Here is a 144179-nt window from a genome sequence, read left to right on the forward strand (position 1 = left end):
CCTCGCTTCATCTACGTCCTCGATGCAGTCCTGCTGGAAACTATCGCGGCTTAAACCTTCCGGCTAAGAACAGTTTGGACTGCCACCGCCTCTGTCTCACGCTCTGCATCCTGTTCGCGAGTGAATCATCATTTCCTGGTACCTGCCATTCTCTGTCAGGCTATCCAAAGCGTCCCGTGTTCCAGTTACGTGGTTTGTTTGCTTTGTGGTTGCGGATATTTTAAGTATGTCACAAGGATCGGGGGACAACAAGTTTCGTCGCAGAGCTGTAAAGCTTTTAATGAAATAAATAAGGTCAAAAGAGAATGCTTACCTTCTAGTACCTTCTAGTAAGAGGGTCGTTTCTAGACTCTGGGGCTTTAAATCCGCCCCCACGCACCCACCCCGGAGGGATATGGATTGAGAGGGCTGAAGCCGCCCCCCCCCTCCTGCGCAGCCTGGCAGTATGCTGCACTTCTGTGCTCTAGAACGTTCAACTGTGGTAATCGAGTTCCAGCTTCAAAAACGTTTAGCTAATCTTTAAATGTCAGTAATTAGAATTCCATAGCCAGTGTTTTTACTTGAACAGGTAAAAGTACTTCATCTTTATTCTATCAATGTTAGTGCTTAATTTGTTAAAAAAAAAAAAAGAGTGTGGGTGCCAACGCTCTGCTCGGACGGTCCAATTAAACGTCGGTGCGTCAAATATAGGGTGACCAGATATCCCGGGTTTACCCGGACAGTCGCGGTTTCCCAAGAACTGTCTCTGAGTCCCGACGCTTTCCTTAATTTTGAGATTATGTCCCGTTTTTTGGGACAAAGATCAAGTCATCCTGTAAGGAGAAGTGAAAGGTGTGCTCTTCTTTAGTAAATTGTTTGTTTCTTTAAGCAGGCAGCAGGTCGGCTTCAGCAGATTGGGAGACAGAGTGGTGATGGAGGGAATGGGGTCTCAGGGTAGAAGTTGTGAAATAGCTAATGGAGGGGTGTGTGTGTGTGTGTGTGTATACATTTGCAAGGCTACAAAAAATCGGGCAGGCCAGACATAACAGTAAGGCAAAAGGCTTTAGTCCTACTATTATGTCCACCCTGTCCCGGTTTTCCCTTCTCAAAATCTGGTCACCCTAGCCAAATACCAAGGCTGGCAGACCGCTGCTGCCCGTGCAGGTAAGAGGGGTGGTGCAGTGGGGGGATTTAGACAGACCATGAGGAGGGAAAATTATACAAATAATTAAAGTTCCCTCGTTAATGTCTATCGAAATCCCCAGACCCCCGGCCCGACCACTCTTACCTGCCGGCAGGCGTGCATCCACCCGGCGTCTCATAAATCCACTACCAGACATTCTTGTCCTATTATGTCATTCCTGCAGATCCCTCCTTTCTCCCTTTTTGACAGTCTTGCCCTTACTCTTCCTCCATCTTTCTGATCTGTGTGTTTTCTCTCATGCGCTCGGTAAATAACTGGCGAAGAAACCGATTGCCTGTCCCACAAAATAAGTGCCAACTGTCCCCACGGGCAAAGACCTCCTCAAATTAAGCACAACCAACAACATAATATTATGCACATTTTGGTAGGTGCAACTTTATATCCACTACTGCGAAGCCTACCCCCTTCTAATAGGGCTGATGTAGGCTTTTACAAGGCTACTCACTACCTGGAATACTATTGCGGGTTAATATGGTAACAAAAAAAAAAAATATCAAGTTCTGATTTCACTTTCTGAATAGTGAATTAGCAACCCTCTGATTAAGGGACCAAGGGAGTCAGTTGTTTAATTCACATGTGCTAAATGTGTCCAGTAAGTGTCTCTATTTCATGTTGACTACACTCTCATATGGCTATTTCACTGAATGGAACCAGGATTCCTGGCACAAGCTGCAGTTGGCTCTCCGTTCCTGGGAAAGCTTCCATGAGCAGCTGTCCAGCCACGGTGTCTTCATCGAGCTACAGTGTCTTCTCCAGCCGACAACAACTCTTCCCAGAAGCATGGAGGTCATAGTGGACCAGGGAATTGTTGCAGGACGTTCTGAGGCTGGTCACAGGCCAAAACGAGCCCTTTGTCAACACAGAAGGATACACCAGCACAGGGGTGTGCTGTGGGTGATGTAGAGGTTCATAGGGGGAGGACGGTTGACCTTACAGCCCTCGCTCCCTAATCCTTGGGGCAGTTACAGCCAGGACTGGATTGTCCATTTATCCTCTTGGGCATTTCTGTGTGGGGCTGAGACATTGGAGACTGGTTTTAAGACCCTAGCTTGCTGCTTCTGTCATTCACTCTGGAGTTTATGGTAGGTCTTTGAAAGAGTGCAACATTTGTATCCTACATGGGGTACCTGGTAGGAGTGCAATGTTTTGGCTTGTAGTACGCGCTCACATAGTATTCAATGTTGTTGGGGAAATTAGATGCTAAAGGAAATGTGAATCAAGCAATATGTTCGTATGAAATCAATGCATTTGAATGTGAAGCTAAATAAATGATTCATAGAAATTGTGATGACTCATACAACCAACGTAATCTGCTAATCTAGGACCCATTAATGATGTGGCATAGTGACATGTTAATTGTATTTTGAACACTTCTTAGGCCAATGACGTAGTCGAAATCATACATGTTAATGTAAATAGATAAATGTTCTTATTGAACGCTAATGCTTTATGGAAAATACTCGTTTACATAACACGGCGCATTCATTAATTTAGCCTAAATCGTAGGCCTAAATCTGCATTCGATTTGGAAATGTTCTCCTTTCTGAATTAATGCTTAAAATGTTCATGTGAGTTTTGCAGAATGTTATTTGTTTCCAGGTTTACATTTCAGGTGGATAACGATTGTTAGAGAAAAGTTGGGTATTGTTCCATTAGATAAATGCGGAATGAAGGACTTACAGTTAGCTTGGTCTGGCAAAAATATATGGTGGTGAGAGGTGCTTTCACAAGGTTGAAAGAGAGGCAACCAAGGACAAACTGTTACGGAGGGGCATACATGGAGAAGGCCGTGAAAGGAATCAACGTCATGGAAAGATTTGGAAAGGGAAGACCATTCGGTCCCCCCGAACGTATGGATGGGTGCCCCGATCCCCCCGGGAAACCATTTTGGGCAGGGGCGTGGTTCGGCTGGTATGCCCAAAGCGGCGTAGCCGGAGCACGCCCTTCCCACCCAGAAGGGGTTGTCCTAGACACCCACCCGGAAGACCGCGCCCCGTGGGCGTACCTGAGGAGGGTCCCCGCCCTCCCGCAGATGGATAAAAGAGCGGGAATCCAAGGAAGCGTCCTCTTGTTCCAGTGCTCTGAAGGCTGCACCACTCGTTGCTCGTGAGCCCTCGACGGAACAAGCAGCAATTTTGAGAACTTGTAATCTTGTTGTTTCTCTTTCAGTTATCTGGAGTGCGAAGGATCTGGGACTTCGTTGATCGACTAGACCGGAGTAAACGAAGCTATGGCTGGCAAAAAAGCGGGAAAGAGCTCCGAGCTTGAGAAGGTACTGCGCACCTTGTCGAACCGAATGGCGATCATGGACCGAAAACTCGGTTAAGTTGATTCGATCGGTCGAGGTTTGGCAGAGGTTAAAAAGCAGTTAGCGGCCCAAAACAACCCCTCAGGCCGTCCTAAGAAAGTAATAGGCCCGGCCTTGCCGGGAGTCGTCCCTGAGGGTAGGGGGAAACTTATTAAGAAGAGGGCGGTTTCCGGGGAGGATCCGGTACCTGAGGTGCCCCCAGCCGCCACCATCACACCGGCAGACAGCCCGGTACCGAGTCCGGATACGGGTCTACCAATACCGGTTGTAGTTACCCCTGTTAATAATGATCAGATGCCCCCGGAACTGGCCATCCAGTTAGCGGCAGTGTTACCCTGGCTCAAGAAGACAGCGGGGGGCAGTGGCCGGGGGGGACCCGGCCGAGGAGGCTAGACTAATAATCGAGCAGTTACGGCAGTCGAGAGAAGCCGGGACGGCGAATGTTCCTTTGGTTCCCCCACAGGTGACGCCAGGAGTACCTACGGTTAGCCGGGAAAAGGCAGCAGACACAACGGTTGAACCCGGTAAGCACTCATTGCCAATGGCGGGGGAAGGTTCATTACCTTCAAGGCGCGAAAGGGTGGCCCAGCACATCCCTGCGGCCAAAAAGGAAATGATATGGGGGGATAAATATGTGAATATTTTTTCATTGTTGACTGACCATCGCGAGATGGAATATGCAAAATCCCAGAAAGATTTATGGCACCCCAGTGTATGGCGGGCCAAGATGGCGGAATTTAGGGTCGATGAGACCGTAGCGAACTGGGTAAAGGCCTTTTCGCTATTTAGGCAGTCATGGGTGAACGAAGCCGGAAGTGATGACCGAGTTGTCCTGTTACCAGAATAGGATTATGGATTTTTATACCATGTATGAGGGGGATGAGTGGAAAGGTTATGACATGAAATTCCGAAAAGCGAAAGAGTTTGATGCGACTTTGACCTGGGACTGCCTCGACTCGGTGTCATGGCACAAGCAGCTCTTGCCTGGTGCAGAGGGTACGTCCTCGCTGGGCGGGAGCCGGCCGGGGTCCGTTCGCCAAAAGCCTGCGTTGCCCTTTCGAGCAAGCACCGGTGGGGAATTTCAGCCCAAGACCGGCCGAAATGGCGGCAAACGGGGGGTTTGTTGGGGCTTCAATAGAGGCAACTGTAACAGGCCCCAGGGAACATGTAGGTTCAGGCATGCGTGTGCGGGCTGTGGGAACTCCTCACACCCGGAGAGTAGCTGTAGATCAAAGAACAGCGGAACAGGAGGAAAAGGTGGGTCTAAGCAAGAGTGAAGTGATGCTTGGGAACCGATTGCCTACACCTGTCGATATCATGGCTTTGATTCCTTGGTTGAACAACTACCCTGATCATGTATCCGCCGGGGTTTTGAGGAATGGATTCCTGTATGGCTTCAACATCCCGGCGGGGGATTTTCGGGGGGACTCCTTGTGTAAAAATCAGGTATCTGTCCAACATAACCCAAGCGTAGTAGCAAAGAAAATTTACAAAGAAGTCAGCTTGGGGCGGGTGGCGGGGCCTTTTCAATGCCCGCCGGTGGCGAATTTCGTGTGTTCACCGCTAGGAGTAGTTCCAAAGAACTTGAGGGCAAGAGTTTATCATTTGCTTTGATCCTGTTTTCACATAAAGGGTTAACCAAACAAAAAATATATAGATGTTGCCTCTATGGAGAGGCTACGCAAAATAATACCTTACAAGATTAGGGAATCTCATTTTGTAAAAAAGAATAGTTTTTGTAAAATTGTCAGAATCACTTAAAGAAATTTATACTTAAAATTTTGGATCAAGCGCGCACACAATTATAGACTCAAACACATAATATACAAATGCTGGATGGACAGCATATGCGCTATATTTCACTTCAGTGTTGCCGGCAACATTAAGTGCCCGTATCTTGGCGCCGATTGAGCGGCCCGTGTACCATTAAATCGGAGTCCGCTTTCTAGCTCCATGCACAAAACTCAAGGGCGCCAGATTACTTCCGCATTTACACGCCAGCGGAAAAGTATATAACCAGCGCGCTTTATTCCAGCCGTGTTGTCTACTGAACACAACGGAGACTACATGCGGGAATCGGTTTCATCTATCCCTGAAGGTATGTGAATGCGCTATCTGTAGGTAGTCTCTAGAGCAAACTACTTGCCTAGTATGCCCTATTAGCAACTAAAAAAACGCCGTTAATATGTTTCAGAAGCAGCATTTGTTAAAGACTGGGAAGACAAAGGCATCCCCTTTAAGGCTTGTTAAATAAATCTTTTTAATGTGAGTATTGCCTGAGCCCTGATTAATAAACGCTTATGACAATATAAAGCACATCATGGGACTTTAACATATCCCATCTGTCTATCTTTTACCAGCGATGCCCCGGTTTCGAATTCTAACAAATCGGAACCCATTTACTGCGTGCAAACGGGATAATCTGCCTTTATTAGTAAGTATGAAGCATGATACAACTGTTAGAAATCTGTCAGCTAAGCTGAAAGTAGAGAGTGGTAACTATATCCCCATATTGCAGGATTGTGATATAATGAAGAGATAGATATACCTACTCGCTGAAGTGACTATGTGTAGCATCTATCAATAGGATCGCACAAATAAGATGTGAGTATATCTCTGTGCCTGTTTAAGTTAACCATTGCTAATATAGATAGTTATCATAGCTACCCCATAGGCGGCATGATACTATAAGAGAACAGTTTTAAGAGAGCGAACATCAAGTGAAGTGTTGGCTTTTTCTAAGAGCCCTTAGTCTGCTAAAAAGTCACATAACATAGCTAATTAGAAACCGAACTTATAAGTCGCTTTTATGTTCCTTTATACATTTCAGTTGGAAATACGACCTATAAAAGACTGCTAGCAACAGGAAGCACGTCCTATCAGAAAGAAGGGAGATATCTATCCCCTATTTTTAGCACGCCTCATTTTAAGGTCAGTATGGGATTTGACAGATGAGTTAGATGATACATAGCAAGTATTATCTGGGATGGCCTGGGAGCATGAACCTCCTGAATATTAACAATTTAAACCATCTTGAAACCACAATTACCATCCTGAGATGTTGGCAAAATGCTCAAATAGACAACATAATCATGTGTAATGTAACTGAGTGACCACGCTGTATATAGGGCATATTTTATATGGTTTGCAATGTGAATGACATTGAGGAAACACCCAATGTTAACGATAAAATGTTTTTTGTTTTAATATTGTGAGATATGTCAAATCTATGTATGTATGTTGTAAGGTGTTGTAATGTGTCGAGCAATGGTTAAAAAAAACCAATTCTGGTTAGCAGATGGATTGTTGCCTTATGTTCAGTTTTTTAATCTGTTACATTATTGTTGCTGAGATATTTTTTACTTTAAATTACAGTTATCTGGGGAAGACAGCTAATATTTTTCCTGATGAAGACGGCTGTATGATATTTGGTCCGTCGAAACGCGTTGAGGATTGGGGGAGAGAATCCATTTTATAACAACTAGAGGAGTATTCTGACTACGCTGAATATACCTTTTTGAGTATCTCCCTTGATTTAGCTTTAGGAACTCATTTGATGAACTTTAGAGTATTATTTGTTTCCATGTATTGTCTGTTTTCCCTTGATTGACATCATTTTTAATCTGTTTTTTAATGCTATTTTTAATTATATAATAAAACTGTGCATATTGAATTTATTTGTTGTTTCAGAATTTGGTTTACCATTGTATTGCTCTGAGTCTGCCTGTAATGTTGTTGTACGTCATGTCATTTTGTTCTCATTAATGTGCCCAAAGGGAATCTCTTTTTTGACAAAGTTCCAAAGAAAGACCCAGGGGAGTTTAGACTCATTCACAACTTGTCTGCCCCAAGGGGTTCCTCGGTGAACAAAGCCATTAACCCAGATATTTGTTCGGTTCGGTACGCATCGTTCGACGATGCCGTAGCCATATTAAATCATCTAGGCCCCGGAGCGCTGATGGCAAAATCGGACATCGAATCGGCATTCAGGTTGCTCCCGGTACACCCACGGGACCAGCGCTTGCTAGGTTTTGCTTTTCAAGGGAGTTACTACATGGATAAATGCATGCCTATGGGTTGCTCCATTTCCTGTGCCTATTTTGAAATGTTCAGCTGTTTTTTAGAATGAAAATGGCCAGCAAGGGGTTTTGTTGTTTCTTATTTCTCAGCACTGTTAGGACCTGTTTTAAATAATCAAAGTACCTAAACCTGAGATTAATCAGTGGCTGTCCTATGTTATTAATTTTTAGGAAGAGTCCCACAAAGTCAGAACAAAAAGTGTTACCACACTAACACCATACATATAATAAATGATCAATAAAATACGAAAAACCAGGATTTTGTGTTGTCTGAAAGTTATTATTTGTTTTCAAGGCAGAAAAATATATTTATTTACAAAAAAGATGAGCATTCATGTAGAATAGGGTACATACATGGATATTATTTAGATATTCAGGGTATTAGTTATTTCCCCTTTGACATATCCAAATATTAAGTCCAGACTGCTTAGGCACAATAGTTCATTGATTTCAACTTAAAATCAGAAGAAAATCAAAAGATGACATAAAACAAAAAGTGCAGAGTTGGACTAAAATAGTCGACGTTTCGGTCTTTTTTGAAGTTTTCATAAGACCATCATCAGGACAAAACTAGTTGTATGTACAATTGATGACCCTCTGTAAAGAAAACAACATTGTGTTATAATATGTACATATATGTTCTAATACCTGGTTTACAAATCTAAGCACAATTTTTATTTATAATACAAATCTAAACATATTTATATTTTTAGTGTTTACATTTTATATGCCTAATAGTGAATTTATTTGAAAAGTCGGTGTGGCGACTAGAGAATATAGGCAAAACTAATTTAAAGGAAGAAAAATGGTCAAAGATCCAAGTAAAACAGTCTCTACGGCAATTGATGGTTACAGATCAAAAGAGATGCAATCAGTAGTAACTTAAACTCACTTTTACTTAGTTAGAAAGCACGTCAATTCAAATTCAAGACGGCAGCAGCACTTTCAATTGTAGCGTAGATGTGGGGCAAAGAAGTAAATCATTTGTGCCCAGATTTCACTGTAAGAAATGGAAGTAATTGGTAGTCTCTTACCACTAGAATTTCGGACATAGACACTAACATGGACTGTCAATGTAAACAAGCAAAAGAGTTGGTAATTTACCTCGTATTAAATACAGGAGTGCAGTCTACAATTTCTGACGGAATGTCCAAATTCGATCAACTTCAAATCACTTGTATGTTTCTGGTTAGAAAAAGAGATATATATACGTATTTTTGAGAATTGTCACTAAATGACTATTTTAAACAAGGGTAAATTATTTTAAAAAAAAAAAAGAGCCATTTTGCAGGGGATAGTAAGACTGTCCCAGTGTCAAATTGAAAAGTTGGCATTTCAAATGACTATAGATGAACATATTACGTCATGTCTGTTTTACTTAAAAAGATGGTTCAAGGAGAATAGTGAAGTAATTGGAAAGTTTATTCAATTTAACTAGTGGCGTTCAGTATGACTAATGCCATACTTGGAAATCGAATGGGTGCCGATTTAGCCAAAGTGATGGTAGTTAAATTGCTATCGGTTAAGCCGAAATAAAGAGACTGTGCCGTATAGGCAACAGAGAAATGCTGAATTATGGGACAGGACGAGTGGAACTAAGGAATTACCAAAGGTCGCTGTAACCGAAAATAGCGTAAGACGAGTCTTAGCTTTGGTTGACTTACTTTCAATCTCGCGCCAAAGAACGTCAAACGAATCCGGTTGAGGCTTGTAACAATGTTTCTGTATCGCTGTATTTTTATAACGCTACCAGGCTATCAGCGAGTTGCGTGTTCTCGCGATATTACGCGATGGTAACAGGAACCGTGTTCATTGCTGAGAACAAGGCGGCCATCTTAGCATATGTATTTAGCCTTCAGCAAAGTAATAGTTTCCATCACAAAATAAGACATCGCTTTTTTCTGAATTTAAGTCGTGATGATTATAAATGTTATGTAACCGGTTTAAAAAGAGGGGGCAGACCAAAACAGTATTTATTGCTACAACCGAGCAAACCATCCTAACATGTAAATTTTGCTTTGATATACATTTAGATCGCATAATTACACACTAATTTTCAAAGAGATTATAGGTGTTGCATACTTGAACAAAATGTTTTTATCAGAGAAAGACAAGAATGCATCGTATTAAGACAAGTTTACCACATGGCTACTGATCCTGTCACCAACACGGCGCTCACAGTCTTAGAACTTGTAGTCATGAAATCATTTCTCACAGTCTCGGTAGTTCTAATTCATATCTGGAAATACAATTAACCCAACATTATATTTACAGCTTATCGGTTGTAGAATGGATACATATAACTGCAAATCTAACCAAAGTTAGACTACACTGTTCAAAAGAGGTACAGACAGTTTAAGTCAGGCAGGCCAGGGTATGCCATTCAGTGCAAGAATTCAATCCATTTTTCACACTGTTAGCAATCTCAATCCAGCGGTTCTCTTTGATGATCAGACTTTTGTCACAGTTTTTTTGTCTGATAGATGGTTTTACAACATCAATTACCCACCAAGTCATTTCTTTTTCAGAATGTTTAGCAGAAGAGTAGTGTTCTACTAATGGGGCATTTTCCACTTTGCAGCGGATCCGTGACTGGTGTTGGGGGATTCGCTGCTTGATCATTTGTGTGGTTTTCCCTATATATGTTTGACCACATGGGCACTGTATGCAGTAGATTACACTAGTGGTTCGACAATTAGAGAAATGTTTGATGGTAAATTTACGTTCATTGATCTCAAAAGTTTTGATTTTTTTGGTGGTGTTACAGGCCATACAGTTATTACATTTGTAGTGGCCTTGTATTGGAGACAGCTGTTTCATATTATCAACAGTATTAACATCCTGTCTTTCGTATGCATGTACAAGGCGGTCTCTCAGATTGGGCCCACGTTTGAATGAGAACATTGGTTTCTCTCTCAGTTCAGGTAGTTCTTTCAAAAGAGACCAGTTTTTTGTTACAATCTTTTTGAGTTGCTGGCTGTATGTTCCAAAAGTAGTCACACAAACTAATGGTGCCTGGTTATTTTTGAGTTTGGTTTGGAGCAAAGCTTCTCGATTATTATACCATGCACGTTTCATGGAGTTCTTGAGGAGCTTGTTGGGATATCCTCTCTCAAGTAATTTGTTTTTCAGAATTTTCGCCTCATGGAAATAGTCACACCGTTTGTAACAATTTCTACGTAATCGGGTTACCCTTTGGACAATTTCTACGATTACGTAGAAATTGTTACAAACGGTGTGACTATTTCCATGAGGCGAAAATTCTGAAAAACAAATTACTTGAGAGAGGATATCCCGACAAGCTCCTCAGGAACTCCATGAAACGTGCATGGTATAATAATCGAGAAGCTTTGCTCCAAACCAAACTCAAAAATAACCAATCTGAGAGACCGCCTTGTACATGCATACGAAAGACAGGATGTTAATACTGTTGATAATATGAAACAGCTGTCTCCAATACAAGGCCACTACAAATGTAATAACTGTATGGCCTGTAACACCACCAAAAACATCAAAACTTTTGAGATCAATGAACGTAAATTTACCATCAAACATTTCTCTAATTGTCGAACCACTAGTGTAATCTACTGCATACAGTGCCCATGTGGTCAAACATATATAGGGAAAACCACACAAATGATCAAGCAGCGAATCCTCCAACACCAGTCACGGATCCGCTGCAAAGTGGAAAATGCCCCATTAGTAGAACACTACTCTTCTGCTAAACATTCTGAAAAAGAAATGACTTGGTGGGTAATTGATGTTGTAAAACCATCTATCAGACAAAAAAACTGTGACAAAAGTCTGATCATCAAAGAGAACCGCTGGATTGAGATTGCTAACAGTGTGAAAAATGGATTGAATTCTTGCACTGAATGGCATACCCTGGCCTGCCTGACTTAAACTGTCTGTACCTCTTTTGAACAGTGTAGTCTAACTTTGGTTAGATTTGCAGTTATATGTATCGGTTCTACAACCGATAAGCTGTAAATATAATGTTGGGTTAATTGTATTTCCAGATATGAATTAGAACTACCGAGACTGTGAGAAATGATTTCATGACTACAAGTTCTAAGACTGTGAGCGCCGTGTTGGTGACAGGATCAGTAGCCATGTGGTAAACTTGTCTTAATACGATGCATTCTTGTCTTTCTCTGATAAAAACATTTTGTTCAAGTATGCAACATCTATAATCTCTTTGAAAATTAGTGTGTAATTATGCGATCTAAATGTATATCAAAGCAAAATTTACATGTTAGGACCGTTTGCTCGGTTGTAGCAATAAATACTGTTTTGGTCCGCCCCCTCTTTTTAAACCGGTTACATAACATTTACAATCATCACTACTTAAATTCAGAAAAAAGCGATGTCTTATTTTGTGATGGAAACTATTACTTTGCTGAAGGCTAAATACATATGCTAAGATGGCCGCCTTGTTCTCAGCAATGAACACGGTTCCTGTTACCATCGCGTAATATCGCGAGAACACGCAACTCGCAGATAGCCTGGTAGCGTTATAAAAATACAGCGATACAGAAACATTGTTACAAGCCTCAACCGGATTCGTTTGACGTTCTTTGGCGCGAGATTGAAAGTAAGTCAGCCAAAGCTAAGACTCGTCTTATCGCTATTTTCGGTTACAGCGACCTTTGGTAATTCCTTAGTTCCACTCGTCCTGTCCCATAATTCAGCATTTCTCTGTTGCCTATACGGCACAGTCTCTTTATTTCGGCTTAACCGATAGCCATTTAACTACCATCACTTTGGCTAAATCGGCACCCATTCGATTTCCAAGTATGGCATTAGTCATACTGAACGCCACTAGTTAAATTGAATAAACTTTCCAATTACTTCACTATTCTCTGTGAACCATCTTTTTAAGTAAAACATACATGACGTAATATGTTCATCTATAGTCATTTGAAATGCCAACTTTTCAATTTGACACTGGGACAGTCTTACTATCCCCTGCAAAATGGCTCTATTTTTTTTATTTTTTTAAATAATTTACCCTTGTTTAAAATAGTCATTTAGTGACAATTCTCAAAAATACGTATATATATCTCTTTTTCTATCCAGAAACATACAAGTGATTTGAAATTGATCGAATTTGGACATTCCGTCAGAAATTGTAGACTGCACTCCTGTATTTAATACGAGGTAAATTACCAACTCTTTTGCTTGTTTACATTGACAGTCCATGTTAGTGTCTATGTCCGAAATTCTAGTGGTAAGAGACTACCAATTACTTCCATTTCTTACAGTGAAATCTGGGCACAAATGATTTACTTCTTTGCCCCACATCTACGCTACAATTGAAAGTGCTGCTGCCGTCTTGAATTTGAAATGACGTGCTTTCTAACTAAGTAAAAGTGAGTTTAAGTTACTACTGATTGCATCTCTTTTGATCTGTAACCATCAATTGCCGTAGAGACTGTTTTACTTGGATCTTTGACCATTTTTCTTCTTTTAAATTAGTTTTGCCTATATTCTCTAGTCACCACACCGACTTTTTAAATAAATTCACTATTAGGCATATAAAATGTAAACACTAAAAATGTAAATATGTTTAGATTTGTATTATAAATAAAAATTGTGCTTAGATTTGTAAACCAGGTATTAGAACATATATGTACATATTATAACACAATGTTGTTTTCTTTACAGAGGGTCATCAATTGTATATACAACTAGTTTTGTCCTGATGATGGTCTTATGAAAACTTCAAAAAAGACCGAAACGTCGACTATTTTAGTCCAACTCTGCACTTTTTGTTTTATGTCATCTTTTGATTTTCTTCTGATTTTAAGTTGAAATCAATGAACTCTTGTGCCTAAGCAGTCTGGACTTAATATTTGGATATGTCAAAGGGGAAATAACTAATACCCTGAATATCTAAATAATATCCATGTATGTACCCTATTCTACATGAATGCTCATCTTTTTTGTATATAAATATATTTTTCTGCCTTGAAAACAAATAATAACTTTCAGACAACACAAAATCCTGGTTTTTCGTATTTTATTGATCATTTATTATATGTATGGTGTTAGTGTGGTAACACTTTTGTTCTGACTTTGTGGGACTCTTCCTAAAAATTAATAACATAAGACAGCCACTGATTAATCTCAGGTTTAGGTACTTTGATTATTTAAAACAGGTCCTAACAGTGCTGAGAAATAAGAAAACAACAAAACCCCTTGCTGGCCATTTTCTTTATAACAAGTTTTGCCCAAGCCCGCAAGGGTATATTGGGTCGCTCACCTTCATATCCAGTTTTTTAGAATGGGCATTCACCAAGACCACAGGGCATAGGCACGTTATGCACTATCTAGATGACTTCCTGTTCTTGGGAGCGGCCGGCAATACGGAATGTGCGCATGCGCTACAGGACTTCTGCATCCTCATGCAGGATTTCGGAGTCCCATTGGCACCAGGTAAGACGGTTGGACCATCCACTTCACTGGAGTTTCTGGGAATTGAGCTCGATTCTGTGGAAGGGTGTTTCCGTTTGCCAATGGATAAGGTGGCCAAGTTTAGGGCTTCCTTGACGCAATGCCTGGGCAAAGAGAAAGTGACCCTGCACCAGTTACAGCAAACAGTGGGTCAGCTTAACTTTGCCTTAAGGGTGATACCAATGGCCCGCCCCTTCTCACCCTCTATTGCACAAGCTATGGTTGGCCTCAAGGAGGGACACCACCGTACGAGACTATCGGTAGAGGTTCGCCAGGATATGTTTTTTTTGGTTGGCATTTCTGGCAGACTTCAACGGTCGAGTTGTGTGGAACAAACCACCGGTATCATCGGATGAACTAGGTTTGTGGACCAATTCAGCTGGGAGCGTGGGATTTGGCGCCATCTTTGGTAATTGATGGTCGGCGCAAGTATGGCCGACGTGGTGGTGCTCCAGCGGTCTGACAGGTAACATTGGGTTCTTGGAGTTATTTCCCATTTGGGTCGCTCTGATGGCATGGCCGGACGACTTTAGGGACCGCTTGGTGGTGTTTTGGTCTGACAATATGACTGTGGTTGAGTGCATTTATCAGCAGGCAGCCCGCTGCAAGTGGATCCTGAGATTGTTAAAAGAAATTGTTTTGCGTTGCATGAAATTGAATGTACAGTTCAGGGCGAAACATGTGCCAGGTGTGCTGAATAATGCAGCTGATGCACTCTCTCGTTCACACATGCAGGCGTTCAGGGGCTATCTACCCACAGCGGACCTAGTGGCGGCACCGTTCCCCGAAGCACTGTGGCTGATCGGTGCCCCGGATTACAAGAGCTCATGGCAGCCAGTTTAGCGCCCAGGACGAGGAAGGCTTATGAGGGAGCGTTTCGTTCTTACTGCACCTTTTTAGGCCCGGCAGGGAAGCATAGCTGGGGGCAGGAGGAATCCTTCCTGGGGTTCCTAGTAGCACTGCACAGAGAAGGCCGATCAGCCGCATCTGCCAACAGACATAGGGCGGCCATATCATTCATGGCACAGCTCCATGGTATAAGGGATCCAACGGGTTCCTTTTTAGTCAGAAAGGCGCTTCGCGGCTGGCGACGCATGGAGGGTCGTAAACAAGATACGAGGCACCTGATTGGTTTAGAGAGATTGTCTCGGCTTTTAGCAAAGCTGGATGAGACATGCTCCTCCCCTTCTGAAACAGTTCTGTTCCGGGCAGCTTTCGCCCTGGCATTTCACGGGGCCATGTGGGTAAGCGAACTCGTGGCAAGGAACAAGAAAGATATGGGGGGAGGCCTTTGCAGGGATCACGTGCAAATACGGGGTGATTCGATGCTAATCTCAATAGCTAGGTCCAAGACAGACCAGGATGCTGTGGGGGATAGTGTGGTTGTGCAGCGCGCTCGAGGGTGTCCCACTTGTCCGATAAAGTGTTTAGAGGAATACTTGGCACAGAGGCCGGCGACATGGGGAGGGAGCCTGCTTAGGCACAAGGATGGCACCCCTCTGACGAGATTTCAGTTTCAGAGGGTGCTAGCACTGACGATCGCCGAGGCGGGCATGGACCCGTGCGATTTTGGGACCCACTCCTTCAGAATAGGGGCCACTACTGAGGCTACGGCTCGAGGTCTGGGTGCAGAGGAGGTAAAACAGCTAGGCCGTTGGTCCTCGAACTGTTTCAAAAGGTATGTGCGGCTGCACATGTTGTAAAAGACTGATGAACTGCACTCACGCTTGTTGTCTTTTGCTTGAATTACAGTTTCGCGAGCCTGTGACGCGGGGCGGAATTTGGGATCAACCCATCACCGGAGGACCAGCGGTCGAGGATCACCGACTGGAGAGCAAGTGGTATGGGTTGTGGGCCACTCATACGTGAGGCGCGCCGGAGAAGTATTCATGGCAGGTGACGCGACTCACGCATCTGGGGAATACGGGTTCAGAATGACCTTCCATGGGAAGGGAGGACTCTGTTTTGACCAATTTCAATCGTTTATGGAGTGTCTTTTAGGGCAGAAAAGGTCACCGCCATCTATAATCATAGTACACTTGGGGGGCAATGATTTGGTAAGACTGGGAAGACGAGTGTTAGTGGAACACATTTTGTCGGCAGTCAGCTGGTTGGCTAAGAGGCTCCCGGGGTGTACAATTGCCTGGTCCCACATGATTCCCAGGAAAGTTTGGCGGGGGGTTTCTCTGTGTCAGCGTTGAACCATTCGGTTTAGAGGGTCAACAATAAAATTGGGAAACTGTTTCGCTTCGCGCATCTGCATAGCATTCCCCATGGGTGTATTCGGGGTGATCACTATTATCTGGATGATGGGGTTCACCTGTCCAGGGCGGGGAATGATTTACTAATAGGAGACTTCATAGCATGGCTAAGGGGTATGAGCAGGCATGGCCTTTAGGAGGTGTGGGGGGGCCGGATAGTCGGTCAACTATCCGGCCTGTGGCGGTAAGGTCATGATCGGTGAGCAGTAATTTCAAGGTCCCTAGGGGGGGCACCACCCAGAATGGTTGGGAGCGCCCGGGGGGAGGCGGCCATTGGCCCCTCCCATGGGTAGGCGGCACCCACTACGGATGGGTCACCTAGGGGGAGACGGCCATAGGCCCCTCCCAGGGGGGAGATGGCTAGATGCCCCTCCTACGAATTTCCCGGGGGCCGGATATCCGCGACGGCGGAAGAGAGTGTGGGGAAGGGGGGGAGCCCACGCTGTCCTTCTTACAGATACCTCACACGGGAACACGGACGACCTTTAAGATGGCGTCGAGTGAAAGGGGGCCCCAACGACAAGGGAAGTTACAGTTGGCAACGAGGGTAAAGTCCTCTGCGCATGCGCCACTCACACCGTGAGGGCGGGAGTTTGGTAGTAGGGATCTGACACCGGTTAAGACCTTGCCGTTGGCCCTTAATGCTAGGATGTACAATTTTAATTTAGATTGTATACATTTTCAGGATGCTAGACTCGGCTAGGAAACCTTTGTATTAGAGAGCTGTTAAGGTTAGCCAAAGAACATGTCTTCATCAAAATGTAATGAAAGTAAAATTGTACATAATTCATGAAACGTTTTAATTTAATGTTTTAAATTTTGTTTCATATTTTAATAAATACGGCCGGGGGGTAACTCCCCCCCGCCTTCCAAAAGCTCAAACCAGTGTCTGTCTCCTCCCATTGGGGAATTGGTGTTGGGAGGGGGTGGCGGGCATCCCGGCCATATGGAAAGGGAAGACCATTCGGTCCCCCCGAACGTATAGATGGGTGCCCCGATCCCCCCGGGAAACCATTTTGGACGGGGGGGCGTGGTTCGGCTGGTATGCCCAAAGCGGCGTAGCTGGAGCACGCCCTTCCCGCCCAGAAGGGGTTGTCCTAGACACCCACCCGAAAGACCGCACCCCGTGGGCGTACCTGAGGAGGGTCCCCGCCCTCCCGCAGATGGATAAAAGAGCGGGAATCCAAGGAAGCGTCCTCTTGTTCCAGTGATCTGAAGGCTGCACCACTCGTTGCTCGTGAGCCCTCTACGGAACAAGCGGCAATTTTGACCCACCCACCAGCCCCTATTGCAATGTTTTGAATAAAGTGATTTGTTGATGATATCAGATTGTATTAAAGAAATGCAGTCAAGTGGTTTCAGCATTAAATAAATGTGTATAGGCCTTTTTTCCTTTGTAGAAAAGTAAAGGAATGTATCAAGTAATGTAATTGTCTTGTGCTTTAGGACCTTTTTTCCTTTGTAGAAATGAAAAGTTGATGAATCATCAAGCTGTTTCAGGTTAGGTGAATTTTCTTCCCTTAGTAGGTAAAACAACTGTCGTATTTATTTGTTGGTCGGGCGGTAAGGCCATGATCGGTGAGCAGTAATTTCAAGGTCCCTAGGAGGGGCGCCACCCAGAATGGATGGGAGTGCCCGGGGGGAGGCGGCCATTGGCCCCTCCCACGGGTAGGCGGCACCCACTACGGATGGGTCGCCTAGGGGGAGACGGCCATAGGCCCCTCCCAGGGGGGAGACGGCTAGATGCCCCTCCTACGAATTTCCCGGGGGCCGGATATCCGCGACGGCGGAAGAGAGTGTGGGGAAGGGGGGGAGTCCACGCTGTCCTTCTTACAGATACCTCACATGGGAACTCGGACGACCTTTAAGATGGCGTCGAGTGAAAGGGGGCCCCCACGACAAGGGAAGTTACAGTTGGCAACGAGGGTAAAGTCCTCTGCGCATGCGCCACTCACACCGTGAGGGCGGGAGTTTGGTATTAGGGATCTGACACCGGTTAAGACCTTGCCGTTGGCCCTTAATGCTAGGATGTACAATTTTAATTTAGATTGTATACATTTTCAGGATGGTAGACTCGGCTAGGAAACCTTTGTATTAGAGAGCTGTTAAGGTTAGCCAAAGAACATGTCTTCATCAAAATGTAATGAAAGTAAAATTGTACATAATTCATGAAACGTTTTAATTTAATGCTTTAAATTTTGTTTCATATTTTAATAAATACGGCCGGGGGGGTAACTCCCCCCCGCCTTCCAAAAGCTCAAACCAGTGTCTGTCTCCTCCCATTGGGGAATTGGTGTTGGGAGGGGGTGGCGGGCATCCCGGCCATATGTGGCTGAGCCCATTGTAGAGAACTTGTGAGAAGGCATTATGGGACATTTGCTGAATACAACTTTGAGTATATGATGTTTCGTAGAGCGAGACAGACACCCATTCTTGCCTTCTAGATAGAGAGCACCTGAGTGCAAGCTTGCTCCTTTTCCTGTGTGTGGCTCCGTGCTGTTGACTCATCTTATGGTAGTGTGACTTCTTAGGCAGGCTCTACCCACTTAAACCTTTTCTCTTTAAAACATTCTGCCTGTACGCTAGTTTAGGGATGCTACTTCTAGAGTTAGAGTAGGTTTAGATTGAAATGCTTTTCATCGATCAAGTGCTGATGCAGGGGAACCTACATTTTTGCTTTATTATTTTTTGCATAATCACCATAGAACTTATTGTTCTTTTCATGTTGTATCAAGTGAATACCTTCAGACAATTTGGATTTGTTCTGTTTCCCTCGTATTTGTATACTCTCATGCTAAGGTTTGTGTATGTCCAACTATTTTTTAATCTAATGAATTGACTTGCTTTCATCTGGTTGTCAACTAGGTTATTGTGTAGCCACTATTGACTCACACTATATCTTAAATTGGGTCACCAAATTTTACTTCCCTTTACACTTTCATGATGCTAAAAAGAACCATCAGGAGAACGACATTGGAATGCAACTGAACAATGGGGTCCATGCCCTTTAACCTTTAATAAAGGCAGATTTCAGTTTAATGTTACACTTAGATCCTGATTGCGATGTTGGTCGGAAAGGCTCTGAACGGCTTTCAAATTTTCCTAACCCCTGTCCGAACCCATGTTTCTGACCGACTCGGACACATTTCTGACCTACTGATCATGATAGAAGGTATCCATTCGGTCTTTGAGACCCGGCATTTAGAGACTCCGAGTCGGTCTGACGTATTACGATGTCTGATTCGGACAGCCTTTCCGAATTGGTCTGTCAGACACAAAAAAGCTGTTGGAAACTGACTTTGGGGGCCCGTAGTAGGCCCTAATTCACCCGGAGTACTCTGGTTGGGGCCCATGGGGGTACCTATGAGACCCCTTTTTCCAACCATGCACAGTATGGCAGGCACCATGGGATGTCTGCAACAGGGCGCAAGGTTTTCCGTAACCACCCCATTTTTCAATGGGACCTGTGTTTCCGGTCGGAACACAGGCTCCCATTAAAGTCAATGGGAGTCTGACCAACAGTGTTCAGAAACATCGTAATTGGTTGATCGGACTCCCCGAACTAGAATCGGTCGGGACCGATTCCGACAAGGAGTTGTTTGGAATGCTTTCCAATCAACATTGTAATGAGGCCCTTAGTTTTAATTGACAGTACAGTGGATACACGTAACTGTATTGTAGAATTAACATACAATGCAGAATGAAAATCTGCCAATACTTCCAACAATACCCGGGAGAAACAACCACAATATGGAGTTATTGGTTCGGAGGTTTTGAAAATGACAATTATTTCTATTGATAGATAAACAATTTCACAGAATGGAAAACACACTGTTATACAATCGTTTGGCTTCAAATGGTAATAGGATTTTTTATCACCTTCAAGCAAAGTTCTCTGTATACGAGTCAGCAGCATGGTTGGCAGAACTGTATTTACTTATCCAAGTATTTCTATGGAAAAGTGCGCATACGTCACAAGGAAATAAATGTTCGATGAAACATTTGACAACTATGTGGCTGGATTACGACTGAAGGATCAATTGAACAAACTCAGATAATCATGAATTGATACAATAAAAAGACTCAATAACTACTTTTATAAACACGGAGGAATAAAGACATGTAATTCCAAGCTTTGTGTGTGGCATGATCATTTTTTGATGCCTGGGCTGGGGAGAATGCTACAACCGGTGACGAGATAGGAGATTACGTAAACCCCATAGCCGAAGAACCCAGAGGGCTCTTCCGGAGAGTTTGTGGTGGTGCGGCAAACTGCTTACACATGCCATGTGTGCCTCAGTCTAAGTGAAAATTGACAGTTGGCATATGTGGAATGAAAGTCCCACTCCAGTCAGTGCAAGACCTGTGAAGAAAGTGAAGGCCTTACAGAAAGTTTGTTTGCAATCGGCTAGGAATTTGCTGGTAAAGTCAAGACAAGAGATGCTGTGTCACAGCCCAACACAGAGCCCTTATTCAGACAGTATGACAACGCTAAAGGCAGGGACAACCGGGTACACAGAAGCACTAAAGGCAGTGATAGCCAAGTGCAAGAATGCACTAAAAGCAGAAACACTTCTGATGCTAAGAAATGCTAAAGGCAGTAGAAACCAGGTACAATGCAAAGAGGTGAGAAGGTTGAAGAACCTGTGTGAGAAATAAATCTGCTACTCATCACCAAGGAAGAAGACAGCACCACACGTCTGGAGAGCAGGCGCTATGACCCAGATCTGAGCACTGGCTGGTGCTTGACAAAGGTGCCGGTCCAAGCGGGCAGCAGACCCTGCCCGAGTGATCTCCGCTCCCAAAAGCAGAAGGTTCCACAGGTTATCATGCTGCCGCATTCCTAAAACCACCACCGTCCTTGAATACTGCCAAAAAGCAAAATATTGGTGACAGATGGACTGCCTGGATCAAAAACTTCAATGATTTCATTGATGCGCTGGAAGAGGCAAAAGAAAAAAGGTCCCTAAATATCTAAAGAATTTGGTGGGTGAAGGAGTAAAAGATGTGATGAAGAAAATACCATACAGTGGTGAAGCGATGTACCGTCAAATCAAAAAGGTGCTGAAGACCATGTTCAATCCCATTCCAAATGTCAACTATGAAATGTACATTTTCAAACAAGAAAGGCAGAAAGCTGGTGAAACAATAAATGAGTTTTAGAAAGACTGGACTCACTCATCAACAATTGCAAGTTCAACAAGTTCAATGATTAAAAGGCTGTGTGTCTCAGTGTAGTAGATGTTTGTCTCTCCAAGTCCTTTAGACGATGAAAGCTGAAAGAGACACTCTGGAGTGAGCACTCATGGCTTCCAGAGAGGAAGAAAGAGCTGACAGACAAGCGGGTACTATGGAGACGGGAATGGCCTGTGAGAAGATAGCCTGGCATATGATGTCCACTAGTTCTAGTGGGCACCTTGCACCAGTCTAATCAACCCTTATTGATGGTGGTTGTAAAGTCAACCTTATAGAAAGCTTTCCTAGTGGTAGCATGGACCAGCAGTCAATAGGCTAAGACTTCAGAGAGCATGTGAAGCCAGTTGGTTTACCAATTATAATCCCTTGAATACCAAATGAAAGGACACCACACAAGGTATATATCAAATATATATGTATTTATTATAAACACAACCCCTCTGCACTCTTTATGAGGTCAGAGGTAAAAGTACATCACAAGTTACTCAATTAGCATACGATAAGTTGCACATATACAGTTATGCCCTATTGGCCTCACAAACCATATACAAAGAAAGTGATATAAGAACCACGTGAGAGTTAGAAAGCAGGCCTCGGGCCTGTAGAATCGCTGAGGCTACACTGAACAGCCAAAGGTTAGGAAGTAGGTGGCCCACGGGAGACACGTGCAGTGTCTAAACACAGTCGCGAGTTACCATTGACTTATAATGGGAAACAAAGAAGTTACAAAGTTACTGTTTAAGGACACTTACGTATGGACTAGGATGGAACCCTTTTATCTAGGACACTTCGAGAGTCAAGACCCAAGGGAGCACCGGAGTACTCGTATTACCTCCCCCAGGGAAGCCGGGTGCATAGGTGCCTTTTCATGTCGGGTTTCGTCGTCGATTTCTATGGAGATCTGCAAAGAAGTGCTACAGGTGACCAGGGGAAAAGTGTTCGGGTGGATAGGTGATGTGAAGAACTTGAAAGCAGAGGGGACAGCGTCTGGGTCACTAGCCAGTGACCAGGAAGGAACCAGGAAGGAACCAGGGGATGTCGCGTGCTTGAAGGTGAAGAAGGTGAGTTTGTCTCTTCATCAACGAGGTCCAAGAGGCATCAATGATGACCAGGCACTGGATTTGAGCTGTCCCATAAAGGATCTAGTTGGCTGTGGTGTTGGTATCCGGATTGGACCCAACAAGCCTTGGCAACCACAACCCACGCAGGATGTCGATTGACTCTGTTGCAGACCAGCAAGGTCTGTGGCATTTCTCCTTTTCAGGGAAGCTGTAGCAATCCTGGAGCAACCAGGATCGCAAGTTAGATTCAAGATGGCATCTTCAGGGGGCTCACTAGCCAACGGGCAAGGAACTGGGAAGATGCATCAAGCACAAATGTAAAGGCAGGGCCCACGGGACACTCGCAGAGTGTGGGGGCCTGAGCTTCAGTTTAAATAATGCTCGGAGTTGGGGCTTCTTGTACCCCAATTCACAACTTACTGAGGCTTTAGAAAAGGAGTGCAGGTAGCAAAATGCAGGATGTCCAAGATGTCCGGTACCACGTCTCTCGTGTCCGCCACAGGTCTCAGCTTTGCTGTGAATGTGGGTCAGGGTCAGAGAAGTCTGGAAGTCCAGTTCTTGAGTGGCAGAGTCTTCGGGTTCCGGCAGGAGCATTGAAACTGCAGACCAGCAAAGTTGCTGATGGTGCCTGTTTGAACAGGGCGGTCACTCCTTGACCACAAGGGAGATGTCCTCCATCTTCTAGTCAGAATAGAATGTCGAAGGTCCAAGAGTTCTGTATCAAAGTTTCTTTCCAGGATAATCTGAAGTTCTGGTGACACAGCTCCTATACTTATACTAAGGATGGGGGCTGGATTACCTGCCTAGGTCCCTCCTATGTGTGGACCTGAGAAGGGGGTGGTTACACCCCTTTCCCTTTGTCCAGTTTCGTGCCAGAGCTGGGGCTGGAGTGCCCCAGCAACTGGTTTGAAACGGGCTATGCATGGAGCATCTTGTGTGCCCCAGGCAGTGTCTAGATGCATTCACTGAATGCAGCCCTCCCTGCCCCAATACACAAATCCCCTTTCTGGGGAGGTGCTGGCACCTCCCTGTACAGGAAACCTATTGTCCAGGCCGTCCTTGCTAGAGTTTCCCCCAGCAACAGGAGGTTGTGTCTGTGGCAGCAGCATCCATTTTGTGATGCTGAGGCTCTGTTTAACTTTAAACGGGTAAAGCAGTAACATACATGCCTTTTCCTTCTAGAAGGGTGGAATGCTACCCCCACCACCAGAATTGGCGGGGGGGGTAGTATTCCAAAGTGTTTGACACCTTTCACGACTTGTTTTGATAAAGCCAAACCAAAGTTAGCATTAACCGCGAGGATTATAATGCACTTAAGAGTATATGATATGGCTATATCATAGAACAGCTCTAAGGAGATGGTTCCGAAAGCTGCAGAGGGGCTCAGCTCATGCCAGAGCACCCTCTCACATAAAACCAAGCACTCTGCCTCCAGGATTGTGGAGGCCTACCATAGGAGTGACTTATAGGTGCATATGTGTCTATATATAAGGTAGATATAGGTGTACTATATCTAAGTAAGGGGTGATTACACCACCTTACCCAGGGTGTGTCAACAGACCTGTGGTGTCAGTTTGGAAGGCAAAACAGGGGTGGTACAATACATGCTGCAGCCCCTGGTAGGCCTAGGCTGCACCTATGCCCTGGGTACCTAGGGTACACTATAGAGGGGCTCACAAAGGTGGCCCAATACCCAATCTGGTGTATACCTAAAGTACGTGGTATCAAATTAGAGAGAGAACAGCTGGGCTGTGGGTCTGATTAGCAGGCCCACAGACACACTAAAGTCGAAAAACCAGAGAATCAAAGCAAATAGTGGGGGTGACCATAGGAAGCAGACCCTACTCTCCTACATGGCCCAAAATGAATCAGCACTGAGCCGAAATATAAGGTAAAAGGCCATAAAGTAATGTCTCCAAAGAAAAAGAAATTGTGTTTTCAATGTGGATTTCCTTTTCCATATGAAATTGCCCAACATTGGACAGATATACAAAGGATGAGGGAAAGAGAACCATTTTGTAACGGTTTGCAAAGCAAGGGAAACATAGCATGTGCTATGTTGAGAAAACAAAATGGAAGAAAGATCAAGTGCGTCATGTGGAGGAAACAACATGGATTCCAGAAAGTTCCAGAGAAGTTCCAACCATGCCTACAAGGCTAAGCAGCAACATCAGTTGAGGCAAAAAGAAACTGAAAGATGTCAATTGTCATCAAATTCCTCGTCTAAATGTTTGTTCCCGCCATTGTCAAGCAACAGTGAGGAAGACGTTGTGCAATGTCAATGTTGATTACTGGACAACGTGGCGTGTAGGATAAGCTTCTTGCAGGCAAGAATTCCAGTTCAAGCTAGGTCGACAAGACTGTCCAAGATCACCCTGAAAGTGAATGGGTGCTCTATGCCTTTTATCACAGACATTAGCACGCCTATAAACATAATGCCAGTGGAAAAGTACAATGAACTGTCTCCAGTGCCCCATTTACCTAAGTCAAAAACTAAAGTGTGGGCTGCTTCAATGCCATTGCAAAGTCAAGGATCATTTATAGCAACCGTGTAGCATAACATGGCAAAAGGACAAGCACGAATTCATGTCCTGCAAGGCACTTCATCAAGTGCATGTTTACTCAGTTTCAGTACTGCTGCTGACATGGGGCTGAAACTACAATGTCAATGCCTATCATGAGATAGTAAATCAATTTCCATCCTTGTTTCATGGACTATGAAGATTTCAGACCATGTAAGTGCACCTTCACATAAATGAGAACATCCGTTCTGTTGCTCAACAACATCATCAAATTGCATTTCATTCACACAAGGCAGTTGAGAAAAAGTGGGACACTATTAAATCACAACATCAATGAGCGATACAATTTGTCTCGTCTCTGTGCATTTCCCTGCGCTAGTGCAAAAACTGCTGCCATGAGCCAGTGCAGGCACCCTTGCACCATGATGCAATGATGCCTGCATCGTGGCGACATTGTTTTTGTGCAGGAAGGGGCACCTTTCTGAAAAACAAACCACTGAGGTAATTCCCTCTTCCAATGCATGCTGTAGAATGCAGCACGCATTGAAAGAGGAAAAAAACTAGGAAAAATGTAAACTTTTTACCCGTTGCGTCTCGCCATGCCACCCCTGGGGTGGCATAGCATTCTGACTCATTTTCAGGTTTATGATTGCTCGTAAATCTGAAAATGCATCAGTGGACATGCGTGTTTCCTGGGAACACCCACAGCAACACGCATGTCAAACCCCTAACACTAAAAGTGTTGCGTGAAAAGGGGCGATATTTACAGGCACACGTAAAGTCACGCAGGGTGGCTTTACATGTGCTTGTAAATATCACACAGCAGGTTGCGCAGCCGGTGCATCATGCAACGTGATGCATCGGTGGCGCAAGAGGCTTGTAAATAAGCCCCTATGTTTCTGAAAGTCATTGGCTGTAGATCTTTTTCAGGATGTCATGCATTGCATAATACTGCCAGCCCCAAATGCTTTAAATTACAATGATGACATACTGGTTTTTGGGGTCACACGAAAGTAACATGATAATGCTTTTACACAAGTGTGTTGTATACTTGCTGATGCAGATCTCACTTTAAATGTGGCAAAGTGTGAGTTTCACAAAAGCATACTCAAGTTCTTTGTTCATATCTTTTATAATGGGGGAATGGCTCTAGTTCCAAATAAAGTTCAAGACTTGTCATACACTTCCCCCAAACAAGATGTAACTATGCCGCAATCCTTCTTTCGTATGAACAGTAAAGGTGTATATGTGACTTTGTCACTGTAAGTGCTCTAATAAGAGAATTAACAAAATTAAATCCATTTTGATGGTCAAGTGAATGTGAACAAAGCTTCAAGAAAATCAAACATGCAATTGAGAATGCCACTGAAATGGCATAATTTGATCGGAGATTTCAGACAGAGGTTGTTGTTGATGCAAGCCCCATGGCATTAGGTGGCATCCTTGTCCAGCACACTGGACATTCCAATGCCCCATGACACATTGTGGCTTTTGCTAGCCGAAGTTTGTCATTGACGGAACGTTCCTGTTCACAACCTGGGCTTGTGAGCCTTTTCATGTGTTCCTGTATGAAAAGCATGTCACAGTTGTCACCAACCACCAGGCACTGCTCACCATTTTTGGCAATCCTAAACCCAAGCTGCCCCATCACACTGAGCAGCAGAGGTTGTGATTGCAGGAGTATGATTATGGAATTGTGCATCGTCCAGGAAAAGATCAAAACTCTGCTGACTACTTCTCACATGTAACAATACAGTGTTGTGGCACTACTTCTAAAGATGCTAATGCTTATGTTAACTTCATCATGAAATCCAGTACCCCTGCTGCCATATCGGTGCGAACAAACCATTGCTGCCACGAGCACTGACAGAGATTTGCTAATACTCAAAGACATTATTACACATTAATCATGACAAAAAATACTCCACCTCTTCATGTAGATCTTGAATACCAGAAATGTAAAAATGTGCAGGAAGAACTGTCAGTTACCACAGAGGGCCTCATTACGAGGTTCAAGGAAATTGTCATACCCAAGAGTCTGAGACAAGTTATTGAGCTGGCCAATGAGGGACATTGTGGAGTTGTTGCTACTACAAGAGCTCTATAGGACAGAGTGTAGTTTCCTCACCTTGAAGAAAGACTTGAAAAAGAGTTAAAAGCATGCAATTTGTGCAACTTCTTGTCATCCAAAACAACTTTATTATTATTATTATTAATCGGGTTTTGTAGAGCGCAAACAACCCGGAGGCCTCGTAGCGCTAAGTACCGTCATACTAAAACTCCACATCTTTTTTAACATGTCTGACTTTTCAAAGCATGCATAGGAGAAGATTTCAATTGATTTCTTTGGACTACTTCTCAATTGATATCATCTACCACTACGTGGAAGATCTGTCATCAACTACTCATGACAGAGTCATTGAGATATTAGAAAGTATTTTTGCAACATGATCCTTCGATTTTGAAATTTGACAATGGCCTGCTTTTTAATAATCAAGAATTTAAAGATTTTCTCGCTCATCAAAATGTCAAGCATCAGAAAAGCACACCTCTCTGGCTACAGGCAAATGGTGTGGTTGAGAGATTTATGAGCACCCTCAAGAATAATGTTTAGCGCGCTGCACTGGAAAAGCTTGAATTCAAATCAGTTCTTCAGTCTATGCTTTGTGCATAAAGATCAACTTCCCATTCTACCATGGGTGAAAGCCCTGCCACCTTAATATTTGGGCTGGCAATGGGAACTAAATTGCTACAATGGGCCACTGAGTGAGCTATTGACATTGATAAACTTTGCATTCCTAGTTCATCTCACAAACACAAAATGAAGACCTGTGCAGATAGAAGCCACTGTGCTTAGAGCAATGTGATACCTTAACTCGTATCTATCTAACCACGCCCTGCACTTCTTTTAATAATACCAGCCGGGGATTAAATTAAAAAATGTTTTCCTCCCACGTGCCAGGTATTTTTTAACTTTTCACTTTTTTCACCTCACCTCACTCACTTTTCTGATCCTACACACACCCCCACACATAGTCCACTTCAAAGTGCTCCTGCGTATTAGCGAGTCGTAGCACGCCGCATCCCGTAGAGGGGTGCGAAGGCCCCGATGATGAAGCATGACACCAAGGGGCCTGTTGGTGTGTGAGGGGCATTTAAACAACACTGTGTGTTTTCCCATCACTTTAAGGATCACTACCACCTTGAGTGGATTCCACTTTGTTTATGTATACATTCAGGGAGACTGAATCCACTGACTCTCTCTCTCCCCCCCTCTGTTACAATTTGTGACTTATACCAAGCTCCATGTGTGGTGTGATTATTTGCTGATACCCAGGCTGGGGAGGGCAGTACAGCATGGGACTGGCTGAGTGCGGTGTCTCTGACCTCGGAAAGAGACAGCATAGGAGAGGGCCGGAGGCCCGACTTGAATATTGGAGTGGTCACTGTGGGGCTCTGGAGTTCCGCCTAAGGCAACTGCAGCCCCAGCAGTGAAAAGAGCCAGGTGAAGAAAATATGCATCCTGCCACATAGATAAACCCTTCAAGAGACCTTTGGATGAGAATCAGCTTTTGGTACTCTAGATCAGGAAAAGAAGACCACCTTCAATTGTAGGGAAGCAATGTAAAAAGTGAGAAAGACTGAAGGTGATAGGGAGCCATGCTACATCAGGTGATTGCACAGAGGGTGAATTAATGGGAAATTGAGGGGGTATGAGAGATGTATGACCTCTTGTCCAGTTCTCACTACTCATAGGTGCAGGCCAATAATCTCTGTTATTAAGTCGACCAAACAGTAAGAGTTAACAACTGTGAAAGGAAGGATCGTCAGGAACCCAATCCTCCCTCTATACTTAGTTCATTTATACTGCTGAAACTACATAATTGTGCCATAGTAGACTAAACGTTTTATAACCATAGTTATTTTAGGGCAACAGGCGCTTTGCGCATTGGGAAGGTAGGCAGTTTAAATCGACAGTACAAATGTGTGGGGTGGGGGTTAGTTGTGTGGGTTTAGTTTCAATTATGTTGGGTTTGCTATTAGAAATGCAGACACGGTTACAAAACCTGGCCACAACTTGGAATATGAAAGATGTGGATTTGACACATGGTGTGATTAAATGTTGAAATTCCTAACTTACTTTATGTGGATCATTAATGGCTTGGGGACCAAGTTAAGAGAGATGTGGTTCAAGAGTACACAGTTTGACATGAAGCATTTAGTCTTCATCCAGAAGAAAGGCCTTATTGGCAATAACTGCTGGTGCATAGGCTGTAGCATATACATATTTCCATGCAACTCAGGCAACACATCAGGTTCCAGAGGCTTAGTGATCTATGTTATGAAGTTTATAACCTTCTACCTAGAGAATCTAAGCCTGGATGAAGTGGGGACCCACCATGGAGGCATGAGAGGCAGAAAAGCTTATGCTGATAAATGCATGCATTCAACCTAGATTACCTGCCACAATGCTAATATCCCTGGGTTCTTTCCTAATGGAACTGCCACAGGTGATCCTGATTTTGGGAGGAGACTTTCCTTAAGAGCAAGACAATTCCCTTGAGAGATATACACCAGGGTGAACTTGAAATGCTCCAATTTCCAAACTTGGGGAATTTGCACTGGCACTAGATCTACATGACGTATGAATGGTTCAAAATAACTTTTGGACAGCTAGTTTGTTTTTCTCTGGGGTGCACAAGTCATTTTCCAAGCACTAAGTCCGGGTCTTGGTGCGAAGAGTTGAAATGTTGAATTCTTAGCTATCCCCGCAAGTCCTAATATCCCTAATGCCTGTGTTGTCCATCTGATGCCTTATCCCAGCCGCGAGCACCAGGGCAGTGTTGTGATTAGGAAGGCAGCCATGTTAGGAATTTGCCAACACAAGGAGGCAATAGTTTGTTGAACCAAACCATCCCAGTCACGCATAAAATTACAGCCTCCCGCTACGGCTTGAAGCAGGACACTGCGAATGGAAGGCTGTGTCTGGTTATGAGTGCAAGACCTACTTGCTGTGTGGTGGACCCTCCTTGCTCCACTTCCACTGAATGGGTACTGCATGGGGGCAAGGGGTCAGAATGGATAGTGCGTCTGAGGAGTGGCCTGAGGGCGAAAAACAGTGCTAGAGAAATGGTGTATCAGAGGCTGGGGCAGTCCTCTCTCCAGCTTGGACTGCTGCAACAGCTCCTATGAGGATGGGAGCTGCAGAAGAAGGTCCTAAATGGATCTGGAGTTGAGACCACAGTCTCTTGCCTATTCTGCTTTCAGCCTACTCGCAGAAGCCCAGTGTATACTGGAGCAGAATTAGACTAGGCACACAAAGAAGTGCCTTCTGCATTGACCAAATCTTGGAGCTGGTGACGAACTGCTATCCTGGCAGCTATTGCTTCGAACAGAGACTCTCTGATCAGCAACATTTACACTGTGACATTTGATCCTAACTTGCTCTACAACTACCACAGGAAAATATCAGAGCAGGCACACTAGGTTTAGATTGTTATCGCTGAGTTAACACTAACCACCGAAGATCTCAGAGAACAGGCAGCAAACATGTTAGCACACGCACAAATTCTTGAAAACGAACCAGAAGCTCAAGAATGGAGAGCTAGGAGAAATAATATCAGGGTGGTGGAACTGCCTGACAAGATCAACGGATCATGCATGATCGCATTCTTGGAAAAATTGATCTAGGAGGTAGTGACCCAAGGGTTACTACAATCTAAAAGAGCCCACAGAGTGCCAGCTCACCACCCCCTACCATGGGCTCCGCCATGTCCCGTGGCTGCCTGGATCCTCCACCACAAGAACAGGTACCACATATTTCAGCAAGAATGAATCCAAGGCCAGTTCTATGTCAAGATTTCAAGGGTCCTGATTTTTCTTTACTTAACAGTGTCGGTTCAGCGACAAACGCATCATTTGCACCAGTCAAAAAATGTCTATGTGAACTTAAGATTAGTTATGTTTTACTCTTCCCAGACAAACAAAAAAATATTTCTGGATTAGGGGCCTTCTCAGAGAAGGGTCAACCCAAAGCAAGAAAATGTAAATGCCACAAGATGAAGCAAACACCAGTGACAAACCTATCAGTCATCGGGATAGACTGGGGAGGGAGCGGGCAGCAGCTGCTGCTATCAACTTAAGTATCAAAGCCCAACCCAGCAAACTGTGACGTCATTGGTGAAGAATTAGCCACTGGCAATAGCTGCACCAGTGGGTCTGAGGGCAGAATCTTCATGCCAAGGATCACACATACCACAGTAGAAGACTTGATATAAAATGAGCAGATACTCTTGACATGTCCATGTTTTAAGGGATAAAGTACCCGGATATACATTTTAAAGCTATTGTGAGTCACTAAGGAGTTCTATAGCTATATAGAGGAACAAGGCCGAAAGCTGAGTTCCATTATAAGGATATGAAACTCCAGGGTGAGTTTCAGTATCCTTATCATGCACACCAGGGAGTACTTTATCCCACATATTACATAGTCACACCATCACCTTTCCAGCAAACTACCTGAAAAAGAACTAGCATGTTTGCAAAAATGAAGAATAAAAAAGCCTGTAGTGCAAAACTAAGCACATCAAAAATCTGTTAGATATTTGTTACAAAAAGATATTAGAAACAGTTCAATTAAAGTCAGTTAAAATAAAAGGCTGCAGTAGCTCAGAATGTGTAGAAACATGCAGAAAGATTTTAGCTTTTCTCAAACTGTCTAAGTGCCAAAAATAAGCATGTTCTCTCGGTTTGTCATTGTGAACTAGGAACATACACCCTGATTCATGAAGCAAAATTGCGCCCGCAATAGCTGCGGGTCACCCTGCTGGGCCAGACCAGAGAGCAAATATATACGCAAAGTACCGGCTGAATGGGGCCATGATCATCAAGCTTATACAGGACCTTGACCCCCTGATGCAGCACCCAACAAGGCGGACCAATGTCGTCCCAACACATGTCCAGGTATTGTGTAGCCTGCACCTCCTGGCCTCTGGGAGCTTCCAGGGGATAGTTGCGGTAGCTGGGGGGATATCCCAGCCCACCATGTCCCGCTGCCTACGTAGTTTCCTTGATGCAATGCTGACCCAGCTACACCAGCACATCAAATTTCCCACCAGCCAACAGGAATTGGATGAGACCAAGCTACAATTCTACAATGTTGCCCGTGTCCCACACGTGATAGGATGCATTGACTGTACCCACGTCCACATTTGCCCACCTGCTGCAACGGAGTACATGTACCGCAATCGTAAGTCCTACCACTCCCTCAACATCCAGATGGTCTGCAATGCAAAGACATACATCACCGACATAGTGGCACAGTACCCGGGGAGTACACATGACTCATTCATATTCCGCCACAGCGGCCTCCACACACGACTGGTCAGGGGAGACTTCGGGGAAGGACACCTACTTGGTAAGTACACTTTGCCCACAATGTCACATTGCGAATGACTAGCTGCGCTGCACAGGCACTCACCCTCTGCTCCTCTCATCCAGGTGACAGTGGCTACGCCTTGCGTGAATACCTCCTCACCACATACCTCAACCCTGCTACACCACAGCAACGGCGTTACAACGTATCACACATACGCACAAGGAATTGCATAGAGAGAACATTTGGGCTACTGAAGAGCAGATTCCGCATAATTCACAAGGCCGGTGGGGCCATGTACTACATTGCTACCAAGCGCAGGATACCTGTCGACATCTCTGGCAGTGAATCGGAAGGGGACGACCGGCCACCTGCACATGCGCGCCATGCATACGGCGAGAACCCAACTGAAGGCCACAGACGCCGCAACCACATCACAATGAACAGTTTCTAGTGCACCCTCTACCCTCACTCCACAAATCACAAATGCATGCAAAATGTAATAATGACACAACGCCAATGTGTGCTGCAAAATAAATTATTATTGTTTCATTCACAATAATGCTACCACTATAAATGTTGTCATTGGTAACAGTATTTCGGCATACTGCTGTGTGAAAGGACAGGGCAGGCTTATACTCAGCCTGTGCCAGAAATAGTCATATGAAGTCAATTGAGTCTCCTGCGCGTACCACCCAAGCGCCTCTGAGGCTCATCCTCTTCCAAGGCACGTGTACCTGCCGTGGGCCTGGTGCTGCGCCTGAGTGCACCTACTTGTGAGGTAGAGTGGCTGCTCATGCTCGATGTCCCCTCACTGACATCATCACCCCCAACAGTGGCAGGTAGAGCAGGAGGGTGTAGTGCTGTCACGGCAGTGGTCAGGTGCTCAAGGACCCTGGCCATATCCTCGCAGCACTGGATGAGCTGCTGCTGCTGCGCAAGGGACCGCTGCAATAACTGTGATGTTGCATTGCCTACAACATAATTGGACCTGGTGTAGGCCGTCAGCCGGGTCAATAGCTGACGGTGGCGCCGGCGTGCTGCGTTGCGCTGAGATGTTATAGCTGCAGTGTTTGCCTCCATGGCTGCAGTCATGCGGGACATTCCCTCCCCCACACCTGCCAGGGCCACCGTCATGCGGTCCATGCGGTCCCCCACTGCGGCCACATTGCGCCCAATGTTGTACAGCTGTAGCTGTATGGCACCTTGCCGGCGTGCCTGAAGCTGATGTATACGCAGCATGCGTCTTTCAACGCTCATTCGTCCCAGCCGCTGTCCATTCCCCCTCCTGCTGATTGCTGCATTGGACTGCTGGTGAGACCTGCCACGCCTGCTCTGCTGGCCTGACACAGTGGCTGGCCGCTGTGTTGCCACTGTCGCGGGCCCTGATGTAGAAGCACCAGCTGCTGGTAGTGTCACATCAGGCGTTGCTGGTGCGGCAGGTGCTGGAGGCACACTGGTAGTGGGCCTGGCTGCGGCTGTAGTTGTTGCGGCTGAGGCTGGGGGCACGCTAGTTGTTGGCCTGGCTGCGGGTGTAGTTGTTGCGGCTGAGGCTGGGGGCACGCTAGTTGTTGGCCTGGCTGCGGCTGTAGTTGTTGCTGCTGAGGCAGGGGGCACACTAGTTGTGGGCCTGGCTGCGGCAGTGGTTGCTGCGCCAGACGCAGGAGGCACACTGCTGGTGGACCTGGCTGCTGGTGTTGTTGCTGCGGCAGGGGCTGGTGCCTGTGTATGTGGCGGCGCCTCCTCCTCATCCTGTGCCTCCTCTTCTATTAGCAGCCTCTCGCTGTCGCTGCTGTCTGCGCCACCTGTGAGGGTAAGTGGACGTTCATTAGTTGCATGTATCTGTCACACGTGCAGTTGCTACTTGCATGCTGGGTGACATTCCCTGACTGGCTATGGCTTTGCGTACTTTGGAACCTGTTTGGCTGCATTGTGGTACTACTACATTGTGGCCACACTACATGTCCCACAATGCTTCAGGGCATTACCTGATGTGCAACAATGGCATGACTATGGAACATTATGGGAGGCTATATGGTCATGGACATTCATAGGGGACAGGGTCGCAGTCGCATGCCACTTAACTTGGATGGGTTGGGTGGGGCGGGATGAGTCCAGATGCGTAACTCCAATGCACGCTTCCCTCTCAAGCGTGTCTTCCACTTGGTCCTCCAAGGCTGTGTTTGGAGGGACTGTAGGTCCTCCCCCTCCAGTGCCCAATGCCTCTCCAAGGCGCTCAGCCACCTTCTCTTTGGCACGACATCGGAGGTCGTACCATCGTTTTTTTAGTTCGTCCAGTGACCTATCAGCCACACCCACAGAGTTGACCGTGGACGCTATTCCCTGCCAGATCCTCCTTTTTTCCTGCTCCGGCACCCTCCTAGAGTCCTTGCCAAACAGTTTGGAGTGGTTGGCCACCACCCCTTCTATCAAATGCTCCAGCTCCTGTTCGAAAAATTTTAACTTCCTCTTCCGCCCTGTGGTGTTGCTGGGCCCAGGAACAACTTCCTCAGACATTGCAGCACTGTTGTTTCAGAGTTGGAATCCAAAAAGAATAGCAGGAGCACTCCCAGTTGCTGACTCGAGGTCTGCCTCACTGTGGTGAAAGGGGGTGAGAACTGGCTGCTTCCTGGTTGTAATGTCATCACTGTGCTCGAAATGCGACTTCCCGTTTTCCCGATCTCGCGATTTTGCGATCTCGCAATTAGCGATATCGCTATTTACGATATCGCAATCCCGACACGGATGTAGCCGGAAATAGCGATTTTTCTGCTATTATCGATAATCGCAAACGGATTTTGCGGCCGTGTGCGAATCGCATTTTATTATCGCAAAACATCATGAATTCTGATCTGCAATTTCTCAATAGCGATTCGCAATTTTTCGCTATTTGAGAATCGCAGATTCCGTTTTTCATGAATCAAGCTGAAAGAACAGAAGAAAGAGGAGCAATGCTCTGTTTTGCTTCTAAACAGCTGCTTCAGTTATGCCCCATAAACGGACCTGTCTGTCACCTCAGCCTGGTTCTGGCAGCAGGTATTGTGATGTCAGAACCAGACACTAATAACTTATAATAGTTGAGTTCTGATGTCTTCTTTTTGGAATCGGTGACTATGTGCGTAACAAGTCGCCGGTTATGAAGAAAATAAAGACTGACAAATATACAGGGATCACAGAATCCCATATAATCCTATAATATACTTGGGAGAGATTATTGTTAATTTTTTGTGACGTAGGCCAAAGATTCTTCTCTTGATCTGATATTACTCTAGGGAGGCAGGTAGCTTTCTGCTTTAACTAATACTTTTCAGCCCTCTTATTAGCACTGCTCCCTGGATCCTTATGGGAGGTACAAGAGCAGGGAAGTAATACGATGTTAGTAACTTGTGTGGACAATGGGTTTGAGCTCATCAGTCTGGGGAAGGCCAGTTATGGAAAAGTTTTGATAGTTGTGGTTCATTGTCCCACGATGATTGTACTAAATGGAGTGGCTGTGATAAAATGAAATTTGATAGTTTGATAGGAAGGGAATCGTGGAGGGCAGTTGTAGCATTCTCACAGTTGGTTGGCTGCATCATTTAGGCCAGGAGATCAGATTACATTGCTTGAATTAAATGCAAGGGGTTGGTGCAAGAGGTATTACATTCAGGCATATATAGAGAGATGGGAGTACATACTGTGTTCCACCAGGAAATGCATCTAACGGAGACAGAAGGCTCTGCACTCCAAAAACAATGATGGGGCTAGTCTACTTCACACTCCAATCTGCCTTCACTGGTGGTTTGCTCATTTGGATTCGGCCCAGCGCCCCACTGCGGGCAACTTTGGAGATTGTTGATGAAGAGGGTACATTTATCACTATTGGGAAGAGGTTGAAAGGCAAATATATCAACCCGATACACCGTAAAATGTAGAAAAACAGGACTTTCGTTATAAACTTTCACAACTCGCTAAAATCTGTGTATAGCAATAGGATATTCTGATTGTATCCCAGATATTATATTGTACCTGCTACTACCTATGTCAGGAACCCACAGAGTAGCGAAAGCATTTCCAAATTACTTATCACAGTGGGGATTTATAGACTCCTGGAGAGCATGCAACCCTGGAGTCAAGGAGCACTCTTACTATTCAGGCATCCATGACCTCCAGGTCCGGCTGGATACATTCCTCTGCTGACAACAAATACAGACAGGGGGTGATTGGAGGAAGAAAAATAAAATTATTCACTGTTGTTCAAAGGCTTAGAGGCCATGATTATAAGGGCTATCAGTGACGAAAACATATGATAAAAAGGGAAAGAGCTTGCAGACTATTGACTTGGTTAGCTAACCCTGAGAAAAGAGACTCTGTATTTTGCGTGCTTGAAACGATGAGGACGGGCTCCTTCACTGTCAAGTTGAAATTAATGCCACACTTGCTTAATATTCTGAAACAGTATGCAGTCCTCAGGGTAGCCCCAGTGGACTGGAAATGACAAATACTTAATGGGGCAAGCCTGTAGAACTTCTGCCAGGAAATATTGAGTATATGAGAACTGATATCACTGAACTTGAAGTGTGGATGGCCAGGGGGAAGGTGCCTAGCTCTGATGGCCTACATATTGAACTGGGCACTGCCTTTATTGACTTGCCCCCACCTAAGCTAACAAAATAATTTAGGGGCAATTTTCAAGGAAGTGGCAGGGTGCGGCGGTAGCCTTCTTGGCTTAACGCCGCTCTCCGCCACTAATGAAACGCAGGGCTGCACCATATTTGCAACGATATGTTGCAGTCCTGCATTTCCCCCTGCGCTGGTGCTTATTTTAGCTGTCTAGCGCCAACACAGACATGGTGTAAGGGTGCCTGCATTGTAGGAGAAGATCATGTATGTGCAGGAAGGTGTCCCTTTCTACACATAAACAATCTGACATGGTATTTTGAAACTTCAATATGTGCAGCTTAATGCAGCACACATAGAAGATGCAACACGTAATTGTTTTCAATTGATTGTTTATGTGTAGGAAGGCACACCTTCCCGCACATACACAATCAATGGCCTTTTGCTGTATCTATGTGTGCTGCACAACTTAGCACACATGGAAACAGAAAAAACAAGGAGAAACTAAACATTTCTCCTCGTTGTGCCTGTTTAAGACCAAGACCAGGTTTTCCCTGGTCTTAATTTTGGCATTGCCCCATATTTAAGCTGCCCATGTAAATATGGGCCAGCGCCAAAATCAATGGGTGTTGTGGTGGAATGCCAACCACAACACCCATTGTCCGCAACTTTCACGCTAAGTGTAGAGTGAAAGGGGGCCTTATTTACAACTCAGCAATAAGCCACATTAAGTGGCTTAAATCTGCCTTGTAAATGAGGCGAAGCACATATCGCGATAGGGGCTTGTAAATATACCCCTTTATTCTGCTAGGTCCAATAGGCTTCTGCCCCCAATGATGTGGGGAATCCTACTAGTATCCCTTCCCAAAAATGGCAAGAATGAGCTGCATGTATCCTCCTAGAGGCCGTTAACCTTGATTCATATTGATTACAAGGTGTTAAGAGAAATATTAGTGAATAGACTGTAGTGTAGTTCCTATATTCCCAATAGGCTCTGCACATTGGAATAGTATATCCTATAGATTAGACATAGGACTGGGGTCGACTAGGGCTCTATCGAATATACTAGACTTAATTGTGTGTGCCAGCTAGCTCAGAGCTCACTAGAAACTTTCCTCGAATTCACAAGAAGGGATTAGTCTCTGACAACTGCATAAACATGACAACTTTGTTTCCCCAAGATAAAATGTATCTTCAGAGTCGTGGAAACAATAGATAGATATTTCACTCAGTCAATCGTGCATGCTTCGTTTCACTAGAGGTGCAGAGAAAGTAGAAAGACGGGCTTTTTCAATAAAAGGTTTTGTTGAACAGTCTTCTTTCTCAAGCATAAGAAATGAACTGCTACAATAGTAAAACTGTTTGTCAAATATAATGCGTACAGTATAAATAGTAGAATAAAATAATACTGTAAGAGCTTTGTATGGTTCCTAAACCATATATAAATACATACATAAATAACAAAGGCTAAAAATACTCAACTGGTGCTTCTAAAATACGCCTACCCTGGTGTACCTAACCTAAGCTTATTACGAGGGAAGAAGTAAGTGAGGTGTAGCATAAATGTAGTATTCTTTTGCCAAGAATCTGCTCAAGATTTCTCTAAGGGTCTAATCATTTCCGTACCTTAGTTTAGAATGGAGAATGTCAGTCTGAAGACTCGATTTCCCAACAACCCGCAAGGGTAGCTTGGAAACACTGGAGCTGGATTTCTTGGCAGGAGAAAAGACAGCGTCTTTCTCAGTGCATCTGCTGGAGGGTTGGCTTCCTTCAGCACTTGCTGTAGCAGGGCGCGTCGGGCAAGTAGATAGTCAAACTGCTCCAAACCACTATGTGTTTGCTTGGGTGAGTGTGGGCATATTTATACCTTGAAGGTGCCGAGTTTGACGTAAAGATGGACATAATGACGTCACCAAAGAGTCTCAGTTCTTTGAAAACTCCATGAGTTCTTGGATAAATTAATATTCAAGCAAGGGGAAGTCCCTGACTGCCGAAGGATTGTTTTTCCAAGAAATCGTTGTGGATTTTCGGAACTAGTGGAAGTAGCCCTGCCGTATTTGGACTGCATGAGCTATGCCTAATATGGTTAGGATTTCTATGCCTATATAAGGATATGGTGATTTATACCTATATAAGGGCATGAATTGGGAAACTTACAATAGGGTCCTAAAATGATACATAACAAGACTACTCCCCAGAATAGAAGTTACAATCCATCCTGACTGGAAAGCTTTTATCCCAAACCAAAATGCGATGAAAATGATCAGGAGATTTACACACACCTTAGCTCATCCTACCAAAAATCTTACCAAGGCGATGGTACCTGCAACACACCTGGGAAAGGCCTTTAGTTTCCTCCATTGGGAATTCTTGTATGCCACAATGGATAGCATGGGTCTCGGACTGGCCTTCAGAGGTGGAGTACTTCACTGTGGGAATTCTTGTATGCCACGATGGATAGCATGGGTCTCGGTCTGGCCTTCAGAGGCGGAGTGCTTTAAAGTATACAGAAGCAATGGCTCGGTGCAAACTTGCTGCCCGCCACAAAGCATGAGGCACTTGGCAGAAATGCCCCCTCCACCCGGTCTACACTCCACTAGGACTTTAGAGCGCTGGCTGCAACAAAACAACAGGGCCACCGCCTTAGAGACTAAACCTTAACAGCACGTCTCATATCTCGTTCTAAATAAATGATTCACTACTATTGTTGCGGGGGGAGGCATCAGACATTGCTGGTTCTGGTACTACCCCGAGGCACATCGTAGAGCTGTCTGGCTTAAACATCGACTGTGCACTCCCCGTATGCCCTCTGAGGCGGTGGAGGGCCCTCTTGTGCGTCATATTGAGTTCATTTGGGAACTGTCCACTACAAAGATGTAGGTGTTCACATGTATAGAACAGAAATCGACTTATTAGAGAGGAATATTTCAGCAGCCATGGCAGTATTAGGGAATAGCATTACATTCTGTCATACCCTACCACTGTTGGTCATAGGGAGCGTGGCTGGCACTCCCAATAATGATTTTCTCTCTATGCTGGTATTTTAGGTCACTGCACTGCCTATTTGAATGTCCCGGGGTGTATTGGGTGAATTAAATATGCCCTCCCCCCAACTCACTTGTGATCCCTTTTGACAATCTAGTGTACAAATATATTTAGAGAATCATTGTGAAAGCTGGAACTGAAGCTTGCTGAGGGTGGGTTAGTTGCCCCAGCCCTCGCGTTTATCCACCTGTTCAACATCAGGGGGTGGCCAGGTGTAGGGGCGGCAGAATGACCCATCCAGAGTGCACTCATGGGGACTCGAGCTCACATATGACACATATGAGATTATTACTGTGCCTCTCTAAGAAAATTCAATATGACAGAAGGGGGCGTTTTACTTGAAACACCTAGGTTTGTCTAGATTAGTTTTACAAAGAACAGGTCCAAAAGCCCCATGTGCGCCTGATTTCGAATGTACTGCCCTAGCAGCCTTGCTGTACAGGATTGCAGAAGGTGCCCTGAAAATACTCGCCATGGTAGGCAAACTTTATGTACGTGCACACCTTATCGAATACAAAGCCCGCCGCAGTGACTTTGAAATATCTGGAGGTCGTTTTCTGTTGGAAGGAGCTGTATCAGCTAAAATGCAAAACTGTGGAAAACGGGGGCCTTGGAACATCCGGTACACCAGGGCCTCAAAGCAATCTGCAGCTTAGATGGCAGATACAGGGTTGTTACCCGATGCAAGGCACTCATTGAACAGACTTACTAAACTGACCACACTGAAAGAAAGGGTTTTAAAGGACCTCAGTAGAACAATGGACGATGGAGAGTAGACGAAAATACCAAAATGCACCTCCAAAACTTCCAGAAATCCCAGGTTGAAACTGAATCAGTTTCACGTACTTCATGGGGCTTATGTCACGCCCCAGATGTGGAGAGGGAGGAGCTAACATTTATCCTATGATGTGGCTATACCCTTCCTTAGTTAATGTATGGTTTCGAGTAGGCCGATTTGTTTATGAAGTGACAGAGGGGAGCATCCATGCACCCCTGAGGCATGATTGCTGGGTTTATTTGTCCAGAGCCAAAACTAAGACGGGAACAACCAGATTGGCAGACCTGGCGCTTATTCCTGCCAGATGTCAGATGAGGTGGGAAGCACTTATGCCCTACTTTCCAGAGGTGAAATAAAGAATCGTGCAAATGGGCTGAATGTGAAGGCTGAAATTGAAATAAAACATTTAGTGGGGGGCTGAGGCAAGGGGACACACTCCAGGCACGGGACATTATACTAGCAGCACTCTCATCCTTCCAGGCCGATGGAAATGCTATCTCCGCCCACAGCATGGAGGACTGACAGGGTGTTGCAGTAGAGAGGGAACAAAAAAATATACAGACACTTTCATTGTGTCACTTTTGATTACTTCCCTCCACCCGTGAATACAAATCGCTATTAGAACCCTGATGATTTACAACACCTCTCTCACTTGCTCGTTGACTGATAATATGGATATTACAGCCACTCCCGAACATCTGTTGTTCTCTGGTCTGAAATTATTTGGTTAATTCTCGTTTTCTGTTCTTCTTTTCTACAGAGACTACTGAAACGTGTCAGTCGTAGTTCGAACTACTGAGTAGTTTACACTGTTGGTGTCAGGTATCCTGGTAATGCCAACATCGTCACTACTGCAACATGCTGAATGGGTTCTGTTACACGCTGTATGACAGTAAAAAAAAAGTGTTTTACAAAAGAAAATTCCAGGCACTAGGTTTACACGACGTGTGTAGAGTTCGGAGATACTGCTGGAAGCATATTAGTTTTACTCTGGGGGCCATAATTCATATTCCCGTTTACACTTTTTCTTCACAACCTGTCAATATGTTGCTAGATTCCGAACTGCTATTTACCTGGCGAGTGGAATATTAGATTATTCTCGGTTAATGATGAAATTATACTAGTTAAACAGGAGTAGCCTGGAGTATCAGAGACTAGATCCGTGGTACTGTCAGGATACCTTCAGGAAACAGAACTGCTGGAAGACATTAACAATACTAGAAACTATTAAATTTAAAATACTCTGCACCTGGAGCAGTGACTGTGTGGGAAGCTACAAGCCAGTGAGAATGGGCCCAGTGAAGGAGAGGAGAGAGACAGATGTGTGGCTTTGGAGGAGGGAATGGTGTAGTGGGTGTAGATGAACTAAAATAATTGAAACCATTATTCTTTTAGAAAGCCCATGCCCACTACCTAGGGAAACAAAGGAAGCTCTAGAAAGTGGGGGACGGAGGGCCCGATTCACAGAATGATCCTAAACTTACTACTATTTTGGTATTCACAGAATTCACTTACTACTTTTGGTATTCACAGAAGTTAGGATTTTGGCTTAAGTTTGTCTTAAGACAAACTTAAGACAAAATCCTAACTTCTGTGAATACCAAAAGTAGTAAGTTCATTCTGTGAATGCCAAAAGTAGTAAGTGCATTCTGTGAATATCAAAATAGTAGTAAGTTTAGGATTGAGTCTTAAGTTCATTCTGTGAATCGGGCCCAAAGTAGATAATTACATTATGGCTGGGTAAAACAGAGAGAAGTTGGCGGCACATCCATAGGATAAATGGTGGTTGAAGGTTGACGATACAAGGTGACCTACAGATAGCAAAAACTGGAGCATCATCCGTAGTTAAAGGAACTAGTAGCGATGGAGGAGGGGGAGTAGACAGCTGGTCAACAACTGCAGGTAGGTAAAACTCCTGAGCCCAACTGCCTGCCCAATATTACTTGCTGACCACTTGTAGATATGTTGATAAAGGCAAGGAAGTAAGGGACACCTCCACAGGACCAGAGAAGTGTCTTGGTCCACAAAGTAGGAACGTAAGAGAATACTGGTTTCATACAAATCAATTATCTTGATAAATAGCATAGGAAAAACACTGGCAAAAAAGATCTTGAGACCAGGATACGCCTGATAATTCATACAATGATACATGCAGATCTATCTGGGTTTATTCCCACCAGATCATTCAGGCTACATAACAATCTACGTCTGTCTGACAGAGTTTGACAGCCAGTGCCACTCGTATCGCCGACCACATGTAAGGCTTATGACCCTGTAAGATGGCCTTTTATGTTCCAGCTTGTCCAAAAGTTGGGATTCATACCATACTTGCTATCATGGCTACAGATGTTATACACTGATCAAAGAGCATATGTATGAATTAATCGCATCAAGTCCACGATCTTTCTAATGCAGTGGATAACCAGGCTGTTGGAAATGTGCCTTTTATGCAGGGTCTTCCTGGTGTCTTTTTTTAAGGCCTTCTTGTTGAACACTATTTTTATTGGCTATAGGGCTCTGCTGTCAGGTCTGTCAGGTAATCAATTGGAATACCACTAACCTGTGTATAGCATAGATGGCAGTTTACTAAATACAGGAAATTTAATGGCGCACACTGCACGTCGTTTGAGTAAATAATTCAAAAATCTTTACGTGCACAAGGTGAGGGAAAACCTATAAAACCCCCTAAATGGGACCGAGGTCCTGACAATTGCAAACAAAGCCTATGCACACGCTACAGTATTAAATAAAAGACTACATGTGTAAACAACAAGAAAAAGATGCAGGCAAATGAAATCTTGTAAGGTGTTGTTCTTGTTTTAATTCAATGGGAAAACACAGGGTCCAGCCAACACGTGTTTCGTCCAAAGGGTAGTGACACTGGAATTCTTCAGGGCTGGAAGTGATACAAAACAAACTTATTTTACATTGATGTCAGTAAAGTCACGTGTTTAACACGAACTTGTACAAAGCCATACACTGTAGATAAGGTGACACGTCTGTTGATATGTTAAAGTACACGGACGTGGCAGGCGTCATCACCATATGGGGAAACCTTCATTGCATAGACACTGATGGATGGTGATTGGCATGGGAGAGAGGGGAAGGAAAAGTGCAATGTTTATTTTCATTGCAGAGCTAGTATCGTGAAGCATGCGTATACAATGTGTGTATGCTAGTGCCTCCATATAAGGCCGCTGACAGAACAAGCATTGGAAATGCAATAGGTCTCGCATTAGAAAAGTTGGAGCTATTGGTCTTGTAAATGACAAATATTTTATTTATGTGTTGGTTTTTAAAATAGCTAAATTGATAGCTTTGTCATTTACAATGCCAATAGTTATAACTTTCGCGAATGTGATACCTATAGCATTTGTAATGCAACATGTTTTGTATGTATGTGACTTAGATGGCAGCTCTGGTCGTTAGGCCACATCTCTAGAGAGATGTGCGAAGTACTGAGGAAGACAAGATAAACTGCACTTCAATAATGATGTCGAAATTAAGTTAGTACCTCTTTGATCGTTGTACTGCAAAATTGTGAAAATTATGAGACTCTAGTTCAGAACAGTTCGAATTTAGCTGTAGGACAAGGCAACCCAAGAAGTGCCAGTTGTTGTGGTGGCAAGTGATGCTGTGGCGTTCAGTGATGCTGTGGTAGCGCATAGTGATGTTGTGGGTGGGTGGGTGTGGGGGTATGGGGGTGGGAGGTGCGGGTGTGTTGGGTGTGTGTGGGGTGTGTGTGTGTGTGTGTGGGGGTGGGGTGGGTATGTGAGAGGTGAGTGGGGTTACTATTGATAAAACCCACCTACACAGAAAAGAAAATTTAACCTGTTTCTCACTCGTCAAAGCCCTCTGATATAATTTAAATCAAACTGCTATCTTTCATGTAAGCTTGTTCGTTTATCAACCAAAGGAGAGATTCCACAAATTTATGCCCTTCACTCACCAAAAACTCCAAGGTTAACGATCTCCCGGTGTAGCAAATCTGAAACGCGAGTGTGTGTTCCTTCTCACCAAAAGTACGCTGGCATCTGTAAATAGCCAATGATGCCATTTGTTCAAGAGATGTCGCCATGGAAAAGTGTGGCTCAATGATTAGAGCGGCAGACCCTGATGCAGAGGTCTAGCCTGGGACCAGGGTTCAATTCCCCGCCTCGGCGGGTCTTGGGCTCAAAATTCCACGGACCTGATAATTCTTGCCTTGGTGCCTGTTCCAATCATGGAGTCCCACTCTGCAACTCTGGGCAATAGCTTGCTTAATCTCCACAACGGCCCCCACAAGGCTGAGGATGCCTGGCCTCCACCTTGGGGGTCCCCAGGAGTGGACGCCTCACAGGGAAAGCCAGGATGGGTTCCACAGCGGTATTCGTACAAGCGCCTTGAGACCCTTGCGGGTGAGTACTGCGCTATACAAGTATCAATTTATCCATTTACATTAACCTCTCGAGATAAAAACAGGACTATATCGAGTGAAGAATGCTGGGAGTAGAAGTCCTTTAGATTGTTTAAAAAAAAAAGGTGAAAAGTGTACTACTTCTGGGGCACTACATTGAAAAAAAAACTGATATTGTCCACTGAATGAAAAACACAACTAGCGTGTTTTAATACAGTGATTCTGTGGCTCAAATAAAAACAACTCTCATGGTTGCTATTTCTCGGACCATTTCCCGTATTAAAGAGTAAACCAAAGTACAACCAACTCGATAAATACCACCCACGGTTGTACAATTTCACAGGCCATATCACATGTTAAAAAGTAAGCAAAAATCAGAGTATCACCGGCACGACGGAGGGGGGGGGGGCGGCTGAAGCCCTTTGAGTGCAATGGGCGTTGCGTGGCTGGCCAAGGACCGTGTGTATACCAAAACGCAAACAGAATCCTGTAGTGAACAAAATAGCTGTTGTGACTCCTTGCGGGACGCTGCACTACACATGCAGTCAATGCCGCTCTTAAATGCTATCGATAAAACCCGCCTACACTGAAATAAAAATTAAACCTGCTTCTCACTCGTCAAAGCCCTCTGATATAATTTAAATCAAACTGCTGTCTTTCATGTAAGATTGTTCGTTTATCAACCAAAGGAGAGATTCCACAAATATTTATGCCCTGCACTCACCAAAAACTCCAAGGTTAGCGATCTCCCGGTGTAGCAAATCTGAAACGCGTGTGCGTGTTCCTTCTCCCCAAAAGTACGCTGGCATCTGTAAATAGCCAATGATGCCATTTGTTCAAGAGATGTCGTCATTAACCTCTCGAGATAAAAATACAACAAGAAAAGTAAAATAAAGGGAGACAAGGCCTGGCAGCCGTGAAACTGTAGGGAGAGAGAGGGGAGGTGCTGGCGGCTGGGGAGGGGGAGGAGAAATGCGAGCCTGGCTGTGTGCGGGGAGAGAGAGGGGAGGTGCTGGCGGTACCAAGCTGGGGAACAGATGGCGAAGACTTACGATTTGATGCTGTGCACGCGCATTTTAACTCATTGCGCTTGCGCATTGAGCTAAAAGCGCACATGCACTGCATCAAATCGCCAGTAAATCGCCAGCTAGTTAAACCTTGTTTAATCCCCTAGAGTCTCGCTCCTCTCAATGTGCATGCGCATTGAGAGGAGAGACCTAAAAACGATCTGGCCTTAAAAAAAGGAATAAGTGGCGTTGAGTCCAAAAAGTGGGAGGAACGTACAAAGGCAGAAACAATCATGTGAAGATCTAAGTATTATAGACCAGCCAAAATCAAGTGAGAAGGACGACAAACAGAGAAAATGGTAAACCTGTTGTGTGAGCAAAATAGCTTGGACCTGGGGAAAATGCGAAAAAAGGGCTAGTAAATATGCTAGACAAAACACTGAGTGAAAATACACTCTAAAGTAATGCCCGAGAGATAATATCTCACCTAATGACCGGTGATAATTCCAACCAAGACGGTCATATGCAGAGCCAATTTGATATTTTTGGTAAAGACTCAGTCAATCTGGAAATACAAATTAGAACTGTCACTGCTACAATGGATATACAGCACTGATTATCAGTGCAGGTGATCAAGGTTCGCGTTGGAAAAGTGAAAGTCTCACCTAAAAGCCGGTCTTTATAGCAATCCGGGATGTCATCAGAAGAGCTACAATAATACGTTCTGAATAGCACCTTGTGATTCTGTGGAAAAAGTAAGCCCTATTAATGCTGATTGCTGCTAACAAGACTTAGATATAAAGTGTAATTTTCAGTGTTCATAAAGCGAGGGTGAGAGCCCTGTGGTCTCTTACCTTGGGATGCAAACAGGTATCATCTGATTGACTGTGTCCAAGAAGTAGAAGGCGCGTCAAGAGAGGTCAGGCGAAACAAAGCAAATAGGCCAGAGTATGCCTTAGAAGTCTGTCCTTCTATACAAATGGAAAAACAGTGGCATTAGAATACATGTTATGAGATGGGCCAAAGCTACTATATAACAAAGGCTGAAAAATGTGGGAAATAGGAAAATGTTACCTTCGATCAAGTACGCTGTGATCGTAATCAGAGCCACCTCGGGAACTTGTAGAAACTGGAGGCTATTGAGGACACGCCCCGGAAGTGTTTAAATAGTGCCCTTCTCAAAAGGCTAGAGCGCAAGGTGGAGAAAAAACTTCAGACAATGCATGTGAATTCAAAATTTCTAAAGAGGTAAACCTGATACGTAAAGTTTAATGTTGTGATGAGGCCGTTCTAATGTACTCAGTGTTCAGCATAATACCGTGGTGTCATCACGTTATAAGTGCATGGTAGTGCGAGAAAAAAAAAAAAACGGATGAAACGCTACCAGTGATGAATATCACAATATGGTTAAACAAGCGCACATGTTCAGAATGTAAATACATGACAGGACATGGTGCGCACTGAGTACCATGCAAGTAAACTCACAATGGGCATCTTAAAGTATGCGGGTCAATGCCATAACCATGGTCAATTATAAAGGAATATGTAGTGAAACGAAGCAAATTAAGCAATATTTTTAAAATGTGATGGTGACAACCTAACGTCAGTGTTAGACTTGGCATCTCTTGACGTGTTTACCCTGAGCTTTTGCTTTCTGGCCTCCCGGTTTTGACTCTGTTTTTGCTGGTGTAGTGTTTTTGCGCACTTTTCTCACTGCTGATCAGTGGTAAAGTGCAAGTGCTCCTGTAGTAAAATGTGTTATGGATTGGTGCTTCCATGATTGGCCTATTTATTTATGTGTCAGTCCTTAGTAAAGTGCACTGCGAGTGCCAGGGCCCATAAATCAAATGTTGTTGGTGGGCTGTAGCACTGGATTGTGCCACCCACGCAAACAGCCCATAAAGTGTAATTCTGGCCTGCCATTGCAGAGCCTGTGTGCAGTCTGGGACTACCATGTCGACTTGTCAAGTGCACCCACTTGCCAGTCCCTAAACCTTCCCTTTTCTACATGTTAGTCACCCCGAAGGTGGACCCAATGACCCCGGTGGGCAGGGTGCATTGTACGTGAAAGGTAGGACATGCCCTGGTGTGTGTGCCATGTCCTGATAGTGAATTACAGCCAATTTCGTTTTTCATTATTGCAAGGCTACCTGTTCCCATAGGCGAGAATGGGCAGTTTGATTATAACATCTTATAATCCTAACTGACCCAGGGAACATGGTAGAAAAACGAATTTAGTATGCCCAAACTCAGAATGATAAAATACATCTTTTATTGAAGTTGGTATTTTCGTGCCTGACCATCCAGCCTACCTCTGCTAGGTTGTGTATTGCATGTCTGGTTTGTGAGTGAACGGGAGTGGGATGGCTCCAGGAGGCAGGGTGAGTCAGCACTAGGTTGACTAGAACTATCTGCATTGGGAGTGGTGGGAGGAGTAGCACCTGGGCCTGAATAGGGCTGTGCCTGCCTTCCAAAATGCTGGCTCCACCTCCGGTGGTGCGTCTGATGACACTGGCCAACACTGACAAAAAAGAAGTAGTGCACTGGCAGAATGCACCCAGAACTTGTTTGGACTAGGTACATACACTCTTTGCCTTCAGAGAATAAAGGATTTGGTGGTATTAATATTGGGGCCCAAACCCCAGAACTTTAGAATTCTTTTAGATCAAGAAGACCGCCAAGAAGAAGAGCTGGAGAAGCTGTGAAGAGGAACGTCCACTTTGCTGCGTGCTTTACTGTGTTGGCCTGCAGTGGCTGCTTCTGTCTTGGGCAGTGAAAAGACTGGACTGAACTTTCTGCAATCTACTTTTGTGAGTTTCTCCAAGGGCTTGAGGTAGAGCTTGCCCCCTGCTCAAGAAGTCTCAGGAACAGCAAAGACTTCATGCTCTTATGCTCTCAGCACTGGGGACTGTGTGTTTTGTGATGCAACAGAAGAAAAGCAACTCAATGATGTCTACAATGCCGCTTCCGACTCTGTGTCCTGACGGCACAGCAGAGGGCACAGGGACAATACCGCACTGTGACCCTGGTCTCACTGACGATGCCTTTTGGCGCCACCACCGAGCCACTGCTCGAACTGCGACTTGTGGGCACTGCAATCCACACCACCTCGCTTCACCATGGCCCCATGGTATCCCTGACGATGCCGCTCCACGCCGAAATTGATCCTGCTGCTTCAACCGTGGTTCAAGGGCACCGCTCGTAAAGTTACACAACGCACCGCCCTCATTCTGCACAGCAGCCTTTGCCTACCGCCGCCCGTGCTATCGACTCCAGTTCGTCAGCTTACGACAGCGCTTCAGCAATGACGACGACGCTGCTTGCACCGTGACCTGCCAGCACTGCGACGATCACCGCATTCACTTCGCACCGTGACCCCGGTCTCACCGATGACGCAATCTGATGCTGCCGCCGCAACCTGAGGTCACCGCATGCCGTATAGCTTCACTTTGCACCGCAGCACCTGACGCCTGCCTATGCCAGCGCTCCTGACTTCAACAAAGAGGAGTTCGATCTGCAACGCATGTGTCATCGAGGGCCCCGCCGACTCTTGCCCCGACCTCGGGAACCGACACCTGCGGATGCCATACTTATGGAAGCTCGATGAGAGGTTGCCGATGCCCTGCATTTCTAAAAGGTACTGTTTGCGGCTCTTACTGATACCGTAGCTGGCCCACAACGCTGCGGTCAGCCAGAACTGTTTGGATTTGTTTGTTCATGATGCCGTGATAGCAGTGATAGCCCCGAACAAAGATATCGACATCAAGGAACTGTTTTTCAAGGTTATTTTGATAACTGAAGATTTTTAAGTACTGTATTGTGGATTTTTTAAATCGTTTTTGGTCTTGTCTTAAGTACATAAAAATATTGGATATTTTCTAAACGTGTGTGCTGTCCTTTTGTAGTGCTTACACTGTATTACTGTTAGTCATGTGCAAATGCTTTACACACTGCCTCTAAGATAAGCCTGACTGCTTGTGCCAAGCTTCCGAGGGGGGGAGCAGGAGGTATTTTAAGAGTGTATCTCCCTTATCCTGACTAGGAAGAAGGGTCCCTATTTGGACAAAGGTGCAAGCCCTTGCTAACTAGAGACCCCATCTCTAACATCAGCGGTGAGGATAAGACTTGTGTTTGCACTTGACTTCCAATGATTGGTGTGCACCACTATCATATCGAAGACCATTACATACCACATACTGGTTCTTTTTCTTTTGTCCTATTTTTTTATCTTGCCAGTTTAAAATTGCTACTTCATCATGCCTGACTCTAGAGCATCATCTGTTCCATCCCTGGAAATTGCCCTTGAGGAGGATAGGTTGGAATCCTACAATGTGAAAGAAATTAAAGCGATTTGCAAGAACCTGAAGGTCCAAGTCAGAGGCCTCACGAGGAAGGACGAGCTACAAAAGGCGCTGAGGGCCAGGGTAGCAGCCAGACATGCCAACGAGTAGTCGGGTATTCCAGTGGAGAGGCGGAGGAGTCTATTCCTAGGCTAGGGTGGATGTGCTTTTGGGAGGGGGAACCCCCCAGGCCAGGCAGCAGTAGCTTGTCCCCAGAGGTGCTGGAGGACAGATGGGAAGCAAGGGAGTTTGAATTGGAAAAACTCAGGATGGAGAATGAGAGGGAAGAGAAAAGAAAAGCCATAGATGAAAGTAAGATGATCTTAGATCATGAGAGAAGTCTTAAGGAGCTGGAACTAAGAAGTAGGCCCGGCTCAGATGGTGGCAGCAATTCATCAGTGCAGGCAGATAGAATTGTGCACATCCCCAAGAATGTAGGCAAAGAGTACAAGAAGGGTGATGACATTCAGAGGTGGTTTCAAGGGTACGAGTCTTCCATTCACATGAATTGGGTCCCTGAAAGGAATTGGGGGGTAGGGTTATGGCCTCTCTTTCCAGAGAAAACAAGGGATATCCTGATAGGTTTGGGTAAGGAGACAACCCTCACCTACACTGACATGAAGGATGCTCTCCTCACTAGGTATGGACTCACTCCTGAAAAGTACAGGGATTACTTAGGTCCAGTAAAAAGTCTGATGCCAACACTTGGTTGGAATGTGTGGATTCATTCTGCAGGTCACTGGATGGCTGGGTGAAGGGCAGTAATGTTACACATTTTCAGGGGGTCTACAATTTGATTGCGTGGGAACACCTGTCTAGTCTATGTTTTGCATATCTGGGCCAGCACCTAGTTGATAGTAAGCTGCTTGACCCCAGGAAGCTTGCTATGGAGGCGGACCGCTGGGTGAATACCAGGGTCCACAAGGAAGCGTTTGGGGGCGACTCAGCCAAAGGTGGGCAGGGCCACCAGCAGAGAAGTGGGGGGGACAAGGGTAAAGCATAGGTGTTCTCTAAAGGGCCCCAAACTAATACCCAGGGTAAAGGTTCCCATGCCCCAGGAGATAAGAAGAAAGGGTTCTCTACATGAAAGCCTGCTGAGACCGGCCTGCAAGTGTTTTTCATGTGACCAGGCGGGTCACCTGAAGGGGGACCTCAGGTGCCTGAAGGGGACGCAGCCACCCACCGGTGGGCAGACCAAGGTGTTGGCTAGTGTAGCACTTGTGGAGGAGGGGTACCCACAGGAGGGTGGGGATCCCACAGAAATGACCCTCGACTCACTAGGGGACAGTGAGATGGTCCCAGGAAACCAGGTGCCCCCTAACACAAAGAAATACAGCACCTGAGCGACCATCAATAGAAAAATGGTAGAGGCTGTCAGAGATACTGGAGCCAGTGTGACCTCTGACCGGTGTCACCTGGTCTCTGAGGAGCAGGTAGTCCCAGGGGCATTCCACCAAGTATCTTTTATTCTATACATTTTTATTTTCTTCACAGGCAGTTGCGAAGAAAATAAAGATTTATAGAATAAAAGACGTTTGCAACAATCTTATTTGTTGGGAAGGTTTCTTTTCCTTTTATGTGTGCTGATCAAATCTTCGTTGCAAAAGTTTGATGTGGAAATCTTTTAAATTTTTAGGAAACTATGGGGTCTTGTTTCCTTTGATCTTTGCACCACATGTTGTTAGTTAATTTCTCCAAACATGAATAAGTGCGCTATGAAATCCTAGACCCCAAATGCGAAGGCAGTCAGATGGACACTGCAGGTCTTGCCAAACTTGCCAGGCAAGTGGCAAGATTAGGAGGAAGGTCAAAGCTCCTCTCCAAACTTTCCCTGTTGTTGCAACACCCTTTGAAAGGGTAGGCATGGATATTGTGGGGACACTGGATCCTAAGACAGCCATGGGCAACAAATATATCCTGGTCTTGGTGGACCATGCCACCCTGTACCTGGAGGCAGTCCCTCTCAGGACAACGACGGCGCCAGAGGTGGTCCGGGCGTTAATGTAGATCTTTTGCCATGTGGGGTTCCCCAGAGAGGTGGTTTCTGACAGGGGGACTAATTTCATATCCAAGTATATGACATCCCTCTGGAAGGAGTGTGGTGACTGGGGGCGAGTGCCTGAAAAGTATCTGCGCTTCGTCCATCATCTCCTTGTGTTTGCTTTGTTCACCCTAACTTGGCAGGGTATGCCCAGACGTGGGTCCTTGGCTCACTTTGCCACTGGTTTCAAGCTAGCCTGGCTGATGAGCGCTTTTAGCCCAAAGCAGGTCCCAGGATGCTTGTTTCCAGTCCAGGGAAGACATTGCTTGGCAGTTCGGGCTGGATTGTTCTCATCAAGTACAGGGTCAGGACTGATTTGCATACAGCTGTGTCTGAACTTGGGTGGTGAAGTGAGCTAAAGAGTGATGATGGATTCAACCCAGATCTGTGACTGGAGGCGAGTAACTGAAAAGTTTCAGCGCTCTGTCCATCATCTCCTTGTGTTTGCTTTGTTTGCCCTAAGTTGGCAGGGTATGCCCTGACGTGGGTCCCTTGCTCGCATTGCCACTGGTTTCAAGCTAGCCTGGCTGATAAGGGTTGTTAGCCCGAAACCGGTCCCAGGAGGCTTGTTTCCGGTCCAGGGAAGACATGGCTTGGCAATAACCCTGGGCGGAGCGTGCGTAGTTTGCGCAACTATGCGCTATGCGAATTGCTCGAAGCACAGTGCAAAAACGTGTAGCGTAGCAGGCGTTTTTTGCTTGCTCGCGGTCCTCAAGGTCAAGTGGTGACCGAAAGCGACCAAAATCAACATCCCAGCGAGACTGTTTCCTCGTTCACGATCAGTAACATCAAGTTGCCGATCACGAGCGTGGAAAATAAACCTCCAGGTGAGATTCTCAACACTGGGAGGTCAGGTTTCTCATTGCGAGTGGTTGCATATGCTCGCGACTGCTCGCAATGAGAAAGTACCAGTCCGCGTGGAGAAAGCTGCCGCTCAAGTACAAATCTACTCGAGCAGCAGAAAACTACTGCTTGCACTGTGCAAGATGCGGTTTGCAATGATTGCACAGTGCGGACAAGCCTCCGGCACTGTGCAATCAGTGATAAAAGCATTTTCCCTACCGCACTACGCAGTTCGCGTACCTATGCGTAGCTTGCAAAGTGCACTTCGCGTAGCTACGCGTAACGCTACTATGCAAACTACGCCCAGGGTTACTTGGCAGTTCGGGCTGGACTGTTCCAATGAGGCACAGGGTCAAGTAAGAGTAAGTAAGTAAGTATTTTATTTGTTGATTAATTAAAACCATTACAAACAAGAATAGATAAAAGCAACCTACATAAACAAACATATACTATGCACAGAGTTATAATCATATTAAAATGATCATCTAAAATTGCATTAATACAGTAAATTCCATAATAATGTTTAAGCGTTTACACACTGATTAAAATACAGGTATTAACTAGAGTACAATATATTAGCAACAATCACTATTACAGCAGCATTTAACTTAAAGTGACAGTGTTAGCAGTAGGAAATACTAGTGTAGTACATTTTTTGCTGTTTTCCATTTGCTAGCTATAGTAAAGTGCAATGTGCATAACTATGGTAAATTAAACTAATAGACCCTTCAACTGGCATACATTTTGATTTAAACAATTCCTAAAATAAGTTTCTTTTTTTTACTTTGGATCACAATAAACAGTTATTTACTTGTTCGTCTTTGAGTTTCTTCTCAACAATAATAATGAACTTAACAAAGTGGTAGGTAAGTTTTATATTGGCCCCACTCAAACAGGTAATAATTGCTTGCCTGCATGTTCTAATGCCTAATTCATTAAAAATAGGTTTTAGGATCAACTTCCGAGCCTCTACCACAGCTGGACATAAGGTTACGATGTGTGTTAGTGTTTCCTCCCTTTGACTACAAAGCCTGCAGATGCTCGATGCCCATTGATTTTCCCATTTTGGTATACCGTCCTTTGTCGGATATCTTCCCAGCCTTAAATACATACATTTATTCTTAAGCCTAGGTTTTAAATGATAAGACAAGTAAGATTGGGGTGACAGCCTACCGAAAGAGTTAGCAACTGTCCAGAAATGACTTCTTTTTCTTAATTCCTCCTTGTCCGCTATAGTTGTTAATAATGCAGCCATTTGATTCATTTCTTTTTAAAAAACTATCCTGCTCCTCAATTCATCAGCCAAATTAGAGCAGTCAAAGTTACTTATGCATTCATTAAAATACAGCTGCCAATTTTTTGAATATTCCCCAACTGAGATTTCAAACCAGCATAACTTTGCCAGTGAGCCTTCCTCTGAACGGACTAATGTTAAAAGAGACTTCAAGAATGTAGATTGACGCGCCAGAGATTGTTTTTTGAAACCAAAATTCCAGTCTTATGTCTGCTCGACTAATATATTTGGGGATTTTAAAAACAGTTTTATATATTCTAATCTCTATATCGTCGAGCACTTTAGCGTCTTTGCCCCTAAAGATGAATGAGCAATATTCCAAAGATGGCATTAATTTTGCTCGCATCACCTTTATCAGATGGTCGTAATTGGGGCATTATAGTTTGTCTCTTAATTTTCTAAAAGCAAATGCAAGTGAGCAACCCCTAGCTTTAAGACTGTTAAAATGCTGTCTAAAAATCAAACCATCGTCAAACATGATTCCAAGGTATTTGTATAATTTCACATTTTCAATTATCATACCGTTAATATTCCACTCTTTAATCCTAGACTTCCCTTTTCCCATACTCATTATCTTTGTCTTTTTTATATTAATTGTCAGACCGTTTTGTGTAACATAACCATTAAAAGAGTTAATTAACCTTTTTAATCCTATTTCTGTTTGGCTCATTAAAATCGTATCATTTGCATATTGCATATATTTGATTTCCTGGCCATGAATAAAAGGCGAATGCGAATTTATATTTTTAAAATGGGCTGGTAAATCAGCCATTAAAAGATTAAAAAGGCAAGGAGCCAAGACACACCCCTGTTTTAGTCCCACATTTGTAACTAAACGTTGGGTCATGTGTTTACCATCGCCTATTTTGATTTGCACCCAGGTGTTGGAGTATAGCAATATAATCATTTTTAATAGAGACTCTGGAATACCCCAATTCTGTAGCTTCCTCCAAAGTCTATTTCGTGGTACAGATTCAAAAGCGGCTTTTAAATCAATAAAACAAACATATAATCTTTGCTTCCTACTTTTGGCTCTCTCACCTAATAACATTAATAAAATCAAATTTGTATGGGTTGATTCGCCCCTTCTAAACCCTGTTTGAAATTTAGGAATCAGCTCCTCCTGTGAGGCCCAAGTCTCTAACTCTTCCAGCAAGCAACTAGCAAATATTTTTGCCTCTACGTCAGTGAGTGTAATTAAACGGTAATTAGCCGGATTATCCTGCGGGCCACATTTGTAAATCGGCTGTATAATACTCCCGTGCCAGGATAACGGAAGAAGACCTGATTTAAGAATTTCATTAAATAAAAGCATTAATAACTCAGGCCAATTACTCAATTCAACCTTAAATATTGCATTCGGGATACCGTTTGGACCCGGTGCTCCGTTGGATTTGATCCTTTTTATCGCCTTTTTTACTTTGTTGAGCGACCAGGGTTCCATATCCACTCTACAATGAGGAGGAGAGATGCCGCCCCCACTCCCCTTATCTTTTACTTTTTGCATGTCAACTAATCTATTATTACTATATTTATCATTTTCTAAATATTCTGTATCAATTTTTTCATTAAAAAAACTCACCCAACTCACTTCATCAACATTAGCACTGCTACCTCTATTATTACCATTCTCAATATCATTAATGATGCGCCAGAATAACCGAAGGTCTTTGGATTTACATGCATGATGGACTTTTGCCCAAGTTGATTCATAATAGCCTTGCTTTGCTATCCATATTTCCTTCTTGTATCTCTGTTTTAACTCTCTAATTTTACATGATATATTGAGACGCGGTAGCCTGGTATTATTCCTGTGAAGTAATCTTATTTCTTTATTAAGTTTTCTTTTTTGATAAACTAAGTGGAAAGAATACCATCCTGGTCTCCGGGGATTTAGTGTTATACCCTTACAGGGCTCCTCTCTAGCAAATTTAGCTACTAATTTATCACACAAATGAGACCAAAGCTCAACCATAGACTGCCCTTCAGCATAAGCAGAGTGCGTATCCTGAATTAAACAGCCAAGAACGCCCAAGATTTTATCCTCAGTTTTTACATTCCAAACTAACCTTTTAAGATTAAAGGCTGTTGGAACTTTTATCATAGTCCTAGTTTCTGGCAGATACTCCGGGTCAGTGTCAAAGAGAATGACTTGTGGATTGTGATCGCTTTCGATCCTTGAGACAATCTCGTAATGTTTCACTAAATTATATAATTTCTCAGACAGTATAGTATAGTCTATTACAGAGGAACATTCACCTTTGTTAAATGTAGGAATATTATCAGAATCATGCAGAATCTTTAGGTTGTATTTTTTGAACTCATATTCTGTCCATTGAGCTAAGACTCTGCCCATTAAAAGGATCAAAGTGCATATTAAAATCACCTGAAATAATAAATACTGAATCCAAATGCTCATAATATAAAGTTTTTACCATTCCCCAAAGCAGGATTATTTGAGAAGATCTAACTTTCTTTTTACAACTTAAGTACACATTTAATAAGATAATTGAGTGACTGGCTATTAGTTTAACACACTGAAGCCATTTAACATGGACGTCAATTTCAAAGTGAGATGCTTTAAGATTTGTAGGGATGTATATAGAAAGACCCCCACGTGGGCGACCTGAGTTGGCTTCATGTGTTGCATTATTACAGAATTCTATGTAGCCGATAAGGGGTTCATTAGACGTCGACCAGGTTTCCTGCAACATTATTATACCGGACGCTTTCAGGAAATCCATTACCCCTTGGTCTTCAATTAGCGATTTTAAGCCATTGGTGTTCCAGGAACATAGAGTCAGAGGATTTGAACTACATCAATCCTTCTTTTCATGATTTTGCTTAATTAATATACCTGGAAGCCAACTCCAATCACAGGGTCAAGACTGATTTGCCTATAGCTGTGTCTAAACTGGGGTGGCGAAGTCAGCTAAACAATAATGATGGATTCAACCCAGATCTGTAACTGGGGGCGAGTGACTGAAATGTTTCAGAGCTCCATCCATCATCTCCTTGTGTTTGCTTTGTTCGCCCTAAGTTTGCAGGGTATGCCCAGCCGTGGGTCCCTTACTCACTTTTCCACTGGTTTCAAGCTAGCCTGGCTGATGAGGGCTGTTAGCCCAAAACCGGTACCAGAATGGTTGTTTCCAGTCCAGGGAAGACAATGCTTGGCAGTTCGGGCTGGATTGTTTCCATGAGGTACAGGGTCAGGACTGATTTGCATATTGCTGTGTCTGAACTTGGGTGGAGAAGTGAGCTAAAGAAGGAAGATGAATTCAACCCAGATCTGTGACTGGGGGCGAGTGACTGAAAAGTTTCAGCACTTCGTCCATCATCTCCTTGTGTTTGCTTTGTTGGCAGGGTATGCCCAGATGTGGGTCCCTTGCTCACTTTGCCACTGTTTTCAAGCTAGCCTGGCTGATGAGGGCTGTTAACCCAAATCCGGTCCCAGGATGCTTGTTTCCGGTCCATGGAGGACATGGCTTGGCATTGCGGGCTTGACTGTTCCCATGCGGCACAGGGTAAAGACTGATTTGCGTATAGCTGTGTCTGAACTGGGGTGGCGAAGTGTGCTAAAGAATTATGATGGATTCAACCCAGATCTGTGACTGGGGGCAAGTGACAGAAAAGGGTCAGCGCTCTATCTATCATCTCCTTGTGCTTGCTTTGTAACCTACAAGTACATCACTCCTCACCACGCCCAAAGTAACTGTCTAGTGGAGATATTCAACCAGACCTTGAAGGGCATGATTAAGGATCTAACAGAACCCATGAGGCGTAAGTGGAACGTCCTTTTGCCATGGATTCTCTGTGCATACAGGGAGGTACCCCAGAAGTCTCTTGGGCTGAGTCCCTTTGAGCTCTTGTATGGCCACCCTGTCAGAGGACCTCTGAGTTTGCAGAAGGAAGGCTGGGAGGCAGCTCCCAGGAAGACCCCCTATGATGTGTTTAGTTACATGCTGGCCTTCCCCAACCAAATTGCCCGCTTCAGGATACTCGCGCAGGCGAACCTAAAAGCAAGCCAGGCAGAAATGAAGAAATGGTAGGACCAGAATGCCACTCTGGTCGAGTTTCAACCTGGGCAAAAAGTCTGGGTCATGGCCCCAGGGGAACCTTGTGCCTTGCAGGACAAGTTGACTGGGCCATTTGAGGTGGTGGAGCGCAAAAGTGATGTCACCTATCAGGTGGATTTGCAGACTCCAAAGAACCCTTTGCGGGTCCTCCACATGAATCGCCTCAAGCCCCACTTCAAGAGGTCCAAAGTGAGCATCCTCTTGGCGACAGATGATGGGGTGGAAGAGGAGAGTGAGCCTCTCCCTGACCTCTTGTCTACCAAGGAGCATGATGGGTCAGTAGAAGGTGTGGTCCTCTCCCCTACCCTGACCCCAGAGCAGCATGGAACTGTTGCCAGTTGTTGGGCAAGTTTGCCCCACTGTTCTCTCTGACCCCAGGTGTTACTCACTGGTGTACCCATGACGTGGATACTAGTGACAGCCCTCCTGTAAAACACAAGATTTACAGGTTGACTCACAGGGTCTGGGCCAGCATCAAGGAGGAGGTCTCTAAGATGTTGGTGTTAGGGGTGATCAAGCCCTCCAACACTCCATTGGCCAGCCCAGTGGTTCTGGTCCCAAAGGCTGCTGCACCCGGTGCCACTCCAGAACTAAGGTTTTGTGTGGACTACCGTGGGCTCAATGTCGTCACCAGGACTGACGCACACCCCCATCCCCAGACCTGATGAGCTTAATTGATCGGTTGAGAGCTGCCCGGTTCCTCAGCATGTTTGATTTAACGTCTGGGTACTGGCAGATTGCCTTAACCAATGGGGCCAAGGAGAGGTCAGCGTTCTCTACCCCAGAAGGACATTATCAGTTCCGGATGATGCCCTTTGGGTTGAAGAATGCCCCTGCCACCTTTCAGAGGTCAACCAGGTGTTAGCTAGACTGGAGGATTTCAGTGCCGCCTACCTGGATGACATTGTTGTGTTCAGTTCCAGCTGGGAAGAACACTTGCAGCACCTCTGTAAAGTGTTGAGGGCTCTGCAGAAAGCAGGCCTATCAATCAAGGCCAGTAAGTGCTAGATAGGGCAGGGTTCTGTGGTGTACTTGGAATACCAGGTACGAAGCGGCCAGGTGGTGCCCCTACAACCCAAGATTGATACCATTTAGGCTTGGGAGCCAGACAGAGGAGAGAATAGTGTTTCTGTGTACTTTTCTCACTGCTTTTCAGTTGTTAAGTGCAAGTGCTCCTGTAGTAAAATGTGTTATGGATTCGGGTTTCCATGATTCGCGTATTTGATTTATATGTCAGCCCCTAGTAAAGTGCGCAGCGCGTGCCAGGGCCCATACATCAAATGCTGTTGGTGGGCTGCAGCACTGGATTGTGCCACCCATGCAAACATCCCATAAAGTGTATCTCTGGTCTGCCATTGCAGAGCCTGTGTGCAGTCTGGGACCGCCATGTCGACTTGGCAAGTGCACCCACTTGCCAGTCCCTAAACCTTCCCTTTTCTACATGTTAGTCACCCCAAAGGAAGGCCCAAGGTACCCCTGTGGGCAAGCCAGATACTTTATCACCAGCCTGCTGAGCACTGGCCATTGGCTTCTTTTCCCATACCAATACACCAATGGGCTTTGAATGATGAAGACCTCTGTTGTGTTAATCAAATAGGCCTGGACCATCCGAGCAATGTTCATGGGTGCTCTGATTTGCTTGGCCTCTTTTGCCTTTTTCATCAGCAATGGAATTACCATACCCTTTCCGTAGAAACCAATCAGTTGCCGTTTTTTTATGTGGTTGATGATCCTGTTGTTGCTGTTGCTGATGTTATTGGTAGTGTTGGTGACTGCTGGGAGCCAAACGCACTGCTCTCAGGCTCTGAAGTAGAACTTGACTCTGGATGCCCTGTAGTACTTGTTCTGGCCTGGGGTGGCGGGCCTCTAATTAAGAGCCATTTGTTTTTGAAGTCAGTAGCTTCCTCAGCTATCAAAGTTTTGTACTTGGCAACATCCACTTCTGAAAAAGGAATTAGTGTTCAGTAATACTTTGTACCATGGATCCAAAATTGTGGCAGTTTTGTAATGTGGATGTGACAGAATGTTTTTTTGAATCCTTGTATTTTCAGATAAGCGAATGGCAAGGGTGTCCGCCAAATAATATGCGTCTACTTTGTCATCCAAACCTGCGTATGTTTCAGACACCTCCTTCAGCTCTTGCTCTAGCATGTGCAGCAATGGGACAGCTTGGCCCATAGTACAGTCCTCCCTGCTGACTTCACGTGTAAAGGTCTCAAAAGGAAGTAGAATCTCTGTCAGGCATTTAACAAGGTCCCATTGGCCCATCTCAATGGTCATGCCTCTCACAGTAGGATCCCCTAATCTTTTCATGACGTAAGCATTGAGTGGTATGTACTGCTCAAACAGACGATCAAGCATGTAATAAGTTGAGTTCCAATGTGTTGGCACCTCCTGGATGAGTGCTTTGACTGGCATTTTATGCTCACGTCGAATGACCCTCAGCTGCTTCCAGGCTTTAAAAGAATGGTTGAAATGTGCGCATATTCTTCTGCAGGTGGTCAGTAAGTTGCTGACTTTGCCTTAATTTTTCTGAAAGTCTTAAACACCAATGTTAATGCAGTGTGCCAAACATGAGACCCTGAAATAGCCACCATCTTTCATGGCCCTAACTACATTAATGCCATTGTCCGTGTCGTGGCAACAAAACCAATGTTAAGCCCTCTTGGGCGCAGCCACCCAAAGACCTTGCTGTTAAACTCATCCAAAATGTTTGCAGCAGTATGAGATTTCTCCATAGCAAACATGACTACAATTGCATGTTTGCGAGTGTCATTAAAAATCTCAGCAGTGTCAACACCTGCAGATATCTTTTCTCTAACTCCCGAAAAAGAGATCCAGTGTGCAGTGATGCACATGTAATCAGTGGCTTGGCAACTGGTCCACATGTCTGTTGTCAGGTGGAAACTCTGAAAAGCACTCTATTTTAAGGTTTTTTCCAAGCAATTCCAGCATGTTGTGATGTAGTACTGGAACGGCAACTCTGGCAAAATAGTAGCAGCTGGGAACCTTCCATTTTGGGCAGATGGTTGTCACAAATTCCAGAAAACCCACCCCTTCAACAAAAGAACAAGGGAGAGGGTCCAGTGCTAACATTTTAGCCAGCTTCACATTGTACAAACGTGCTATTGGGTGGTTGTGTTCGTATTGCCCCTCTGGCCTACTAAACATGCTAATAATGGTAGGCGGCGTGGTATTCCTTTCTGTAAGGCTCAAAGCCGCACTTTTTTTTATTGCAGTACTCCTTGGTGTCTCAGGCTGACTCTTACTTGTGTGCACTGAGATGTTGCTGAGGATGTGGGCGGTACCACTGCAGAGCTGGGGACAGGGCTACTTTGTGTACCACTACCAGAGAGACTGTCTCCCTCTTCTTCCTGTTCCACCACGATCTGACCTTCTACTCGTTTAGCGCCACCAACAGTAATGGTTCCAGTTTTTTTACGGCGAAGGTGGTCCTTCCTTCCAGTTGATCAAGTGGTGTTTTTTCAGACGGGTCTTTTGACCTCCGGTACCATAGAATCAAACAGTGATGGATTAAACCCAGATCTTTTGACTGGGTGTGAGAGTTTGATTGATTCAGATGCTCCGTCCATCACCACCCCCTTTTGTACCGCTTTTGGCCGCCATAAGTGTGGCAGGGTATGCTCAGACGTGAGTCCCTTGCTCACTTTGCCACTGGATTCAAGCAAGCCGGGCTGAAGACGGCTGGAATGCCAGAAACCGGTCCTCTTAAGCTTGTTTCCGGTCCAGGGAAGACATGGCTTGGCAGTTCGGGCTGGACTGTTCCCATGAGGCACAGGGTCAGACTGATTTGCATATAGCCATGTCTGAACTGGGGTGGCAGAGTGGGCTAAAGAACGGTGATGGATTAAACCCAGATCTTTTGACTTGGTATGAGTGTTTGATTGATTCAGATGCTCTGTCCATCACCACCCCCTTTTGTACCGCTTTTGGCCGCCATAAGTGTGGCAGGGTATGCTCAGACGTGAGTCCCTTGCTCACTTTGCCACTGGATTCAAGCAAGCCGGGCTGAAGACGGCTGGAATGCCAGAAACCGGTCCTCGGAATCTTGATTCCGGTCCAGGGAAGACATTGCTTGGCAGTTCGGGTTGGACTGTTCCCATGAGGCACAGAGTCAGACTGATTTGCATATAGCCATGTCTGAACTGGGGTGGCAGAGTGGGCTAAAGACCGGTGATGGATTAAACCCAGATCTTTTGACTGGGTGTGAGTGTTTGATTGATTCAGATGCTCCGTCCATCACCACCCCCTTTTGGAATTCTGTTGCATCGGTTCCCCCGAACAGTAGTCGACGGGCTCTGTTATTTCTGAAGACATGTCATCTGCATAGAACTAGTAATCAGTACTGAAAAAAAGGTTATTGCCTTGCGACTCTCTACAGCACTTTATTATGAGAAAATACCTGAATATGAGAGTGTGAGTGGTGAAGAGGACGCGTCCGAATGTGAAGGGTTCTGGAATATACGAGTAGAATTGTGTGAACATTGCAATAATGTCTTGTTTTAGTAGAATATGGTTTGGGTGCTGCTGTCGGCGAAATAAAAGGCTGGAAGAAAGACAGCCTGCCCCTCCCGAGGGCAGCCCCAGTTTTGATATGTATGTGAAACACGGTCTTACACCGATCCTGTTTAATACAATTTGGAATAAGTACACCAAAGATAATTCCGATTTGCAATGGCCTCTAACGGGGTCGTTTGATGAAAAAAAAGATTAATTAGGTCCAAAACAAACTGTTTATGAAGAAAAGCCGCCAGTCGATGATTGTCTCTTTGAACCTGTAGTTGAAGGAGGGAAAACGATGACGGATAAGGGAAGAGAAATTGGGAAAGCTTAAATCAGGACAGACAGTCACCCAGAAAGCTATAGCTTATGATAAAGGAAAGGTGTAGGAAAATATCGCACAAATGCATAGGCAGTTCCGTTTAGAGACGGACAAAAGTTATGTGACTCGACCTGAGACCGGAGATGAAATGGAGGATTTATTAGAAGCCCAACCACCTCCTCCTTATGCACCACAGGGATTGCACCCAGCCGTACCTTTGTTACGGTGGGCCAAATTGGAGCAGCATCGCTGCGGGAGCACCGGTAACTACTGCCACGGCCCCTGCTGACAGATCAGTACGAGGCGCGTTACATCCTCCTCCCACTCTCCGACCAACTACCTCGTCTTTAGTATCTTTACAGCCAGACGCGGCTGTCCCTTCCCCTTTGCACCCTGTATTTCTCTCCCCTCCGGCTCAGACCGCCATAGATCCCCGATATACGGCGTGTCTAGATACCACGCCCAAACGTCTTAGACCGGACTTGAGTGATCAGCGAGTCTATACTAGGTCGTCATTGGGCACAGAAGAAAGAAAGGCCATAGTGACTCAGGCATCCCAGTGGATGCGGAATACCATTTACACCTTGGAGGATATTTGGAGCACCATGAAAGATTTTGAACCAGTTGCACAGCAACTGGCTTTGGCGAATATGGCAATCTGATTGATTTCACTATGGGAGTAGTGTTTTGAGGAAGGACTACCTCAAATACTGTATGATATAAGAGATCAAGCTTTTAAATTTCAATTACAGGCTGATGAAGTATATCAGAACGTAGCTACTCTGGTGCAATATCATAAACGAATGCACCAAAAGTGCGCCGATTGGGGAGCACAGCACCCCATGAGAGAGGTACATCCCCTCTTCTATCCTGAATTACCTGAATTAAGAGATGGCGGTGGCCAGGTCACTAGGGCTCGCGTGGACACTAGGCTTCAGGAACAATGGGTTTATACCCCTTGGAAACGAAGCAAGGTCCCGACCCTTAAAGCTCAGCTCCCTGACCCCCGTAAAAATCCCACTGCTTATTATAAGGAATTGACTGAAGCCGCTAATTCGGCTATCATGACAATACCCGATATCGAGCTGTTCTTTGGCCTTTTGATCCCGGTGGACATTTGGAGACAAATTCATGACACGGACCATGCCCCCGAGTTAGGTGGGAAATGGGATCACTTGAAAACATGGGACAGGGAACGAAAACCTGGAGACAAACCTAGAGATGAGGTAATAGCAGTACCAGCTAAGATCATTGCTTATATGCAGACTCTCCTCCCTCCTAGAAAAGTCGATTGGGACAAATTAACTGCCTGTAGACAGAAGAAGGATGAAAGCGTTTCAGATTTCTTTACCAGGTTTGAGAAAGTCTTTATAGACTTTAATGGGTAAGACCTATCCACGGAAGGTGGGGTACTGTTGTTTGTAAATAGGTTTGTTACAAATTTGCTCCCCGGAGTTATGTCACGTCTCCAAGCATCCGAAAGCACGTGGACTACTGCTGCCCCGTCAGTAATTCTCAGTATTGCCCAATATTATGAACATCGAGAGAATGAAAGTAAAGAGAAGTCAGAAAAGAAGACTAAGGATTTGAAGACTAGAGTTCTGTTACAGCAAGTCAGCAGGGGACAGAGCACAGGACGAGGAGGGCGTGGCTCAATGGCAGGAAGAGGTGGAGGAGGACCCCTGAATATTGGTAATAATCAATGTTCCTATTGTAAACAGAAAGGGCATTGGAAGGCAGATTGCTCTCTGTGGCTGGCAAAGTATGGAGGAAATAGAGGACGAGTAGGGGGCGGGGGAATATAGATCGGAATAGTATGAGACGAGCAGAAATGCAACATGAGGATTCTCGGAAGAATTATTTTGACAATCCCCAAAACAGACAGTACTACAACGAAAATTATAGGGATGATGGGTATAGCGAACAGGATTATGGATGAGACAGCCATAGACAGAGCGGGGGGCACTTTACAGTACCAGTTGACCAGGAGGGACCTTATGTACAAGGGGAACTGTTGGGAACATCGTGAAAATTCTTAGTGGATACTGGGGCATTGAATAGCTCAGTTGCCCATACACTGGTCCCAGGGGCTGCTCTGTCTGGCCAAAATAATGTATTGGTGGAATTCTCTGGAATACCTGTGGTAAGCACCGTTTCTAAACCTCTGCCCTTCACTACAGGTCCCATTTCTATACACTCGCCTTGTCTGTTAACTTCAAATTGTGGAGAAAACCTTTTGGGTCTGGATATTTTGAAAAAGTTACATGCTCGAATTTATTGTACCCCCGATGGTGTCTATTTGACAATGCAGAAACCACCCCCGAAGGCAGCTTAATATTTTGCCAAAAATGAAAGCCTCCCCCCTGAATTTTCTACGATTCCTCAGACACTGTGGGCTACAGGAGATACTGATGTTGGGCTGTTAAGAATAGCCCTGGTGTCAATAACCTTGAAACCTAATGTCCAGCTGCCCCGCATTCCGCAGTATAAAATTTCACCAGAAGGTGAACAGGCCATGTTGCACATTATTCGTGACCTCATTCAGAAAGGGGTGGTGAAAGAGATAGCTGCTAATGTTTGTAACAGTCCAATTTTGCCGATTTTGAAGAAGATACCAATTGACGGTGCCCCGGATTATAAAAATACGTGTCGTTTTGTGATTGACTTTAGAGAGGTCAATAAAATTGTGATTCCGCAATATCCGATGGTACCTGATATAACTGCAATTCTGACAATGATTCCCCCTACAGCTCAGTATTTTTCAGTAATAGATTTAAAGAATGCTTTCTTTAGCATTCCAATTCATCCCGATAGCAGACATATCTTCGGATTCTCATTGGCTGGCCGAAGCTTTAGATTTACACGCGCCCCTCAAGGCTTTACAGAAAGTCCTAGCATTTATAGCCAAGCTTTGAAAGCAGTCCTTGATGAATTAATTTTGCCAGCGGGGAATAAGATCATCCAGTATGTGGATGATATTTTGGTGGCCTCCGACACAGAGGAAGGCTGCAAAGAGGCCACGGTTAAATTATTGAAACATTTGGCTGCAAAAGGTAACAAAGTATCCCTTCCTAAATTTCAGTATTGTCGACAGGAAGTGACCTACCTTGGCCACTTACTGTCGAAAGCGGGGAGACGATTGACTCCAGAGCGAATATCTGTAATAACTAACATGTCTGTACTTTGTACTCAGCGTGATGTTCGTGCTTTTCTTGGCATACCCTCATACTGTCGCCAGTGGATTCCTAACTATTCACTCCTCTCTAAACCCTTGTTGCATTTGACAACCAAAGATGTGCATGAACCCTTACCCTGGGCGGATGAATGTCAAGAAGCCTTTGATTCTTTGAAGTCTGCTCTTTGTTCTGCACCTGTCTTGGGTACTCCAGATTACTGGAAAACTTTTTCACTTTATGTGCACGAGGTGGACGGTTGTTCGCTTTCAGTGTTAACACAGGGTTTTGGTGGAAAGCAGAGACCCTGTGCATTTTTTTCATCAGTTTTGAATAATGTTGCACAAGCCCTCCCGAGTTGCCTGAGGGCCACGGCTGCTGTAGCGGTGGCCATCCGGCAATCAGATGGAATAGTTTTGAATACAGACCTCACAGTCATGGTACCGCATGCTGTGGATATTCTTTTGAACAGAACTAAGACCCAGCATCTTACGAGTGCTAGATTGACAGGATATGTGCTGACCTTGTTTGCACCCCATATTACAATCAAAAGATTGTACCCTGCCACATTACTACCTCTCCCTTCAAATGATGGAAAGAACGATGTCCATGACTGTATATTTAGAACAGAAGAAGAAACAAAGGGACATGTAGATCTTACTGACATCCCATTATCTGAACCTTAAGGGGAATTGTATGTGGATGGCTCTTGTTTTAAGTTACCAGATGGCACTGCGACAGCTGCCTATGCTATTATGACATTAAGGACGGTGGTGGAAACCGCAAGGATTTCCCATCACTCAGTTCAGGCAGCTGAACTAATAGCCTTGTTAAGAGCATGCGAATTGAGTGAAGGACTAAGGTAAACATTTACACTGACAGCCAATACGCCTTTGGCGTTGCCCATAGTTTTGGGAGGCTGTGGAGGGTGAGGGGTTTCATCACCACACATGGCCAGAAAATTCAACATGGCCCCTTAATTGACCGATTGTTATCTGCTTTAACATTACCAGAGAAAGTGGCCATCATTAAGTGCAGCACCTATAAAAAAGTTGTTGATTCCACTGGAAAGGGAAACGCTTTTGCTGACTCAGTAGCGAAAGAAACAGCCCAGACTAGAATGAACCCCATGTTCCCTAGCACATCGGCCCGGTAGGTAGCAGAAACATCCCTGTTTGACAAAACTATTGAAAGTGTGAGAGAACTACAGAAGGAAGCAACAGTAGATGAAGTACAGAAATGGGAACAGGAAGTAGGAAAACTAGATAAGAATGATTGTTGGATAGACCTATCTGAAAAGCAGCGATGGTTACTGCCCAATGCATTAGTATATGCTGTAGTGACAATGGCCCATGGTCCAGCCCATATAGGCGCAAAAGGTATTTGTGCTGTGTTAAACCCAGTATGGAACAACCCAAACATCTCCAAAATTGCAGCACATATAGTGAAATATTGCCCGGTGTGTTTACGCCACAATCCTGGAGGTAGAGAATCTGTTCTGAGTGGAAATTTTTCCCCACCGTCCTTGCCTTTTGCGGTAATACAAATTGATTACATCCAGATGGAAAGAGTGAATAACTTAAAATACGTCTTAGTGGTGATATGTGCTTTTAGCAAATGAGTTGAAGCCTACCCTACTAAGGAAGCCACTGCAGTTGCAACTGCCAAAGCCCTGGTTAAGGAATATCTGCCCCGTTATTGTTTGCCCCGTGTCATATGGTCTGACAACGGGCCTCATTTTAATGCTCAGCTGGTACAGAGTGTTTGTAAAGGGTTGCAGATAAAACAGAAGTTCCATGCTGCCAGACACCCTCAGTCAGCTGGATTAGTTGAAAAATATAATGGTACGCTGAAATTAAAAATGGCCAAAATCTGTGAGAGAACTGGACTAAATTGGCCTGATGCACTCCCATTGGCACTACTGTCTTTAAGAACCACCCCTCACACTAGAACTGGATTGTCATCTTATGAGGTGATTTTTGGGAGACCTGCCAATGTGTGGGGAGTTCCTAGACCCCGATCATTTAGGGATATTGATTACCCTTTGATGACAGATTACCTGTACGCCTTGACTAAAGATTTGCGTTCTATTCATCAACAGGTATCGGACACATTGCAGCGACTACCAGAGGGTCCTGGACATCAATTAGAACCCAGCCAGTGGGTACTGGTGAAGAACTACCAACGGAAATCGAGTATGGAGCCCAGGTGGTCTGAGCCCCATCAGATCCTCCTGGCCACAAGAATGGCGGCGAAAGTGCATGGACGAAAGCACTGGATCCACGTCAGTCATCTAAAATGCCTGCCGCTGCCTTTGCCGGTTGGTCTACAAAACTGAGAAGGAATTGCGAGCCAGGAAGGAGAGCTGATTCAAAGCTTTGTGCCTTTTTCCGACACTCAAGAAGTAGGGCAACCGAGTGAGGTATTGCCCACTGTTGAAAGTGAGACAGCCCAATCAGAGGAGGCTTTGCATGCGTCAGATGCCCTTGCAGCAGAATTGTTTTCTGACCAGGAACAACCTGGCCGTTGTAAATACGACCTGCGGCCCGAAAACAGCGCGGTACCCCAGTTCCCGATGGTAGGAGCTACACAGAGACTTGAGTTGAGGAACGTTGGATAGAATTACTGCTGTACTGAGCGAGACACTGGACTGAACCCGTTGAGAGCATGGAACATTGTGTTAAATAGCTCTGTTCAGAAAGAAAGACTGAGTTAAGGGCCGTGTTTGTACCATTGAAATCTTGTTCTTTTTGATGAACGATAGGAGTCTGCCTGTGAGGCTCTAACGGACACAGGGAGAAGATCCCTCAGTGGAAAGAAGAACACTCTGGTGGTGTGCGTGCTTTTGTGGATACAAAGTTTAGTTTTTGGACTTTTAGAGAAGATCCGAGTTAGAATTTGGACTTTTAGAGAGCATGTTTCCTTTTGCCCGATTTGTCATGGAGGATGAACAACCAATTGCCGCACGGCGGTATATTGATAACATGCAATCATTTTCCGGTTGGACAACCAGAGTGAAGGTGGCATTTGTTGCTTTTATTATTATAATTACGGTAATTTTAATGTGTGTATTTGTGTACCTGGAATTTCAGCACCATGTACAGAAACTGCTAGGAACTACCCCTGCCCCAGAAGAACATCTCTTCTATTCCTTACCTCCACATAAGGCTAGGCACAGAGAAACATCTGCTAAAAATGTTTTTATTGAAATGTTGCATCAGACCCACAGAACTACCAACAAGACAAATTGTTGGGTCTGTGGGCTACTCCCGTCTGTAATGCATCAACATGAATTATTCATTTCCCTGCCTTTATCCCACTTATCTAGCTGTGAAGCATGGTTTCAAATATTGTCATTGATGTATTATCACTATATAGCTGAACCTAAGATATATACTGAAAAAGACTATGAGGCCATTCTGAAATATATGGAGCAACACCAAGGATTTGATGCTGAAGGTGCTGGAGGAGAGGGATCCTTAGACCCAAATGCTTGTATGAATGTATACACTGAATATGAAAATGCTACCTGGTTAAAAGAGGAAATGCAAGATTTTGAACATTTCAATTCCACCATGTATTTTCAGCATTTTAAAGAACGAAATGTCACAAACGACAAAGCTTCGCCCATCCCCATTATAAATAGCACTTCCCGTTTTTGTATACAGGGACTGGGTCATATTAAGGTAGGACACAGTAAATGTAATTATACTTACATCCTGTATACATTCAGCACTCCTCCTGTGATTACTCCCCCTAATGTATATTTTGTATGCAGTGAAAACGCGTATACTTGGCTTCCCCGGGGATGGGCAGGGCGGTGTTACCTCTCATTCCTCTACCCTCCAGTTTATATTGTCCCATCTGATTATCACAAGACACATCAACTAGCTCGACGAAAGATAGAATCTAATAGAAGCATTAGGAGCTTTGATACTGATAGTACTGATCAGACTGACACCTCTTTGCAATAGTTTGAAGATATTTCCAAGGGTCTCACTCCCTTTTGGGGACGATTTTTAATAGTCGTAGTATACGACTCCTGCCAAGGATAGTGGAAAATGTGGTTCAGACCACAGCTGGGATTCTGACCAATATTACTGTGGAGCTTCAGGCTACGAGGCTTGTTTCGCTCCAGAACCGAATGGTTCTTGACGTCATCTTAGCAGATGGGGTGGAGCCTGTCGCGTGATCGGCAGCTCTTGTTGTGTTTTCATTCCTGATTCAGCCCCTACCATACACCTTGCCATTCAGAAACTACACCGGTTAGCTAGTGAAGCACATGTCGACAATGGTACTTGGTCCCTTAGTGGATGGTTCTGGGGTCTTCTATGTACCTGGGGTTGGAAGATATTCATGATTCTTGGTGGAGCTTTTGGAGTAACATTTACTTGCTGCTTGTGTCTCCATTGTGGCCCAGCTTGCTGTTCTTTCTGTGCAGCTAGAATAACATCCGCCTTGAAAATCTCTCGACAGGCTAAAGTTGACAAGCAAATGATCCAGAAGGAGGTCTCAGATCTTATGCAGATTGATGAGGGCGTGTTTGAAGAATTAATCTAGTTATATTGGCTATAATAGGCCAAAAGGGCCGTCTGATGGGATATAAATACAATAAAAGCATGTTGTTGTCCTAGTATATACAATATAACCTTATAACCGCTAATTGGCTTTGCATTATTGACACTGTATTATTACAGAAAGGAACGATTCACTTCAGTGTTGTCCAAACCTATTGGTGAGACCAGCGCCAACTTGTTTCGATTCTCCGTGTTAAGTACTGTTTCCCTGAAAACACGTGATTAGGCTTTCTGCACGAAACCATGATGGCAGACTTGGCTGTCTGCTCCACTTGCTAGTTTGTAGCTCAAGGAAACCCAAGGTCACACCTGCCCTTCTTGTGGAATGCGCACATTGTAGCAGAGCCCGTTCCTGCTCTCCCTGAGCTACAGATAGAAAGCGAGGCACATCGCTGACCTGCTCCCGGAATAGCTTAGGCTTAGCTACCAGTAATCAATTGTGCCTTATATGGGTCTTCCTGCTGGCTCACTGACAAGTTGTATCTTTCCTAGTAAGGCTATATTGTACTGTGTGTGAAACGTATATATGCTTTGCCCTGTTTGTACGTAGCCAGTCTCCTCTGCGCACCTCCGAGGGTCGTGGAGACTGAGGCTCCCCTGTCAGGGCCTGTGTCTGCAGAATAAACGATTGAACCTTCTCCATTGCCGACTGACTTATTATTTCTGAAAAAGGTATATGGGCTATTGGTGAGTATAGTCCATTAGTATAATATTTTGGTTCCTTCATAGTACCAGTTTGACAGAGAAGGAGAGACGAAAAAGGTCTCCCCCGATTTGGATTGTACCCCATCAAGGCCACTTTTGTTTGCAAGGTAGTGGTCAAAATTCGAGGGCTCAGCTAGGTAAGAGTGTGTGTGCTCAAACCTATGTCTATTCATCTCAGACTTCTCCTCCGTTCGTGACAGCTAAAGGCCCACATTTTGTTTGTCACGACAGAGCCTACACATGGTTGCCGCCTGATTTTTCAGGAACATGTTATGTGGCGTTTCTGCTTCCCCCTACATACACTACTACTTCGGACTATCATAGAACACGATATGGTAGAAGTGTCTTCGATCAGGAAGATACTGTAGCACAAGAAGTAGGAGACTTTTTCAAGGGTTTCCTACCGTTTTGGGGTCCTATGGCCAATAGCAGGAATATACGACAACTTACGAGAGTGGTTGAGGCCACTATAAATGAAACTGCAGGTGCCCTCAGTAATGTTACAGCTGAGCTCCAAGCGGACCGCCTTATGACGTTGCAGAATCGTATGGTGTTAGACGTCATACTTGCAGATCGAGGAGGGGTATGTAAATTGATCCAATCCAGTTGCTGTGTTTTCATACCAGATAATGCCCCTACAGTGTACCAAGCCATCTCTAGATTGCATAGGATCTCTGAGTCTATTCATGTAGACAAAGTAGACTGGTCATTGATTGGATGGTTTTGGGGACTACTGTCCAAATAGGGATGGTAGATTCTGATGTTCCTTGGTATGGTTTTAGCTATCCTCTTCTCTTGTTGTCTTTGCATCCAGTGTGGTCCGGCCTTTTGTAGTCTTTGTGCTACCATGTGTGTGTGGAGACCTGTCTTGAGAGAAGTGGAGAGTAACAGGATGAGGCTCCAACAACACCTTGATGATCTAATGAAAATTGATATAGACCTAGATTCAGATTAACATGAGTTTAGGGCTATTGCCTACGTAATGGCAGAAGGAGGGTCTGAGGTTATGGTCCCGTCACGATTTTGGTGATGTTGTACCGTATTTAGTAAGTTCGGCTAATATGGAGTGAATTCGTCACGATAACTAGTGAGTTCATTACGTATTCAGAGACTTCGTCTCGAATATGGATTCCATTTTGTCCGTGCCTCCATCTTGTGTTGCCATCACGTAGGCCGATGAATGTGGTCAAACGAATAAAGCGGCCTGGCCTTTTCATACACGTATACATTAACATGGTTTTTCTTGACTCTAAGATGAACTGTAAGGACCTGACCCCTTCACCTGAAACTTTCCCTGCTAGGCCAATTTCCCTGGTTGATCGTTGTCTGAGATTGCCAATCAATGTTCAGGACATTGTTAACTTTTAGTTTCTTTACACATGCCTTATCTTGCTCGTTATCTGTTACTGTTTCCTTTCTATGTTTCTTCATTACATGGATTACGCTTTCAATTATGGGTTTGTCCGGCTTGTGGAGATTGAATTTGGGACATTCCTAATAATTAACTTTGGGTTGGGTTACTGTAAATTGAGTTTTCTGTCATATGATACTTTGTGTGAAAATGTATCTTATTGGTTAAGACTGTGAACAGTGGGTGTGCCTTTCAAATGAGAATATTGTGCATAAAAAGAGATGTCTCGCTTACAAAAATTGAGCAGTCTCCTGAGAATTTACACCGTGATGTATTTCTAGGATCACTGTTACTAGCTGCAGCTAATAAATTTGGTCTTTGACGCCATCCAGAAGTATTCCGTGTCTCTGTATACCAAGACAGGTGAATCTGAAGACTTTGGGCGTGCCCCTGGCGCCGCTGGGTTTAAGACCCGGTTCTTCACTGCAGGTTCCCATGCATTTCGGTGGACTTTCGTTCCGGTTCTCAGGAAAGTATCTACTGAAAGCCTTGGACGAAGTTCAAGTTAACATGGCGTCTTCCAGCTAGGTTGCACTATGCATGTGCGGCAGAACGAGAGGGAAAAGACTGTGGCTCACGATTCGAGGCCCATAATAAGCACTATTGAAAAAGTCAAAAAGACAAATGTTAAAATCAAAAATAAATGATTTCACTGTATACCACCTATCTCTACCCTATTCCCATTTACTTATTATTACTCTTCCCGCATTAGCATTAGTAAAATAACTGAGTTAAGTGTTCCAGCAAGCAGGTGGCAAGCATGTGAGTTTCAAACGGCCATTTTGTGAACTACTGCGCAAGTGCAGAAAGTTCCCTCCAAGCAAAAGATACGTCATACTATGTAGATGCAGTAGACGCATGCGCAATAAAGAATTCCAGTTAGCGGACATTTTAGAATCACACTCAAGTTACTGGTTAATAAAACACATAAGCAAGCTTTGCTCTTACTTATAAATGTAGTGTAATGGAGGTTATTTCCACAATACAAGTTTAGTACGGGGTTAGAGGTTACCTGAGAAGATTGCTTCCAAGCAAGTCTCTTTTTTCACGAGTCCTTGCTCCATCAATCCACTCTCTGATGGCATTTTAAAGCCATCACAAAATTACCCATCCCTCCTCAGATGCCAGCTTTAGCATTTCTCAATTTCTTTCCCCTTTCTGTTCTTGTTCTCATCTTTGTTCTTTAATTCCTTCATTTGCTCATATAACTTGCCTTTCATTTTTTTCAACTGAATCTCTTCATAATTTCTTTTATTTCCCTTTCCATTTATCTCATATCTCCTTCTTCTCAGTTTATTAGTGCAACACTTACACCATAATATTATTGCTAACACTATTATTGTTTTACCTATTATAGGAAAAACTATGTGTCCTAGGAAACTTTTCCCTATATTGGAAAACCAATTCCCTACTGAAGAAATACTTTTTGTTAGTCTTTCCCATACATTATCAACTTCCAGTGGTTTCAATTCTTCTTGTATTTTTGTAATATTCTTTATATATCCCTTAATTTCTGTGCTTTTGTCTGGTATATAAGTACAACAATGTTGCGCCTTCAACATTTTACAGACTCCACTCTCTTTAGCTAATAGTATATCAAGCGCAAGTCGATTTTGCAAAACCATAGACCTAATTGCATCCATTTCTGTATTAATCATCAAGAAACCTCCAGCAGTATCAGTCGAACGACGATCAACTACTGTTGACAATTGACAGATTCTGTGTGAATTTAGTATGACTCCCACTGAAGGTATCAATGCACTGAATATGTCACCTATTATTTCTGAAAAACTAGCTCTCTTTCTACGTGTTAGTTCATTAATGTTTTCATTGCTTCAAGTGATTTGTTTTACATGATATATCTTCGGAAAAACGATTCCGAAATAGCAACTTCCATACCACCTAGCAGGCAGCTTAAAGTAAGCTTTATTCCCACACACGTAGTAAACTCCAGGAAATACTTGATCAGTTCCCCCTTTTATCTCCCAATCCCCCAAAATTAGGAAGTTATGTTCACATTCACTGGAACTAATAAATTAGTTATTATAATCTGTTTTCAATCTATGGAGGCATATTTTCCCTGTTTTTGCAAAATCTAGGGCCATCGCAGCATATTCCTTGCCAGTTGTATAAATGTCTTCTTTCTCTGCCCATGATGGTATGTGATGTTGCTGTTCAGCAGCTTTTCTTTGAAAATCCTGCCTCCTTTCCTCAACTAGATTTAAAAACACTTTCTCTTCTTCACATAATGAACATTTTAGATTATCTTTATGTGTCTTTTCTCTATCTAGTGATTTCATTGTTAAGAAAAATGCACACATAAACTGTGTGTCTAAACTACTTCTTTCTAGATCCATATTCTTTTGAATAGGAATTTCTGCAAACACTACATCTATATTAGAATAATAATATTGTAATGTCCCTGTTCCATAAAATAAACTTGAAAGTACACTATAAGAAATACCATATGTTAAAGGTAAATGGTGATATGTCACTCCCTCAGCTACATAAGTAGGTAATTTCACACAGACATAACAATCACTAATATCCATGGTGTCTACACACTGAAATAATAACTTTGTGAATACGTTTAAAGAGGTATCGTTGTCAGTTACTGTGTGATGTAAATCTATCTCATCCTTTGCTTCTAATTCTACCTTATCTCCTTTCATGTTAGCTGTCTTATCATTAATGTTAGTGTCATTCTTTTTATCTGTTATCATAAGATAAGGAACTGTTATCCTTAAAAATAGCCAAACTAGTATTACTAATAATAACAGACTATGTACACAAACCCTACAACATCTTTTTATAACATTTTGTTTTCGTCTCTCTGTAACTCTGGTCTCAGAAATTTTGATTCAAGAAGATTTCTCTTCTGTCTTTTGGAATCAGAATCTTTTGAATACTTCAAGGAGGCCTCACTTCACCTTCATCAATCTGTTCTACGTTTACTTCTTCATCAGATTCTTCATTAATTTTTAGATTCTCAAACTCTTCAAGGATTAAATAGGTCCATACAGGTCCTTTGAACGTATTGTTTAATACTTTGAATCTCGAACTTCTACAAATGTTTTTAGCAATTGATTGGTCAGCCTGAGTTTGACTTGTAACTTCATTTACTTGTTCTCGATCTTCATTCCTTGTTTGTAGACGATATTTTAACCTTTTGGCCCCACTTGGCCAATTGTCACCTTTTCTGACTATTTTGACTTGCACTGCACTTTCACCTTCTTGGTCTCTTTCAAGAGCCCTTTTGTTTTCGTTACGTTGTGACACAACTTGATTTTCTTCGTATTCTGAGTTCCTCTCTACTTTTCCTTGTTCAGGACTTGTCTGTGTGTCTTTTTCTGCCTGAACTCGTTCTTCTGTTTCTACTTGTTCCTGTTCGGGCATTCTTTCAGATAGCTCTTTTCTTTCTTCTTCCCTAACTTGTTCTTCTTCTCCTAACTGGTCCTGTTCAGGTCTTACTACAATTTTGTCTTCTGCCACTTGAACATGTTCCTCTATACCTATCTGTCCCTGCTCAGGTCTTTCAATTGATCTGTTTGCCTGAGTATGTTCTCCTGTCCCTATCTGGTCCTGCTCAGAATCTCAAAGTTTCTTTGTTCAATTCCTTCTTAGCATGTTCTTCTATAGCTGTCTGATCCCCACTATTCTCCTGTTTCTCTAATCTTGTTCTATTTCGTGTTTTGCTGAAGACCTCAGGTATGTCAACTATTGGTATCCAGTCCTCCTGACTTGTGCTCGGTTGTTTGTTGTCAAATTCTCTAGAGTCCCTTGCTCCAGAATCTTCGAATGTACAACCTTCAGCAACTTTAGTGGTTTGTGTCAGTTAGGATCTTTCTTTATCAGGGGCTGGCACCCTTTTTGTATGGCTGGCATGTACCCAGTTTGGCAGGCCTGCACACTTCCCTGCTGTGGTAGTAACCTATATGACCTGTTGTGGCTCATCCCACCTTGGTGCTAGGCACAACTCTCTGGTATGGTTCTTTACCACCACCCAATCTCCAAGACTCAAATCATGAGCTTAATCAGGCTTCCTGGTCACTACGTCTTCTCCAACCTGGTTAGAGATAGAACGCACTAGGTCAGCCAATCCTTTGCAACAATTCAATACCAGATCATCAGTTATATTCAGCAATCTATGTCCTGGTATAAATGCCTGTCTCATTGCTCTTCCCATGATAATCTCATGGGGACTCAGACCTGTGTTCCTGTCAGGAATACTCCTGAGTCCCATCACAACAAGAGGTAACGCATCTGGCCAACTCATTGAAGTTGATGCACACACCGTTGTCAATCTTGACTTTATTGTGCCATTCAATTGTTCTACCACTCCAGAAGCCTCTGATGGTATGCACAGTGCAGTTTCTGTTTGATTTTGAATGCTTCACAGATTATTCGAATTATTTCATTGTTAAAGTGAGTTCCTCTATCTGATTCCAAAGTTACTGGAAAACCAAATATTGTAATGAGTTCCCTCAACAATAGTCTAGCAACAGTTATGCTGTCATTTCTTCTTGTGGGGTATGCCTCCACCCACCGTGAAAACAAATAAACAATCACAAGGACATACCTCAATCCCTTCCATGGTGGTAGTGCTATGAAATCTAGCTGCACCCTCAAAAATGGTCCCTCTGCTTTCCAAATTCTTCCCTAACTGACCACTGTCTTTCTTCCTGGATTTATTTGTTGACAAGTTAACAGCTCTGGCAACTTTCTGAGACTGCCCTAAATCTTGGATTGTACCAATCCTGTCTAAATTGTTGTATCATAGCATCCCTGCCTACATGTATGTCTCCATGTTACATTCTCGCCATTTGTGAGAGCAAACAATATGGCATTGTTGGTCTGCCATCATGGTACACCCACACACTATCTCCTTTCCTTTGTTTACAACCCTGCTTTATCCAATTTTCCTTTTCACTTTCTTCCACCTCCTCCTGCAACTGTCTCTCCTCTTCCCATGTTTCAAAAACTGAAAATTACATAAGTTGGCAGCTGATTCCGCTTGTTTACATGTTTCTCTTTTTTGACATTTTATTTTTAGCACAATACTGAGCAACTTGGTCCGCATAACGATTACCATCTGTCACTTTGTCATTACCTGACTGGTGAGCAGCACACTGGACCATGGCTAGTTCCTTTGGAATTGCATTACTTCTAAAAGTTCATTTACAAATTTTCCTTTTCTGATAGGGGGTCCAGAAGCAGTTATGTATCCCCTTTGTGACCACAAATAGCAAAGATCTGGCACCACCCTTTAACCATATTGACTATCTGTAAATATGATCACTCTGCAATTTCTCCCAATTTTGCATGCTTTATTTAAAGCAATCAATGTGGGTACTTGTGCAGATTTCACTCCAAGTAATCAGGAAGCTTCAATAACCCCATTTAATTTGCATACAGAATAAGCTGCACTCAGCCCGCCTTCCTCAAGTCTTAAACAAGAGCCATCAACAAATAACTCATGTTCTTGCTCTTTCAGTGGTTCCTCATGTATGTCAGGATGTGGCTTAGTGCACATCTCTGTAACATATAAGCAGTCATGTTCTGCCTCATCTTTCACTTCTTCACAGTTTGGATCCAGCAATAGTGTGGCTGGATCCATTATAGTACATCTCATTACTGTCACATTTTCTGCTCCTATATTTACTCAGGTTTTCAGGTTTTTTAATGTCTTTATTTCGATAGTAAAATCATAAAAGACAAATCAAGAAAATATTACATTACATATCAACCACTATACAATAATTTGGAAGAAAACAACATTAATCATATTATTAAAAATACATTTGAAGTCACAGCTAAAACTAATTATTAAACCATGAAAATTTACAAAGACATAAAAAAAACCTGGAGCTAAAAGGTAAATTTATACATTATACACATTTTACAGAATTTGATGGGATCTTGCATAGTACAGTTAGGGTGAGTTCCTTCTAGACCTTATTGCCCATGCCCAGCCTAAAAATTTGGCCAAGCATATCACAAATATTTCCGAGGTATTAGTTTTTAAGACCCTAATCGCCTTGGAGGACCTTTTACAAGAGAGGCGTTTGAGCAGGGGTTTTAACCATGTAATGCGGGGTTCTGAATACTGCGGGCAGGCGAATAGTAGATGACCCTCTGTTTCCTTTTGACTTGGGCACCAACAACAACAAGAACTTGAGAATGTTTTGCCCCAAGACGAGGTGAAAGAATTCAATGGTAGGGCGCCCACTCGAAACTGATGATAAAGTTTCTTGTCCAGTGGTCTGGTGATGATATCCCAGTAAGTCTCACGGGAAGGGTCCAGCTTAAAGCTTAAGAATCTTCCCGTGAGGCTGCCAGAACTGCAAGCGATTACCAAAGAATGACGATTTGAGGCCCAGAATAGTTCTTTGAATTCTTTTTTGGAAGGAAAGGTGTTGGTGCCTGCAGAATCCCACAGATGATTTAGACCCATATCATGCAGACTCTTTTTCACCGAACTAAGCCATGGGATTCTTTCAGAGCCCCCCATCGACCTCACTTCCGCTTACTCCCTAGCAAAGAGTATCAGGTCAGGGGAAGTCCACAAGCGCCTCCAGAGGGCCACTACTCTGAATCTCGCCATGTCATTAATTGGTGGGCAGCCCATGTCATGGCAAAGGGGTATCGATGGAGACGATTGAGGTAGCCCTACCAAATTCCGAAGGAATTTGCACTGGGTTCTATAGAGACTAGAGAGGTCCATAAATCCCCATAGGTCAGCCCCGTAGAGTATGGCAGCGTTTATTTTAGTATCGTATATTTTCAAGGCAGGGATAACCCGTTTGGTAATGGATCTCTTCTGCTCGCCGGTTAATTGAGCAAGTTTCAGCTGTTGGGCCGTGATTTGCTCTTTCCATGACAAACGGCGGTCCAAGGTGACCCCCAGATAAGCCATGGTTTCAACTTGTTCCAAGTTGACCCCACTCAGTTGTACGTTGCTACGTACAATGTTATTCCTGGTTAAAACCATAAACTTTGTTTTACCCACATTTATCTGGAGATCGTTTTCCACACAGAACTCCTCAAAACGGTTCAAGGCCCGCTGTAGGCCTATCCGTGTCTTGGATAGCAGTAGGGTGTCGTCGGAGAAGATAAGCATGGGGAATTTGGCCCCTGCTAGCGATGGGGCATCAGTATGGGTGGCCGTAAAGAATTTTACAACTTGGTCTATGAAGAGCAGGAAGAGAGTGGGCGCAAGGACACATCCCTGGCGCACTCCACGGGTAACCGGGAAAGAGTCTGTATATTGTCCTTGTCCTCCCCACCTTACCCTAGCATAGTTCTCTTCATGCATTCTGATGATTAGATCTAGTAGTTCTCCAGGTGCGCCCAGGTCCCTCAGTACCTGCCACAATTTACCCCTGGGTACTAAGTCGAAAGCTGACTTCAGATCTATAAATGCTGCGAAGATGGTACCACCGCCTAACAGGTGGGCGTTACATACAGTTTGTCCAGCTTTGGAGGAGAGTCAATGCCCGCCGAACTGAATTGGGATGAATAGTGGGTTATCCAGACTTCTGGGGACACATGATTGATTGGAGTTCGAGAGTCACCATCCTTCCCCCATTTTACTATGTCCCAAAATTTGGTCTGGTTATTTGTTTTAGAAGCTTCCAGGAGGTCGGCCCAATAACCATCCTCCCAAGCTCTTTTGGCTTCCCACTGTGCTCTTTTGTAACGTTTCCTGGCCTCCTTTATAGCATACATATTTCTGGATTTAACTTTTACAATTAGATTGCTGTGAGCCTCCCTGCAATCTTCGTTGTACCACTTTGCCCTGATAGCATGCGGTCGCCCAACACCCTTCTGACAAGGTTTAGTAAGGAGTAGCTTGAGCTCGGTAAAACACTGTTCATGTAAGTCCATGATTTTGTTTGGTTCTATGGTACCTCTCCCAATGTCCTCTAGCAACATTGTCTTTGATGCAAGCATAACCACATTTTCTATATTGGTCTGTAGGGATTCGTCTCCTGATATATTAGACCATTTCAACCTCCTGCGATCATTAGAGAGCATTACAACCCCTTGCCCCGAGGGAACCGGGTCTTCCGGTCTTACCAAACCATGCAACCTTAATTTCAATGACAAAGGGTTGTGATCGCTTTCTGGGCGGGGGACAACTACCATATCGACCAACAAAGCCCAGAATTCCATTTTTAAGAGGATGTAGTCTATGCGGCTTTTTCTCAAACCATTATCAAAGGTAGAATTGGCACCAAGGTCGGAAGGAGTGCGTCCATTTACTGCCCTTAACCCCCAGGTGAGACAAAGTGCAGTCCAGTTCAGGGCAGCCTCCGTTGATTTAACAGGTTTGCTAGACAGTAGGTCCGGTATGTTCCATGTTGCATCCTCTTCGGACCCCCAGCTGCCCCCTGCAACGTAGAGCGGCTCAATAGTGCAATTTAAATCGCCAGCTAGCAGGATAAGAGTTCCTTTGTTCCACCCCGCTAAAAGGCTATCCAGGGCATCCACCATCGGGGGACATCGTCCACCAGGGAGGCCACGAGAATAGATGTTAATAATGAGCATATCCTGGGCGCCTTCCTTGCTCAACTTAATAGCCAATAGGTCGGGAGTGTCCTCATAAAGCTCTGTTATTTTGTATCCCCATGCCTGTTTGACCCACGTAGTCAATCCCCCTGAAGCTCGCCCTTTATTGCTCTTGAGCGCAGGTTTGAAAAAGTTTAAAAAGCCAACTTTATGTATGGGTTCGGTTGCCCAGGTCTCTTGAAATAGCACGACGTCAAAGTTGTCGATAAACTCCAGCCAGTCCTCAGAGTTCATGCGAGCCTTCACTCCCGCAACATTCCTTGACACAATGTTGAATGATGCTGTTGTGGGTTCTACATGTTATGACCTAGGTTGGGAGGGGGGGGAGGATTTATTGGAGTGGTGCAAGTGGGCATATTTCTAACCACTGTTGTTTCAAAGTTACTTTTTTGCAGGCTTTCCCCCTCTACCATGGCCACTATTTCTTCCTTTTTGTCTGGTATGAACTGGTTATCTAATACAGATGTTATTGGGGTTTGGTGAAAGGTTGGTACTTCATCCCTACTAACAACAGGGGGATTAATGATCAAACTGGGTGAACACAGTCAATCTACCAGCTCCAAGTCGGACAAGGGTCCAAAGTGATTGAAGAGTAGGGGGTACTGTGGTAAATGGGGTATTCTTGGCCCTTTATTCCACCCATCTCTCACTCTCCACTGACTAGGACCCATGGGAAGGTTACTATGTGTATGAGGGTAAAAGTAGGTAAGATCCAAAGATTGGACATTGCCCTGGCGAGCAAATCTAGCTTTTCGTCGTATGATGTCTACCACCCAGGGGTCTTTGAATGAAATCAGAATACAGTCCCCTTCCAGATCTTTGGTGCCATTGCCCACCCAGTCTACTCTCCTTACATAAAGAATTTCTGTTCGGGATGAAGGTGGTAGGGGACGGTTTTTATTTAACCAGTAAATTGCTTTATTACGCAATTCCCCTTGTGTCTACTTAATTCCGACTCTTAAGGGAGCAACCCCAGTTAAAACTATAGTATATTGGGTCGCTTCTGGGGGTAGATTGACTCGGGTGAAGGGCGCATCTTTTGTTTACCCAAAAACGGCGTCCTTGAGGGATTGGGATTGTTTCTTCCCCTAGTGGATGATTGGGCAGGGGTACTGTTGGATGGTTTTATCATGCCTTTTGACATAGACGAGTTTGTCTTATCTAAAGTAGGTTTGAGTGGATGTTTTTTCCTTGGTGCGTTGGCTGGGGAACCTCCACTTGTGGTGAAAGATGTGTCAACGGACCTTGCCCCTGCTATCAGTTTGTTAATGGCTACCCCTGATGGAAGGGGCTTGGTTACCTGGGTCACTGTGGGATTATTAACTTTTTGTGTTTTGCCCAGTGTCGGATTACGAGCCCCTATCACAGAGCTGGGCGTAGATAGTTTTTGCAGTATGCCCAGATTAGTATTTACTACGGTTTCCAGTGCATCAATTTTGGCGGTCATCAGCCTTGTTCTCTCCAAAACCGGGAGCAGAATGGTTTTTAGCATGGCCTCAATTTTGACCAACAAAATCTCGTCACTATTGAGGCATGTTGGACAAGGATTGGATGACCCCGGGGGAGCGAATGATGGACAATACACATTTGGGAAGCCAAGGGGTGGTTGTGGAGCAGGGAGGGTCACACTACGAATATCATTCAATTTGGGTTGTTTTTGATCTTTCTCCCCCTGTGGGCTCGAGACATGTTTTCTCTTACGTGATATCGGTTTCGGGGGCGTTTGAGTCAGCTTAGTCAAGTTAAGTGGTATAGAATCAGTAGATTGCGGTGAGTTAACCAAGTTAAGTTCATCTTCCCCTGTTTTCTGACCTTCGTCCTCATCCCCTGACTGGTTAACATTGAGTTTCAAGGCCCTGAAGTCTGGGGATGAGGGTAGAATCACCCCCTCAGCATCCACATGGACTATTGCCTCTGTCTCAATAGAATAAATGCAGTTAGATGCTGCATGGGGGACAGGGTTTTTGACTGAAGCTAGTCCACCCATAGAGGAGCGCTTTCCAGTAACTAGGTCTAGGGACAGCCTTTTTTCTACCATTTCTATTTCTTTTTCCAGGATCCCAGTGGCTCTGGTAATGAAGGCATCCAGGGGGCCAGAGACCACACCCTTTGAAGTTTGTAACTGAACTAGGCGTTCTTTCCCTGATCTCAGTGTCATGATGGATTTCAGTGTATTTTTTTATTTTTTTATTCCTCAGTTCTTTTAATGCTGTGTGACAACTTCCCTTGCAATAACAGACGATGGTGTTGTACCTTTAGGTGTGGCAGGGTATACTCAGACATGAGTCCCTTGCTCACTGCACCATCTGGATTCAAGCAAGCAGGGCCGCCGACGGCTGAAATGCCAGAAACTGGTCCCCGGAAGCTTGTCTCCTTTCTGGTGAAGAATTGGCTTGGTAGTTTGGTCTGCCCTGTTCCCATGATGCACTGGGCCAGGGAAAGACTAATTTGCATATAGCCAGGTTCTGAGCTGGGATGGTGCAGTGAGCTAAATAATGGTGATGGATCAAGCCCTGATGTTTGGACTGGGTAAGAGTGGTCTGCTTAATTCAGACACTCTGTTCATCACCACCCCCTTTTCTGAATCGTTTTTGGCCACTATAGGTGTGGCAGGGTATACTCAGACATGAGTCCCTTGCTCACTGCACCATCTGGATTCAAGCAAGCCGGGCCGACGACGGCTGAAATGCCAGAAACCGGTCCCCGGAAGCGTGTCTCCTTTCTGGTGAAGAATTGGCTTGGTAGTTTGGTCTGCCCTGTTCCCATGATGCACTGGGCTAGGGACAGACTAATTTGCATATAGCCAGGTTCTGAGCTGGGATGGTGCAGTGAGCTAAATAACGGTGATGGATCAAGCCCTGATCTTTGGACTGGGTAAGAGTGGTCTGCTTAATTTAGACACTGTTCATCACCACCCCCTTTTCTGAATCGTTTTTGACCACTATAGGTGTGGCAGGGTATACTCAGACATGAGTCCCTTGCTCACTGCACCATCTGGATTCAAGCAAGCCGGGCCGACGACGGCTGAAATGCCAGAAACCGGTCCCCGGAAGCTTGTCTCCTTTCTGATGAAGAATTGGCTTCGAAGTTTGGTCTGCCCTGTTCCCATGATGCACTGGGCCAGGGACAGACTAATTTGCATATAGCCAGGTTCTGAGCTGGGATGGTGCAGTGAGCTAAATAACGGTGATGAATCAAGCCCTGATCTTTGGACTGGGTATGAGTGGTCTGCTTAATTCAGACACTCTGTTCATCACCACCCCCTTTTCTGAATCGTACCTTTAGATCCTGCACTGGTGATGTAAAATTATATCTGAATGTAATTTTGGCGGGGGTCCTGGGCCAACCCGACCTCGATCGACCACGGACGGCCACAGACGGTCCCGCCCTTGTCCCGGGCTTCTCCCGGCGCACTCCCGCGCAGCGGGATCACATCACCCTTTAATTAACTGTTAATGTGACAAGCAGGTGGGCGGGGCCGGCAGGGAGAGCAGCCCAGCTGGTCCAAATGGGGCGCGCAGGGACTCCTGGTCCTCGGAGTCCCCACTGTTGCTCGCAGCCCTGCCGGTCGATGAGTAACTGTCCACTTAACAGTGATCCTGACACAGCTTTGAGCCGCGCTGTGGGACCCGCGAAGCGGGTCCGGCGAGGCGTTTCTTTCGGCAAATACCGGCTCCCTTGGAAAGGCAAAGCAGTGACAACGTGAGGCGTGAGGCGTGAGGCGTGAGGCGTTCAAGTGAAGAATCCACTCACTTCCAGGTGAAATGGCCTTTTGATACTGAGAGCGGGTGGGCGGGGCCGGCAGGGAGAGCAGCCCAGCTGGTCCAAATGGGGCGCGCAGGGACTCCTGGTCCTCGGAGTCCCCGCTGTTGCTCGCAGCCCTGCCGGTCGATGAGTAACTGTCCCCTTAACAGTGATCCTGACACAGCATTGAGCCGCGCTGGGGGACCCGCGCTGCGGGACCCGCGCTGCGGGACCCGCGAAGCGGTCCGGTGAGGCGTTGCTTTCGGCAAATACCGGCTCCCTTGGAAAGGCAAAGCAGTGACGACGTGAGGCGTGAGGCGTTCAAGTGAAGAATCCACTCACTTCCAGGTGAAATGGCCTTTTGATACTGTGAGCGGGTGGGCGGGGCCGGCAGGGAGAGCAGCCCAGCTGGTCCAAATGGGGCGCGCAGGGACTCCTGGTCCTCGGAGTCCCCGCTGTTGCTCGCAGCCCTGCCGGTCAATGAGTAACTGCCCCCTTAACAGTGATCCTGACACAGCTTTGAGCCGCGCTGCGGGACCCGCGAAGCGGGTCCGGCGAGGCGTTGCTTTCCGCAAATACCGGCTCCCTTGGAAAGGCAAAGCAGTGACGACGTGAGGCGTGAGGCGTTCAAGTGAAGAATCCACTCACTTCCAGGTGAAATGGCCTTTTGATACTGAGAGCGGGTGGGCGGGGCCGGCAGGGAGAGCAGCCCAGCTGGTCCAAATGGGGCGCGCAGGGACTCCTGGTCCTCGAAGTCCCCGCTGTTGCTCGCAGCCCTGCCGGTCGATGAGTAACTGTCCCCTTAACAGTGATCCTGACACAGCTTTGAGCCACGCTGCGGGACCCGCGAAGCGGGTCCGGCGAGGCGTTGCTTTCGGCAAATACCGGCTCCCTTGGAAAGGCAAAGCAGTGACGACGTGAGGCGTTCAAGTGAAGAATCCACTCACTTCCACGGGAAATGGCCTTTTGATACTGTGAGCTGGTGGGCGGGGCCGGCAGGGAGAGCAGCCCAGCTGGTCCAAATGGGGCGCGCAGGGACTCCTGGTCCTCGGAGTCCCCGCTGTTGCTCGCAGCCCTGCCGGTCGATGAGTAACTGTCCCCTTAACAGTGATCCTGACACAGCTTTGAGCCGCGCTGCGGGACCCGTGAAGCGGGTCCGGCGAGGCGTTGCTTTCCGCAAATACCGGCTCCCTTGGAAAGGCAAAGCAGTGACGACGTGAGGCGTGAGGCGTTCAAGTGAAGAATCCACTGACTTCCAGTTGAAATGGCCTTTTGATACTGTGAGAGGGTGGGCGGGGCCGGCAGGGAGAGCAGCCCAGCTGGTCCAAATGGGGCGCGCAGGGACTCCTGGTCCTCGGAGTCCCCGCTGTTGCTCGCAGCCCTGCCGGTCGATGAGTAACTGTCCCCTTAACAGTGATCCTGACACAGCTTTGAGCCGCGCTGCGGGACCCGCGAAGCGGGTCCGGCGAGGCGTTTCTTTCGGCAAATACCGGCTCCCTTGGAAAGGCAAAGCAGTGACGACGTGAGGCATTCAAGTGAAGAATCCACTGACTTCCAGTTGAAATGGCCTTTTGATACTGTGAGCGGGTGGGCGGGGCCGGCAGGGAGAGCAGCCCAGCTGGTCCAAATGGGGCGCGCAGGGACTCCTGGTCCTCGGAGTCCCCGCTGTTGCTCGCAGCCCTGCCGGTCGATGAGTAACTGTCCCCTTAACAGTGATCCTGACACAGCTTTGAGCCGCGCTGCGGGACCTGCGAAGCGGGTCCGGCGAGGCGTTGCTTTCCGCAAATACCGGCTCCCTTGGAAAGGCAAAGCAGTGACGACGTGAGGCGTGAGGCGTTCAAGTGAAGAATCTTTACTCTTTCGTACTTATTCACTCGTCTAGGGGTAAGATGCTGTGTTCAATTTCTTGTTAATAAAATCTCGACAGAATGTGGGACATATACTTTCACTGGATGACCCATCACAATTGATTCACTTTGTTCTGTGCTCACACAAGTAGCAGCAACTGCTTTTAAGCAGCCAGGTAATGCTGAAGCCACAGGATCCAAAGTAGCTGAAAAATAGGTTACTGGACGTCGGCTTAATCCATATCTCTGGGTTAAGACTGATAGTGCACAACCTTCCCTCTCACAACAGAACAGTGCAAACTCTTTTGTATAATCAGGCATTCCTAGGGCTGGGGCCTCACATAAACAGCTTTGTAATTTCACAAAGGCTTCTACACTTTCATCATCCCAAACTATTGGATCTTTTGCTCTTTTTCGTGTCATCTGAATCAAAGGCTTCACCAGTAAGGAGAATCCAACAATCCACTGTCTGCAGTAGCCCACAACTCCAAGAGACATTCTGATTTCTCTCTGCATTTGGGGTAATTGCATTTATGTTATCATTCTGATTCTTTCTGTGGTCACTTTCCTCACTCCTCTTTCTATTTGGTGACCCAAATAATTTACTCCTGTTTTGCAAAATTGTAATTTTTCTGTAGATACCTTGTGTCCTCCATCAACCAAATGATTTAATAGTGCAATTGAATCAGTGGCACAATCATCTCTGCATTTAGATGCCACAAGCAGGTCATCAATATATTGCACTAGGACTAATTTTCGGGGCACAATTAACTTTTCTAGACACTTTTTCAAAATTTGCTTAAAAATAGATGGACTCTCTGTATACCTTTGAGGAACCCGATTCCATGTTAAAATACGATACTCAAATTTAAAAGAAAAAAGATATTGGCTATCAGGGTGTAATGGAATTGAGAAAAAGGCTTGGCACAAATCAATTACAGTAAACTATCCAGCATTCCGGGGTATCTGATACAAAATCACTGCTGGATTTGGTACCACTGGACAACACGGTACTACAATTTTATTGATTTTCCTTAATCTTGCACTATCCTATACTTCACACTAGGCTTTTTGAGACCCATTATAGGTGAGTTACAAGGACTGCTCATTATTTCTTTTAGAATGCTGTGTTTAATCATTCGATCAATTTCAGAAGCTACTCCTGCTTTAACTGCTGGACTCATTTTGTATTGTCGGGTGTTTGGATAAACTGCACCTTCTTTCACAGTCACTTTTAGTGGGTCTAAATTTGCCATTAGACCTATTTCCTTTCCAGTGAAATCCCACACTTCTGGATTTACTGTAGTTTTTAGCTCTTCTTGTAAGTCATTCTCTGTCATTAATTAACACATTTCCTTTACTTCGGTACCTTGCTTAGCTAGCATTATTTTATAGACCATGTCTTCATCAGGGGTTTGAAGAGCAACACCATCCGGTGTACGAATGGATCTGACTGATCTACCGGTAAGGATGCACCAAGTACGCATTGCTCTTCCTCCCACCTCAGGCACCGTCATTGCATCAACATCTCTTCTTCATTTTTGTTCTGCAAAAAAGATTGCAAAACTACAGAATTTTTCTAACTGCTTTCTGGAAATTCAGTGTCTGCCCTGTACTGTGCCTGATTCCCAAAAAGTGGCATAGGGGCAGGTGGTAACTGACACTTTTGATTAACTACCTGCTGCGGTTGATTCGTAAATCCCTCATTCTGCGTCTGTGGATTTAAGTTTTGATTTGGGCCAATATTATTCTGAATATTTTTACACTCGTTTTTCCAAGGTCCAAGCTTTCTGCATCCATGTAAAGGCAACCTTTTCTTTGCATCCTCCCTGCTCATTCTTCCCTTTTCTTTACTACTATTGGCCACATTATCACTCTGACCCTGCTCTTTTTTCTGTCCATCTGTTTGACCATCTAATTTTATTCCCTGTTATCCTGCCAACTTCACTTGTGTACACATCATCTTTTCCTTTAATTTCTTATGCCTATCCTTAATTGTCTCTAAATATTTAGCATACTTTAATATCTCATCTATGGCCTTACTTTGCCAACTAATCTTATGTGGTTGAATTATTTGATTAATCGCAGGTTTTAATCCAGTAAACAAATCGATATACAAAATGTCCCGTATCTTTATCTCCAATGTTTTCAAATCCACTATACTGCTTGAATACCTGCAGTAACCTTTCATAATAGGCATAAACAGATTCATTTGGCTCTTGGGTAGTTTGATCTATTTTTACCCAATCTGTTTCTTTTGGAGGTATTTTTCCTTTTAAGAACGTAATTACTTAGTGGTATTTCTTCATTACATCATCTGAGGGTGCTCCTGTTTTTGAATCTCTTGGAAATTCTTTACCAGGCCAATCTACTGTGATTTTACATTATGTCCATAAGTCTGCAGGCGCAACTACATCAAACAAACCATCTAAATCTTTCAACAAAACTTTTGAAACCTTCACAAACCTTTCAACCTGCCTATACAATTCATCTGGCTTCTCTATCTATTTTGGGAACTTGTTTGTAAAAGTCAGAATATCCTGTTGACTTCATGGAACATGCACATATCCACAACCAGGTACCTCCCTCATGGGACACAATCTTTCTACTTTACCTGTTTTTTTAATCATATATGCATTAGATGGTTCCTTAGCCTGTGCTTCTTCCTTTCTTTTTTTTTGCCACCTTACTCTCCATTTATCAAGATCTCCCCATTTCTGCAAAATACACAGTAACTCTTTCACTTGAAGTTTTCATCCTAACACATTCATATTTTCAAAATTCTTGTCAGTAAAATCCACTTGGTAAGGCTTCTGTAATACCTTCGTTCTCCTTATGTCTGTTCCCATCTCAGAGGATAATTCTGTAAATTTTTTATGAAACAGTCTAGCATTTCTAGTTATATTCCAGCATACAAACAAGTCTTCTTCATCATAAGCGTTCTATTGATGTATTCCCACATTTCCAGCAATAACGTCTTCCAATTCTACTTTGAATTTGTAAATATCTAATATTTTAGGAGGTAAATTCTGTTTTTCAATCCCTTGTGCCCATCTTTCCGAATCTTCTGGTGATACTGATGTGGCACTCTTGACCCCCGAGGATGTTACTATCCTTCCTTCCTTTGAACTACTAGGTATAACTCTCTTTTGGGTTTCACTCACATTGTCTCTTATCTGTAGATCCATTAATGACATTACTGAATCACACTCTCACTCTTGGTCATCTGTTACTATAATTTCTTTTCTGGGATTATTTAAAGGAACTGCTGCAGTTTGTGGTTTAGGACAATTTACCAACAGTGCCTATAGTTACAGGTTTTGTCAATGCTTCAGGATTTACATTTAGCAGAGTTATTTTCTGTATTAGTTTGTCTGTATTTTTATTTAATGCTTCTTTTTCTTTATCATATAGGACTCTATTAATTGTCTGTTCATGAACAACCTTTGGAATTAATGGTGGTCCTAACATTGAAGCACTTGGGATAACTTTACTTGGGCCTACTTGATACGGTAGTGTTTTTTTATTCAAAATGTCCTCTAATAATTCATCATCAGATTCACCATATCCTGTCGTAGTCAAATGTTTTGATTTTTCTTTACACTTACTCACTGTTTGTTCATCAGCCATTAATACAGGATACCATTCTTCTGATACCATTGTTCTACTCCACTGTGTCATTTGTTCTTCACGTGTCCCATTCATACCTCTGGTATAAAATCCTGAACATTTTCCTCTTCGACCCTTTTCTCTCTCAAATGACTCAGTCTCCCATTCTTCTAATGTCTCATACTGAGTTAATCTAGGTCTGGGTTCTAATTCATACATCCGCATCCTCAAATTCTGTAAAATTCTTCCATTAAAGGAACCATGCTCTGGAAAAGCCAAAACACCATCAACATTTGTGTATTCCATCCAATTTCCCCATCCATACACATGTATGATATCCTCTCTCCATCATCATGACTGAAGCAGGGCATTTCAAGTGGCGGAATAGGGATTCCCTCTCTAGTCAAAATGGTTTTATCTTCTTCTTCTTTATTATACAGTTAATTAAAACCATAATATACAAACATAACATGGTTTTATCTTTCTTGAAGAGATTTTAAATTTTCTTTATAAGTGACACTTTTCTCCTTTCTCAATACATTTTAGATAAACGATGAGTAAAACAATAATCTTCAAAACTTCTAATTTTCCTGTCAAGGCATCTCGCACCAAAGGACAAATGAGAATTGAGCATACAAAATTTCACTAGCTAATCAAAATTCAGTTCTTATTCAGGCTTCAAATCAGGCTTCAGATCACACTGGTAATCTGGCTAATGCTAGCGCAGCCTTTCGAATGATGTCAGTATGCTCCTTTACAATCTACATGTGTCACTCACCCGCTGTTTTCACCAATCCAAGCACTGTGACGTCAGTGCAACTCCGGCAACTGACCCCCCCTTTACAAAGTAATGCGTAAACTTCTTTTCCTTACTTTTCTTTCAAATAAAATCCATTAACAATGACATATAAACATTTGCTACTCTATCTGTTCCACTAAATCAAAGGATAGTACATTTCTTTCTGCTGAAAGTAATTCCTTCTGCTCACTCTTCTTTGAGTAAGACCTTTCATTTACTTTTCATACACTATGAGTAAAACTTTCAGTTTACCCTTCAATCAAGCTCGGAAGAACCTGCTACTCCTTCAGTGTTACCCTTACTAGGTTATTGTAGAAGGGGGACCCGACTCTTAGAAAAGCACTCCCCAACAACAGAATGGTGGGTCGCTGACTCTGCAAATCTCCCCTCTCTCCACCTACCCCAGAGCGAGTGGAACACGGACATGGAACAGCTTTGGAAAAATCAAATCGACGCAGAATTAGACGGCTCCTTTAACTGGGCATACTCAGAGTTCGAGGCCTCGCCCCTGGATGACGCAGGTCCAACCGGATTGGACAAAAAGGAGGAAGCACAAGACTCAGCGTGTGACGACACCGAGGAGGAACTAGTGAGGAGGAGATCGGAACGGGAAAACGACTGCAGAGCCAGACAAATGGGAGAAGCTGAACCGCCTGGAAGCCAACGACCCCACGATTCGCCCAGCCACACTCCCGGAGGGGTGTGGCTCCCTCAGATACGGCAGCGTGTGTCGAGCTGGGTGGGGAGGCGGGGAGACTCCGCTAAGCAATAGTGCTTGTTGTTGTACATAGATCCAGCACCAGTGGGTCACTTGTATATATGTCCCAGCACTTCCTCAGAATCCCTTTTTTTCCTCCCCCTCCCTTATCCTATACCTCACCTCCCACACCGTCATGCACCGTCGTTCCTTATGTAAATACATTTTGTGTATTCACCCAAACAGCGGTGATCCCTCACTCCCCGGGTTCCCCTTGGGCTGTGTATATAGAAGACGGTTGTCTGACGGCCCCCTTATCCTTTCTCTCCTGCATGTCCTACGGGCGAGAAGCTCAGCCAAAGCATACCAGAGTGCGACATACGAAGGAAGCTGCCATCAGGAGAAGATGCCCAAACACAGCGGCAACAACGGACCCCACTAGTTTTTCACGGGAAAGACTGTCTGCAAAGAAAAATAAGTCCTTTATAAAAATAAAGCCATATTTACCTCGATCCAGTCCCCGGTCCCTTTCTCCTACCCCACCACAACTGGTGTCAGAAGTGGGATTTCCCCCTTCCATCCCGTCACCTGAGATGGATCAACTCATTCAACACCAAATCAAGGGATAGGAGAAGCTGGAGTGGGTGATAGAGCGCCAAATGACGTCGGCGCAAGCGGACAGAGAAGTCTTTTAAAAACGCTATGGCAGCCCAGTTAGAAGGCCTACAGAAAGCAATAGAAAAACCTGGGGCAACCGTTGTAACAGATCGACGGCCTCCCATGCCCCACCCATCAGGCGTGGCACTACAGAAATACACGGTAGGAGACGACCCCGATGCTTTCCTTACTAACTTTGAAAGAGCCTGTGAATGGCCCGAAGATAAGTGGCCTTTTTTCTTAGCCCCTTTGTTGTCTGGACCAGCCCAGGAGGCATACCAAGTAGTGAATCCTACAGGGGACACTCCTTACAAAGATATCAAAACCATAATCCTGGACCACCTGGGGCTAGACAAAGAACCTTATACGGTTCGATTCAGGAAAGAAAAGGGCGTACAGGGAGAAAACCCCAAGACTCTGTTCTTTAGGCTAAAAGCTGCAGCCGATAAATGGCTACGTCCAGAAAGAAGAAGCAAGGAGGAAATCATGGATAGTATATATCTGGAACAATTTATGGAAGTCCTCCCCTACGGCACACAAAGATGGCTGAGACAACATTCCGGATTAACCCCCACGCAAGCCATAGACATGGCCGCAAATTATTCTAGGTCCCAACCCCGTACCCTTCCATGGGATGCAGAAAAGACAACAAAAACATCACAGGCACCAAAAAAAACAGAAAAAAACCTGGACTGGAGCCCCTAAGTCCCCATCTCACCAAAATGGAAGTTCCCGTGATGAAAGGTCCACAATGTTTTGATTGTGGGGAATGGAGCCATATTGTTCGCCTCTGCCCCAGAAGAAAAACCCCCGAGGAACCTATGGAGATGGGATACGTTTCAAAAGCAGTGATGTACACCGCAGAGATGGGGCCTTCATTTTATGTACGTGTCACTATTAATTGCAAAACCATAAGAGCTCTACTAGACTCAGGGTGCAGGCAGTCGGTAATACAAAAAGCACTAGTCCTTCCAGAACAGGTTCTCCCAGATCAGTTAGAACACACCAGATGTGTCCACGGGGATGTAAAGCCCTACTCCTTAGCACTAGTAACCCTACATCCCTCAGGTAGGCCACCCTGTAAGGTGAAGGTAGGAGTTGTAGAATCCTTGCCAGAGGACCTGATCATAGGGGTGGATAATCCTGATTTCTTGACCATGTTTAGAACAGAGATAGGGAAGGTCAAGAAAGTAAAGGAGAGTCTAGCACCGGCCCTAATTGCTTTTTTTTAGACCGAAACTTTTGGTTTGCACAAGCTAATGATGTCTCCCTATTTATTGCATGGGAAATGGCTCCTGTTGCCCAGACCAATCCTAATGTGCCCTTCCCAAGGTTCATCATAGAAAACGATTTGTTGTATAGAGAGGGGAAAGCCAGTGAACAGCGCCAGTTACTGGTACCTAAACCCTTTAGGGAGCAAATCCTCTTCTATGCTCACACACACTTAACGGCTGGACATTCGGGAGGGCAAAAACCCTACAGAATAGATTAAACAACTCTTACTGGCCAGGCCTTTATAAGGAGGCCCCTGAGTATTGTAAAACATGTGAGGTGTGTCAAAAACGGAATCTATGTAAACCCCCAGCAGTACCCTTGCAGCCCCTTCCTATCATAGGGACTCCCTTTGAAAGAGTGGGTATGGACATCATTGGGCCCCTTCCACGAACAGCCAAGGGCAACACGTACGCATTGGTAATAGTTGACTATACCACGCGTTTTCCTGAGGCATTCGCCCTGAGAGCCCCTACCAAAAAGACTGTAGCCGAGAAGTTCTTAGAGCTGTTTGCGAGGGTAGGGTTCTCCAAAGAAATACTAACCCACCAGGGAACCCCGTTTGTGTCTCATCTCATGAGAGAAGTGTGCAAAATGCTACATATAAAACAAATACGAACCTCAGCATACCATCACCAGACCTATGGTCTGGTGGAAAGGTATAATCGCTCCCTAAAGACCACCTTGCGTAAAATGTTGTCATTAGAAAATAAAAATTGGGATTTACTTTTGCCTTTGGCCCTTTATATACTCAGAGCGCAGACCCAAAGCAGTACAGGGTATTCTGCTTTCGAACTGTTGTACGGGCGACAGCCACGAACATTGTTAGAAATAACAAAAGAAGCGTGGAAAAACGAAGAGAAGAATGAACAAAGATCAATATTGGAATACACGCAACAATTAAAAAGTAAGTTGGGAAAATTGTGAGACTTGGCGTATTCCAATCTCGAGAAAAGTCAGCAGAGACAAAAACTAATTACAACTGTGGGAAGAAATGGAGAAGTATGGCAATAGGTGATTGGGCTTTGGTCCTTTTGCCTTCCTCCACCAAAAGTTCCAAAGTGAATGGATGGGACAATACCAGGTTATAGAAACATTGGGTAACACCACCTACCGGTTGCAAATCTCACCGTCAAGAACCCAATGTTTTCACATAAACCTTCTAAAAAAATGGTTGGGTCCAGTCCCAAAACCTTCCCAATTTGGATTGCCCGTCTCAAATGAGACCTCTACGTTAGGACAATTACCAGTGAATGAAGAATTACCCTCAGAGATGAAGGAAGAGCTTCAGACGGCCCTCCAGCCATTCGCCCCATGTTCTCAGACACGCCAGGCCTTACCAATCTCATCGAGCATAGAATTGAGACGGAGGAAGGTAAACAGGCCAAGTTAAGGCCCTACCGAATACCTTCAGCCAGGCAAGATGTTAGAAGAGAGGTACACAACATGTTAAAGCTGGGAATGATACGCCCATCTAGAAGTAGTTGGTCGTCACCAATTGTCATGATACCAAAACCTGAAACACTACAAGGTTCTGCATGGACTTTCGCTCCTTGAATGCTATATCCACCTGTGATGCATACCCAATACCCAGGGTGGATGAATTGATCGAAAAAATCGGAGATGCATGTTTCATAACAACGCTAGACCTAACGAAGGGTTACTGGCAAGTGCCCCTCCGGGAAGAAGACAAGTGTAGGACAGCATTTTCCATAGACGAAGGAATCTACGAGTTTAACGTCTTGCCGTTTGGGCTACATGGCGTGCCGGCAACCTTCCAGGGGTTGATGAATGAAATACTCCGGCCTTATGCGCAGTTTTGTTCAGTATATCTCGATAATATCGTCATTTTCAGCAACTCATGGCCCGAACATAAAAAACATATCCAAGACATTTTAACAGCTCTGAAAACAGCAGGCCTGCATATAAACGCCAAGAAGACAAAGGCAGCCTTTTCCAAAGTGAAATACCTTGGATTCATGTTGGGAGATGGAAGTGTGGCTCACCGGTTAGAGGAGGCAGTCCCTGATGCAGAGGTCAGACCCAGGACCAGGGTTCGATCCCCGACGCGGCAGGGCCTGAGCTCAAAATGTCCATGGACTCGATAATTCTCGCCTCGGTGCCTACTCGAATCGTGGGTTCACACTCTGCAACTCTGGGCAATAGATTGCTTAATCTCCTCTACGGCCCCACCGCGATGGGATGCCTGGTCTTCACCTTGGGGATGCCCAGTAGGGGCAATCTCGCAGGGAAAGGCCAGGACGGGTTCCCAAAGCAAGCGCCTTGAGACCTTATGGTGAAAGGCGCTATATAAGAACGTATGATTTACGATTTATTGCGCCCCAAGAAGAAAAGGTCAAGGCAATAGTAAATACCCCTTTCCCCTCCTCCAAAAAGGAATTTAGAGCCTTTGCTGAAGCAGCTAGTCCCCTCACTGATATTCTAAAACAAACCACCCGCAACGCTGAGTTTCAACATCCCCCTGAGTCCGCCAGACAGGCGTTTAAAAACCTAAAACAGTCCATTACCACTAGTCCAGTACTCATATCCCCAAATTTTGACAAACCCTTCTTCTTAGCCACTGATGCCTCAGATACTGGCATAGGGGCCGTGCTTTCTCAGATAATGAAGAACCGGGGTTTCACCCAGCGGCGTCAGGGGCACGCCTAAGATCTTCGAGTTCACCTGTCTTGGTATACAGAGACACAGAATACTTCTGGATGGCATCAGAGACCAAGTTTATTAGCTGCAGCTAGTAACAGTGATCCTAGAAATACATCACGGTGTAAATTCTCAGAAGACTGCTCATTTTACTAAGGCGAGACGTCTCCTTTTATACCCAACTAGACCCGTCCCGACGTTGTCCAGGAGCAATCATGGCTCAGGGTCCCCGCCCGCCCTGACGTTGTGCAGTATTATGCCTCTATGTTTACTTTGTACGCTTTTGTAACCTACCCACGTCACTGCCCACTTCACTTTTTCCTCCTGTAATGCCCCGTTTGGTACCTTCTCCCGATTGTCATTTTAGCTTTAAGCTGACCGCTCCACTTTGTACGCTTTTGTAACCTGCACACGTTTCCTTTTCCTCCTGTAATGCCCCGTTTGATACCTGCCCACGTCACTGCCCACGTCACTTTTTCCTTCTGTAATGCCCCGTTTGCTACCTTCTCCCGATTGTCATTTTAGCTTTCAGCTGACCGCTCCACTTTGTACGCTTTTGTAACCTGCACACGTTTCTTTTTCCGTTTGGTACCTGTGGCTCGCTCACCGCTCCTCTCCGCCGCCGCTCCTCCCTCACGTTTGCTTTGCTCACTGCTTACATGGCGCCCTACCTCATCCGCCGCTCCTCACTGCCTGCCCGCCGATCCTCACCGCCTGTCCCCCGCTCATGTCCGCTGCTCCTCCGCTCGTCACTGCTCCTCCCCGCGCTGATCTCCGCCGCTCCTCGTCACTGCTCCTCCCCGCGCTGATCTCCGCCGCTCCTCTCTGCGCTGATCTCTGCCGCTCCTCGCGCTCGTGTACGCCACTCCTGATGTAAGCACACACGTCGCGGCCGGCGCTACTTTGAAGGGACTACTTTTTTTTTTACTTATATTTTTTAAATAACGTATTTATTTTTAATGTATATAGCCTATGTCCATCTGCATACCCTGCGAATTACAACGGTGTATCGGGTGTGTGGATTGGCGCTGTGGTTCCCGAGTTTACCTGCCTCAAAGGTGGAAAGTTTTTCCTTTATTATAGTAGTATAGATGTTGTCGAGACAAATGAAGTATGCTTTAGTATTTAAGGGGACAAAAGCACACATAAATGAATATTTTATCATTATATAGCAATCCAGGAAATCACAACTCACTGTGTTAATCCAGGAAATCGCAACACACTTGTTTTTTTAATACAAAGTTAAGTGTGAGGCAGAGCACTCTATGGTAGTCGAGTTAACAAACATACTTCAGAAAGAACCCCGCCTTAATCTACACAATTAAATAAAAATGATAATCCATAGGGGTGGAGGTCCCATGACTCTTGCTCTCAAGGTCGAAGTGTTAAATGGCACACCTTATATCATCAACAAAATTACAAATATTCTGATGGGTATAGTCACCACATTAGATATTCTATAGGATTCCAACTTCCCTGAATCTTCTATCCTTTATTCCCATTGTCCAAATACATAGCCACTGCTTAAATGTAAAATCTTTAATGTATATATTGTGTAGCTATATGGTTCAGCTGCATTCTATAGGGAGTTTTTGTTATGTAAGCACAGTTTAAATATGTACAATGAATTGTATGTTGGGAGTTCTTTGATGTCCCTTTCATGTTTTTAATTTATTCTGCATATGTCTTACAGATTGATTGTGGCTCCTGATGAAGGCGTTCTGTTGATAACGCCGAAACGCGCGTCGATGTTATGCATTTTTCGCCACTGTTTTATTATATATAAATTGGTGTAAATTTGTTGAATATAAGTTATTTATGTATGACTGTTGATTTTTTAGAATTAATTAGTGCATATGATTTTGCACTGAGTCTTTTTAATATGAATATGTACATTTAGAAATAAACTCAACTTTATACTTTTTAATTATTTGTTGTACTTTTTAATTATTTGTTGTGCTTTACATACTGTTTTTTTCCCTAGTTGTGATATCAATTGTATAACTTTTTCTCACACCGAAGTGTTAAATGGGACAGGCTTCCCAAAGGCAAGTTCAGTCTTTAGGCACGTTTTCGCTTACGAATAACAAAAGGAAGAACACTCTTCTTTCTTTTCAATACTGCATTAGGGATGGGCGATTGTGTCTTGGCTAATGGGCTCGGTTCTGAAATGATGCCCTTCCCATCCTGTTTCCTTAGTTGTCCCATTGGTCTGGGTGGTATTGTTTCGTTGTGTATTCCACCTTTCTATGGTTGGGACTCAATCAAGGACACTGGAGCCAAACCGTTGTTGCCCCCTGCCCTGGAGGAAGACATAGGCAACAATCACCAGGAGTACAAAGAGCACATCCCAGCGAACGGAATACATCAGCTAACTGAATACAATCGTGCTGGGTGCATCAAGGACACAAACATGGTGCATAATGACCTTCCAGCCCTCCTGGCTGATCAAACACATGAACTTCAAGAGAGTGGCAGTGAGAGCAAAAAAGAAAAAAAATCATGCCAGAATGGAATCCCTTTCACGGAGCGAGACTGTAAGAATTTGCTTCCAGCTGTGTTTTTTTTTTTTTTGTAGGAAGAGCGGAGTTGATTTAAAGTCGGGATCTGCAATGTCGACAAAGTTGTAGCGTGTGCTAAAAGCAGATGTCATCTGTGGAAATCTGCGCCGGATTTCAGAGGTCATGTTCAAACACGCTTGCAACAGGCTCTGCACATGACATTTAACGCCCGCGCCCATTGAGGGGTGTTTACATACCTGCGCTGCTCAGCTTTGGAGTTTTTATTTGCGAGGCATGCACCGCATCAGAGCAGAAAGCTAAGGTTTTCCATCTGACTCTCAGCTAACAGAGGCACTGTACTTGGACATAGCATGGTTTAAAATGTCATTCTACTTCAAAGAAACTCCTCTCTTTTAAAAGTGAAATGCTCGAAAAACAGATCAAGAGGTTCCTATTATGAGCATTCTAAGGATACAACGCTTGCAGTGTGCGCGGGGTTGTATGACAATCCATCGGTAACAACGCGATCGCAGCAGTTCTCATCGCGGCCATTACATCGTAAAGGCAGCCGCACCGTCAGTTTTCTTATCGCACGTAGTTGCGCCGCAAATGCGGCCATTTAATTGGATCGCGTGTCACATCGGCGATTTTACATCGCGCGACATGACAATGCAAAGTTTGAGGGCACACTTGAATAATTACTCCTTTTTCTTGCCCTTCTGAGCTCTGTTTCCCTCATTTCCCGTGCTCTTGTGCCCTCTGTTGCCCCCGTATTTCGTGCCCTTCTGCCCTCTGATTCTCTCGTTTTTCGTGCCCTTCTGCGCTCAGTTTTACTCTTATTTTTGCGGCCTTCTGCGCTGTGTTTCCATTGTTTTCCGTGCTCTTGTGCCCTCGTATTTCGTGCCCTTCTGCCCTCTGAGTCTCTCGTTTTTCGTGCCCTTCTGCGCTCAGTTTTACTCTTATTTTTGCGGCCTTCTGCACTGTGTTTCCATTGTTTTCCGTGCTCTTGTGCCCTCAGTTGCCCTCGTATTTCGTGCCCTTCTGCCCTCTGAGTCTCTCGTTTTTCGTGCCCTTCTGCGCTCTATTTCACTCGTTTTTCGTGCCCTTCTGCACTCTGTTTCCCCCATTCCCCGTGCTCTTGTGCCCTCTGTTGCCCCCGTATTTCGTGCCCTTCTGCCCTCTGAGCCTCTCGTTTTTCGTGCCCTGACACTGCAGTCACAGAAAAATAACTTTATCCGTGAAAAGCAACATCCATGAATTCCTGACTTCCTGATAATTAAAGGCTGCACAGCCCCATCTGTGCACAGGCTGTGAGAGCGCATTGTGCCTGAGTGACAGACAGGCAGGATGGTTTGCTATGGGTGGCCTGCAACCGGGGAAAAACATTAACAATCACAGGATGATACAAAGAAGTAACACATTTGGTGATCTTATATAGCCTGAACTTTACCCGAAGGTGTCAGAGCGCTTTACATAAGAACCAGTTGCAAAACATAATGACTGTGGATTACATACGTTACATAATATTTATTTTGAAGTATTTGGTATTAATGCAATGTTAATGAAATCATAAGTATTTGGTGTTAACGCAATGTCAAGACAATAATACGTATTTGGAATTAATGCAATGTAAGGAAAATAAAAAGGTTGAAACGTGTTCTTTTGTATGTGGCTTAATTTTAGCATGGGTCAAGGGTAATTTTCACAATGCATGTTCATCCATCCATCCACCCCCCACCCAGCACTCATCCATGCATCCATCCACCAATCCATTCATCCATCCGGCATCCATTCATCCATCCGGCATCCATTCATCCATCCATCCACCCACCCTATCACCACACACATATCACCCATACACCCATCCATCCATCCACCCAGACATCCATCCATTCATCCTTCCACCATCCATCCATCCATTCATCCACCTGCCATCCATTCATCCATCCACCCACCACACACATATCACCCATACACCCACCCACCCACCCATCCATCCATCCCCCCAGGCCCCATACATGCATCCATCCATACACCCTTCCATCCATCCACCCAGACATCCATCCATTCATCCTTCCGCCATCTATCCATCCATTCATCCACCTGCCATCCATTCATCCATCCACCCACCACACACATATCACCCATACACCCACCCACCCATCCATCCATCCATCCATCCATCCATCCATCCATCCATCCATCCATCCATCCATCCATCCATCCCCCAGGCCCCATACATGCATCCATCCATTATTCATTCATGCATCCATCCACCCATACATCCATCCATGCATCTGCCATCCATTCATCCATCCATCCAACCACCCACTCACCACACACACACACCCACACCCAGTAAGCCACCCAGCCACCCAGCACTCATACATGCATCATTCATGCATCTATATAAAAGAATAACTGCATATCCGCTGCATTTTTAATGGCATGTGACATGTGACAGACTGTGAGGTTTTTTTAATGCTTTTTTAATGGCATGTGACAGTCAGCATTTCGATTTTAGAATCTTGTTACGGTCATTTACCTGCATTTTGCTAGCCTCTTTTATTACAATCAGCCGTGTTCAGCGAAGCTTTTGTAAAATAAAAGCCTCTCTTATTTCAATCAGCCGTGTTACGATAATTTCGACAAGACTCCTTAAAATGGTGTTACGCTCATTTCCAAAAGCCTCTTTCATTATGCTAATTTCCTAAAGTAAATGTCCAGCAAAGCATTTCCGAGGCCCCTTACATCAGCCCTGTCATTTGTAGAATAAACGCTCATTTTCAAAAGCATCTTTCATTACAATCCCGTCGAAGTTAGCGAATAGGTCATTAACATCGCATGCGTTGAAATTGCATGCGATGTTAATGACATTGCGCCATCGTACCATGCGATGTGAAGGACGATGCGATGTGAAAGTCACGGTGCGATAGCACCGCGATGTTTTGACCCCGATGCGATGGGTGTTTCCCGTGCGCGGTCTAAGAGCTCTCACTCAGCCACACTTTCTCTTGCCCATTCACGCATCACTTATTGATCGCCTCATGTACTTGCTCATTCACCCACTCACCCAAGCCATTCCCTTATTGACTGACGCCCTGCACACTTACTTACTCGATTACTGAGTTACCGCCGTTCGTCACTGCACACCGCTCCTCCCCACGCTCCTGATGTCACCACGCAGGTCGCGGCCGGCGCTACTTGCAAGGGACTACTTTATTTTTATTTGTAAATATTTTAAACAACGTTTTATTTTTATTTTTATGTAGCCTATGTCCTTCTGCTTGCCCTGAGGTTTTCTAAGATGTCTTGGGTGTTTAGATTGGTGGTGTAGTTTTCGAGTTTACCTGGCTCAAAGGTGCAAGTTCTCTCTTTATAATAGTAGTATAGATATTCACATTATAAATGTACACCCACTGCACAAAATTCTAGCCAATAAGGTGCATTTTCAAACAAAATATCACATAACAAAAACTCAATTTACAGTATCCCAACCCAAAAGTTAATTATTAGGAATGTCCCAAATTCAATTTACACAAGCCGGACAAACCTATAATTGAAAGCATAACCCATGTAATGAAGAAACATACAAAAGAAACAGCAACAGATGCTGAACAAGATGAGGCATGTGCAAGGAAACTAAAAGTTAGCGATGTCCTGAACATTGATTGGCAATCTCAGACAAAGATCGATCAGGGAAATTGGCTTTGCGAGGTCAGTTTCAGGTGAAGAGGTCAGTTTCTTACAGTTCATTTCAGAGTCAAAAAGAAACCTAGTTAATGTATACATGAACTAAGAAGGCCAGGCCACTTTGTTCGCCAGGCTACCTTCACAGGCCTACGTGAGGGCAACACAAAATGGTGGCACAGAACAAAATGGAGTCAGACTCGAGAATTACAAAACCTCAGACCCTCCTTTTGCCATTACGTAGGCAATAACCTAAGACTCATGTTAATCTGAATCTAGGTCTATATCGATATTCATTAGGTCATCAAGGTGTTGCTGTAGCATCATCTTAATATTCTCTACTTCTCTCGGGACAGGTCTCCGAACACACATAGTAGCACAAAGACTACAAATGGCGGGACAACACTGGATGCAAAGACAACAAGAGAAAAGGATGGTTAAAACCATACCAAGGAATGTCAGAGTCTTCCATCCCCATTGTGACAGCAGTCCCCAAAACCATCCTGTCAATGACCAGTCTCCTTCGTCTACATGGATAGACTCAGAGATTTTATACAACCTCGAGATGGCTTGGTACACTGTAGGGGCATTATCTGGTATGTAAACACATCAACTGGATCCAATCCATTTACATACTCCTTTTCGATCTGGAAGTATGATGTCTAATACAATACGGTTCTGCAAAGTCATAAGGCGGTCCGCTTGAAGCTCAGCTGTAACATTACTAAGAGCACCTGCTGTCTCATTAATAGTAGCTTCAACAATGCGGACAAGCTGTCGAATATGCCTACTATTGATCATAGGACCCCAAAAGGGCAGGAAGCCCTTGAAGAAATCTCCTACTTCGTGTGCTGCAGTATCTTCCTGATTGAAGACACCTCTACCATTTCTCGTTCTATGATAGTCTGAAGTAGTAGTGTATGTAGGGGGAAGCAGAAACGCCACATGACACGTTCCTGAAAAAACAGTGTAGGCTCTGTCATGACAAACAAAATATGTGCCTTTAGCTGGCACACACGGTGGAGAAGTCCGAGATGAATAGACATAGGTTTGAGCACACACTCTTACCTAGCTGAGCTTTCGGATTCCGACCATTACCATGCAAACAAGAATGGCCTAGGTGGGGTACAATCCAAATAGGGGGAGACCTTTTTTGTCTCTCTTTCTCTGTCAAGCTGGTACTATATCCAGTCATGTTCCAACCAATGTAAGCCTGCACCTCATCCTTAGGGATAGCATTATATGCATCAATATCTCGGATCATAGCTACTATTCCCCTTATCAAGGCACTATTGCTCGAGTTATCTTTAAGGGAACGTAAGGGGCGTACCTCATTTGCATAGATATACATGGTCTGAAAAGCCCACACAGACCCATTAAAAGAAAAAGGCAAAACCAAATATGGCATACCTTTATCTGTCGTATGAGGCATAAGACCACAAACCCAACAATTAGTTGTATTTACTACTAACTGATGCTGATGCAACAACTGTATGAACGAGTTGTTGACAAATTCTGATCTCCTTGTCTGTTCATGTTCAGGCAATGTATAAAACTGGTGCAAAGAAACAGTAGTGAAAGAAAGCATATGTTGGGAGGTGGGTGCAGATGTCTGTTTTGTAGCATAGACAGTCCAACCCACACAAGCTAACGTGATACTTAAAAAAGTCAAAAAGCACAATATTATAAAACATTTGCTATGTATCAATGTACAAAATCTTGTCTTAAGATCTATTCTCTCAACATCTCTTTCAGTTACAACAGACTCTAACGTGCTGCTCGCGGCAATTTTCCTTCTTCACTCAAGTGTGCGTCCAGGCGTCCTAGACGTCCCTAGAACCGCAGATCTTTCGTCAATACGCGGGCCACCTCTTAAGTCTTATACCACGACCGTTCAGCTGAACCCGGATGGTGGTTCGAAAAAGAAAAAGAAAAATAGTCTCTTGTCTGAAAGAGTGTAATTCACAAAAAAATTCTGATTTTATTTGTCCTTTTTAGACCTTAAGTTGTAGCGTTCTTTACCAGGCACAGTTGGATCCTGAAAGAATGTCTCTGGGTGTGTACTATCAAGTCTCAAACACGGCGGCACAGCTTCTTGCAAGACTTCATCATCCGCACATTCTGACTGAGTGCATTCCAGTTGTGCATCGCTAAACGGTACAAATTTCGGAACCCTTTCACTCTCGGAATCGGCAACACCTTCTCGGACCCACTCATCGTACGGTAAGGGCAAAGGTATCTTCTTGCAATGGGTACCATGTACCCAGTTTTTCTTGCCGAACACCTTAATAGCAGTCCGAGTTGATAACAGGACTTGGTATGGATCGGTCCATCTTGGTTCCAAGTTCTTTGACCTCTGGAGATTCCTGGTTAGAATCCAGTCGCCAGGTTGAATCGTGTGGCCTGCGTCTACAGAAACTGAAGGCAAAGTGTCATGGACCTGTTGGTGAAGAACACACAATTTAGCAGTCAAATCATGAAAGTAGTCAACCAACATAGGGTACTCGATATCACGGTACTTCTTATTCCTCGGCACACCCCAGACATTCGCCGGACGTCCAAAAACAATCTCGTATGGGCTAAGTCCCACGCGAGAATGTACTGTCGTTCTCGTGGACAAAAGTGCCAATGGTAAGGCATCGGGCCATGTAAGACCAGAGCTCGCTTGCACCTTGGCCAACTTCAGCTTCAGAGTGCCATTATAGCACTCGACCAGGCCTGCTGACTGGGGGTGATTCGCAGCGTGAAATTTCTGTTTAATACCCAGACCCGCACATACTTTCTTCCTAATCTGACCCACAAATTCACTTCCATTATCACTCTATACCATCCTCGGCAAGCCATATCTGGGAAAGAATTCTTTGAGCAAAACCTTGGCTGTAGACGAGGCAGTATTATCATTTAGGGGGTAGGCCTCATCCATCTGGAAAAGGCACAAACAACCACAAGGACATACTTCAAGTTATTGCATCTTTCCATATGAATGTAGTCTATCTGCAGCACCTTAAACGGACACGTTGGAGGAGCAAAATGACCCGCTGGAGTTGGGGTTCCCTTTCCAGGATTATGCATCGAGCAAATCATGCAGTGTGTAACCAAATTCTCAGCACACCTAGGAATTCCACCAATCTGCCATACCGGAGCCAACAACTTACCTTGTAATGTAAGGCATGTGTTGTAAAAGCATATTCGTGATAAAGGCCTGTGTTGTAAAGGTAATGCCTTGTAAAACCCGCAGATAAAATATGCCAGATTGGGTGGAAATTCCTTCTCATATCTTGCCGCTAAACTATGGAATGAGCTACCCTCTGAGATCCGTTTAACCTCCAACTACCTGGAATTCAGGAAAAAGCTAAAAACACTACTCTTCTAATTTTGTTGTCTGCCCTTACGGCTGTCCTCAGCGCGGAGATACCCCATTTGGGGTGATTCAGGCGCTTTATAAATGATGTAAATAAATAAAATAAAAAATGTAATGGATGTGTGGTAAAGGCATTAAGTTGTAATGGCTGAATTGCAAAGGCTATATCCCGGTTTGACCATGAGGGTCATTGTTTAGGTAGGCATATGGTTTTAAATATTTGTAGGGCTCTTGCTTTGTGATGGTTTGTGTTTATTTGAGCATTTAAAATAGTCCATTGGGTCATTTCAGGATTACGCACTTTAACATTGAATGCATTATGTCAGTTGAGGCACAAGATTTAAATGTTATTAAGTTTTTTAAGATACCTTATGTGATTTCTATTGTAATGTTTTTTATTAGCTGAACAATAACATTTGAATACTACTGATTATAAAAGTAATGCTCACAAGTATTAGTAATCTGGGCACAGGTTCATTGACCTGGTGCTGATGTTAGCAAAAATTAATATTACTATGAAATGGAAGACTAACATCCGTTAATCCATATTGGCCTATCTTTAATCCTTCATAGGTCTGCAACTGAAACTGTTGCGTTGCACACCAAAGGAAGAAGAGGTCTTAGAAAATTCCCAATAGTGTGCAAATGGAAAGAACTGACGTAGTCTATGAAAGAGCAGTCTTACGATGATACCATCCTCCACTGTATTTTTACACTTATTATATGAACTGCAACTTACCTTTCTCTATCTGTGCTACTAATTGTTTATTCTAGTTAGTCTCGAAGAAATAGTTGTGCTATTTTTCCTTGCAGATCAACTGGAAAAAGCACTGACTGTATAGCTATTCATATCTATACTGAACATGAGGAAGTACAGTTTCTCATACTATACGAAAAATGTTAGTAAAGATGATTTTAAGAAGTGTGCTTTGAGGAACATGAAGGAATGACAACTGCCAAGTAATCAGAAGATATTATTGGTGGCCTGGCCTTGACAATGTGGTAAAGTTATTTATCGGGTCCTGTGAAAAATTTCAGAGAAATGAGGAGCATTTTAAGACTTTTAAGACCATAATTGTAGGAGAATTAAGCTATTCGTTGTTTGGGTCCCATCCAAGGTTTACCTAATGGGATGAACTATTTGTTAGTCTTGATGATTATTATTCAAAGCAGATCTGTTATCCAATGATGCGGAACACAACAGCTTTCCTGATTATTACCGTTTTTGGAGGGGTTATTCAAAACTGAAGGGTATCCTAAAATGCTGATAACAGAAACTAGGTTTTCAATGAATTTCTTATTAAATGAAAGCTTATTCATTGTCCGCAGGCATGACATATTTTCTGTGCCACTGTAAAGTCCCAAATTAACGGGATGGTGGAGAGGCTCATCAAAATTAAAAAAAGAAGCCATTTGATTGGTTCATCCTTCAAGTTCAAAAGTAGAAAAATGAGTGATTATATTTGAAGGTAGCATATAATGGTTCATTCTGCCTCTGGCCATTAGGACACGTTAGGTGGAGGGTATATTCACACAAGCGTCACAAGAGATATTGCTTTTCATATGCAGTGTATGAGAGTGGATGAAAAGTCTGCAGGAGAAAAGTGTGAGCAGATACAATTGTGATCATCGCACCAAAATGTGGACTTCACCATTGGTTATTTCATCAGAGTTTGCAAGCCTGAATTCGGGACCAAATCTCAACACTGGGGAAACATTTGTAATTGGTAAGTGTACATGGCCAGAGAGTTGGACATGCACACTAGGGTATTACCGTCCATGCCTTCCATTTGGGCATTGAGGACTTTTTGAAAAAACAGACATATTTTTACATATATATTGAAGACTGGCATTTTTCATTCTATCTACAAACAGATGAACATATTTCACCAAACTGCAAAGCCCAAAATGACTGACAGGTTGACATGCTGAAAATATTTGATGACCATCTCAACATTTCTGGAGTTACAAGTGCGCAAAATTCCCATTATGTTGACACAAACCAGGGGCCTCATTTATGAGGCCTTGCGTCAGTTTTGCGCTTCTGATGCGTCACTTTTTGTGACGCATCGGCAGTGTAAAACATGCCTCCTGTTGCGCACTATTTACAAAGTGACGCATCTAAGCAGATGCGTCACTTTGTAAACCCCTGCGTTACATTATACCTGCGTCAGGTATAATGTATGCAGAGGGGGCGTTCCCCCGCAAAAAGCCTTGTAATAGTGACGCAGTGAAATCTATGATATTTCACTGCGTCACTTTTAGGACGCCGTTGCGTCAAAATCTTGTGCCTGCCTCACAGCATGCCTAAGACTGACGCAGGTCTTTTCACATGGGGCTTTCCCCATGTGAAAGGACACATTGCTGGAGTTGCGTCACTTTTGTGACACACCCCAGCAATGAGTGACTTTTGCGCTTACAGATACGTCAGAAATTCTGACGTATCTGTAACTCCTTGCGACATGATGCATCATACTGTAAATATGACGCATCAATCATGTCGCAAGGAGTGCGCACTGAGAAGTGACGCATCGCTGGTTTCATGCAGCGATGCGTCATTTCTCATAAATGAGGCCCCAGATTCGTAGGGTTTGTTGTGTCAACCTTAGCGCCAGAGACAATCATAGCTGTGCTGAATATAGGCAGGGTATTCTGCCTAATGCAGTGTGCCCCGTATTTTATCTATGTGTTATTTCTAGGTGATAGTGCTGTTTTGATCACGTTAATACTCAATCACACGGCGTGTCTGTGGAGTGTTATATGTCTGTGTTTGTGGAGTGTTATTTCGTCTGTCTAATGTATTGCGTGGGGTGTTTTCGTGTATGTTTCTTTTTAATGGAGAATTCTGTTATGAATCAGGTGATATTTAGCTACATGGCCTCTCATACCCTTGGGCCTAGGTGGCCCTGCATCTGTTGCACTGTTGACATTGAATTTGAGTTAAGCGTTATGGGGGAGCAATATAACAGCCATTGAGGTGACTCATTGCTCTGTCAAAAATGTTCTGTTGGGTACTAAGCCATAAAGTACTAGGTATGTATGACTTGAAGTCACAGCAGATACTTTAAGATAGTGCGCTGAATAAATTTGAGGTTGCAGTGTCGCCGTTTCATATAAAATAAATCACAAACAAGATGATTCCAAAACATTGGTGTCCCATTGGACACTAAGCTATGTTTATTTTGAGTCTATGTGTGATAGTTGTTAAATAAACTACCCAATTATTTTCAGAAAATTGCATCTCTGTAATGTCGGTTTCATTCCTTTATGGTCACCTTTAATGAAGATACAAATTTTTGAAAAAAATAAATAAAAATAAATAGGAAACATTTTAACAAAAATCCACATAAACAAATAAAAAGCCTTTCACCTACTGTAAAATCTGTAATAACATCAGGGCTGATTACGATGGCGGTCAGACTTACATCCAACCGCCATCGTATCGGGGATGGGACCGCCTGACAAGCTGTCAGTGGTCCAGCACCCTGAATTACAATGCAACCGCTTTCATGGTGGTCACAAAGTGTATTTTTGTATTGCGGCTTGTCCCTCTGGCTGCAGCACACACCGCTGTCAAAAAAACGCACATTGTGCATATACCTGCACTATATGGCAGGCACCATATGGTGCAGGGATCTGTAGGGAGGCATCATAGGTGCCCCCAAAACCCAACACAGAGGGTTGGGGGAAGGGGGGGCGCTGCGGGCCACCAAATGTCCCTTTCCGCCAACCTTTCCATGGCTGGTAACCCACCATGAGACCAATGGCGGGGAGAGGCATCATAATCCCTACGGCAGTGCCTGGCAGGCACTGCCACCATTGTAGGGATCAGAGTGCCCTCCGATGGTACAATGGGCTCCTTGAGCCCATTGGGTCCATGGCTGTCGGTCTTTCTGCTCACGACCCCTCCGCCCACCATCCTAGTGTGGCAGGCTGAAAGCATGCTTACGATGGCGGTGAGACCACCACCGACAGGCTGTCGGTGCCGTTCTCACCGCCATTGTAATCCGGCCCATAAATACTTGGAAATTGTTAAAGAGAGGGCATCATTTAAATTTATTAACCAAGTATTTTTTATTTCTTCTTCTAATTATGTTTCCACATTTAGAAAACAAGTCTGACTATTAAGTTACTTTGGAAGAGAAACTGCTTCTCATTGTTTACGGCAGATCTGATTAACAACATGTCTCAGTAAATTTCTCTCAATCATCAACATTAGTTGTGTCACCTGTGAATCACTGATTTCTGTTACAGCTTGTTCCGGGCCACAAAAGAAGTATCAGGAATAGCAAGTAAATGGAACAAGAAACCTTGTAAGTTTTGAACTTTCAGCCACGTTCTCTTCTACCACTTGCACTTCATCAAACGGGAGGTTGCTCAGGGAGTGAGGTTGGGGTCATGAGGGGTCAACCCGGGGTGTTATTGGTAGTCAGTTTCAGTTTCAAAAATCTTTATTCGAAATCCAAGAATTCATAAAAGCACATACACAATTACACAGTTATCATAAAATCCATATAAAAATTAATTTTGTCATAAAAACATCATTACACAGGTTAGTAAAACTCAGGCATTGTCCATCATTTTGCGGGGACGGACAGCAATTCTCAAAAAAGTGCAAGTGCGACAAATTATCTCCTCATTGTCCAAGGTAAGCAGCAGTTGGTAAGATTCTTCCATAGTAATTGGTCTATATTTTTTAAAAAGGGGAATTAAAAGCCATTTTATATACTTCAAATAAAACTTACAAATGAAGAAAAAATGTAAATCATTTTGTTGACTTAACCCTTCACAAGGGCAACTCATTTTGACTGCATTTGGGTGGTGGCCCAGGGGAAAGTTTAACAAGAATCTAATAGTTCCAGCCCTCAGTCGAAACAAGAGACTTCTTTCCCAGTGTGTCATGGGCAGAGTTAAATATAATTACAAAGGGTATCTATATAGTTCCCTGCCCATATACATAGCAACTGTGGTTTTCTCTGATTCTTTCCTAGTTCTGTCCATAGTGTAAAGTGCATAAAGTGCTTTCTTCAAGTCATTCTTATGTATCAAGTTAACTTTGCTTGGATCAGTGAAGATACCACCTTTTTCTATCATGCACAAACTTTTATAGACAACGAGAGCCATGGAATCTCCATTCCTCTTTCACAGTTTAGACAATCAGTTATAGTTTCTTGGGTCAGAGTGGCTAAATTGTTCACAGAGTGCCGAAATAACACAGGCCGGGCGCTAATAAAATCAGATATAAAATGTAAATTTAGTTCTTTATGTAAAATATAATTAGGGGTAGAAATAGGTACACCCAGCAGCTTCCAACAGAACCAGTTTTCTTCCTGCTGTATACACTGGTTCTTTGCCGTGCCCCAAACTTCAGCCCCATAAGTAGCTACAGGGATGCATTGTAATTTAAAAATCTTAACGATAGCTTCAATAGCACCCACATTCTTCCGTTGGGGGATACTTAAAATGGCCTTTGAGAATTTGCTCGTGGACTGGGCCAAATGCCCAGTCCACGATCCATTCGCAGCAAAGACCATCCCCAAATATGGAAAATTATGGGTGGAAATAAGTCTATTATCCCCTACCAGTATGGAATTAAGCTGTCTTTTCCCTGGGCCTCATGACATGATAAAAGACTTTTTAAAATTAACACGCAAATCTAGTCCATCCATAAATTCTGTAAAACTTTGTACTAAAATACGCAGGGAATTTGGGGTGCGGGCCATTAGGAACGCATCATCTGCGTAGAGAAGTGCGGGTAGCAGTTTGCCATTTATTATAGGAACGTCTGGGGTGGACATTTCCAGATGATTGCTCAGGCCATTAATATAGATAATAAAAAGCAGGGGTGCTAAAACGCACCCCTGTCTAACTCCCCTTCCTATTTTAATTGGTCCTGATAATTCCCCTCCCATCCCTATCCTCACTCGTGCTTTGAGGTCAGTATGTATAAATGCTAAAAAATGTACCAATGTATGGTCCAAACCGTAACTCAATAAAATAGACCAAAGCTTGGACCTTTTAACTAAATCAAAAGCGGAGGTCCATAAAGGCTAAATAAATAGGGACAGAGCGAGCAATGTTATATTTGTCAATAACCAGTTTGAGGTTTAAACTTTGTTCGACTGTGCCAACCCTGCTTCTGAATCCCAATTGACACGGGGATAAGATGCCACTTTCCTCTGACCAATTAAGGATCCTGTTATAAATGACACGACCTAAAATCTTTAAGGTATTGTCTAATAAAGAGATCGGTCTATAATTAACAGGATCCGATCTGTCACCCTTTTTGTATATAGGGACAATTACGCTAGTTCCCCATGTTTCGGGCATGGATGCCTGGGGTAAGTTATTAAAAACATTCACAAAGATTGGGGCCCATAGGTCAGGTTTCCATTTTATGAAGTCTATAGGTAGCCCGTCTGGTCCTGGTGCCTTATTACCAAGACTATGTGTGATTGCCTCTTCCACCTCCACCAAAGTTATCTGTAAATTACCAGTCTGTTCCTGCACATAGTGGTTCGAACTGTGTGGTGGTGGAGCATACATTTTGAAAAAATGGGTTTCCCAAGAGCTGCTAGCAATAGTACAGCTTACCGGTGTTAACTGTTGGCCCATATTTCTGATATCTTTTACTGCGGGCCAAAATGAGTTACTCGGCTTCCCTGCCGCTGTTTCTGCAAGGGCTTCCCATCCTTCTCCCAGAAGTATGCCCTTCCACTCATTTAGTGCTATTTTATAGGCTTTCCGTGCATCACTAACATTTGCCCTACTTCTAGGTATAGCTGTAAGGGCCTTTCGCAGTTTCCTCTTTGCTTCAGAGCAGTTATGGTCAAACCATTTCGGATCTTTTGGGCCCTGGGATAGTGGCACTGATAGGAGAGTTCTAACCGTGGTGTTATTGGTAGTCAAAGCGTGCTCGATCTTACTTCTTGCCAGGGTTTAATGCAGTGTGACAACACTGGATTTGTGACTGCATCTATGTTCCATGGTCTACTCTCCACCCCACCTCCAAATTGTTCTCTGACTCTCTCTCACTCCCTGTTTGTGTAGCTCTTACCTCCCTGCATTTTAAGTGATACAGGAAGAATGCGACTCCACTTTGGAACATTTATGGTTGAAAGTAATATAAATGCATATCTGACAGCAGGCCACATCATACTTTCTGGCCAAAGAACAGGGTCTTAAATTACAGGCTCACTAAACCATATATTAATGGTGGTGCCAGTAGCGGGCGGCATCAGCTATGGGTGGGAGGCCTTAGTACGGTCAGCTATTAGGAAAACACATACACACAGTATGTTTTTCAGTGCAAGGTCACGAGCGACCCCAGACCCTTTCATATATACCAATGGCTCGGTCACGAGGTGTGAAATGGATACAATAATTAGGGAGAGGCTGGGTGGCTCTCTACAGAGCCCTGTGATAGGGCTATGATCTTCCATCGTGGTGTTTGCTGTCAGGAGAAGAAATGTAGAGCTTAATTATTTATTCAGCATTGGTTTGTTTTTTTAGGCAGCTATTCATTGTTCTTCAGCAACATCACAGTAAGGGCCAGATGTATCAAAGGGTTTTACCCATTCTGTGTCTATGGAAAAATGTGTACATACATATGGCCCTCAGTTAGGTAAAACTAAATAATTTGCGATTCTATTATATGACTCAGTCTGCAGGCATACTATTATGTACTAAATAAAATCATGAATATGATGCTTTATCCTGTTATATTAGGTACCAACTAATTGCGGAACTTGCAATAATACCAGGAATTCTATTTGTGACCTCGTCAGGTGTATCTCACCAGAGGCATGGTACACTAGCTCATGTCGGTATTGTGCTCTCAGTCTTACAGAGGTCGCTGTGCCCCAGATCGGCATAGATCTATGGCATGCTCCAGGGTGCTTGGAGGGCAGGGCGTTCTGACTTCCTCGAAGAAAGCTAAATGATCTGGAAACAGACTTCCTCTTTTACAGAAAACATTTCTGATGCCATATGCACTTCACATTGTATGATGTAGTGACCAGTGAGCTAAAATTAAAACACACCTTCAGTTTAAATTCAGGTACAGTTTTCTTTGCAAAATAAACAAGCACTGGCAATGCCAATTGGACTAGCATTAATGTGCTTCACGCCTTCACCCTGTACTCAAACACACACCTGCCTATCCTTGCACTCACACTGGCACAGTCATTGACCTATGGCGTACTGCAAGAAGCAAGAAAAAGGATCTACCTGCTTTGGTGTGATGGAACAGGGGCACAACCAAGAGTTCATGAGCAGAAGAAGAATGCATGAGAGAGGTTACATGAGGCTAAAGCTGAGAGTTCAGATACCTAGGACAAATGCCTTGTACACCATGCAAAGTATGTTAAAGAAAGGTCTAGTTATTCATGTGTAACCTGGGGAGCATATCTAACCAGGATTTAACAGATGTGGTTTGAGGTAAATTAAGTTACAGTGGTTTTTCAAGGAGTACACAGTCTAAAACCACTTCTTTTTTATTGGTCTTGGAGTTCAAAAGGTAAATGCCTTCCAATTGTGTTTGTCAAAGAATATACAATTTAATTATTTTGCTTGTCAGAGAGTTCACAATGAAAACTTGTGACTATGAACGCTTGGCAAAGAGTTCACAATATAACACCACTGTGAGAAGTTGGCCTGATATATGATGCTCACTAGTTCTAGTGATCACCTTGTATCAGTCCAAACAACCCTTATGGTGATTGGTTGTAAAGTCAACCGTATAGACCAGCTATCCTAAAGGTAGCATGGACAAAGCAGTCTTAGGCTAAACTCTTTTGGCATGTGAAGCCAGCTGTTTTACCACATATAACCCCTTGAATACCAGATGAAAGGACACCACACAGGTTGTTATGAAAATAAACAATATATTTATTACTAACAAACACCTCTGAACTCTTAATGAGATCAGAGGGCTAAGCACATAACAAGACTCTTAAGAGAAATACAATAAGTCTGCCAAATTACAATGGTGCCCTAGGGGCACGGCAAACCATATACTAAGTAAATGGTATAAGGAGAACGATAGAGGAAATGAAGATGCCCAGAGGCTGTAGAATCACTGGGGCTACACTACCCTAACCTTAGGTAAGGAGCAGGAGGCCCACGGGACGCGTGTGCAGTGTTAGAACACACACGCGGGTTCCAATGCAAAGTCAATGGGCACAAACATTTACAAGGTAAGTAAAGACAGTTCCGACTGGTTGAGACTGAAACTACAGGATACCTGGACAGTAGGAGAGTCAATCTACCTATGAGCACCGAAATGCTCTCGTTACCTCACCCACGGGCTGCGGGTGCATAGGTGTGAAAGTGTGTCGGGTTTCCACGTCGAAGTCAATGGAGCCTTGAAGAAAGATGCTGCAGGCAACCAAGAAGAAGATGTCCGGAGCGATCCAAGGGTGGATCGAGGAAGATGGAGACCTGGAAGCAGAGGGGACAAGCCAGTGACCGGAGTGGAACCCAGAAGGAACCAGATGATGTTGTCACGATCAGGTGAAGAGTGGACGCTTGACTCTGCAGCCACGTGGACCAGGAGGTGTCTTCAATGACCAGGATGGAGGCACAAGCTGACCCACGCAGGTTCTCGCTGTTGGCGGTGTCTGTTCCGGAATTGGAGTCAACATGCCTTGGCAAAGGCAACCCACGCGGTGAGTGAAGATGGCGTCTGGTGCGGACCAGGAGGGTCTGGGGTGCTTCTCCTTTGCAGGGAAGCAAGGGCCAGTCTGGAGCAACCAGACCAGCGGTGTAGATTTCAAGGATCGTTGTCTAGGAGGCCACTAGCCAGCCGGCAAGTGACCAGACAATGCGTCAAGCAGCAATCGAGCAAAAGGGCCCCACGCAGATCTCGTGGATGCAGGAGGGCTGGTCTTTGCTGCAGTAGCTGCTTGGGGCTGGGGCTTCTCAATTCCCCAAAGCACTTACTCGAGGATGCCTCAGAATTCGTGCTGGAAGCGAAGTGCAGTTGCTCCAAGATGGCCGGTCCCAGGTGTCTCGTCGCACCCACGGATCTCAGCTGTGCTGCAGATGTGAGTTGAGGTCGGAGAGGTCTGGAAGTCTGGGTCTCGTTGGGCTCTGAAGTCTGGTTCCACCAGGAAGGACGACAAAGTGAACCGCTAGGACGCTTGATGGTGACTGCGGATGCAGGGTGGTCACTCCTCGGCCACAAGGGAGATTTTCTTCAGTCTTCTGTGGAGCAGAACGTCGAAAATCCAGAGTTTCTTCTTTGTAGTTTTAATTCAGGATAATCTCATTTGGAATGGGACCAGATCCTACCTTTATTCTGCTAAAGGGGGCTGTACTGTGACTAGGTCCCTCCCATGGGTGGGACCAGGAAAGGGGGTGGTTACACCCCCTATCCTTTGTCCCGTTTCGTGCCAGAGGTGGGGCTGGAGTGCCCCAGCAACTGGTTTGAACCGGGGTATGCACAGGGACACCTTGTGTGCCCCAGGCATGTCTCATTCCTTTCAGCCCTGCCTATCTGGATACACAAAGTCGTGTCTGGGGTGGTGCTAGCACCTCCCCAGGCAGGAAATCCTTTGTCCAGGCCTCCATTGCTGGAGGGACTCCCAGCAGCAGGAGGCCAGACTTGTGTCTGTGGCAGCAGCATCCATTTTGTGATGCTGAGGCTCGGGTTAACTTTAACCGGGGTTCTAGTTACATACATGTCGCGTCCCTCTAAAAGGGTGGAATGCTACCCCCGTCACCAGAACTGGCAAGGGGGTAGTATTCCAATTCGTATGACACCTTACTCGACATGTTTTGATAATGCTGTGCCAAAGTTAGCAATAGCCGCAAGGATTATAATGCACTTAAGAGTATATGGTATAGCGTTATCATGGAACAGCTATAAGGACATGGTTCCGAAAGCTGCAGACAGGCTCAGCTCATGCTAGAGCACCATCTCACATATTTCCAAGCACTCTGCCTTCAGGATTGATAAGGCCTGCCATAGGAGTGACTTATAGGAGTATATGTGTCCATTTTAGGGTTAGATATAGGTATACTATATCTAAAGCAAAGGGTGATTACACCACCTTGCCCCAGCTGGGTTACCAGCCAGTTGTGTCTGTTAAGATGGCCAGCCAGGGGTGGCACAATACATGCTGCAGCCCCTGGTAGGCCTTGGGTGCACTTATGCCCTGGGTACCTATGGTACACTGTACAAGGACTTACAAGAGTGACCCAATACCAATTGGTAAATGCACCTAAAGTACATGTGTGTCAATTTAGAGAGAGAACAGCTAGGCTGTGGGTCTGATTAGCAGACCCACAGCCAGGGAAAGTCATAAACCAGTGAAGCAAAAGCAAACATCTGGGGTGACCATAGGATTGCAGACCCCACTCTCCTACAACCACCTTTCTATTTTATTTGTCAGAGAGCTCACAATGTAAAACCACTTCTTATTGCATTTGTTAGAGAATGTCCAGTGCAAACCTTGTTCCTATTGTATATGTCACAGTACACAATGTAAAGCCCCTTCGTATGGTATTTGTTGCAGGGCACATAATCCTAATGCCCTTCCTATTGTGCTTGTCAGAGAGTTTACAAACTAAAATTCCGGCCTATTCCAATTTCCAAGGTGCTTGCAATGTAAATCATCTTCCTATTGTATTTGTCAGAGAGGTCACATTGTAAAACCTCTTTCTAGTGTGGATTAAAATCTGGGCCAAACTGTGTCAATAGGAGTACCACAAACCTTCAGACAGCGGACCACGTACACTTTTTAGAACATGACTCTCAGATCCATAATATAGAGCAGTCCAGATGACTAGAAACTCAGGACTCACCAACACATAAAAATGACAGTTAGTTAATTATATATCCTGTTAGAGGTTTTTCTTTAAAAAGGAAAGGTACTTTATTGTGAAGAAAACATATTGCTTTCCACAAAACTACAAATATTGAAAACATTTTAGGTGAGATAAAAAATGGGAACCTCTCTAAAAGGGGCCACGCGGAGGAACCAGTTGGAAAATCATGTACCCAATAAAAACAACACATAGGGAAACTAACCCTATAAATCTAGTCTATTGGCAACTCCTCCATTGGGATGGAGGGGTGTCACACCACTGCTTTCTCGTAGTGCGAGAAGCAGAAACATAAAATTGTAAAACTACCATATTATTTTTCTGCTTCTCGCACTGCGAGAAAGCAGAAGTGCTTGGTTGGGGGCGAACGGTCCTGCTTGAGGGCAGGGGGGAGTGGTTTGCCCACTGTTGTGGGCCCTGACTGTTTGGTCGGCCCTCTGGGGCCGACCAAACCATTCATGCGCATTCTCCCTCTTTCTCTCTGTAGGCTGCATGCAGCCTACATGGAGAAAATGGCCCCCCTTCAGGTGCCCGGCTGGGCGCCGTCTGCACTAATCACAATGCTGCCATTGCAGCCTTGTAATTGGCTTGGGGAGGGGAGGGAGGCTGCCTGTGGAAAACGCTGACCCGGCCAGGAGTAGCAGGAGCTGAGGCAGCCGCACGTGACCCAGGGGAAGGTACGCTTTTAAACATTTTAATTACCGTCCCGCTTCCCCCGCGAACCCGCACCACCCCCCGCCCATAAGGCCGGCTGCAACTGCTACGCAGTAGTGACAGCCACTGTGTGATATATGTAAGGAGTGGCAATTATTTATTCAATAGCTTTGTGTTCCGTTGTGGTTGGTGCCTCTTTGTCCTCCTTTCTTTGCCTCAAAACTTTGCTAGCTTTCAAAACAAGAAAAAACACCTAGCATTCTAAAAACTAGCTAACAAGGTAGCTGTTTAGCCACTTAGCAAGCAATCCTCTGAGTGAGTTGACTTTTAATGACTCTAATACAATATTTCACCCCGGACTCCAAGTTTTGTAAAACATTTCTCATTCTGTGCCTTTTCATTGAGATGTCGATCCCAGGAATATTTCCAGTGAGAAGCACCATACTTTCTTTAAGCATGACATATCCAAGCCAGTTGGCAACAAGGCTGAACAGTTAAATGGAAAAAAGCAATAATGTTGCCAGCACAGAATGCAGATTTGTTTGTTTGTTCTGATTTGACTTCAGCAGAAGTGATCTCACCAGGCGCATTGCTAATCTACTTGCACTGTTTGTGCTTCCCGGAGCAAGTCACATGCCTCGCTGCATTCTAGTGCTCACTATGAGACATGGCTGCAGCCTCTATGGTTTCCCCTCAGTGATGATGTGTGCAATGGCACAGAATATGGTTAGGGTGACCAGAATTTTAAAGCAAAAAAACGGGACATTTCACAAAAATAGAAGTACTACAATTTTACATCAAGCAGGCGCACAGAATGACAGCGCTCCTCAGCAGAGAATTACAAAACAGGCAGTAAAAACATACATAAGATGCTATTTTTAAACCCAGTAGCTTGCTTGTGAATTAAATTGCTTTCTTGGAACAACTGCTAACTATCCGTGCTTTGTAAAACATAAAAAAACACCTCCCCTTATTTTTAGTCGACCCTCTCTAAAAACCAGGACATGAGCGAAATTTCTCAAAATGTTCCTGGACAACTGGTGAAAAACTGGGACTGTCCTGGCAAATCTGGGACACCCGGTCACCCTAAATATGGGAGCGATGCTAGTCTCTGTTGGCCCATATAACACATTTCTTCGTGTGCCACTGATTCTGTCCCCTTTTTCCTACGTATTCCGCTGATGGGGCAGCAAAGCAGTCAGGTTTCCGTCTGCTCCTGTGCGCCCCTTACGGAGGCATGGCGGGAAGGGTGTCCAGGCCGGGCACACCGAGGAGCACACACACCAGGGTGCATTCACCTGCAGCATGCACACCAATGATCACTCACAAGAATACTAGAAGACAGTAGGCACATCAAGATGTAGTCTTGGCACACAGAAATATAGCGCTGCAACCCGGCACATCAGCTGATCACAGTTTCAAATCCAGACAAGTCTAACTCAGCCCTTCATCTCTCTCAGTTTGACAAATTTTCTGATAGGAAACATACATTAATTATAACGCTTAGCGGTAGTTATGTATGTAAAATGGCAAAATCAAATCTTAGTAATATTAAAAAACACAAACAAATGGAGAAAAACATTGTGGAGCAGTGACACACAGCAACGTCGAAGAGCAGGCCTCCTGCTCCACATCTAGGGGTAGGGACACGTGCTAACATCGCAGAGGAGTCACACAGGCATCCAGGGTCAGTCACATGCAGCCATATTTCAGAGCATTCACATATTTAACAGTCATACACAGAAACGTAGGAGCAGGCTTTGCTTAGGCTTAACACAGGGCACCCGACAACCAATAAGTATCCACAAATACAAAGCAGGTAGCTGGTGCATCCAATCATAAAAGACATACTCTGTCACACAAACCACACATGGTGCAGTCATGTACAGGCACAGAATGCCCCCCCCCCCACAACAGCATACGCAAAGATTGTCCTCTATAGCTCATAAAAATTGCCAATTTCTTAAACAATACATTTATTAACCTTCCTGCTTCCTCAAGCTTGCTTGAAAATGCACCATTTGTCCACTCTTTTTTAAAAACCTTCTTGGGGAGAGCCACCCCGAGCCCCCCGTAGGTTGTTTGGACTCTCTCGCTGTGCTCGCTCGCCGTAGTGCAGTGCAACAATAATTTAACGCCTCACAAATGTCACCAGCCGCCACTGCCCATTATCAACAAGATACCATGTGGCAATTTGTGCAGCAACAGACTTTCATTATTTAAAGCATCAATGTGCCTATATGGGCCATCAGCAACACAGGAGGCGTTTCACAACCAATAAGGTTAAGCCTTTAAGTTTTGTTAAAGTTATTTGCATTGTAAAATGAGAGGCCTACTAATAAAGCAAGCTTATTGCGTTTAACATGAACATAAACAGACCATATGGTCTCTGTCTAGAGAGACCATAGAACATTTTAGGAGGACAGAAAGCATGCACTGACGTGAACATTAAGGGTCTTATTCACAATTTGCTTTTTGTGATAAAGTAGTGCAGTAGGGCTACTTACGCTCTACAAAATGACATTCACAAGCCTAACATGTCTATTCACATTGTCAAGTGGAGAACTCTGCCCATTAAAAGATAGGAAAAGCATATGTTTTTGTGTGCAGAGTCTTAGTAAAATTAAACTTGTAGTTTGTAAATACCAACACTACAGTAAAAGGACACAAAAGGTCCAGTCTTTCTGCTCCTGCAACCACCACATTCTGCCTAAATTACACAGACCCTGTTTTTTAACAAGAAAAAGATATTTCACTGAGAAAGAGATAGCCCTAGTAGTAAAATATGTGGTGAACCTTACAAAAAAACTATATTGGCTTTCTCCATTCACCCTCAGTGGAACACAGAAGTCTGGCTAATGGCAGGAGTATCTGTCAAATGTATTGGAGGATGCAGCACACACTGTGGGTGATACTAAAAATGAATGGCAAGATGAAAGGAGGATACCAAAGGACATTCAGCCGGCGCCGCAACCCGACCCTGGTGTACTGAGGTGGTGGCACATGGCAAGGAAATTAAATGATCAAACTTTTAATTGCACAAGTAAATAGAACAGTTAACAAGCAAAGACGCAGGCCAAATAAAAAAAATATTTCTCTCTAGGTGTTAATAACCTAAACAGTAAGAACACATGTGAGAGGGCCTGTCCTCACAGGGGGATACAGAATGCCAAAAGGAGGGACTTCTTTGTGTATTCGATATTGATAAGCCAGCATTTCTAAAGGACAGCAACATGCCCCAATTAAAAAGATGGGTGTTTTTTTCAAGCCCATATTCTAGATACAGCATATCACAAAGAGACAACACATGTGCTGCCTAGGCATGAACTAATAACCTCACAGGCCAGCTCCATATTTAGCCTGTTGTTTTTGATGTGCTTAGTCTAGGAACAGCTAGAAGTGAAGAGAATACCCACATAGGAGAATGAAGGCACGCCAAAGCCAGGCTATCCGACCGGGGAGAAAAGAGGTGGAGGAAGAGAGATGTATCCATACTAGTAAGGAGCCGCAGGACTCCGGGGATACAGGAGGGCAGGAAGGTACGCCTAGCGATGTAGAGATAGCCGGAATAAAGCCTAATCTGGACAGTAGAGATACCCTGGCATGTGGTTTATTAAATGTTAGATCCCTGCCCAAACACTGGCAGCAGATCCAACTCCAACTAGAAACACAGGATTTAGATGTCCTATTCATGACTGAGACATGGAAACATCCAGGATTAGACCTGGAACTTGGTTTAGTCTGTCCACCAGGATACAAAGTATTGCACAAACCACGGCCCAAAGGGAAGGGAGGAGGGGTTGGGATTATTTTTAAGGAGTTATGGGAATTCGTGCCTATAAATAATGATGAAGTCAGTGGTATAGAAATGCTGGGTTACTCCCTAAAAGATCATAAGGGACAATTGCTGACGGGAATACTGTGCTATAGACCTCCTGGAGCAGTTAGCAACGCACAACTGCAGAAAATTAACGATGTGTTCACGAATATGGCACTCACCCATACCAGAATATTTATCATGGGGGATTTCAACCTATGGTGTAATGGGAGTCTGGCCTCAAATTATAACAGTCTTATTAACTCCTGTAAAAACTTGAACTTACCTCAACAAATCATTGAACCCACACATAAGGGAGGGCACACACTGGCCCTTATCTTTGCTGAAGAACAAACTGTGGGGAGGACAGAGACCTTGTTGGTGGAATGGTCTGACTACCACCTAATAAAATTCCATATACATACCCCAAAAAAGAATACTCCCAGTGCTACTGGCTCTAAGAAATGCCAAGTCAGGGACTGGAAGGGACTGCTGCAAAAAGTGAAGCTTTCCCTGGTATTTCCTATTGAGGAAATATTTGATGGAGATAGGCAGATAGAGGAAAATTATAAGACCTTCTGCGAATATATAGTAACTTGACTAGACCTAGTTGCTCCTCTTAAGAATCATAAGAAAAAGGGAAGACCTTCCGCACCATGGTACAACGAATTACTGAGAACTCTAAAGATGAGGTGTAAGTCAGCAGAGAGAAAATGGAGGAAGACAACACCACCTGGAAAGAGGCAATAGCTCACTATAAAAAAGAAATTGGCAGAACTAAAGCAGAGTACTTTGCAGACCTGATCTTAAGGTCCTCAAATAGTGCAGGAAGCATCTTTAAAATAGTGGGGGACTTTGCCAATCCAGAGGGTACCAAAAATAAGATACAACCCTCACAGGAGCTTTGTAACAACCTTGCGACCTTCTTTAAGGAAAATATCACTTCTATTATCGAGGGTCTGGGGCCGAGTAGCCCACGCACCAAGGGTAGCGACAAGGTAGCGGCAACAAAAGCACCTCGGGAAAAGGAAAAAGAAAGTATGAGGGAAAACCCCAACTTACTTGATCACTTTGAACCTCCCTTCAGTGGAAGCCTTTGCATGACTAGCACTAAACATCTCCTCAGGCTCACCGTTGGATCCACTGCCACATAGGATATGGAAAGAGCTGAGTACAGAGTTATTTCCAACTACCAGACAAATCTGTATTCAATCACTGTCCCGTGGGTCAGTATCGGACTGTTGGAAACAAGCGTTAGTGACACCTTTGCTGAAAAAAGCAACATTGGATCCAGGCTGCCCCAAGAATTATAGACCAATCTCCCTGTTGCCTTACCCAATAAAGATCATAGAGCGGGTGGTCAGTAAAGCACTCTCCCAGTTCCTGGAAACGAATGAGATATTGGAGGATGTGCAATTTGGCGCGCTGGTGGCCATATTGGATGATCTTCGAATGCAGATGGACAGGGGACAGTCAGCAATACTGATTCTGCTTGACCTGTCCGCTGCTTTCAATACGGTTAACCATGAGATACTTCTGGCCAGGCTCAAGGACATAGGGATTGTAGGTACAGCATTAAAATGGTTCCAATCGTACCTATCGAAGATGCGACAGGCAGCGACTCTCTCACCGCTCCAATCTGAGTTCACTAACAACCCACAAGGGGTGCCACAGGGATCTGCTACCCTATATTATTTGCCATATATGTGAGACCATTACTGGCTGACATGAAGGCTCATAACATTAGCCTCATTAACTATGCCGATGACACGCAGCTCATCCGGTCATTGGAGGGAGACCATTTCACCTCATTGGAAGATTTTCACACCTGTATGAAGGATGCCTCTGGCTGGCTGAGAGAAAACTCTCTTCAATTTAATTCAGACAAGACAGAGATCTTGTGCTGCGCAGCAGGTAAAGTTCCCCGCCCACTACCAGATGACTTTGGGCCTATACCGACAGATACTCCTCTGAGACCTTCAGAGACGGTGCGTAACCTAGGAGTCATATTCGATGATAAATTAAGCCTTGAAACCCAGATAAACAAAACTGCTGGTTGCTGTTTTGCTCTCATCAAGGCGCTCCGAAAGATCCTACCAATGTTACCATCACAGGCCAGAGCACTGGTAGTTAGAAGCGTTATCTTGAGTAGACGTGACTACTGTAACGCACTGCTGCTTGAGTCTTCTAAGTACCTAATTGAAAGATTGCAGAGGACCCAAACGACGGCGGCCAAACTGGCTTTAGCAAGACCAAGATATTCATCTGCCTCACAGGCGCTGGCAGACCTACACTGGCTTCCAGTGTCAGAAAGGAAAAAGTTTAAATCTCTCTACCTACTGTTCAAGGCTCTGCATGGTGTTGGACCCAAACCCATGCAGCACAAATTTGCATGGTATGTCCCCACCCGAAGCAAACCTTCATCCTCAGCCAATTTGGTCAAGGTGCCCAAATTCAGAAAGACAACTACAGTTGGGAGAGCTTTTAGCATTGCGGCAGCAAAGCTCTAGAATACGCTTCCCACCAACATCAGACAGTTAGATGATCTGATGCCATTTAGGAAAAGAGTCAAAACGTGGCTCTTTCCAAGAGAATGAAATCTATTGCCTTGTTCAGTCTACTCAGGGCCGTTTTGCCCTTCTATGGCTGACCTGAGCACATGTTCAGGAACGCCAGGATACCGTTTGGGCAACAGTGTGCTTTACAAGTGACTGATACAATACAATGCAAAGTGCATCTCATGATCTGTGTGTCATTAATGTAGTGACTTCGTGATTTACACGCACCCTCTCCACAGATCATAGTATACATTTTCTTCAGGATTACTGTAAGTTCTCTCGCCTCTAAATGAATTCAGAAAAACTATCCATTCGACATTGCAGGGCATTAGCAATCCTAGAAAGTAACCCAGCATCGTCCACATAAAGGACTGGAACTGCCTTTTTGTCGACTAATGGTGAGTGAGTAGCCACACCGTGGAGCAATCTGTCCACTCCATTCATGTACAGGGAGAACAGGAATGGCACCAACACACATCCTTGCCTTATTCCTCTCTGAATATTCAATAATGTGGAACATTCCCCATTAGGTCCATAGTGCACCCTTGCTAGTAGGTCCATATATAGCTGAGATAGTAAAGAGACAATATTAGATGGTGCACCCATGGAAACAAAGTCTGTTGCAAAATTGTTTGATACAAGGTACTTGATATGTGAACAAAACAAAAATGTAAGTTGTTGGGCTTGACCCATATGTATTTCCCTATGAGAAGGTCCAGGTTTGTTCAACCCTCCCTAATCCCCTCCAAAACCCACATTGAGACTCTGTAAGCATGCTATTTGCCTCAGCCCAATCTTCTGGGCTTTCCAGGATTACTCGGTCCAGAATTCTGGCAAAGGAGTCTAGGAGGGAAATATGGCAGTAGCATTTGGGGTCACCTTTAGAAACATTTTTATAAATAGGGATTGCCAGTTACTCTGCCCAGATTGTAGGGATATGTCCATTAGCTACCACATGCAATACTTGTGTCAGGATCGGTGCCCATAAGTCAGACAAATGTTTATGCATGTCAACCCAGGACACAATTGGGTTGTGCCGCTTTCCCGCTAGCACTCTTCACGATCACCTGTGTAACTTCATCTAAAGTGAAAGTTATAGATTTACAATCAATGTTAATTTGGCCAGATTAGGATACATCTTGTCTGCAGATCTGGCATGGGTGCTTGACAAACGATTGACCCATGCCCAAATTGGTTTGTGTGAGTCTAGATCAGGGGCTGTGTTATTTCTCATAAAAGGAGAGTTGATCGTCTTCCAAAACAAGTGCAGTTATTGGTGCTGCTATTTCCTCCAGCTTAGACCAAGCCTCCCCCTGTAGCTCCTTTTTCCTATCCAACAACACCTCTTTATATAGTTTCCTATAAAATGCTACCAGAAGACGATCTCTGGGAGATGCATTAGGAGCTGGACATAGCGTTTCTAATGCTCTTAAATAGGCTTGGCCAACTCAGCCCGACTTGCCCTGCTTAGAAGCCCTAGATCCTCGAGAAAGGAAGGCATTAACAGAGAAAGTTATATTCCAAAAGCTGAAAGGATGGCCGCATAATTGTTTGGCTCAGATAAATAGGACTCAAAGTGTTGCATGGCGAGGACCGGTAGCTTATGGTCGCTAACTGAGTAGATTTTATTGCAAAATTGGCCAGATTAGGAAATCAGTTTGATGATAGCTGAACATGACCTGTTTTAGTCTTGCCTCCCTACCTATGACATTTATTGTTGACTAGTGGCACTGCCACCCTGATCCCCAGAGAGTTAGACTATGTCTGAACAACTTCTACTGAGAGCATTGCCATATATATTATATGGGAAATTTTGCTGATCTGCCCCAAGAGCATCCGAGATGACACATATTTCCTTAGGGAGCACCATACATTTAGAAATGTTAATGTTGCCAACCCAAAGGAGCGTGCCATGGGTCGCTTTTGTAGGAACAAATTTAGACAGGTCTTCCTCCAATTTTGTCAGCACCTCACTTGGGGGCACATTACGATCGCGGACGGACTTGCGTCCGTCCGCAAGCCCAGAGTAGGAGGGAACATCCGCATGGGCTGCGGCATTCCCTCCTGTGCAATTAGGATGTGACCGCCACCCTGGCGGTCATATCCTCTATGTTTAACATTGCGGCGGGTGCGGCATCAAGCTGCACCCGCCGCAATGTTAAAAATGCATACATTACATATGCATGCAGAAAGCGGCACGCACCGCGCGGTGCCTGCCGTTTTCTGCATACAAATGCAGGGGGGTACCAGAGGTACCCCCCATTTGCACCCCCACCCCCCCTTCACCCAGGGGGCCCACTACGGGCCCCCGAGGTGAAGATCCGTATGCTTTTCCACGGCGGAGAACCCGCTGCGGAAAAGCATTTTTTGGCAGCCATCCTAATATGTCTGGCGGTGTCTGAGAGACACCGCCACCATATTAGGGCTTTCCGCCGTGGTTGTAAGCCAACCGCGGCGGAAAAGCGGCAGACTGAAACCAAGACCCACCAGCCATCCTAATGTGGCGGTGGGTCTTTGGTGGGTCCGCAAAGGATTTTCCGCATCCTCCGGGCCGGCGGTGGCTTCCACCGGCCCGGAGGATGCGGAAAATCCTCCATCATAATCGGCCCCTATTTGTGGAATAAAATATGTTGTTATAAAAAATATAATTACCAGATAAAGGCCTTTCCTAGGCAAGATAAAAAAAAAATATTGCGGAGTAACTGTTAAAAAATAATGTCCAGTAGGAGCAGGGTTGACAGTAATGTAACTAAACCCATATTGGTCTGCCTGAACTGGATGGTGTAGCTGCAGTAACTACTGAATGGAATCCCTCAATGTTGATGTCATACAAGGATAAGGTTCCTTGTGAACATATTATTTCGGCTGTTGTAACTACGCTATGCCAGTCAGGGGATGACACCTTGCTCCTAAGACCAGCCACATTTCATGAAATAACATTGATGAGGCTGGCCGGGTGAGAACTATGGATAGGATCGGGGGCGAAAGAAAGACAGTGACTTATGGATATAGCCATGAGGGGCAGATAGTGTTTTGTACCAGTTATTGGGGCCTGAATGAGAGATATCAGGCCAACTAGAGAAGTCTCCTGTATTACTTACACTTTTAAAAGTATCAACAGGGACCTCAATCAGGTTTTGCATTCCTGTTAGTAGAGTCATGGAGTAAGAACCAGTTTGTACAATGGATATTGTGCCCAAATTGTCCTCACCAATAAGGGAACTGCCCTTTATGATAATAGGGCAGTTCATTAAACCGTCCTCAATGCTGGTACTATGAAGGGATGGTTCCGAGTAGATTTAGAGTTGATGATGGTGAATTGTCAGTCAATTAATAATTTGAATACATCACATAATTTATGTAATAAATAATTGTTTAAAAAAAATAACAGAATGAAATATTGATTAAACATTTAACATAAAAAATTGTTTATAAAAACAATTATAACTTAAATAAATTCCCAACTTATTCCCCTACGAACCCAACTAACCAATACTAAACTATTAATTACTAATTAAACTATAAAAACAAAATATACATTCAAACTAACAAATGAAACTCAAATAAAAAATAACGATTAAATATTTCAGAGAATTACCAATAAATGAACATTTTGCTCACATTAACAAATTAATTAAAAGTAAATAAATAATCCCACCTGTCAAATTTTGATAAGACCGCCATGTAGGTGGTTGAAAACGGTATTCTTCTACTGTGGCTGGTGCTGCAGCCCGTAAAAGGACTGCAGCACATGCTGCAGTAGAAGAAGGCATGTTTTTGAAGATCCATACAGCACCGCCTCCATTGTAGGGATTAGTGTCCGACCGCAGCCCTGATGTGCTCCTTGAGCCTGTTGGAGTTGGCGGTCTGTCCCACAGACTGTTGCAGTCCGACCCCCTGCATCACATGCAGTGGTCAGACTGATGGCCTGGATGTCGGTGGGACCGTCACTGAAAGCCTGTCGGTGGTGGTTCCATCGACATCAAAATAAGGCGGAATATTCTTACCTTAAACAGTCTGTTCCACAATATTTTTGCATTGACATTATTTTTGACACTATATTCCTATAAGAGGCTATTTTTGAGTTGACATTTGTGATATTCGTTGACACAAGGGGCTGGTGTTTTTGACAGAAGATGACAGTCACAGTAGGGCAACACACTGCGGAGTAAACCATCCTAAATCATACTAGGAAATACTGTTTAGATGTTTTAAATTCGCATTTGAGATCCACAAAATTGTTCCTCTGCATGTTAGGACAATGCTTAACAGATACCTCGTAGTTCTTCTTATATTGTAAAGTCAATTCTACAAAACTATGTATAATTTAGTACACTAATGCACTATGTATTAAACAGAGTGCAAACAGGGATGTCGCAAAAGACATAGAGCTACTCAGTCAGTAACAAATAAAAAGGTTAGACCCAAAGCCAAAGGAGCAGACATTTAACTTGTCAGACCATCAATGTACTGTGTGATGCAAATCTGATTTAGTATTAGGGTTTCACCAAGCAAGTGATATAAATGAACACCCTATTGTGTGTTAGTTGAGGGGTATGTTTGTGATGTAGATTTGGCTGAAGGACAGATATGGTTGAGAGATTGTAGGTTGGATTTAAGTGAGAGAGAGGTTTAGAATCTTCCCTGCCACTACCGTACTGTTGTCGGAAAGAGGCAGCACATATGGCAGGTGGTAGGGTATTATGGAGAGGATAGCCTCCTTAAGGAGTCTGAGAAAGAAAAGGGATCCAGGTGCCCTGCCAGGAAGAGATTGTGCCATCTGAATCCTGGAGGATAAATTACAACCATTTCGGAGATTGGTTTTCAACTTGATCTTGTTGATTTATGGCTAAAGTATATTTTTCACTCATGACATGATACCCAAGCCGATGAGCTTCAGATATGTGCACCGTGATGTCGCACAGCAGCTCCTTTATTAAACTTGTTGCTAAAATTTCAACTGTATTAATCAAAGAGTTATTTTTCATAGCAATGTTTGTATTGCTTACACTTTTACTTTATTTCTGTTTTATTCACGTTACAACAGAGTTATTTTTGAAAACGTTCTATAGAGTATTCATGTAATGCAAGGCACAAGTCAAGTCACCACTTCCTACAGGGAATTAGATTGGTTGCAGTATATATTATTTCCTGCCACCATATTACTCTTGTCTCCTCTCCCTCATAAGCTATTTACCATTTTATGATTCTCCAGCCCCGCAAAGTCATTCAAATGACAGTAGCGCTATGCAAATATATTCCGCTGCATACAAAAAACAAAAGTTTAATAACATTGTCATTTTTAATGCCAAAAGCTCTAAGTTTCACAAATGCGAGACTGATTGCAGTGTAAAGGCTTGTTTTTAGGTTTGCTACCAAGTTGGGTTGAAAACCAATCTCCGAAATGGTTGTAATTTATAAAGCCAAATTTATGTCAGCAGTCTCCTGTGGCAGTGGACTGTGGAGCTACACCAAGCACACTACACCCAAAATCAAAAGAACATTTCTGTTCGTTGGTTACTCGCTGTTCCCCAATCCACACCAGCAGATATAGTACATAGCGACCTGGAAGACCAAATATAGATGAAATCCATTCAGCTGTGGCACTCTGTTTGGTGTAAAGAGGAGACTCAGTTCACCAAAGGAATAAAACTAGATTGTCTAAGACTGGATACGACGATGAGAATTCCGTGGCTCTCATGTATTTCCGGAGAGTTGGTCCTGCTCAATGACACTCCGGGGCAGATTTACAAGACCATTGCAACACTTTTGTGCTGCTGTAGCGTCACTTTTGGGACACAACTGTGGTGTAAACAGTGCGGCCAATTTACAATGCAATGCTTCTAGGGAGATTTGTCACGTTGTAAAGACCTGCGTCACATTAGACCTGCTTCAGGTAGAATGTATGCAGGGTGGACGTTCCCATGCAGGAAAGCCTTGTAAAAGTGACTCTGTGATATCTACAAGATTTCAGTGCGTTACTTCTAGGACACCACCAAATCAAAACCTTACGCCTGCTTGAAGCAGGCGTAAGGAGTGATGCAGTGCAATAAGTATAGGCCTCAGCATGCATTGCTGGAGTTGCGTCGTACTTGTGACACAACTCCAGTAATGCATGACTTTTGGGCACACAGATGCATCAGAATTTCTGATGCATCTGTCAATCCTTGCGCCATGGTGCGCCATATTGAAAATATGGTGCATCCATGGTGGCTCTAGCCTATCGCAGGCTGGCGCATGGAAACTGACGCATCTCTACAGATGAGTCAGTTTCTTGTAGATCTGCCCCTCCGTCTCTAAACAGTCCAGACAGTGTTTTGCAGTTCAGCTTATGCCTCTCAACAAAACCTCTGCTCTCCAGCAGCAAACCGTGCAGGTAATAGTGGTGGGGCTGTGGGACCGGGTTGGGGGGGGGGGGGATTTTGACTGATGACAACAAGGGAAAATTAATTATTTCTTTAATTTCCCTTCGTGGATGTCTGTCGACTCCCAAACGCAAAGCGGCCTCACCGCTCTCACCTGCACGGGCCACTGCTGCTGTTGTTAGATGTGCTAATGTCTCCATTAGACCCTCTGTGGCTGCATACCTTTCTGTGACACCACACGAGGGGCTTCAGCAGTACTTGCTAATTATAACCAACTATCCAACAACCAACACTGTTCTGTCCTGACATGATTATGCCTGGGCACAGCCCTCTCGTCGCCCAAGCGCGCAGCGGTTGCGCGCAGGGGGTGCCTTAGAAGCGCCTGAGACGAGCCAGAGAGGAGCCCGTCTGTGCCCGTCCGTGACCGAACGGGGCCAGGGGCCATGCCCCCTGTTCCCGCGGCACCCCCGCTAGCGGATCTGACAGACTCAGGTACACTTCCAATGACCTACGTAATTTGTGGCACCCGCCGCCGAAAGGTTGCGCACAGGACCCCGGCCCATGTCCCGGGGGCCCGTTTTCATGTAAGCATTGCCGCTACCAGTCATACCCATGCCCTCCCCTTTCAGGCACACTGACCCCTGAGGACTCTAGCCCCAGGCCCCCTAGGGGCAACAGCATTCTTTGTAATATAAGATCCCTCCCGAAGCATCACTCGGAGGTTTGGGACCTAATCCACTCGACCCGCCCTGATTACTGCTTCTGTACGGAGACCTGGCTCAAACCCCATCTGGTCCCTGCTATCACCTTGGGGATCCCTTTGGGGTACAAGATTCTTAGGCTCGACCGCCCTGTCAAAACCGGCGGCGGGGTCGCTGTAATTTATAAAGACACTCTCACTGTTACCTTTCTCGACCAATGCTGTACTAGGGACATTGAAATCCTGGTTTTCAAGATTGGTTCCTCTTCACAAGCTTGCTGGAAGGGAGCACTGGTGTACCGTCCCCCTGGCCCCTGTGCCGAGGTTTCGACCCTCCTTCTGGAAACACTAGCTCCTCATATCAGCATAGGGACTAATTTTGTACTCCTTGGAGATTTCAATGTCCACAGTGAACTGGTTGACAATACAGAAGCGCGCAACCTGCTGGCTGATCTATCTGTACTAGGTTTTAAACAGTGCAACCGAGGTCCGACCCACCGGGCCGGTCACACCCTCGACTTAATCCTGTCCAACTCGCACTCCCTAACTTGTTATCCTCCAACGCAGGTGGAATGGACCGACCACTTTGTAATCAACTTCTCCCTCCCTACCCTTATCAAAGAACGCCCCCAACCTGCTCCCCTCTCGTTATGGCGCAGGCAGTGGTATAAGGTGTCCGCTGACACTTTTAAAACTACTTTCGTACCTCCCGACTTTCTCCCTTCTGACTCCACCAGTTCGGCCCTGTCTAAATACAATGATGCCTTGATCACGGCGGTCAACCTAATTGCCCCTTTAAGACGCTGTAACCGGCGTTCTGACCGCAGGCAGGAACCATGGTACTCGGACCTACTGCGTGCGGAGAAAAAGGCCTGCAGGAAGTTGGAGAAATCCTGGAGAATCTCACGCAGTACGGCCGATAAAGACCGCTATGGCTCAGCCATGAGACTCTATCATAAAAACATCAGAGCTGCCCGTAAATCCCACATTGTCTCCCAACTGTCTGAGGCTGGCAATGACTCTAAACTACTGTACCAGGTTCTCTGCACATTCACCAAGCCCGTCGCCTGTGATAGTCCAGAAATGCTGACCCAAAAACTGTGTGAGGACACTGCTGGGTTTTTTGCCGATAAAATTGATTCTATTTATCGAAACATTTCCCAAGCAAGCCCACCTATTGAGGAAATGGTCCCCTCTTCCAGCCTCCAGCCCGGAATAGTCGGCGCTGTTTCCACTGCGCTGTCCTCTATCCCCGAGATTAGCTTGGACCAAGTCAACTCCCTGATTGGGACTATTAAATCAGGCAGCCCAGTGGACCCTGTACCTGCCCGTGTCATGCACCTCATTGGGAGTGTCCTCAGTCCCTCCATTCAGACGGTGATCAATCGCTCCCTCTCCGAGGGACTAGTCCCCCGGGAGTGGAAAGAGGCCATGGTCAAGCCTATCAGGAAAAACACCTCCATCCCCTGGTCAGATATGACTAATCTGAGGCCAATCTCCCTCTTGCCGTTCATCAGCAAATTGATGGAGAAGCATGTGAATCACCATCTTTCCAGCTTCATTGAGCAGACCGGCAGTCTGGACCACTCTCAGTCGGGGTTCAGGCCTAGGCATAGCACCGAGACGGCTCTTCTTTCCGTCACGGATGCTATACGCTTGTCCCTGGACAGAGGGATGTCAGTGGTGTTGGTGCTGCTGGACTTGTCCGCAGCATTCGACACCATATCCCACGCCATCCTCCTTACCAGATTAAAGGAGATTGGTATTGATAGATCTGCCTTGGCGTGGTTCACCAGCTTTCTCTCCGAGTGTACCCAGAAGGTGAATATGGGCTCCTTCAGCTCCCCCTCGGCCAGCATCACCAGAGGAGTCCCGCAGGGCTCCTGTCTCAGCCCTACGTTGTTTAACGTATATGTCTCCTCTTTGGCTAACATTATGAGGTCTTTCGGGTTTATGCCCATCTCTTACGCTGACGACACGCAGCTGCTGTTCACTTTTAAAAACTTTACCCCGGAGATAAGACAAGCTTTCTCCAACGGCATGACTGCGATCGCCAGCTGGATGGCCAAGAACTTTCTCCAGTGTAATGTGGGAAAGTCTGAGGTCATGCTATTCGGAGAGGCAAAAATCCTGTGGACCCCTGACTGGTGGCCCTCCAGTCTGGGTCAGGCCCCTTCCCCGAAACAGGTGGTGAAAAACCTGGGGGTCCGTCTAGATCATGACCTCACCCTTGCCCATCATGCCAGCACCACGGCGGGATCCTGCTTCCACATCATCAGCCTCCTTCGGAAGGTGTTCCCCCTTCTACCAGACAATACAAGAAAGACCTTGGTCCAGGCCCTCGTTCTGAGCCGCCTGGACTATTGTAATGGCCTATTCTTAGCAGCCAATGAAGGAGTGCTTAATAAACTTCAGGTGGTTCAGAACACTGCGGCCCGCCTGGTGACCAATGCCCCCCCTAGAACTCCATCCTTGCCCCTCCTCAAGGCCCTCCACTGGCTTCCCATCCGGAAACGGGTGGAATTCAAGATTTGCTGTGTGGTGCACAAGAGTCTCCACAACCTCGGTCCATACTATCTGGCCGAGAAATTTGTATACCACCGCCCTTCCCGCAATCTTAGGTCCAGCAATCAGCTATTACTTCAGGTTCCTAGACATAACAAGACTAGACAGGGAGGTCGCGCCCTTTCCATTATGGGCCCGCGTCTGTGGAACAGTCTTCCCCTTTCCCTCAGAGAGTGCCCGAGTCATCTAGCTTTCAGGAAATGCCTAAAGACAACTCTATTCCAGTTGGAGCGCTGCCCGACCTGTTTCTTCACAGCACTGCGCGGAGATACACCTTCGGGTGTGATGCCGGTGCGTTACAAGCCCATAAATAAATAAATAAGTACTGATTGGCTTTTCCCAAAATGAAGCAATGGCTGGAGGAGACATAAAAATGCTCATATGATGAAAGATCGCATCAATTCAGGGAAGGTGCTGGACAGTGACTAGGGGCAAAATTACTATTCTAACTCTGCCAGATACTTACCTCAGGGAAGGTGCAGGACACTGACTAGGGGGCAAAATTTATATTCTCACTCCCCAGGAACTTACCTCAGGGAATGTGCTGAACACTGACTGGTGGGCAAAATAAGTTATGAAAACTGAAGTAAAAAGTACCTTTTTCATGTAAACAGATACAACTACCAACAAAACTACTATAGTGTGACTATTGAATACATTTCACAAAATATTCTACAAATTGTACAACAATTTCAAGAAGTAAATCAGCATTTTTGAGGTAAAGTAAGTGAAAGGATATAACAAAAACAAATACATCAGTAAAAAAATAAACAGAAGAAAACAATTCTCACCTTTAACTAAATAAGAACCTAAAGGAAATTTGCAGCAACTGCAAAAATAATCTCAAAGCAAGAAGTCCAACAGACAGTTCCTTACATCAAAAAGCCACAACCGACCAATCACCAGGTACAAATTTTCACAATTCATTTTTCCTTACATAACTAACAACATATCTTTTAGGATAAAAAAGCTAACAAACAAAGACACTTCTCAATTCAACAGAGCATCCAAATGTTTTTCTTTCTCCAAAGAGAAATAACAAATAATCTTTGTTCTTTATCTTAGCAGGCAAAATAACAAAGAACAAAAATAAGGAAGTACGGTAAAGATACATTGAAAACTTTTTCTGTTTCTTTTTTTTTCTACATAACCAGCAAAAATGGATTCAGCTCTGAAAGCAAGTTACATCCAGTCAAGGCGTGGTAATAGGCTCCTAAATATGGTAGCTACATTTACTATGAGCACAGATTTACTGAGCCCAGGAGTCATTGGAGGTGTGCACAGTATTATGTATCCCATAACAAAGGCTGAACAGTAACTTTGGGTGACACTTTCGGAACCTCCGATGACCCCTGTGGCTCAGTTTTGAGGGAGGTAGCACAAAACATCCCCAGGCATGTTGCTAGTACTATGCCCACAATACCCAATCTGGGGAGAATCATCAATGAACAAAATAGGCGAGTAATCCACAAAGACAAATTCCATAATCCTATTCAGATATTAACATCCCCTGAACTCACTATTATTTTTTATAAACCTTTACTTCTACAGGACAATAATATCCCCCTCAAATGTATAATAATCTCCACAACAATGCATCATTTGGTAACCGTTGAGAATACTGATATTTGGATGATGTATGGAACTTTTAAATCAGCACCCCATCCATTCACCCAGAATTTACACTATTCACTGCAATATTAACAATACTACCATCCCCTTAGTGTACAGTTTACTCTGTGACAAGCAATCTTCAATTTTCACTGAATTTTTATTAGTTATAAGATCTAAAACTGTTAACAAAAGTCCTAGGAAAATATTAATCGACTTTGAATTACAGATGATAAATACAACTACTAAACTGTACTCTGACACTCAAATTAAAGGATTTTTTTTTCATTTTTCCCAGGTCTATTGGAGAAAATTTGTAAAAACATTTTTATCTGCGATTACAAGTCAAACATTAAACTACAATACGAATTTAGAAACTAAGGGGCATATTTACAAGGAAGTGGTGGGGTGTGGCGGTAGCCTCCTTGGCTTAATGCTGCGCTCTGCCACTTCTTAAGCGCAGGGCTGCACCGTATTTACAAGAATGTGGTGCAGCCTTGTGTTTCCCCATGCACTGGCGCTAATTTAGCTGCCTAGCGCCAATGCAGGCCCCCTTGCACCATAGTGCAAGGGTGTCTGTGTTGAGGGTAATGATTGTTTATGTGCTGGAAGGTGTCCCTTCCTGCACATAAACAATCTAAAATGGCATTTTGGAACTTCTAGTTGTGCTGCTTCAAGCATAAACAATGACGATTTGCTGTTTCTATGTGTGCTGCACAACGCAGCACACATAGAAACAGCAAAAATAAGGAGAAATTAAAATTTCTCCTCGTTGCAACATGTTAAGACCAGGTTTTCCCTGATCCTAATTTTGGAGCTGCCCTATATTTATTCCACCCTTATAATATGGGGAAGCATCAAAATCAATGGGTATGGTGGTGGAAAGCCAACAACAACACCCATTGCCCACCCCTTCCACGCTAAGTATATCGTGAAAGGGTGCCTTATTCACAAGGCGGTGCAAAGCCACGTGAAGTAGCTTAACACCACCTGTGAATGAGGCGAAGCCCATATTGTCACAACAACGTTGAGAAAAGTGATTGTGTGATGGCAATTGGGGCTTGTAAATATTCCCCTAACAGCTTTGTGCTTTGTACCTCCTGAGTGTTTGGAAAACTTCTACAAATCAGTTATACAATCAGATTACTTTACCCAACATGAAGAATAATCGGCCCCACCCCTACATTATTTCAAAGCTACTTGGATTGGCCATCTAAGCAGGTTGGGGCTCAGGAAGAAGCCAAGGTTTCCCATTGACTGGTAGTTCTGTTACTCGACCTGCTTAGAGGGAGGTGCCTAAACAAATAATGCCATGGAAGGATGGCATAATACCTTTGACAAATCAGTTGGTGGATCTCACCCAAGCCTGCATCATTTCATGGATATTGTGAAGAAGGAACAAATTTTCCAAGACATGAAAATGGCACAATCATTTCCTGGTAGCTTTAATCCTTGTGATTCAAAAATAAAAAGCTAGGAAATGTCAGACAGACTATTTGGTAAAGTCCATTAACCCCTTCCATGCGTGCGTCGGCCAACTGACGATGTTGCTACCTCCCACGGCCGGGGCAGCCTCGTTGTTATTATTCCACAAATCGCCCTGAAGCATTAGAGCCTGTGGAGGTAGCAACATCGTCAGTTTGGACTCACCAATGGTACCAGCTGATTGAGGCCTGTATTCTGAACTTGTCAGGATTGAAATCGGCATGATGTTCCATATGCTAATCGAGCAAGCTATGAAATGTGTGACTCACTTAGAGTTTTAATGGACAATTAATGTTGTGAACAAATGCACAAACTTACTAAAAGATGATTTCTTACCTGCAGGAAGAACACCTTGTCCCATGATGCACCAAGGGATAGCATAAAACCCACACGCCCATGGTGGGCGGATATGGATAAATAAAACCGGAAAAAGAACCTGTAGGGCTCGTGTGTGCTGTTTATTATGCCCAGGAAGAAGGGGCTTGATGCCCTGAAACACGTTGGCAAAAGAAAAAAGAAATGCGCATTTCAAAGCAGGCTGCATCTTCAGGCCGGATAGTCGAACATCGTCGAGTGTGCCTCTAATGCTTCAGGGCTATTTGTGGAATATTAGCAACGCAGCTGCCCCGGCCGTGGGAGGTAGCAACATCGTCAGTTTGGACTCACCAATGGTGCCAGCTGATTGAGGCCGGTATTCTGAACTTGTCAGGATTAAAATCGGCACGATGTTCCATATGCTAATTGAGCAAGCTTTGAAATGTGTGACTCACTTAGAGTTTTAATGGACAATTAATGTTGTGAACAAACGCACAAACTTACTAAAAGATGATTTCTTATCCTCCGGAAGAACACTGTTTTCCATGATGTACCAAGGGATAGCGTAAAACCCACACTCCCATGGTGGGCGGATATGGCTAAATCAAACCGGAAAAAGAACTTGCAAGGCTCGTCTGTGCTGTTTAATATGCCCAGGAAGAAGGGGCTTGATGCCCTGAAACGCGTCGGCAAAAGAAAAAAGAAACATGCATTCAAAAGCAGGCTGCATCTTCAGGCCGGATGGTCGAACATCGTCGAGTGCGCCTCTAATGCTTCAGGGCGATTTGTGGAATAATAACAATGCGGCTGCCCCAGCCGTGGGAGGTAGCAACATCGTCAGTTTGGACTCGCCATTGGTACCAGCTGATTGAGGCCGGTATTCTGAACTTGTCAGGATTGAAATCGGCACGATGTTCCATATGCTAATTGAGCAAGCTTTGAAATGTGTGACTCACTTAGAGTTTTAATGGACAATTAATGTTGTGAAAAAACGCACGAACTTACTAAAAGATGATTTTTTACCTGCAGGAAGAATACCATGTCCCATGATGCACCAAGGGATAGCGTAAAACCCACACGCCCATGGTGGGCGGATATGGCTAAATAAAACCGGAAAAAGAACCTGCAGGGCTCGTGTGTGCTGTTTAATATGCCCAGTAAAAAGGGGCTTGATGCCCTGAAATGCGTCGGCAAAAGAAAAAAGAAACGCGCATTTAAAAGCAGGCTGCATCTTCAGGCCGGATGGTCGAACATCGTCGAGTGCGCCTCTAATGCTTCAGAGCGATTTGTGGAATAATATATATATATATATATATATATATATATATATATATAATCGACCTCCGTTCCCCCCGCACGCTCGTCCTCTCATGACAACGCACCAGGAAGCAGACGCAGACACGGACCAGAGTATCAGGATGCTTTTTGTTTATTCAGCTGTCGCCATAACGTTTCGGCCAGAGCCTTGATCACATGATATATATATATCGATTCCAACTCCTGCTCGTTGGCCCTGGATGCCGACGTCGACACAGGTACAGACCACAAGAAAACGCTTAAATCATATGCAAAGGTGGTTTTATTGTCCCATCGTCTCCAGCATGACGCGTTTCGGCTACGTCACTGTAGCCTTGTTCACATCATATACATATATACATATACACATATATATATATTCGATTTTAAAACATAACCAGAATTACGTATAATTATATATTCACCCAACAATGCCTATTATGTTTCATTTACTCAAGAAGGAGTGGATCAATCCAGAATGGCTTGCACTTTCTGAGAGTCCAGAGCTATACTTTTGGAGGATAGAGCGTGATCCAAATAGTCTCCGGATCTTTCCTAGAAAGGCATTTTCATATTTAGCCAAAAATGTATTGTCTCTAAGGTGCTGCATAAATTGGTTAACATGAGATAGAAGCTCTGCTGGTCCTTTAGAAAAGATAAAGATGCCATCTAGATAGACAAACATCATCTGGAAGATTAGATCAGAACAAAACATGATCACAAAGCACTGGAAGACAGCATAGGAGACTATTACTCCAATGAACCCTCAACACCACTCACACTGTACGTAATCTGCTTACATTGTTAAACCCGCATTATGGAACTAAACATCCCATGAGCATACAACTTGGGCGGACGCCTGGGATTTGTCTCACCGAGGCACGACCCGGATGACACCATGTGATGCGGATACACCGCGCAAAGGTGAACACCGCCCACAAAATGAGCACTTCTATTGCAATGCTGCCACAGGTGATGGCACTTAGAATGAGTGGCTACAGCTGCATCTTTATAATCATCACAAAGCTGCCCTATAAACACAGGGCTATGCCCCTCCTTCTTTGCTCATCCAGAGGAAAGAGCATACACTGCCATGTTTTCAGACAGGAACGCACCTTAACAAAGTAAGAGAGTGTATGTGTGTGGGGATATTGATCCCTTGATTATGTTACCACAAATGGAGGTAGACATTGTTACTCACTGAAAGTGAAATTACCCTTCCTCTAGTATTGCTATCTTTAGAGTTTGATACAGGGGTTCCTGAGCCCTTCCTCCATGGGGCCGGATGACCCGATATTGATGTAAGATTGTGAGCTGGTCTCAAAATGTGATATACATGTACATATTGTTGTCTCACGTGTGCAGTGTCACTTTTTCACCAAGCATATGAATGTTGCAAGCTGATGGTCATTTCTACATATCCTGGATCTACCTAACTTACATTGTCTCACAACCATATATTTTTATTCTGTTACAGCTACTTATGGGCCTGATACATAAAAGGTTGACAAAGGTCACCCTTTTCTTAGTAGCGGCATACTAGTGTATATTTGCTATACCTGGATCTTATGTTTCCACCCTGAAGAATGCCACCGATTTGCATGAGCCATCGTTCAGAAACATGTTGACATTACAGTGGTGATGGGGTTCTAATTCCCCTTATCTCCATGTTTGGTTTTTAATACCAAGAGACATTTCTTGTAAATATAAAGTTCTGCTTAGTATGTTGCATTGGTCTTTAGTCTAATAAGATCACAGGTCCGTTCTTAGGTAGAAGTGCTTCCCTGACTTCAGGTGTGGGCCTGCTCTCCATAAAAACGGATATCTGCAGAGCGTGGGGTGTCCTATGATGAAGCATGACACCTGTTGGTGTGTGAGGACACCCCATTACATTTTTCTGTATGTCCAATAGCAGATTGGTTTGAGTAGAATCATTGTTTTGGCCTTAGCCCCACCTGAAAAGGATCTACCATTCCTTGTTTGTCAGGCATCTGATGATCGCCACCAACTGACAAAGAAAATAATGAAACAAACACCTGACAGACACCTTGTGGGTTTTCTAAAAGGTTCACTTAAATGTATAAAGCTTCCAGAAGCAAACAGCTTTATTAATCCTATGCACACAAAGTCTACATTATAAAAGAATTCCTAAGGCTTCCCAAGATATACAAGATGCATTCTGAGACCTAGATGTCAGCAACACTTAACATCATAGTGATGGCCATGATAGAAAAAAAATGAAACCAATAATATACTCAGTGATAGACAAGGACACTAAGAAAAATGCACTTGTGGTCAAGCATAAATGGTAAATAGACTTCAGGGGAGAGCTGTCAGTACATGAGGGGTCCAGAGCATGTTCAAAATATTCAAAACATCCAGCTATTCAAGATTTAAATAGACACAATTCAGGGCTTAATTATGATGTTGATCGGAAACTAAACCGCCTGACTACTTGTTGGATTCGGTTTCGAAGACTCGTGGTCGGCGGTTCCGCCCAATCTATTATGATGCTTCCGAAAACCGTTCAAAAGGACTCCCATTGATGCATATGAGAACCTGTGTTCCGACCGACAACACAGGCTCCTATGAAGAAAATGGGTATCTAAGGAAAACCTTGCACCCTATAACGGGCACCACATGGTGCCTGTCACACAGTGCATGGCATTACAGGGGGGTCCCTTGGGTACCCCCTTTACCCCAAAGCGTTGGACTCAGAATGAAGAGGGGCTTGCTAGGGGCCCCCGAAGTCTGTTTCCGACAGCCTTTTTGTGTCAGACAGACCGAGTCGGAAAGGCTGTCGGAATCCAACATCATAAACGGTCGGTCTAAAACAAGGTCTGTAGAGCTGTAGGACTCGACTCTGACTGACTTGGATTCTCTGAATGCCGGTCGGAACCGATTCAAAATGACCGAACAGTTTCCCTTCCGACCACGAGCATCGTAATCGGTCCATCGGAATTGTTTCTGACCGAGTTGGGCAGATGTTATGTTATGTTATGTTACTTTATTTTGTTATAGCGCAAATCACCACTGGTCTCTAAGCGCTTTTTAAAGAAAGGAACACAACAGAAGCCACCGGTGGTCCGCCTGCTACCGAACTGACAGTTTAGATTGAAGCTGTTACCCTTTTAAACAGGTAGGTCTTCGAAGCCCTCCTGAAGGGCAACAGCCCCGGTACCCCTTGTAAAGTTTCAGGTAGCTCGTTCCAGAATTGAGGAAGGACGACCGACAGAGCCCTACCACCCTTGGATTTAAGTTTAAATCTCTATGGGGCAAGCCTGCAGGCCTTGGAAGAGCGCAAGGCTCTGCCAGGGGTATATTTTACCAGACGATCTTTAATGTATTTAGGAGCCTTTCCATAAATAGCTTTGTGAGCTATACATAGGCACTTAAATTGCAGTCGGTATTCATGGGTAACCAATGCAGTTTATATAAAAGGGGATTAGCTCGTGTTCTCTTAGGTAGGGAAAAAATGAGCCCGGCTGCATCATTTTGAACTACCTGTAATCTTCTAAGCAGTTTGCGAGGGAGGCCTAAATAAAGAGCATTGCCATAGTCCAGCCGGGAAATAACTGTGGCGGACACGATGGATTGTAATGCTGAGACAGAGAGAATGGGAACAAGTTTCCGCAGTTGCCTAAGTAGGCCAATACAGGTGCCCACTACTGCAGAGACTTGAGGGGCCATGGACAGGTCTAAATCAATTTTCAGTCATAGGCTTTTTACTACTCTCCCGGGGGTAGGAACCTCCCTGTTGTAGGTCTAGTCTATTTTTCCCTTTACCTCTTACTTGTTTACTATTGGGGGATACTACTGAGAGGTGATTTACTTATTCCCCCTTCAAAAATCAGAAATCAACTAATTGCAATTGCACACAGTTCACACTTAGGGTCTACCATGACAAAGAAAAGATTGAAAGAACAATATTGGTGGCCTCAAATGGATCTTGATGTTAACTTGATTGTTGAAAGATGCAATGTCTGTATTAAATCAGACAAACATT

Source organism: Lissotriton vulgaris, chromosome 9, assembly GCF_964263255.1.
Source record: "Lissotriton vulgaris chromosome 9, aLisVul1.2, whole genome shotgun sequence".
In the NCBI taxonomy this organism is placed as follows: Eukaryota; Metazoa; Chordata; class Amphibia; order Caudata; family Salamandridae; genus Lissotriton; species Lissotriton vulgaris.